Consider the following 144,179-nt stretch of genomic DNA (forward strand, 5'->3'; position numbering starts at 1 on the left):
ATAATACGTTATTTTACTGTGGGGTTGTTTGTGAATAAATGGCCAATTGCTAGGCACGTTATATTGAAATCTTGCATTAAATATTCCTTACAAGCCCTTATTTATTATATACAATAGAAAAGGGAATGCTTTCAGCCTTGTGCATGCTTGTGACTGCAAGTACTTGCAGTCACCATATATAAACACATATTTATAACTGAATATTAGTGAAAAGAAAGTAACCTCTCTAACCCCAGCTTTGGTTGCCATGCCCACAGCAGTAACGACTGTGGTTATTTAAGCTGATGCCTGCTGTTCTTTCCTCCTAAAATGATTGTATTGCTAATAATTACATCAGAAAGTGTATTACTGTCATGATTAGAGCGACAAATTGACGTCATTCGTCTGCCCCCATGACGGCATGAGATTTAGCCTATCTGTAAAATGTGAGTGGAGATGTAATGATTACAACCTACTTCTTGGAATCTGGAATCTTTGAAACGGAAAGAATAATTTTATTGAATATCTTTCTTCCACGAAAATATATTACATTAGCCTCAGGGTTGTTCATTTGGGGGGGGGGGACATGTCTCATTGTTTCTATTTTATGTATAAGTGTCTACTTATGGAAAATGTATAAAAGCAATATTGTAATGATGAACCATCACTCCATCATTACAATATTTGTATTTATGTTTGCCATTACACCCATACAATCAGTACAGAAAGGGTGTAACGTGAACTGAATTGTATCTATATCAGTCTGTGAAGGGTACCATTATCCATCTACTGTACCAGCCACATTTACATGACACCAAGGACCAAGTTGTAATAGGGCAAATTCTGAAAACCTCTGAAAATGCCTTGATAACTTGCTTCAAATTGATTTGATACGCTGATGTTCAAACTGGTTTTCAACCTCCCTAAGTTCTCCCATGCTACCTTTCACAGTGGCTGACCAAATCCACACAGCTTCTTATTTCTGTGAATTTATCAGGCCCTTCCCCTGCATACACGAGATGGATAACCCGTAAACTCCAGGACTTGCATTTCGCTATGTATCGGCCTGCTTCTCCCTCACTGCAGGTGGGTCTGAGGTACCCCTCAACAAAAACACACCCGTTTGCTATCATGGCTCTGAAATGGTGGAAAAAGCTCCCCATTGTTATCAAGATAGCAGAAAGTGTACACATCTTCTGTTGCAAACTGAAAACCCACCTGTATCAACTAACCCCTTAGCCAATAATAACAAATACGCTAATTTCTCACTTAAGTTTGTCTTATTGAAAGCTAATATACTCGCAGGATTCTTGCTTTTCTGATCTTTATGGTTGAATGCACTTTGTAAGTCTCTTTGGATAAAAGAGTCAGCTAAATGTAATTTAAACAAAGATATTTACTTGTTGTGCTGCTCGTCATCTAAAAGCTTTTTGACATCCAGCATTTAATTCAACTGAGATGAAGAATAGCAGTGTATTTTCTTACGTCAATTCAACAGAAAGTATCATGTGTAGGGGCTTATCCAGAACTCGCTAGCATCCACATCAATATCACCACATGACTCCTTCAATATCGCCACATGCTTCTATGGCGTTTGCATTTATACACATCATATTGCCAATCCAATAACATTGTCCATACTTGTGGCCTATTTATATTGCTCAACCTTTAAGTGCAGGTGAGCTTTTATGCAAGTGACTACAGTATGTGTGCAACCAAAGAAGGGCATTAATAGGAAATAATATTGTTTTGTATTTTTGCTGGTAAAGTAAAGATTGATATTTCTCCCTTCATCAAATTGACAGCTCAAAGACAGCAAACAGAGATGCTAATGCAGACAACACCACAGGCAAATACAGATATTGATTAACAACCCACAAACACAATTACTTGCAGTCACCAGTCATCCATGCACAAGGCTGAAAGCATTCCCTTTTCTCCCCGGTAACCATTGTATGTAATAAGGGCTTGTATGGAATATTTAATGCAAGATTTCAATATAACGTGCCTAGCATTTATTCACAAATAACCCTACAGTAAAATAACGTACAAATTATAATACATGAAGGCCTATCATTTTACAAAAATAATAAATGTATTCTATCTCATCTGAGAACAGAAATGTAGGACTCTAAAAAAGAAAAAAAAGTTATAAAAAAGGACAGCACTTGTATTATCTTTACTTTCTTACTAGAACATTTCCATTAGCCTTGAACAATATATTTTTCTCTACAACCCTTTAAACAAAGACTCTCAAATTGTTATGCTAATCCAGAGATCAGTATGACACTTCCAAGTAGAAGTGAAGCGTGGGGTAATATTTGTATAATATGTATAACTCTTGGGAAAAGTGTGAACTGTTTTCACTGGCAATTTTCACACATAGAGGTGTGAATATCTCTTGGATAAACGCGGAGAAGGTGCAAGTTAAAGATGCTTAAGGCTATATTTACCAGGGTCAACAGTTCAGTTATCCCTGAGTGGGTATAAAAGACTCTTAAAACTTCAAGACATGAAGGTAATTCACAATATTCTGTTTGTACATAGCATTTCAACCTATTTCAAGTGCTTGACGAAGTTGTAACTTCAAAATGATGCCGATATTTGGCCAAGTGCTTGATAGATAAGAAACTGTTCTACATCAATAAAAAAGGCACATGTAATCCATGCCAAACCCCATGCACTGAGATGCACCCACACAGTCATTATATTAATTGTTGGACAATGGCCTGGTTTTCACCATAAATCCCCCCGGGTAAGATATTAGTCCCATTCTATCTTATCTTTAATTGACTGATTAAGATTTGCTGTTGCAAGTATAGCCTAATTTAGTTTTTTTAATGTACTTGGGGTGTGATTCATACAATGATGTAACTAGAGATGACTTCATTTTATGTAATTATCTTTTATAGATCAAGTGTCCAAGTGCTCTGGGTGTATAAATATGCATGCCTGGGTGTGCACGTGTGTTTTTAAGGGATGAGCAAAATGTGACTTGAAACGATTGTTGAATTGGCAATGGTTGGGTTTCTGTGCGTGTGCGTGCATGTGTGTGCGTGTTTGTGTGTGTGTGTCTGTCTGGTGGGGGGGGCATACATGTGTCAGGGTGGAGGAGATTACGTGTGCCACTGTGTACCGTACTGTGTACCGTACTGTGTAGTCAATTGTCCATGTGGCAGGTTAATCCATGTATAATAGGTGTCAGATGCTGCATCGCACTGAATTAATATGAGGGCTGTCAGAAAAGAGAGCACACAAATAGCTCAGTCTTTTAAAAATTCAGTGCACGTACAAAAGGGAGCTGGAAAAACTGTTAAAAGGTGGTTTTTTTTTTCTCTACTGGAAGTTATCGCTGACTGGACAAACATGGATGAGAAATACATGTCCAAACTGTCCCCGACAGTTGATTTCTGGGCAGGGATTTACCTGGTGATAGTTGGTGAGTACAATACGTAATTTCCTTTTCTATATCCATAGTGACTTGTCTCATAGAATTAATAACTTGAGCTCGCAAATAATTATTTTGAGGCTTCTCTTTCAAATGTCAGTAAGGATTAAGCTTAAACCCATGAATGACTTGTGAGAGAGAAGCACTTAAGACTTTAAATGTAGATTTGTTTGCTTTAATTCTCATTCCTGTAACTTTGAGACGGATAAGGAAACAACAGGGCATGACTGTGTTGATACAGGATGTTTTTTGTTCCCTTTTTTTTTGTTTTTTTTCAACAGCATACAGTTATTCTATAAGAGCATGTATCAAAATTAGGTAAACAAATCTTCACTTTATAGAAAAATAGGTAGAGTAGCAATGTAAATACAGCTTATCACCAGGGAAAATAAAATCCCACAGAGACAGAATAAGTAAAAAAAAAAAAATAGAAAACCAGTCAGCTAAAACAAAAATGTCAATAATAAACAATAAATGTCGACACAGGATATTAAACATGGGATTTGAGTGGACATTTCTCTTCTGAGCAAATTACATTATTGATTTTTTACACCAACAAGTCAAGATTGTTAGCCCCTGATCTCTATCTGACTCATTTGACATGAAGCAACAAATACCGCATCCCATCTTTTATTTTCTTAAAAAACAGCTGCATAGTGCACACTTGAAGTAAATTAAAGTTTTTAAAATAAATGCTTACCTATTAAATAGCTCTGCATTGCATTAAAGAAAACATGTCCTGCATCCAAGCTTTTCCCTATTGTTTTCATTTTATTTATTTTCATGCTAAAGAACAAACCCTTTGTGTGATTTTTGTATTAACTTGAAGGCAATTGTCTTTCCTTTTTAAAAAGGGTCCTTCAATGAGAGTTGCTTCGCTGCAGGCTAATTAACCTGAAATACATTTACGCGGTGTAACCCCGCACCATACGTGAAAGCAAAACATCGGACACTCTCACAGAGATGTACAGTAATTAAAGAAGTGCACCTTAATGAGGTAAAAAAATTAATAAGATTATCATTTTGCATTTCCCTTTGTATGGTGGGTGTTTTGGCAGGTGGGGTGTGTAGCCCCTCCTCCTACACACATGGAGCTCAGAAGTGGAGTGTAGCAAGACAGAGGAGAGTTAACCAGCTGCACCTGTTGTGTTGCTGTGCATGAAAGTTTCACTGAAAAAAAATGCTGTGCGTTACTGTACAGACATCAATCTTTACAATTAGGACTGTAACACGTAACACATGCATTTTGACAATTGAATAAACATACGAGTAATTTTCTTTCAAAAAAATTGAAAAATGTGGTGTTCGCAGCATCTGTTCTCAGTTTAATATCCATTTTTAATTAGAAGTTCAAATCTTTTGTTGTGGACTGACAATCAAATTACATTTAAAGAAATCATCTTTTACTTTGAGAAACTGTGATGGATGTTTCTCACTATTTTGTAAAACGTTAAAGACCAAACGATTACATCTAGAGAAATCAATTATTTAAAATTATCGATAATCAATATATTGGTCAGTTGTAGCCTTACTCTTTGTTTGTCATACACAATCCAAACTGGACACCATCTACTGCTTTGGTGATATTGAATGTAAGGAATGAGTGACTGATTCAAGTGCTCCTACATCTCTTTGTGCCCTCACATGGAACAGTGTTTGTCTGTAAATGTGGGAGTGTGTTATGTTTACCTCCTATACGGACAGTTCCATGACCTTGTCACCTGCTGGTGTCACTTTGCATTGCCCGCACATGTCTGACTCACGTACCTGGACTTGGTCAGCTGGGATGCCATCTGTCTTGGTGTTGATGTCATGAAGTAAACCACAATAGATAATCCAGGTTCCAGGTAGAGCATCAGTCCTCAGGCCATTGTTGGGAGATCTAGGGTAAGATAGGGATCAACTGTCACTAGGGACATACATTCACTCAGCAAATGGATTTACCTCAAATGTCCATCCATGTTTTATATGAATCAAGAAACTCAAAACATACTGTCTGGGTAAAGTCAAAGAGATCCAAAATCAAAGCTCTTTTAAACTTTGGTACATTGCTCTGGTTTTAGTCAGTCTAAAGTGACTGGATTAAAAATGTGAAGAAATTACATCATGAAATATCCTCGTTAAAGATTCAGTAGCTGTTCGCTCCCTGTTAATAACTTCACGCACCACCAACTGTGAAAAACCACCACCTGTATAGATCACAATCCCTACAGGTGGTGCGGTGTTACAATAACGTTAGTCATACAAACACAGGACCTGTCATATACTGTAAGATAAAAGCCACATGCTGTTCAGGAGGTCCGTGTACTTTTTGTCAGTTTGATTTTCCGTTTGAACCAAAAGCCAAAAAACGAGAATACCAGCCTTTTTTCGTTTTTGTTGTCTAAATAAAAAAACGGATAACGAGAAAACCTAATTAAAAGAAGTCCGTGTACGCTTTGTTATACAGATAAATAAACCAATGATCATATTTTTAACAGACTCAAAATCTGATAACATTTAACAACATTCAGTGCAATTAATTTTTCAAAATGGATTTATTTAACACAAAAACATAATAACATATAGTTCATAGTCTTGTGAGGTAAAGTAGAATCTGCCTGAAGGATTTAACAGGAACAAACATATGGTGCAGGTTGGTTAATAGGGCTATGATATGAACTAAAATAAAAGATGGAGGAGAACAACATTTTAAATAGTGTGGTTAAAGCTGCAATGATAGATTATATTCAATATGAATTCTCAGAGCATTTTTTTTAATGAGAAAAATGTGATTATTTGTGGCCTATTACAGCTTTTTGCAATTGCCAAGACATAAACTGGTGCTTTTGGCACAATTATTGAAACCACAAACTCAAGTGTCAAACACTAAAGCTTCCCGAAACACAAAAGACATAATGTGTCCCCCAAATAGCAGCATTAAGCCAGCACACAGCTGGGCCACATCAACTAATCAGCTGCTCAATGACACCATGTGCTCTGAGCACTACACAAACTTTTAACCAAATGTTCTAAAAATAACCCGTTGGACGAACCACCATTTGTTCTGACCTGGCTCAAAAGGCCGAGGAGACACACAATGACCCTTTCTCATTTCTCTAACTGCCCTCCTCGACTCCCCTCCTCGACTCCTATCCTCGAGACTTAGTCCCGCCTACAGGAGATGCGAGCCGTTAGTTACATTCATGGGCGGTGCCAGAGATTTTCTGTTGGGGGTGCTGTGGGGTAGCTTGCCGGTTCATAGAGGTTGCTCAAACATGTAGCATTTCCCATTAATTAATATTGAAGTTAAAAGCATCAATCTGGAGCAACGTGAAGAGATCTATGGATACATCTCTCAACACCCATATGAAACAAAACTATTAATCCAAGGTGTCTGTGTCACTTTGAAATTATTTCTGATAATCCATCTTCCTATTTATGTCTGTAACGGAGATTTCATATTAGCTGCTACGACAGTATATGACAGCTTCCGGTTTTGGGCACATGGCTACGCATCACTCATTCACCAATGGGGAATGTTTAGATAGATTTTAGGAACGTCCCCTCGATTCTATTGGCTCGCCTCTAACGGTAAAAAGAGGTGTCAATCATCAAAATCGACCAAGGGGGGCCATATGAAAAATGCACCCAAATGACCCCAGAAGTGTTTTTTTTTTCCAAATCTCTCTAAAAAGATCAAATGTCCCTTATTTTGCAACTTTAAGGGTTGTCTAAAGAAGCAGACTTGATCCCGAACTGGAGGCACATAAGAAACTGAGGTTACGTACTGTAACCCAGCTTTTATGAGTATAGGCGCAGCCCTCTAAGGCTATCGCTATTGGGTAATCCCACTGCACGTGTGCAGCACTGACAGACTTAATCCACGCCCACCTATGACGTGGGCCCCACCTCCGGCCTCACTTCCGTATAAATAGGAAGAAGGCCCGTCCAACTGGTCCCACACAAACAGCTTTTCTTCAGCTATTCGCGGAGCCAGTGGGGCCCGAACCTTAGAGGGCTGCGCCTATACTCATAGAAGCTGGGTTACAGCACGTAACCTCAGTGCTATTTCGTATGAGGCTTCGCCCTCTAAGGCTATCGCTATTGGGTTAAGGGTGAAGCAGGATGTAGTCCACGCCCCACTGGTCCATCCGTAACCAGAGGCACAAAACCCATCTACTCAATTAATAACCCATGCGAAAAAGAAAGGAGCATCACAGTCCCTGGAAATATAGCATTATTCCAAATGAATATTCTCTTTAAGGGAATGAAGGTGAATACCCGTCGTTTAAAAAAAGTAGAGATAAACAAATCCCACTTGTTAAACCTATAAAAGAGGGGCAAAAGGGGCAGTTCTCTGAATGCCGATAGGCAGGAGAGAGGGCACGCCGTTTAGTCCCTGACATTACTCAATCTGACAGAACACTCAGTACTGAATGTGTAAGAGAGGAATGGGAGACATCCCTCAAATAAAAACGAATAAAAGAACAGGGGGAAGACCAAGATGCAGCATTGCAAATGTCTTCCACTGTCATTCCTCCATGCAACGCCATAGAGGTTGAAATTCCTCTGGTGCCGTGCGCTTTGATGTTTTGATGAGACTTGCGCAACGTGGCTGTGCGTGCAATAACATGACAGCACACGTACGGGACAGAGGAGATGAGATGTGGCTTCTTCCTCTGATGTGTGAGGAGGAGGGAAGAAACCATCCAAAGTGATCCCTCTCGATCTAAAAGAGCTTGTGATCATCTTAAGCCGGGTTAGGGCGCAAAACAGCTGAGCTGCCATCTCCTTGGATCTGGAGACCTGACGGAGCCACAGAGAGAGCAGACGCATCACTCACCCTTTAGCTGATGTGAGAGCCAAGAGCAGAGCTACTTTGGCTGACAAGAACTTCAGGGGAACCTGATCTAAAGGTTCAAATGGAGCCTTACTCAGTGCGCGTAACACTAAGCCAACACCCCATTGAGGCGCCAAAGCGCGTGACACATGTCTGAGTCTCTGTGCTCCCCGTAGAAAACGTGTTGTCAGAGGGTGACTACACACCGTGCTGACACCAAACCTATACGTGGCAAGATGAAATGGCAGCAGCATATGTTTTTACCGTGCTATAAGCCAATTCCTGTCCAGCAACAGCTGGAGGAACGACAGCACGAGGCAGGGGGGCCAACGGGGTCCAGGCTTTTCCCTACACACCCCACGGAACGCTGTCCATTTGGCTGTTTAGGATGTGTGTTCAGCAGCTGCGCTGATCGAACACCTCCCTGGCGATTTATGTAGTGTGTAGTAGGCACGATATCTGGGACAGAGGGAAAAAACAGTGCTGCCTGCTAACCGACAGGTTAGGAGCATCAGGTTAATCGTCAAGCCTTGCTGTCTAATAACCGCCTGGTTAAATACAGCTGGAGCGAGGCAGCCACAGCCGGTCGTAATTCATATGTCGGCTAACCCTGAGCCCCGCCCTGTCTCCCCCGTCCGGAGGAGAGGGAGAATGGGGTCAGGGGGAAATGTTTGCTTTCTAGTAAACAGCTCTGAAAAGAGCTTGTGCCTGTACAGTGCTTCTGCAACGGAGTGCTGAAGAAAAATGGGAGCAGTTGGACGGGCCTTCTTCCTATTTATACGGAAGTGAGGCCGGAGGTGGGGCCCACGTCATAGGTGGGCGTGGATTAAGTCTGTCAGTGCTGCACACGTGCAGTGGGATTACCCAATAGCGATAGCCTTAGAGGGCGAAGCCTCATACGAAATAGAACAGCGTTTGTTTGTGATTGATGTTGTTGTGACTCGACAGATATGTTTGGTTTAGTTATGTTTTTATTTTGAAAGTAATCTTTCCTGTCATTTCAGATCCCACAGTTCCTGCCTTTGTGTGTTTCCCGCCCGTGAGATTGCTTGGCCCTGCCCTGATTGTTTTCACCTGTGCCCATCCCCCTCACCTATATATAGCCCTGGGGTTTCTTTGTTCCTTTGTCAGTTCGTTATGTTTCATGTCGTGAGCACCCAGGCCTTTTGACTCCTGATACGTACCTTGTGATTTAGACCTTTTGTCAAGTGAGTTTTTGTGTTGCTGTACAACTTTGTTTTGGCTTTTTATCTACTTTCTATTTTTTGTGAAAGTACGATTTAGTTTGTGATTAAAGAACATTCTATTTTTGGACATCTGTCTCCGAATCCTGCTTTTGGGTCCTGCGTCCTGTATCTCGGTTCATAACAGATGTTCATTGCTAATGGATGGTCCTGGCTCTCTTTGCTCTAAGTGTTGTTTCACACAAATGCAACAGATTATTTCCTGCCTAAAGCAACTGATGAGTTTAAGCAGACAGTCCTTTGGAGACAATCCACCCTATTATTTGTCATTTCATCATTGAACAATGGTTGAAGGCAAATAAATGAGTGATTTTTGTATAAAGAGACCCACAAGCATCCACACAAGGAGACCTCTGCAAACACAGCATCCCAACAATCAGTTGTTTCTCTTTTTTTAGATCATTCTGCAGAAGCATCTTTCTTTAGTTTGTTGACATACATTTTTTTTTACAAAACCTGCAGACATCAGGGGACTCCGAGAGAAGACAATCATTAATAAAAAGTAATAATTAACAGATGTTTTGGAGTAGAACGTAAGTGCCCCGCAGGAGACTGAGCATACCAAAGTTGGTATCTTTAAGTCATAGTTGGTTGTTGCTGTTGCAGGATGAGCAACACCGCAACTGACAAACAGAATAACAAAAAAGGAGATGCAGAGATGCAGAGATGCAGAGCCCAGCAATGTTATGTTCAGCAGGTGAGGACCCAAAAGCAGACAACCTCAGAGAGATAAGAGAAGGATTATTGTCAGAGTTTTTCATGAAATAAGGAACAAAGGGTGTATTAAACGGTTTTACAACAATTACTCAGATTTATTGTACAGCACAGTGTGTACCTTAACTATGACATTTGAAATGTTGTTGAAATGTTGCAGATTCACAAGACATCATTATTTGTAGAAAAAAGTCCCAATCTAACAAGAAAAATGTACATGTATGCAATACCAATGCATAGACTGACTATCATTGCATTAGCTGTTTATAGTTTATATTCCATGTGTATGGGGCATTTAGAGCATCAAAATGCAGAATGACTCCAACCACGGTGTTGTTATAAATAAATATTATAATCAATACAACAGGGGTTTTAAAAAATAATAGAATAAAAAACGTAAAACACATAGTACAAACAGCGATACAAATATACATAATAATGCAAGTTTTATGTCGTTTGATGGGATGAAGAGTAAGACAACAAGCCTTTTTAGAGACAGAGGGGAGAGAGTGTTCATCACCCTGATGATGTGTAAGGGATTTACCCGCTCTGGCGGAGCATGCTGGGAGGCTCCAGTATCTCTGTACAGTAACTTAGAGACTGTGTGAGGGATGGATGGGGGCACACTCAATTGCTAGTGGCTTTGTTGGTATTGTAAATGTCCAAGAGGAAAGAAGTGAGGCACCAGTGATCTCCCAAGCCGCATTTACTTTGCGCTGTAGGGTCCTGCGGTTGAAGGAGATGCAGCTCCAAAACCACATAGTAATGCAGCTGGTCATAATGCACTACTAGATGATGCCTCCGTAGAGGCGGCACATGATGGCTTTAGGGAGAGGATGTTATCTTTTGCACCACAAACTCCTGACCTGATGCCTGGTTTTATTGTAATGGTGACGGAAAGTTCATTAATAAGGAATGAATGCAGAGCACTTGTGTCTAGATAGCTCAGGGAGTCGAGCCAATTAGTACTACTCAGGGACAAAAACCTTGCAGGCCTTTCCACAATTTATAAGGTCTGCTTTATAATTAAACATGTCATCGAAAAAAATTATGTCAATCAAAGTGTCATAAGCGTGTGTAATGGAAATATGTTATATAAAGCAGGCTGAACCCAGAATACATCAACCAATCTTTCTAATGGAGGAGACATTATTAGGAGACACATATTATCCAAGCAGCAATTCTGAATTAATGGTAAATTCTATTTTAAGACTCTAATGCTCTGTAAGCACTTTGCTTAAAGAGTAGATGTATTCTGCAATATGTCACATAATATTTCAGAAGATAAGAATAGCTACATTTTTGTTGAAGCAAGTAATCAGATCATCCACTTTTTATTATGAATACCTGATGATAATGAATGAATAACCAAAGTGTTTGAATTGATAGGTTCCAATTAATTCTTTGATGGTTTTTGTTTGTTTGTTTGTAGCCTTTATTTAACCAGGTGAAAGCCCCTTGAGATCAAAAGATCTCTTTTTCAAGGGTGACCGGCTGCAGCCATATTCATGATGACATTCTGTAGTAAGCCCAGGCACCTATTATTAGCCCCGGCCCACATACAAGAAAGATATTGTGAAATGAGGCAAACAGATAGAAAATACTTTTTTTAAATTCATAACCTTGTTTATGTCACATTCATGGTCTCAAGCATGGTGAAATATACATGAAAAGGGCGAAACGTGACTGTTTCAACGCTTAACGTGAGCTTAACCAATACATCAGTCTCTTCCACACTAAAAATTAACACAGCTCATCTTGTTTGTTAATAGTCGTATTAGCTTCCTGTGGAAAAAAAAGGTGTTATTTTAAAGACATCATATTTGTACAATCAAAACAGACTTTTTTTTTTAATGTATGTTCAATTAAATTATTATTAATAATTGTTAACTCTACTACTTGGTTAATTCCATAAAACTTACAGTTATAGTTGGAAAAATAAACAAAAAGACCAAATAACAACAGCAGGGACAGAATTTGCAAAATTCTGAAATCTGACGGCCGATTAATAAAATGACACTTCACGTTTGGCATTGGTCTATAGTTCACTTTGGACATCTGTGTGTTGACTATGACACTAACCAGGAGCTATATTGTAGTGTTTGTTTGTTAGATTAACAAGAAGGAACAGACAGGGGTGAATTGTCTTTTACGATTCTGCCGCTTTGGATTTTTGAAAAATGTAGAAAGACTATACCTTTGATTGACAATCCATCAGACAGCTTGACTTCTACAGTATGTACTCGTATGTGAGACTGAGGGCAGACTAGACACTATAGAGACTCACTATCGACTATAGAGGTACAGGAGGTAGTACAAAAAAGGACAGACAGGGGGTAGCATGCTCATTTCAGTAGATAAATAATAATATGTAGACATCTATGTCAACGCTGTATCTCTTCATCTTCTGATGAAAATGTCTGAATGTTTAAGTCTACATTTCTGGCCATATCTTGCATGATTAAGTACCAAAGTTTTTGTTCTAAAATGACACTTTTCATTTTTCTGTGTCCTATTCTCCACTGCAGCTGTCCTGTCAGTCTTTGGGAACGGGGTGGTTCTGGTAAGAGCAGCCGGTCGTTTCGCCCTACTCAAATCTCCCGAGCTTCTGACAGTGAACCTGGCTCTGACAGACATCGGCATGGCCCTCAGCATGTATCCTCTGTCCATTTATTCGTGTTTTAACCATGCCTGGATTGGAGGTGACAGATCATGCCTCTACTACGGCCTGATGGGCATGATCTTCAGCATTACCAGCATCATGACTCTGGCTGTGATGGGGATGATCAGGTTCATGGTAGCAGGAAGTCCCCCGAAAACAGGTGATGTATTTTCCCATGGGGTAAATTCAAAGACCAGAGCAGTTTTTAATGAAAACCAGTTGCGACTAGCTGGAAGCCTCCCCATTCCTTCTCACTTAAGGTCTGGGCTGAACATATCTAGACATAACGTATCTAGAAATATCGACAGCCCGGGGACATGGGGCGAAGGTTGTGGACTTCGCTCATTGTGAACCTAAAAAGCATATTAGGATAACTATTTAATGAGAAAAACCAGTCAATCAATTTTAGTAGGGCAGGGGAATTTGTGCAGGCGCTTAAATTATAAAAAAACTGCCTCATAAAGCACGTTGGATAACCCATTGGGAACATTTTAGGGATAGGTATATCGCCCAAGGACACGCACTACATCAAAGAGTTAAGAAAGATTTTATCTTCTGGAACCTAAACTTTTAGCTTTAAACCTTCCAGATTATCATGAACCTTACAAGTGTATTGGTAGGGATTACTGAGGCAGAGATGACAGTGATTTATCCATCAGAACCTGAGTGATCTGTGCACCCACGATTTATTAATCTGCTGAATGGCCTCCCGGTAGAATTGTTGCTAAACTTTTTTTCTGGGGGTTGCTTTTATCCCTCCACTTACCGAGAGTTTCATCATTATAGGCAGTTGAAAAGCATAATCTGCTTCATAATTGTTCAAACTAATTGATTAAATGATATTGACACAGATGTTGTCTCCAATTAATGGTATCCAGCATGGGCTATTCTGTAAGGACCATACCTGCAGGAAATAATCTTGCTGTCAAATTAAATGTTTATGTTTCTCATGTCTAACCTAGAAGACACCAAATAAATGTGTAAATCCAGTTTGTTCAGTCTGTTTTGTTTTGTAGATATGGGAACCCATGAGACCTAGTTGCTTGAGTCAGTTAGGCAACAGCCTCACAACCTCTAAATGTTGTAACAGCCTGCCTCTCTGTATTAGTCTGGGTGTTTACAAAAGTACAGAATAAGCATGGGAAAGCAAACACCAGAATAAAATTAGCCATCCACAGTTAGCCAACCACAATTATACCATAGATAATCCTTACTCAAATACCATAAAGCCTTTTAAGTCAACACGATGACGTACATTTTTGTTCAGAACAAGCTGGCAGAATAATTATCTGGAAAGATTAGGCAATGCTGGTTTGTTTTGTTGGCTTGTATTTAAACAATAGCTAAAGAAATGTTTATTTGAATATGTGCGGCCACCTGCTCTCCAGGAACGAGAGGAAAAGACTACTTACTTAGACCAGATTGGCCAACCCCTACACACTTACTCAATGGCCTGACACTTACACATCCAAAAGAGAAACCAAGTGTGAATATTAAAGCAGCACTAAGGGTGTATAACTTTTTGTATGACTATAACTTAAACCAAAAAAAGAGAGAAAAACTCATAAAAAAGAGACTCTTATAATAACGCAGGTCGCGACACAGTGATGGAAAGAAACAGCAGCCATAAGCTTAATGCTGCAGCAATGGTTAGCAGAGGGGTAACATTTTCCTGCCTCCAGTATTCCCTTTGTTCTAACTCCAGCAAACACTGTGACATGATCATGACGTCAGCAGTAAATGGGTCTATTTAAGAATGCATTACTAAAGTAGCTGATCAAAAAAAGTCAGTGTTGGTCATGTGTAATGTCCTCTTTTCTGGTAAAGGCCCTTTGAGGCTAATTCTGAAACGAATGAATTAAAGATGATGTAATGAATGAACGTTGAACCATACCGTAAGAACAATCGAACGGCAACTTTCTTAAGGAAGCATTGCATATTTTAGGCAAGAAAAGGTCGTGTGGTTTTAGTCATAAACTGTAATCAGCTGACAGCTGCTGTTCATCATCATTTACAGGTTTGAACCTGGTTTGAACACAACAAATAACAACCGAATATGGACAGAACAGGTGAATAAGGTAGAACAATTTCATTATAGATATCATATCATATACCATGAAATGCTCCAGTTGATTGTTTACGTTATTGGATTTTTTGAAATGTTTGTTTGTTTGTATAGCCTTTATCCAGGTAAAAATCCCATTGAGATCAACGACTCTTTTACAAGGGAGACCTGCCGCACATTTGTTACACATGTAACAGAAAACAAAAAAGGACACATACAACATAATGACAGGGGTATAATTTACAAACCTATTCACAAAGACAGGTACCAGGGGCCTATACTACGAAGCTGGTTCAACCTAACCTGGATATGTTTGAGTTAGCCGGTTGGCCTAATCCAAAACATACGCGCTCTCGCTAAACGGTACTACGACGCTGGTTATGAAGTGGATCGCTCAAGCCAGCCGTGTCCTATCTAGTTAGCTGCGCGTTCACATGAAAGGGGTGGTATTTGGAGCATTCGACCAATCACAAACATGGAGAAGCGTACTGACAGCGCAGCGTCATACTTCCTGAATGAAAAGTCAACTATAATATTAGACATATGAAGAAGTTAAATTAAATATCCATGACTTAAACACTTTATCCAGGATCAAAGCCACATAGCTGCACCTGCAAGGTGAATACAGCTGGGAAATGTGTTTGAATGCGTACATTAACAGGTTTATGATATCACTGCCCCGTCTCTAAGACACGATCTGACTTTAATTACATTTGACTCGAGAGTGTTTCGTCAACTTAATGTGTTGCTTAAAATAATACTTCTGCATACAGTATGTGTCACTGTGAGTGTTGCACGGCCAGATACGGCTCAGCTGACTCAGATAAGGAGATATATGATACATTATGAAGTGATATGCCGCGGACTGTACTTAATGTTACTCTTACTCTTTTCTGTATTTCCTTTCTCCTGTAATATGACTTGATCGCTTTAAACTCCGCACACTGAGCTCTGATTGGTCAGCAGGCAGTGCTTTCACTGAGTTGAGCTCTTAGCCTGCAACCTAACCTGGGGGGTATACGGCGAAGCAGGATTTTCGCTTAGCCGGCTAAATTCAGGGAAAACTCCGGCTTTCCGGTCATCCGAAGCTGGTTCTCTTTTTAGCAGGCTAGATCTCCATGGTAATATATGCTAAGCAGCTAACCTGGTCGGGACCAGGTTAGGTTGCAGGCTAAGAGCTCAACTCAGTGAAAGCACCGCCTGCTGACCAATCAGAGCTCAGTGTGCGGAGTTTAAAGCGATCAAGTCATATTACAGGAGAAAGGAAATACATAAAAACTGCCGTCGCAGGAAAGACGGCCGGCAAAAATCACCGACTGTGTGAACGTGAACATTAATAGAATATCACCTCCATCTTCAGAGCAATCTGACTATTATAACATTAGCGTTAAGAAAATATCGGTCACAACATAAGTAGCCGGATCAGAGTACATTAAGTACAGTCCGCGGCATATCACTTCATAATGTATCATATATCTCCTTATCTGAGTCAGCTGAGCCGTATCTGGCCGTGCAACACTCACAGTGTCACATAGGCCTATGTATGCAGAAGTATTATTTTAAGCAACACATAAGTTGACGAAACACTCGAGACAAATGTAATTGAAGTCAGATCGTGTTTTAGACGGGCAGTGATATCATAAACCTGTTAATGTACGCATTCAAACACTTTTTCTTTTGCCAGCTGTATTCACCTTGCAGGTGTAGCTATGTGGCTTTTATCCTGGATAAAGTGTTTAAGTCATGGATGTTTAAAGTTTAACTTCTTCATTTTTGACTAGTATTAAAGTTCACTTTTCATTCAGGAAGTATGACGCTGCGCTGTCAGTACGCTTCTCCATGTTTGTGATTGGTGGAATGCTCCAAATACCACCCCTTTCATGTGAACGCGCACCTAACTAGATAGGACACGGCTGGCTTGAGCGATCCACTTGATAACCCGCGTCGTAGTACAGTTTAGCGAGAGCGCGTATGTTTTGGATTAGGCCAACCGGCTAACTCAAACATATCCAGGATAGGTTGAACCAGGTTCGTAGTATACGCCCCTGGTCCCGACCAGGTTAGCCGCTAAGCATAAGTTACCAATCCATGGAGATCTAGCCTGCTAAAAAGAGAACCAGCTTCATAGGACCGGAAAGCCGGAGTTTTCCCTGAATTTAGCCGGCTAAGCGAAAATCCTGCTTCGTAGTATACCCCCCTGGAGTATCAAATATCAATTCCTCAAGCTGTGCTTTAAAATGATGCAGGGGAACCAAAATGCTAATTTTTAATATTTGTTGCAGTGTTCCAAGCTAGAGGAGCTGCGCACATAACAGTTGTAGTGCCTAAAACAGTCCTAGCACTTGGTACATGTAATACAAAACACATCCTGGGACCTTAGGCAATAGCTACTTGTGACTCTCTGTGATATCAGTGAGCAGATGTAAGGTGGTAGTTTACCCAGCATGGCTTTATAAATGAACATGTAGAAATGACTTAGCCTCCGAACAGTAAGTGATGGCAGACTTGCCCTGGCATACAGGGTACAGTGATGAGTGCTTTACAGTTTGTAACAAATCTCAGTGCACTGTGATAGGCGGCATGTTATATTTGATATGCAAATTAAGGCATGATATAACTTCTTGTGAATTTAAGATAAATCTACAGACAGATATAGACAATGTAAAATAAACACCTAAATATTAGCTCTTACAAAATTAAGACACAAGACAGTATTAGGTTAGTTGAAAGCAATAATATTAAGTTGAACCTATTTAAACGTAATATTATTGCTTTCAACTGCTGTGAAATCAGTGCAGATATATTTCCTTGATAATAAAATAACATAATAAAGATGAAATACAAAAAAATAAAAACCTACATAATAGCCTGCCACGATAATTGAGACAACTGGGAATACAAATAAAGCTCGGAACTATGATGACTTAATGTTCCTATACAGCAGGGGTCGGCAACAGTCGTCCGTCCGTCCGTCAGTCCGACTGACGGACAACTTCTCACTTCAAAAAAGAAGAAGAAATCTAGACCACAAAAATAATTAAACAAGCGAGTACCTGTTTTTCCTGGCCAAGGACAGGTTCCTTGAACACAACACGAGCGTAACGTGTCTTCACGTGGTATATGTCTCGTCTGAAAGGAGTGCTGACAGAGAGCACCGGAACGCCGCTCCAGCTCTTCAAATATTGCAGTACCCATAAAGAGCCGTACACATGCCGCAGTGTTTGCGTGGCTGTGTCTTTAGTTGTAAGCACAGTGGCGATCTGTTGTTATTAGCATCTGGTTAGCTAGCTATGCTAACGAATTTAAAGAGCTTTTCGACAACCAGGTGGAAGAGAGCTCTCTCCTGAGAGGCTCAAATAACCTCAACTCAGTGAGGTTAAGGCACCTTGATATGATCATTATAGTTATTAATGAGACTAAATGAAAGGTATAAAATACTATATGACAGTAACAAAAAAGTTGTTAAAAATTCAAGAATAGAGTTTAAAAGGGGAGTGATTTGTAAAATATCCAAAAAGAAAAATACGCTTACAGTTCTGTTTCATATGGGTGTTGAGAGATGTATCCATATAACATGCTCCAAGCGGCACAAAACTTCACAGGTTTGATAAAGATGCGGCCCTAAACACATCTAAGCATATTATGGGGTGTCATCAAATGCCGTTGCCATGGCGACAGATCACTCGCCATCAAACACAATGTTTGTGTTACTGCTGCAACTCCCATGTACGTTGTCCGATCGACCTGAAACTTCCCACGTTTGCCAACGGCCGAGTCCTCCAGACATCTGCCTGACGTCGACGTGTGGACAACAGCCTGCGGAGCGTCGAAGACCCGCTCAACGCTGCTTGCAGCTTTCATTATTATTATTATTATTATTATTATTATTATTATTATTATTATTATTATTATTATTATACTGACAGGTATCAGGGGCCTGTACTACGAAGCTGGTTCAACCTAACCTGGATATGTTTGAGTTAGCCGGTTGGCCTAATCCAAAACATACGCGCTCTCGCTAAACGGTCCTCCGACGCGGGTTATCAAGTGGATCGCTCAAGCCAGCCGTGTCCTATCTAGTTAGGTGCGCGTTCACATGAAAGGGGTGGTATCTGGAGCATTCGACCAATCACAAACATGGAGAAGCATACTGACAGCGCAGCGTCATACTTCCCGAATGAAAAGTGAACTTTAATATTAGACATATGAAGAAGTTAAACTTTAAACATGACTTAAACACTTTATCCAGGATCAAAGCCACATAGCTGCACCTGCAAGGTGAATACAGCTGGTAACAGAAAGAGTGTTGGAATGCGTACATTAACAGGTTTATGATATCACTGCCCCGTCTAAAACACGATCTGACTTCAATTACATTTGACTCAAGGGTTTCGTCAACTTAATGTGTTGCTTAAAATAATACTTCTGCATCCAGTCTGTGACGCTGTGAGTGTTGCACGGCCAGATACGGCTCAGCTGACTCAGATCAGGAGATATATGATACATTATGAAGTGATATGCCGCGGACTGTACTTAATGTTACTCTGATCCGGTTACTTGTGTTGTGGCAGATATTTAAGTAAGCTTTCTTAACGCTAATGTTATAATAGTCAGATTGCTCTGAAGATGGAGGTGATATTCTATTCATGTTCACGTTCACACAGTCGGTGATTTTTGCCGGCCGTCTTTCCTGCGACGGCAGTTTTTCTGTATTTCCTTTCTCCTGTAATATGACTTGATCGCTTTAAACTCCGCACACTGAGCTCTGATTGGTCAGCAGCCGGTGCTTTCACTGAGTTGAGCTCTTAGCCTGCAACCTAACCTGGGGCCTATACTACGAACCTGGTTCAACCTAACCTGGATATGTTTGAGTTAGCCGGTTGGCCTAATCCAAAACATACGCGCTCTCGCTAAACTGTACTACGACGCTGGTTATCAAGTAGTGATGGGTCGTTCGCGAACGATTCGTTCTTTTTAAACGAATCTTTGAAGTGAACGAGACGAACTGATTCCTTCCACAAAACGATTTGTTTGTTTGAGTCGCCGCTAAAGAGAAGCTCTTGTTCGCGAACGACGAACTTAAAGAACTGGCGGAAACAGTTCAGAACTGTTTCTTACCAGTGTAGCTACTGTAATCAGAGCCCTCTCACCTGAGCTCCGACACACACACACACACACACACACACACACACACGCACACACGCACACACAGGAGCGGGACATCCTCCTCAACCTGTCCGCAATAAAGAGGACGGATACCTGAACCGTAGCGTCCAGGTATCCGGGATCAGCGTTGTATTCTCCTCCCCCTGTCGGCCCTAAAAGCTTCAGATGGTGGATACCTGAGCTCCATAGCGTCCCGCTAATGTGAAACACACACACACAGCGTTAGCGGGACATTCTCCTCCCCCTGTCGGCACTTTAAGCTTCAGAGGGCGGATAGCTGGGCTCCGTAGCGTCCAGCTAGCTTAACCGCTAGCTTAGCGATAAATACACACAGCGTTGTATTCTCCTCCCCCTGTCGGCCCTAAAAGCTTCAGATGGTGGATACCTGAGCTCCATAGCGTCCCCCTAATGTGAAATACACACACACAGCGTTAGCGGGACATTCTCCTCTCCCTGTCGGCCCTAAAAGCTTCAGAGGGCGGATAGCTGGGCTCCGTAGCGTCCCACTAGCTTAGCCGCTAGCTAAAGGTAAACATAGATGGGTACATACTATAGAATATGAATAAATCGTCACCGATGTCGAGGATATATTTTTGTATTCACTTTGAACTCGGCCAAATTGAGTTTAATGCTTTGGGATTTAAGCACATAGTCCATGCATGGGTTTGAAAGTATAACGTGCTAGCCTGCTGTATCGTATAGTCAGGCACACATTTATGAGATTTAACAATGGCCAATTATATTTCTTAAATAATATGTAGCCTATTCCCAGAGCATAACTCATGGGGCAACAAGGTGAGGTGTAAAATGTGTTTTAATATCATAAATGTTACGCCAGCAAACTTCTTGTACGGACTTCGGCAGTAGTGAAGACTCACTGAACTAATTAAGTACAAAGACGAATCGTTCGCGAACGTGCAAATCACCAGAAGCTGTTCGCGAACCGGTGAACGAATCAGTGAACGAATCTTTCAAGTGAACTGAATTAAAAGATTCGTGTCCCCGAAGGGAATCGGAATTCCCATCACTATTATCAAGTGGATCGCTCAAGCCAGCCGTGTCCTATCTAGTTAGGTGCGCGTTCACATGAAAGGGGTGGTATTTGGAGCATTCGACCAATCACAAACATGGAGAAGCGTACTGACAGCGCAGCGTCATACTTCCTGAATGAAAAGTGAACTTTAATACGAGTCAAAAATGAAGAAGTTAAACTTTAAACATCCATGACTTAAACACTTTATCCAGGATAAAAGCCACATAGCTGCACCTTTAAGGTGAACACAGCTGGAAAAAGAAAAAGTGTTTGAATGCGTACATTAACAGGTTCATGATATCACTGCCCGTCTAACACACGATCTGACTTCAATTACATTTGTCTCGAGTGTTTCGTCAACTTATGTGTTGCTTAAAATAATACTTCTGCATACAGTCTGTGACACTGTGAGTGTTGCACGGCCAGATACGGCTCAGCTGACTCAGATAAGGAGATATTATGATACATTATGAAGTGATATGCCGCGGACTGTACTTAATGTACTCTGATCCGGTTACTTATGTTGTGGCAGATATTTAAGTAAGCTTTCTTAACGCTAATGTTATAATAGTCAGATTGCTCTGAAGATGGAGGTGATATTCTATTCATGTTCACGTTCACACAGTCGGTGATTTTTGCCGGCCGTCTTTCCTGCGACGGCAGTTTTTCTGTATTTCCTTTCTCCTGTAATATGACTTGATCGCTTTAAACTCCGCACACTGAGCTCTGATTGGTCAGCAGGCGGTGCTTTCACTGAGTTGATCTCTTAGCCTGCAACCTAACCTGGGGCCTATACTGCGAACCTGGTTCAACCTAACCTGGATATGTTTGAGTTAGCCGGTTGGCCTAATCCAAAACATACGCGCTCTCGCTAAACTGTACTACGACGCTGGTTATCAAGTGGATCGCTCAAGCCAGCCGTGCCCTATCTAGTTAGGTGCGCGTTCACATGAAAGAGGTGGTATTTGGAGCATTCGACCAATCACAAACATGGAGAAGCGCACTGACAGCGCAGCGTCATACTTCCTGAATGAAAAGTGAACTTTAATACTAGTCAAAAATGAAGAAGTTAAACTTTAAACATCCATGACTTAAACACTTTATCCAGGATCAAAGCCACATAGCTGCACCTGCAAGGTGAATACAGCTGGTAAAAGAAAAAGTGTTTGAATGCGTACATTAACAGGTTTATGATCACTGCCCCGTCTAAAACACGATCTGACTTCAATTACATTTGTCTCGAGTGTTTCGTCAACTTATGTGTTGCTTAAAATAATACTTCTGCATACAGTCTGTGACACTGTGAGTGTTGCACGGCCAGATACGGCTCAGCTGACTCAGATAAGGAGAGATATGATACATTATGAAGTGATATGCCGCGGACTGTACTTAATGTACTCTGATCCGGTTACTTATGTTGTGGCCGATATTTAAGTAAGCTTTCTTAACGCTAATGTTATAATAGTCAGATTGCTCTGAAGATGGGAGGTGATATTCTATTAATGTTCACGTTCACACAGTCGGTGATTTTTGCCGGCCGTCTTTCCTGCGACGGCAGTTTTTATGTATTTCCTTTCTCCTGTAATATGACTTGATCGCTTTAAACTCCGCACACTGAGCTCTGATTAGTCAGCAGGCGGTGCTTTCACTGAGTTGAGCTCTTAGCCTGCAACCTAACCTGGTCCCGACCAGGTTAGCTGCTTAGCATATATTACCATGGAGATCTAGCCTGCTAAAAAGAGAACCAGCTTCGGATGACCGGAAAGCCGGAGTTTTCCCTGAATTTAGCCGGCTAAGCGAAAATCCTGCTTCGCAGTATACCCCCCTGATCTTGCTGTGTAAAATAATCTTCCTGAGAGGTGTCACCTGTGATATTTAAATTACATTTGCATGAATGCAGATGCTGCTTTAATGTTGTTGTCTTTTTGATACAGTTAAACATGGCATATTCATAAGCTGTAAAAAATAAATGGGAAGGCGTGACTTAAATTGACAGCATGATTACACCCGGCTGTCAAATTTAAATAATGAAACCATTTGAAAACACTTAGTAAATGTTAGTTTTAGATGTGTCAGGTGTTGATTAGAGTGTTGTTTGTCTGACAAAATAAAGCTGATATAGCCAGAGGGGAAAGTGTCAAAAGTATGTTAATGCATTATTTTAATATGATGGATGTGGACTGAACGTTATTTTGAAAACATGGTGGCCTTTTCTGGATAGGTGTCATCTAAAAACATCAGAAGGAACCTTCAGGTTAAGGTAAAAACCCTTGTGAAACTTTTGGTTATCCAAGATGGTAAAAAAGCAAGAACAAACACACTCATAGGTAATAATAATAATAAATTGGATTTATATAGCGCTTTTATAGTACCCAAAGACGCTTAGGTAAGTGTTTTTTTCTTCCATTTGTGGTCAAAACAATGTCCATGACTGTAAGTATTCAAGGGACCCTGTGGAGCTGTCAATGTAAACACAAGTGTTTTTGTTTACAGACCACAGAACCACAACATGATTATCCTTAACCCTCTGGAGTCGGTGGACGTAATAATAATAAATAAAGGTGCGCATAATTTTACGTAATTAATCATATATTTTCGATTATAAGGAGTAGAAACATGATTCAGATATCCGCGGAATCGCTGGAAGGGTAGCTTTCCAGCAGTATCTCCTGTGAGACTGTAACCAGGGCACAACAGCCAATATGGCCGCTCAAAGCAGCTTGACTTTACACTGTGTGGGATTGGTGGATTCGTGTGTCCGTCAAGGAAATCTCAGCCGGCAGACATCATGGTCTGAAATGACCAATGGACATCGAGAAATCACTAAGGACCTACCCACCAAGTAAAAAAAACATAAACCACGTGTCTCCCATCAGTTTACGTCAGTGTGGAGAGAGAGAGAGAGAGAGAGAGAGAGAGAGAGAGAGAGAGAGAGAGACAGAGAGAGAGAGACAGAGAAAATGGCTAAAAAAAAGTTGCCGACTTCACTCGAGATTTTTTTCGCTAGCAGCAGTGAAGATAGAGCCTCAGATGTTCATAACCTGAAGTCTTCGACTCTTCTGAAGAAGAAGAACACAAAGACAACAACAAGGATCCATTTGGACATGGGTAAGTGTAAATATTACAGTAATAGATAGTGTACTGGCAATGTGTGGGGAATACCGCGAAAATGAACAATAGGTTTATTGATATATATTTGTTATCGATAGTCATGAACTTTTTCTTGGGACAAAATAGACTCCATTAGCAAACGTTTACTCTGTGTTAATGTTATTTTGGTGTGTAAAAGTGAGATTACATGTGTAGATGATTAAATTAATCATTTATTCGTCCCACAACGGAGACATTTACAGTGATATGTTTTTGCCATCGATTATTTTATCATACTGTTCTGTACAGATGAGACTGTCATAGATTTATTTATGTGTGCCTGTTATTATTTTACCGTCCTGTACAGATGAGACTTTGTCATAGATTTATTTATGTGTGCCTTTATTATTTTACCGTCCTGTACAGATGAGACTTTGTAATCAGATGTAGCCTATGTATATGTGTGTCTGTGATTTTATACTGAATGTAAAGTAACTGGAAATACGTGTGTGTGTGTGTGTGTGTGTGTGTGTGTGTGTGTGTGTGTGTGTGTGTGTGTGTGTGTGTGTGTGAGATCGAGAGAGACTCCTTTTCCAACCTCCCAAACTTTCTTTTTATGTGTGCATTGTTATTTGTGCTTGAGCAACATTTTACTTGAACTTTATTTCAATGAAATTAGTTGTAATTATTGTCTTGTTTCACAGCTGTCTGGGCCTAGTGGCCCACAGGCGGCGTTTATCCAGCAGCCACAACATCCATCTGTGCCGGCCCCCAGGTCAAGATCTACTGTGGCTCAAGGGCCTTCACGAGAGCCATCACTACCAAGGACCAGCAGACCAGCATCACTACAGCTGCCTCCACCTCCATCTGCGGCTGCCACCAGGTCAAGATACACCTCAGCACAAAGGCTCCACCACAGCCATCACCTTCAACCCAGCCAGCAAGGAGGTCTCGTGGAGGTCTCGTATAGCACTTGTACACCCCACCTACACAGCAGCCCATGCACCATCACCCCCACCTACACAGCAGCCAGACCCACTGTCTTGGAAGACAGACAAAGACCTTGACACTGTCTTGACATTTATAATGAATAGTTGGTTGAAAGTTCTGATGTTCAATATTGTAAATAGTTAGATTTTCCAGTTTCTTATATTTATATAAATAGTTGGTTGAAAAAAACATATTTATAATAAATTGTTGGTTGAAAAAAAGGTTGAATGCTCAATTTGTATTATATCACATGAACCTTGGTATGTAATATGAAGTCATTATTCAGTCCTAATGTATCTCAGTCCCTGCTGTGGTGAAAATAGAGTGATAAACACTTGTTTTACTCAAAATTCGAATTAAAATTTTTTTCATTTTAGACATGAATTACACATTTATATACAGTGTAATTCAAATATTTCACTGCTTTTGTGATCCTAAGACTTTGGTAACCAAATCTAAAACACCAAAACATTTCGATCACATGAGTAAATTTGTGTTTTCACAAGAGTTTTGAAGATTTTCCGAAAATCGGATGTAACATTTTAAGCTTTTGAGCCACTTATCTCATCAAACAGTGCTCTAAGGTGAGTAATTTGCATATATAGCAATACCAGAGATTGTCCTGAACATTTTGATATTTAACAAATGGGGTGTCATATGAGAAGAAATACATTTAAAAGGGGATTTAAGAAAACATCAAAAATTCGAGGAAATACCCTTAGACTCCAGAGGGTTGTGTTGCTCTTAAATTGCACCAGATTGATGCTTTTAACTTCAATATTTAAAAAAAATAAAATCTTCCCGGTGGAGCATGCCCCCGGACCCCCCTAGAGGAGGTTAGGCCCCCCCCCCCCCACTTAAATCATGTTCACATTAGGGGTTTCATAACTACCAATATTTACTAGTCGACACGTTTTTCAAAATAGCAGTCGACTAGTCGTTACGTCATAATAAAGACACACAAAGAGAGGTGTACAACTGTATTTTATATTGGAACTCATACAGTTACATTAAACACTGCATTTTAATTTGTGTTACATGGCTGAGTAAATAACAAACAGTAACTGGACTTAGTAATTAACAAACAGTAACTGGACTCACCAAAATCGACAGCAAAAAACTCTGTTTACTGAAATACCATGTAAATCCAGTGCGCAACACTTTACTCGCTGTCCTCCACGATAACGTCCACCTTTCCAGATTTTTGGTTTGCGTTGAGGAACACCAACGCATCGACATGTGAGGGAAGGAGGCTTGACCGATTTCGGGTGACAGTGTTGCCTGCCAGGGAAAAAACCCTCTCACTCGGGGGCGCCTGTGGCTGGAATAGCCAGGTAGCTCCTCGAAAGCTTGGCTAAACGGGGGACGCGGTGCGCGTTTTCTGCCCACCACTCCAGTGGGTTATTCACTGTGGGGATATGCAGTGTCCGCTGGCAGTAATCCCGTAGCTCATCATCCGCATCACTGTAGACCCGTTTTATTTTGCTGCTCGTCTGCCTCTGTCCTGTGCTGACGCCGGTCCGTTGCTCACTGGTGCTAGCATTACTGCTAGTGCTAGCTGTCGGCAGCGGGTGTCTCATCTTCAGATGGTTGCGCATAGCAGATGTATTTGTGTTGTACTTCAGTACAGCTGTACACAACTGACACTTCACTGTGGAGTTGGTTACATCTTTGTTGAAGTACTGCCATACATAAGAATGTCGGAGGTGTTTTGGAGCATTCTGCAGCACCTCGTTTACCTCCATTTTTTTCACGACTAGTTGACTAGGGCCTACAGCGCCGACTAGTGGTAAAGGTAGTCGACTAGTCGATTAGTTGGTGAAACCCCTAGTTCACATGGATAGCATACTAAATACATTTGCACACATCTTGTGTCCATATCTTTCTGTTTTGGTGGTCATGCCACACCGTGCACATGCATGCATACGTGAGTCATGGTGAGATATCTGGATTAAGAGGTTGCTTTTTCTTTGCACAGCATGAAAGAAAGGCCAAATGAATGGGCTGTGATTTTAGTTTTTTTAAGCAGAGGTTGAGTTCAATCATTTGTACGACCCTCGGAGGATGTTGGAAAAATTGAAAGTTAAAAGGTTCCCCACCCCAGCTGTAAATAATAATAAAAACCCTTGATTTTTAACTTAACATCTCTGTCTCCTATTGATCTGAGTATATTATAAAGAACAGCCAGTTAATTGAAGCATTATAGCGCAGGCCTTTGTCAGATGGTATATTACGCTGTTTTTTTTCTGCTTCGAATAGTTCTCTCTTTTTTCACCTACCTGTGTTTGCATCACTGTAACCAATGAGCACCTGCATGTGTATGAGAATGGCCCTGACACCATTTCAGCCCAGATTTACAAACTCCTGGCAGGACAAGCTCAAGCTCAATTCTCGCACTGAATTTAAAAAAAGTGAGTGAGGGACTGCAATATAAGAGGGAAAGAAAGAGAAACTTTAAAACTGTTCAATTGTTATGATGTGTAAAGACTGATATTGTTCTATAATCGTCTGAAACTGTTAAGTCATGATGTGAAATGGTTAACAAAGAAAAAGGGAAACTCAAGCTGCTGCTACACTTTATTTTATTTATCTAAAATTAAGCACTTTAAGATGCACATATTTTTAAAAGCTATTTTATTTCTTTTCTCTATTTTATTTGTAAATGCAGCCCGAGAGGAACATAACACATATCCACAGTATTTAACCCTTGTGTGGTGTTCGGGTCAAATTGACCCGATTTCCATTTTCAATTAATACAAAAAAATATAAGGATATTTTCGTTCAACCTGAAACTCAATGGCCGGGGCTTATTTATTGTGAAGGACATGTGGAATTGTTTTTATTTTTTTCCACTTATGAAAAAATGCCCATCCGCATTTATGTCCTTCATAAGAGGTTCGGGTCAATCTGACCCGGATACAATAATAGGACAGACAGACAGAGAAAAACACAAACCACACACACACGCACGCACGCGCGCGCGCGCACACACACACACACACACACACACACACACACACACACACACACACACACACACACACACACACACACACAATTGTATGTCCAGGGGGCATGCTACCCAGGGAAGATTTTTTTTTTTTAAATATTGAAGTTAAAAGCATCAATCTGGTGCAATTTAAGAGCAACATTAAGAGATATGGATACATCTCTCAACACCCATATGAAACAGAACTGTAAGCATATTTTTCTTTTTGGATATTTTACAAATCACTCCCCTTTTAAACTCTATTCTTGAATTTTTAACAACTTTTTTGTTACTTTCATATAGTATTTTATACCCGTTTTTCATTTAGTCTTATTAATAACTATAATGATCATATCAAGGTGTGCCTTAACCTCACTGAGCTGAGGTTATTTGAGCCTCTCAGGAGAGAGCTCTCTTCCACCTGGTTGTAGAAAAGCTCTTTAAATTCGTTAGCATAGCTAGCTAACCAGATGCTAATAACAACAGATCGCCACTGTGCTTACAACTAAAGACACAGCCACGCAAACACTGCGGCATGTGTACGGCTCCTTATGGGTACTGCAATATTTGAAGAGCCGGAGCGGCGTTCCGGTGCTCTCTGTCAGCACTCCTTTCAGACGAGACATATACCACGTGAAGACACCTTACGCTCGTGTTGTGTTCAAGGAACCTGTCCTTGGCCAGGAAAAAACAGGTCACTTGTTTAATTATTTTTGTGGTCTAGATTTCGGCCCATTCCCAAACCGTCCCCTACACCCTACACCTCCGTTTGCGCGTTCACGCGGAGGGTCTCATCTAGAGACTCTGCACCGTGCTCTGATGCTGCTGCTTTGCTTTATGAACGTGGACAACAGAGAAACATATTCTTCATGACCAAAGTTGGAATTGAAATAAAAAAGGAAAGTGAAACTTCTGCTCGTCACCCTCTCCCTCTGGTCCACATTAATACAAATGATCCCAATACGTATGATTGTATGAACTAAAGATCTTAAAATCAATACAAATGTATTTATTATAAACGTTAGTCCTTAACATCTATCACTGTGTATATCACCATTCAAACATCTTTTAAAAGTTGAACAAACTCCACACAGCTCAGTAAAGACTGAGATGTTGACTTTATTTGATCATTTCAGTAAAAACTAACGTTCATATTTCTCTTTTTGATTATAATACTGATGAACGTTTAAAACAAAGCACTTTGGCAACTTACCACATATGTTTTAAAATGCTTAATAAGCACCGTAACTTTCATGATATAATTTCTCGGTCATAATCGGTTGTTTCCGTGAACGGCCGACTGTTGAGTCACGGCAAATGCTGCGGCTGCAATGCATTGTGGGGCAGCATTTTCGCTTCTCCTGTCGGTAAGGGAGGTCCAGTGGTTCCTAAGCTAAAGGAGGTTATAAAGGAAGTTTGAAACCTCCTTTTCTTTCATTCTCATCATTCTAGAGAATTCGAACGGCACTTATCATGGCTGCCACTGAGGGACTTCCGGGTCATTTCACTCCTTTAGGAAGGCTCCTAAGCTAAATGGACTATTCAACTTCAGCCCCGGTCTCTACCTGACCGGAGTCACGCTGTGTGTGTCCGTCAGGAAACACGCTGTTTACAAGTAGTTCCAGCAAACATCCACTGATAAATTGCGATGTTAACAACCTCATGATAACCTCATATGTTTTTAACTTAGGATCATACCTGTGTTTAGTCTAGAAAAAGGTAAATGTGTGCATTTTATTATAAAGTTGTGTATATTTACAGACCGTTGCAAAAACTAAGAAGCTTATAAACATCAGGTTTAAAACTAAAGAGTTTTGCAAAAAAGATTAAAGATGTTTGGAGTTTTATTTGAGTTATTAATTTACATTTTTTGTCAAAGAGATGCTGATTTGAAACCGTTGTTACATACAGTTACGACATTTCCTGTTTCTGCTGGAGAGAGGCAGTATTTATACCCTTAACCCTTAATGGAGGGAACTTCATTCAGCTGCGAGTGTGGTTACAGACGGAGTTCACTCCATCACGGATGTGTAGGGTCGACGGGGTGATTTGGGATTGGGCCTAAATGAAGTACATTTTTTGTACACGTTTTTTTTTCTATTACCACACTTGTAGCTTGAATTAGCATTAGTTGATTGGCATGCTAACCTTAGCTAAACATTACCCATTATTTATTTTAATTTGATTTTAAGAAAACCACTATTGCAAATGCATAGTAGAAAGCCTAGTTTTGAATAACATTTTCATATGAAAAGAAAAAAAGAAAACCTAAAAATAAATATATTCCAGAATGTATCGTCCATTATTACACAGCTTATTTGAAACAGACCGCTGCTAAGGACAATCTGATCAAGGGACTCTGCAGTCATATCAATCCACAGAAAGAAGTCTGGTCAATATAATGTCAGCTGTGGCCCAAAAACAGTAAGAAAAAAATCTGAAAACACTGTGGAATACTTTCCATTTATGTTTTTGTTGTCGTTGAGAGCACAACACTTTGGATATTATGTCTAAACTGTCGCCGGTAAAAAGAACAAGAAAACAACGCAAGACAAGGAAAGAGGTTGAAGACTCAGAGAGCTGTACCAAAGACAAATCAGCAGTAGAAGATAGAAAGTAAACACTAAAGAGAACACAGTATGAACTCCCTTTATGGCTGTGTTTAAAGACTGGTTAATGGAAATGAACATGTGAACAGATTTCGGCAGTTAAAGTGCAGAAAGCTGCCATAATTTAAAGGTCCCATGACATGGCCATTTCTACTGATCATAATTTCATTGTTGAGGTCTACTAGAATAGATTTACATTGTTCAATGTACCACTATCACATTGGTTTCTCATACAGCATCTCTGTATAGTATGTGTATTCACTCTCTGTCCTAAACGGCTTGTTGGAGATCCTGCCCCCCCCCTTCCCTATGAGCCCACTGTGCTCTGATTGGTCAGCTCGCCCACTCTGTTCTGATGAGTCCACCACCGTTACAGCGGAACATCAGTGATTATGTGTTAGCTACTGTACAATGGTGTTAGCAACCAGAAAATGACACCAGTAATGACAAACAGATGAGAATGCTGCGGTCTGGGTGCCGTGTTGGTGGGACATTGCCGGGCTCGCTGCTCCGCCCTTTGAGGCTTGAGGAGCGGACAGTGTGAGCTGGGTTACTGGTGTAGTTTTTTCTGGTTGCTGCGTGGGGTCTGCGAGACAGCGAGACACCGTGGAACTCAGCCTGAGCACACACACACACACACACACACACACACACACAACACACACACACACACACACAACACACACACAACACACACACACACACACACACAGAGACACACACACACACACACACACACACACACACACACACACACACACACACACACACACACACACACAACAGAGACACACACACACACACACACACACACCACACACACACCACACACACACACACACACACACACACACACCACACACACACACACACACACACACACACTCACACAGACAGGCTGAGTGAGTGTGTGTGTGCGAAGATCCGCGCAGCACCGTGGCTGAGAAAAGATAAGGCTGAGTGTGCGCGCGTGCGTGCGGAGCTCCGCGGATTGGTCTATTTGGACCAATTGGTCCATTTGGTCGGCGTTACGCCACTATACTCAGGAAGAATAAAATGGAAAAAGAGAAATCTCCAACGAGGCGTTCTGGGGCAGCATAGACAGGTATTTTCTGTGTTAGAGTTTTACTCGCTACAGGGTGTACTTTGAGGGTTTGTGACTTTGCAGACCGTTTACATGCAGAAAAACCTAGATAACACACAAGGGGACGGGTAATAACTGGAAAAGCATGTCATGGGACCTTTAAAGTTACGTTGCAGTCGCCGCAGTTTCAGCTGTTGCTAGGCAGAATGTGTTATTTTCTCTTTAATGACCGGCTCACTTCAAATGATCCCTTGCATATTGACATTCTTGTTCTGGCAATGTATGTAAAAATAATCAGCTCACCACATGACTGCTGATACTTCCACAGCTCCATCCCAACAATCTCATTCTTATGTGCTTAGCATTGTTAGCATTAGCATTGTTGTTTTAACTAAGACCTAATGTTCTGTTTGTGTGGGGATTAGCTCTCCCGGAATCCTCTTTATGGTCAGATTCTTTAATCTCAAAGAGCAGGAATGTTTCCCATAAAATAGATTTGTCTCTGATTGAACTAAATTATAATGGTTCTGCAGCGCCTACACCTCAGCAGGTAACAGACTCCTCACTACTAATTGAATATATGTTTGTCCACAGGTGTCAAATTCCAAAGGAGAACCATTGGTTTTGTGATCAGTGGGATCTGGCTGTATTCCGGGCTGTGGGCGGTGCTCCCTCTGATGGGATGGGGCAGCTACGGGCCAGAGCCGTTTGGAATCTCCTGCTCGATAGACTGGACCGGTTATGGGATGTCCCTGAACCACTCAACCTTCATCATTGCTATGTCTGTTCTCTGCACATTCGTCCCCTGTCTGGTCATCCTTTTCACTTATTTTGGTATTGCGTGGAAGCTGCACAGGGCCTACCAATCCATCCAGAGCAACGATTTGCAATGTCGCAGTGTTGAGAAGAAAATAACTCTGGTAAGTATAAGGCAATCAATGACATAATGAGACGGTCAGTTTTTTCTTTCACTGATTGCACATCGTAACAACAAGTCCTCCAACTCATACGACCAAATGGGCCGATTGTTCAGGCCCTTATTACGACCAAATATGTCGTTTTTTAAGCGCTTAATACGTCCTATAATTACGTTTTAAAGTTTTCGCCCTTTAGTGCTCCCGTTGAATGCAAACGCTACGGAGGGTCGTTTATTCACAAATAACCCTCAATGTAAAATCCTAAATTGTAGGATAGTTTGGCCATTAAAACGCTTTTTGATTCGATTTCTAGCGAGAAGTGTATATTGTACTTTTAGAATCCACGTCCAGTCGATATGTAGGATCTATAGTTTGATAGATATTACGAAGATGATTTGAGGTATGTGGCAGCCTCCATGTAAAGTTACGGGTTGGAAACAGTATTTCCGGTCTCGACGTTTTCATAATAAAACCGATGATCAAATGATTTAACAGTGATGTCTGCAGTACTCATCAACTAAAAAACATCAGTTTATCCTTGTTAATTATATGACATGTATTGGTTTACATTGTGTACAATGCTTTTGTGTTTTTCCCATAGGTTTATCTCTTTCGATTCTGAGAGACACCTTTCTTTTTTCAGAGGTTTTGATAGGATAAAACATTGATTGTTTTAGCCGCAATGCACGTTGGGATATGGTGTTTGATATGAAATCGGAAAAACATTTAAAAAAAAAATAATAATACTTTATTCCAAGTGTTCTGCTTTCTCTTTGGAAGTCATCACATAACGGCATTGTAATACACGGTTCGGCTGCATTAAATATTACATATCTGCCGTAGATATTTATTTATAGAGTCCTGATCAGAAGATCTTTTGACAAACTGTAAGAAATGCCACCAAAACTGAATATGTGACGTGGATCATAAATATATTAGCAATTAAACAACATCTTCCATTTCTTTTCACACAATACGTCTCCTTGCAGTATCAACACTAATTGGTAGATAGGCTATATTTACACCATAACGGTGCACAGCTGATAGAAAGGGATTTGTTTGTAGTTTTTAAAGATATTATTTACTGAACTACCTTTCCAACTCCTCATGCAGTTGACTGTTACAGGTCTATACAGGTTCATGGTACAATGCATAAGCTTCAAATCGAGAGACTGAAACTGTATTTTCCTTTACCGTTCTGTTTTAATTTCACAATAAAGTTAATAGTCATATTATGTTTGATATTATTATGTTTTATTAACTACACCACTGGTTTTTTAACCTGCACCGCCTAGTGGTTAAAGCACGTTATTGAATTTTGTTGTTGAATACGTTTTATTTGGTGAAAACATTTACATATTAAGAGTAGCCTACATACAAAATGGGGGGAAAGTAGAAGGCATGATAGAAATATAGAATAGAAAATATCAAGAAGATACTGTAGTGATCTCTACAATAAAACAGTTTAGTGCAGGACGCAGTGGTTGCGTTAGACTTTTTCGTTGTCAGTCATTTTGACTGACAGGATCGTAACATTTCCGTCATAATTCATTATTACCCGTCATTTTATTTTTCATGTTTTAATAATGAGATGAGACATATTTCATATTTATGTTTGGGTACTGAGCAGCAAATGCTCATTCATTCTTTTTTTTAATGATTCATTCAGAACTTTTAAGGGCATGGAGAAAAAAAAAGATGAACAGAGACACCGACCGTGTGGTCACTTTTCATGTCAACACGAACATGAATGATTTATTTTTTCCTGCACTGACAGACAGCACAGCAGAGGGGCGCTGAGGCCGCTAAAAACACCGCGACCATTGTGCCTAAACTGGCAAATATGAACAATGCCATCGTTTTAAATGAGACAATTACAATCAAAATATGAACAAAACATTTACAAGAACAACTCAATTGATCTGCTGTAGCCTAGCCTGAACGCTGATTTCTGCATCGTCGTGCACCCTCGGACAAATCCGTTACTCATCTTAGCTTTTCTACAGGTGTCGCAGAAATGTGTTGCCATCTTGCCTCCTCCGCCACTTAAACTCTTGCTCCCACTGAACCCGGTACTCCCGCTTGAACTCCTTGCCACTTGCTTACCCCTCTACCGCTGGCTGAACGTTGTCAGTTTTAGTCTTACTGGCTTGTCCTTCATCCTCCACCGCATCAATCCCTCTTTTTTCACCTCGTTTATCCACACTATCACAATTACTGGGCTTATTAAAAAAGCTTCGGACGATCAGCTGCCGTGACATTTTGCGATTGCTAAAGCCAGTTAAACAACGAGGTAATCAATGAGGTCAAAAACAAGACTAGACAATAGCTGCTTAATATGCACACGCTCGCCACCAACTGGACAGGGGTGTGAATGACTAAATAATAGTTACAGACTACAGTAGAGTAGGCCTACAGTAGATCGCCCTCAGTCGACCTGGCCACTAAGAATGTAATATAATGTGGGCCGCTGGTGGACATTTTGGCGCTGTTCCGAGTTGTGTTCTAATCTGTCAAAATGACGGATTGCTTTCAGATGTGTCCGTCATTGTTAGAAAAAATCCGTCATTGACAGAAAATATTCGGTTAACGCGACCTCTGGCAGGACGTCCAAAGATATTAACAGGAGGATGTGCAAAACAGACAAACTAATAAGGCTTTATTTAAACATTAAAGAATACTTTAAGTTAAGGTCTTCTTTTGAATAAGGATAAAACGTTGGGGTTATCCACAGATAAATATGAAGTCTGACAAAGTACTTAATGTCCAATATATTGCATAGTTTATTTTGGCACTTGACAATCACCTTCCCTGAATTTGAGTCAGGTGTAACTAAAGTCTGATTTAAGGGTTGTTTATATTTCACATCATTAATCAGAATCTGCAAAGTAACTAAAATAAATGTAGTGGAGTAAAAATACCAGGTTAACCTCTGAATTCTAGTGGAGTAGAACAAAGTAGTATGCTGCTGTAACAAAAACATTTCCCAACTTGGGATCAATAAAGTATATCTTATCTTGTCTTATCTTAAGATGATCGATGGCTACTGCCATATTTGCAAAATTTGCCTCTGAACCTTGACAAGTGCATGCTTCAGGCTTATCAATGAACAACAGGAGGGGTCACAGACATAAGACCAGCTGTTAAATAAAGCTCTTCTGACCTTACAGTAGGTGTCATGTCTGTATATCAATTCAGCCATATATTAATTATATGTTTTAAATTTGACAACACCACTGTGTTTCGTATCCCCTAAACCTCCAGGGTGTACACAGTTTAATACTGGCAACTTCTAATTGTGGGAAATACGAAAACGTCTTATAAAGAGACGTGCCATTGAACATGTTGCGAAACACACAATAGCCAGCATGTGTAGTTCTGGGGGGGGGGGTGCTGGAGCCGGGGGGTGGACCCGTCCAATTCCAGTTTTGGAAAGTCTGCCGTGGTTCCATTCTATGGAGTCAGATTTGGGTCAATATTCTAGCGCGCAAAACAAGCTACTCACGAGCGGAAAATGTGCTTTTACACGCGCATGAAATGACCCTCGCGTGCAGATTAAACCCCCGCGAGCAGAGACAGCCCTCTTGCTCGCTCGCGGGAGTGTCAGCCTCACTCGCTCGCGGAGTCTGTCTGCGCGCGCTTGAAACTTTTCTGACACTTTGGGGCGGAGCCACTGGACTTTGATTGACAGCTGCCAGGAAACCTGGAGTTGCCAGGTTTGATAAATGCCTGAACTACCAAGAGCCGAGGAGTGACAGCAGCAATATCAGTTGGACGAGATTGAATGGTAAAGATGTCCATAAAAAAACATTATATTCGTAAAGTGTACAGCTAATATATATATATTGATTAATTTGATATAAAACAATATATTTTTGAGTGGGCTGTATCTGTCAAAAACTGCTAGCTACTGTCTGCTGTATGCACCTCTTACGAAATGAACTATAAATGAACTATAGTATTACTATAGTATACTGTAAGAGTTGTATAGTGCCCTATAGTAAGTTTGTAGTGTTCTGTAGTATTTTTCACCTGCTATCGTATTACTATAGTTTTTTCTGTAGTGTCATTTTATTAGCTATAGTAGCCCTATAATATTTCAATAGTAATACTATGTATCTAGATCTTTGTAGTATTCCTATATTATTTTAAATAGTATAACTATAGTATAATATATATAGTGTTTCATAGTTGTTTTTTAAACACACAATAGAACACTCCTAGTAATATCATGATATTGTCATAGTGAATGCATATTATTACTATAGTGTTTGTAAAAGTACTACTATAGTTTTTTTTTGTGGTGTTTCCGTATTAAGACTATATTATTTTAAATAGTACTACCATAGTATAATATATAGTGTTTCTGAACACTCCTATAGCAATAGTATGATATTGTCATAATGAATGCATATTATTACTATAGTGTTTGTAAAAGCATTACACTCCTAGAATGAATGTGTCATTTTTTTATATCAAAATAATTGATAGTTCAGGCATTTATCAAACCTGGCAACTCTGGGCTTCCTGGCAGCTGTCAATCAAAGTCCAGCGGCTCCGCCCCAAAGTGTGAGAAACTTTTCACGCACGCGCAGACAGACTCCGCGAGCGAGTGAGGCTGACACTCCCGCGAGCGAGCAAGAGGGCTGTCTGCGCGCGAGGGTCATTTCATGCGCGTGTAAAAGCACATTTTCCGCTCGTGAGTAGCTTGTTTTGCGCGCTAGAATATTGACCCAAATCTGACTCCATACCATTCCATTTCATAGAGCTGTTTGACGCTCAGCGTAACCTTGTCGCACTGCCACTCCAACATCCAATCTCTTGATGACTAATCACAGGGTTTGTAAAGCAAGGCGGATGTTGTAGTCCCAAACGATAGCTGGGGATTCTGGGTAGTGTAGTGTCTTCGTAAACTGTATAGCGTCTTAACCAAGCGGCAAACTCTGGGGAAGAGCCGGGACGCCAGTACGGAAGTGCCACACACTGCAGTTCATATATTGGCCGATAGGAACTGGCTGCAGAAAGGAGCAATTTCCATAGACCCCCATGTTAAAATGCCCAACTTTACAGCATAAAAAAACATGTTTCTACCCATGGATGCAATACATATTATTATGAATATAGTTAGGTTCCACCTTCATGATTATGGATCTGTGAGTGAATTGTTTTCTAACCTTTTATTTATATTAGGTCTTAAAGTTTTTGCATAAATTAGGGCGTGGTCACATTGAGTGACGGCTCTGTCAAGTGACTGCTGCTGCTAGCTTCTCGTCTCTCTGCTAGCTGCTCCGTGAAGCTACTGGGACTCTGCCTGCTCAGCTCATCCAAGGAACACAACTTTAAGCCGGCCGTGGTTGTTTGTTCTTCATGCTTATATATCGGACTATTGTGACTCGCTCTGCGGTTAAAACAGACGGTGCATGCATGCGGTTTTGCGGTAAGTGAAAATCGAGTACTTATTTATGTGTTAATGATTTTAATCGGCTACGTAATGAATGTTAAGGCTTGGTTTAGTGTGTAAGCGAGTGGTAGCTACATCGGTGCTAACGATGCTAATCGTAGCCTACAAGTTAAAATCATAGACTGTATATATAAAGGTTAAGCGTTAAGTGGGATAATACTGTAGAACAAACGGCTTCTGTTTGAGGTTGATAAAATAAGGTCATCCTTGTAACTTAAAGAGATATTTTATTATGTAGGTAGGAACTGTATACATCGCTAAGGTTAATTTAAATTGGCAATGCTCAAGTATGTAGACCAGCTAACGTCGAAGTAGTGTATGTGAAATCAACCTCACAATAAGATGTGTGTATATTACAAATAATAATGTCATATTTCAAGATGATTAGGTTAGATATTACAATATGGTTGGTTGAGCTGGAGTTCATTATTGAGCTTACACGTTAACGTCAGTCATCTGAATGAACGAACCCAAACCTTGTTGTTTTAATTGCATTACCAAATGGGTATCAAATAAACAGTAAGCATTGGTAACACAACTTCCAAAGTTACAATAAAATAAAAAGGACCCTGACTCGGACAATACACAATCCAACATGTTCAACAGAAGAGAATCAGTTATATTGTTTGTACACATGGTACTTTACATATATATATATATATATATATATATATATATATATACATATATATCTGTTTGTTTAAGGTGTCCAGGTGATGCAGACAGGCTGGACCAGAGAGTGAGAGACAGAACTGGACTCCTCACAGCAGTGAACTTCAGCACAGGTACAAAGACTCTATTTTTCATACTGGACAAAGAATCAAGAAAGATATTTGTTTAAATAAATGAAGTATTGACTTTAATACACTGATATACATTCCATTAAACAATACTAAATACTAGATCACCTACACATCAGTTAAGTTGAGGGTTTTTTCCATGCAAAAGGTTACATTTAGATGTTAACAAGCAATATGATTGTGTGAAAATGAGACCTTGTGTCTCAATGAGATCTACACCTGTAAAATAAAGGCTAAAGAAATATGGTTTTGTCAGCTTTCTAATTTAATGTATTGAAGGCAAAGATATTTAACACATAGTGAGAACTGCTACTATTTATCTCTCAACATTGTCTGAAAAAAACGTGGTAAAAGTTATTCTTTCAGTGAGACAACAGAGCAAGCTTCTCCAGTTACACTACGTTTTAATAACAGTTAAATATTATTTTGATAATAACATATATTTCAATGTTGATGAGCTTCATACTGTTCATTTATAATCTGATTGTCTTTGTAGCTCACTGTTGAAATAAAAAAAAATCATTACAATTACAAAATAATTATATCTACAGCCCCTAAACACACAAACACACTGCTTTCATAAATAACATACTTGTTCTGCAATAATATGTTTTATGTTTCCTGTCATTTTTGTTAGGAAAGGACATGCCTGAAAGACACGACATTTTCTCCTTCTCTGAGGGTCAAGAAGAACATCCAAGAGGAACATTAAAAGCTGATGTTATGAGATTTTAAGACCAGTACAGGACATTCACTAAGAAACTACTTTTATTGTGAAAACACAGTCAGCTGATCGAATGCACCTATTTCCACATCTACACTCCATCAGCTGATTATTTCTATTTGCCTCCCTTTATGAGCTTCACTTGTGCCTTGTACCGCAGAGTTTGCAACGTCACAAATAAATGGGGCCAATCTTCAGTCAGATGTGAATGTGTAATCTAACATTTTCAGTAAGAATAATGGACGAAAGGAGTGCAAATACAAATACAATTTATTGAAATGTGAACCAAAACTTAATCAAACATGTTTTAAATAAAAAGCACATATGGACAGAAGGTGTAAACCTATTAAGTGTATAAGTAAACACATTTAGTCAATATAAAGTGACAGACTAGGCCTGTGCAGTTGGTATCAGCTATGCCCAGCATGGGGCTCCTCCATCAGGCCCTGGTCCTCCTCCATCAGGCCTGGTCCTCCTCGCAGAGGAAAGACCCTCAGTCCTCTCCAAACCAACAGACAGGACGGCCATCACACGGAGGTTTCTCCCTGAAGTCTCTGCAGCTCTCTGGACACCATGCTGTTTTCAATCCGTCCACACTGAATATGAGAGGGGAAAATGAAAAATATAAATGCTTAGACAATAAGAAATATAAAGTTGACTGTTGAGTTGCTCAGTTTTTTTAGATTGTCAATACTATTACTGTATAACTAATATCTCAGGTTAGAGGCACATTCAAATAAAAGATTGGTCTTTAAATACATGTTGTCTTTGAATTGTTTGTCGAAAGTCAAGGATCTAGAACTGGTACTTAGTTTTAATGATACAGTCTGGTATTATGCTGTTTGGAGGAGGCCTCACAGGTAAGAGCACTAATTAGCTACCATCACATGTACCTTAGCTGACTTAAATGTATTAAAACGTATAGTTCAGTGATGGCAAAATATAAATAACTAATGTCATGCAAACATATTAATATTTGCTTGATTCCAGCTGTTGAATTTAGCACAATTGCATACAAACGTTAAGGGGTTTTAAGATTCTGAAGTTATTATGCTAAAAACTCAATAACTCAGATTATTATTTATAGTTTTGCTGAATAGTTTCATGTCCGCTTACCTTAGAAACGTAAAATGCACGGCAGTGTGCAAGATGGGGAGCATATTAGCTTAGCTTGGTAGCTTCAGCTAGTTCTGGAATTTCCAGCTCGGTGGCAGCAGGTCCTGCCCCGGCTCCGCCTCTTTGCCCTATTTGGAGCAGGCTGGAACAGGCGGGAGTTGAACTCTGACGTCACTGTCGAGCCGTTAGTGGCCGGACTCCGCCCACTAAGGGCTTCTCGGCAACTCTGCAGAATCCTATGGGTGACGTCATGGACCCTACGTCCATTTATATATACAGTCTATGGTCTTAACTCTGTAGTGTCTTTGTTTCTCTGAATCGAAGGTTTTAAAAACACAAAAGCATTGTACATAATTTAAAACCAATCAATATTGTGTAATTAACAGGATAAACTGATGTTTTTTTAGTGGATGAGTAATGCAGATATCGCTGTGTAATCATTTGACAGTGAGGGGAATATATCCGGTTTTATTATGAAACTTCGAGACCGGAAAAACTGTTTTCACCCACGCTAACTTTACATGGAAGCTGCATACACGTTATCCTGGCGAGACCTCAAATCATCTTCGTAATATCTATCAAGCTATAGATCTTACACATCGACTGGACGTGGATTCTAGGAGTAAATATACACTTCTCGCCAGAAATCGAATCAAAAGCATTTTAATGGCCCAAACTATTCCACAATTTAGGATTTTCCAGAGAGGGTTATGAATAAACGTCTCTCCGGAGCGTTTGCAATGAACGGGCCGAGAGCATGTTGTTGTACATGACCACTAGAGCACCTCTAGTGGTTATGTAAGAAACAACATACACTTTAACCCTTAACTGCCAGCGCCACCATTTGGTAGAGCACATTTTGTGTCCTTGATATCTTGTTTGAAAAAAAAAAAGTTGAACTCCATCTGATTCAGCCAGCTCTACCTTCTGGGTTGACATGTTATGCACACACAACCTCTAGATATCACTGTGGTTCGAACAGAATGCTCTTCAGCTAGCTTCCACTGAGAAAGTTGGCAATGCTAAAATCACTGCTGAAGAAAATAACTCTTTTTGGTCAACTTTTGTAAGGTAACCATATCCTTTTTGACATATTTTAGTGTCAGAGCACTGACTGAACATATTTAGATAACTTGATGCACAAAAAAAGTTTTAACAAGGGTGTAATTAATTTGTTGAAAATATGCTCAACCAATCGGTCGAATTGGCTTTTTATGGTAAACTAGCAATATGACTTTTTCAGTTTCAGAGATGTTTTCCAATAAAATATGGTAAATAAATAGCTAGATTCATGGTAATATTACTAAATCTAGTACTGCCTTATGAGTCTCAGAGTGAAAGAGTAATAATAATTTATATAGCACCTTTCATGCATGGCATTCAGCCCAAAGTTGCACACAGATGAGCAAGTTAGGCCAACACAGGATATAGACATTTGCCGTTAGGCCATTGGTTTCCTGTTAGGCCAATTCAGCATGCAGTAAGATGAGCAAGTCTTTTTTTTATTATGAAAAATACTTTTTTTTTTTACAATTATAATTTATTATCTTTTATGAATATATCTGGTTGTATATATTGCTCATTTTCCATAAAAGAAACACATTTATTTGAGTTTGTGTTTTATTTGAGTTTGATGCATACAAATACTGTACTGTATATGATGATTGTTGAACATGCACTTTTACCATACTGTAGAAGGCCAGCTCGACCAGTTGGTAGAGGCTCATAAAAACAAAACTGTGTGGTCAGTCAAATTTGTTTTAATTGTTTGTGGTTATTTGTGACCCATTTGATAAAAAAATGCAAACAAATAATTTTTCCATAGCTTTTTTCTTGGTCTGGCAGTTAAAGGGTTAAAACGTGTCTCTGGGTCGTAATAAGGGCATGAACAATCTGCCTATACTGTATGGTCGTTTTTTGTAGGAGGACAGGCTGCATCGTAATGAGGCAAAAAATCTCACAAATTAATTTGTGAAATCCAGATAGTGATTAAAAATGCCTTATTCCTCAACTGGGGTTAAAGAAAAAAAGCTGTGAGGAACTTCAAATGATTATATGCTTAGCAAAGGCAATGGAAAGAGATGTTATTAACTCAAATCAATGCAAAACACAAGAATAGATACAAGAAAACAAACGAAAAGAAACCAAAATGAAATCACAACTGTATTGTTTGACTTTGCCTCTTTTCTCGAGAATTGTATCGACCTAAATTGAATAATATGACAGAAAAACATGTACACATTTTCAGAATTCAATGACATGCACCTATAAAAATACGGATAAAACAAATACATTCAATATTGGTTTTTTTTATGTATATCTTCAGGCAGGTATATGTATATCCTTTATAAAAAACCTCATAGCCTGGAGCAATTTCTCAGCAGCAGCCCTGCCTATTTCGTCCTTTGTGTCATGCTGTCAGAGGAAGGCATATTTTGAAAAATACTGTATATCTTCAGTCTGTTATGTTATGTTATTTCAATATGTGTACATAGCTGAATATGTATAATCGTCACATCACACCATGGGGATAATCATTTGTCAAAGCGATTGTGCAGGCTCTATCTGGGCCAAGACTATTTGACAGGCGAACATATCTATTTGAGCGTTGACATAAAAGTGTTTTCCGAATAAGCTGGATCGTTCTGACAACATTGACAAAATCGATTTAGTTGGTGTAAATAATCGCCTGCTGATTCTGCTCCCCCCGTCACATGAAGCAGCTTAAGAAAACAACCAAGACAAATGAAGAATAAATTATAGCTTTGCATGTGAAGGCCTCTGGGAGGGGGGCTAAAGGGATGTGGCCCGCATTGAACTCGTCCAGACACCAGTGAAACGGTAAAGATAAAAACCCTTTGATTTGTGGAGGAATGATGGACAGGAGGCCACTGTCTACATCTGCTGCTATTAATTGTCTGGTAAAAAAGACAGAATATATATATTGCTCACCAATAGAGTTAGCATAGACAGCACTCTTCTGAAGATCAACACGTTATTTTAGTGTTACCGCTATGTGACGATTACATTCAGTATAGAAACAAAGTTTAGCAATGTAAACTGTAACACTCATCACCACAACAGGACCATGTTGTGTCAAGCTAAACTCGGCTACCAAGATATTGTTAATGATGTGTCCAAGTTTCCAAGTTAAAGGCTTCATTTTTCGAATCAATATACATCCATAAGCCAATTAACAAACACCCATGGCCAGTGGACCCCATTACACCAACAATCCCATGAAAAGATCACAACCAACAATCAGTACGTACTGCAAACTAAGTATATGCCATTACCAGCAGACTGTTCACACTCAAGTAAACGTAATCAATGTCTATTTTCTGGATAACCTGAATGTATGGATCACAACGTTCAAGCAAACGTTGAATTAACACAAATGTAAATCAACATCCCTTTTTCCAACATGGATTAATGACTTTACAGGCCAACCAGAGAAACAGGCCCAACGTGTCAGGTCCCCAACTGGCTTTTACCTACAAAACATCTCTCAGACACACATATTAGCCAAGAAGAGACTCAAAAATACAATGAAATACAGATTAAATTATTACAGAGGTACACAAGGAGACCTCACACAGACACATAAACACTTCAAAGAGAACCCTTAGAGACTAACATCAAAAATGTATATGAAAAAATAACCAGAAAGAGACCAAACATGACTAAAGAGACACAGAGGTAATAATTTAGGTAAGATATTGGGGTCTAATGTATGTCTGTGACCAAGGGCCTAGAATCATCAACCTTCCTTTCAGGTTTTCCAGTATTGCATATTTTTACCAAAGAACTTTATTGTATGTTCGAGCTCCCCTCTTTATTCCCTCGACTGTACCCTACTCAGCACTAATCACTCACCAGCACTCAAGTTTTATTATTAAATTGTTTACTTGTTTTAAATTTACACATTTAAAAAATTGGAAAGGCTGAAGACCCAAAGTGAACTTTGGGGCGGTTGAGAATGTCATGTCTGATATTCAGAAATTAAATTAATGTGTTCACAAAATCCTGTTATTGGCATACTGCCTTTTATTCATTTTATGAAATGTTATGAAGTATGTAATTTTGAACAGAGCCCATCTATCAACATATAATGACCTCAATATGCTGTACGTGGCATTCTGCCCCAAGCTTTTTATTCCCACTTTTGAGGTAATCCTGTAAAGGATTAATTTGACATATTTGCAGAAAGCGTACACATCTTCCGGCGCAGACTAAAAACTCATCTCTTTCGACTCCACCTCGAGCGATAGAATTACTAACAAAGAACTGCTAACAGAGCACGTATATACTAATAAAGGACTGGCTTATCTATAGCCAGTTGAGTAGCACTTGAAATGCTTGGCTCTATGAAACCTGATGTACTTATATGATTCTGTTTTCTTCAAGGTTGTGTCTTCCTGGTCGAATGTACTTATTGTAAGTCGCTTTGGATAAAAGCGTCAGCTAAATGCAATGTAATGTAATGCAATGTAATGTAATGTAATTTGGAAATGATTAGCCCTCTTTTGCAAAGATATAGATACAAAAATAATCACACTCATGTGTCTCTGCTTAAGATAAAGCTAGAGAGCCAATGATAACGAGAAAATTAGTTGAGTTTAGGGGTGAAAAGTGCTCTGTCCAATTAAAAAAACACAAGACCTGTATCTTATCCTTAATGAAAATGTTATAATTTATTTCAGCAGCTATCATCTTGTCATCCATGTTAGGTTGCTAGCCAACAAGCAACGACTCCAGGAAGTCACTAGCTCAGTCAAGAAAGGGTTTCAGAAATTAATTATTTGTTGTACCACAACATGTCGTGGTTTACATAACGTGCTAATTAATTAGTTTGATTACCGTTGTTAATTTCGACAGAGCCATGCCGGCTGTTACACCTGCTTCCTGTCTCCATGCTACCTTGCTCAACTGCTCAATGGCTATCTCTAGATCAGTGGTAAGACATTCTCAGCAAATCAGAATCAGAAACAGGTTTATTACCATGTAGGTTTACACGTACGAGGAATTTGACTTAGTGTCGTGGTGCATACATAAAAGTAAAGAATTAAAAAACACGGGTTGAGAACTAGAAAAATAACTGCATTTCATAGAATCAGTTTACCTTACATTCGAATATGGCTATGTTTTTATAGTTATATGTCATATAGTGTATGGATAAATAAATGTATATTAAATATATATAAAATAAGTGTTAGGTGTTTAGGTATTTTAATGTGCTTTTTTTATTAAAAGAAATATAGAATATCAACTTCATTTAACTCACTTATGCCTCCCACACCTCTCACAAGGCAGTAGAAAAGGTCTATAGGGGATTCACACTACATTTATCACCAACACTATGCAACAAAGAAAATCCCTATAGATAAAAGTTAAGGACATTGGTTGTGTGTCTTGTGTGATATTTGCAGCAAGCAATCTCTTTTCAATTCCTCGAAACGCGGCTTGACTTCAGTGTAAGGTTTATCGGATGTGCCTCACGTAATCTAAAAGCCCCCAGAGTGCGTCTTATCCAAGGATTTTATTGTATGTCCACATATGTGCATTTACTTGTGTGTGTAAGTGCATATTCATGAGAGAGTCAAAGTGCGCGCATTGAATTGATTTTGAAAGTGTTTTTGCTGCAGTAGGCCTATACGAAATTAGATCAGAATCGAAAGTGTCTCACTCATCTGCAGATTGTGCTCAGAGTGCGCAGGGTCGGCGACTGGTCATCACTTTTACACATCTGGGTTCCTGTGAACACAACACGTTTAATTGTGTCTATGGCCTCTGGATATGGCTATTGAGTGCGTGTTTGAGTGAGCGTGGTTGTTGTACCTGTGTCATTCACTTTAGCTTAGTTATCCTGCATTCATCATTTGCGCTTGATTGCCTGCATTCCACCAAATTAGTTTAAAAAGAATTATGACATTTTATCTGTTTCACTCCATCATTATTTCTTCATATATCACAAGGTAGTTGTAATCTTTTACGTGTTCTATAATTGTAATAATTTAGTCAAATCTTAGAAGAGCTATTTTACAGCCTCTACACTGCTCCTAGTACTACATTGAAGTCATTTAACAACAAATTGGAAAGTACTTCACTTGAGTGCACATTTTTTTAACTGTATGACATTTTATTTCCTTTGTTCAAATAAACTATTTTGGTATCATTCAAACAGTGTTTGATCAGAAGATGACAACATTGATTGTGTGGAATATTTGAAGGGGGAAGTAACGTCTCTTAATAAAAAGCAATGGGGAATTAGCTAATTGGAGAGTATTGCAAATAAAGCTGTCACTTTCTTGCACATAACAAATCATTTACACTTGTTTTTTTAGATATTGTGACAGATATTCAAATCCCTAATGGCCAAATAGACTGCCTTATATAATTTGAATTCAATTACCTGCCAGAATGCTGACCTGCTGTCTTTTCTTATCGTTAAAGCCATGATAACAATCAATTCAAACAATCAATTCCAGCTGTGCTTTATTCTTTGATGTGACATGGTAAGCTTTCTTTCAGGCTTCACAACATTTCATTTTTATCATCAACCACCATTGTTTCACCAGGGCTTGGGAGAATGTAAGTCGTGAGTTCATTATTTTTCAGGATTATGCTTATTTGCTTTCCTGCTGAATGAAGACATTATTTTGTTCTGTTATCACTGGACAAAGCCAGGCTATCCGTTTCCTCATGTGCAAAATTGAGTTAGCAACCAGCAGGTGGTAGCTTCATATGTAAAGTACAGACAAGAAAGTGTTTTTGATCTTCTTATGGAACCCTCAGCAAGAGAGAGAATAATCAGAAGATGGCGTTTTTTTAAACGTATTTTCCCCTCTATTCTCTTACTGGCCTTCTTGTCTTTACTGAAGCCACATATTTCACACAGCCCACTGTTTTATTCTCTCTATTCCCTCCCTCCCTTCAGTGCTTTCATCTGTTATTCTTCTTTCAGATGGCTTTGATGATCAGTTCTGGGTTCTTCATCGCCTGGACCCCCTATGTGGTTGTGAGCTACTGGAGCATGTTTCACTCACGGGAGAAGGGCCACATGTCTCCCGTTATCAGCATGCTACCTTGCTTCTTTGCTAAGAGCTCCACCGTATACAACCCTTTCATTCACTTCGTCTTCCAGCGTACCTCCTGGCAAGAGCTTCTGCGCCTCCAGAGACTGATGTTTTGTTGTTCTCATCGAGGGAATTTACCTACAGAAGGCAGGAAGCTTGGAGAGCAAATGGTCAAAGTGTCAGACTCCACCAACTTTGAAAATAAGACTGCTGAAACCTGTTTGGGATAATGGGAGATCCTCCCTGTAAACAGTCTGGGATTCAGATACTGGCGTACGGCTAATACAAGTCTACAATCTTATATTATTGCTTTTAGATTAACGAACAAAATTCAGTGTTTTGGAAAATTCCCTTTTTTGCTTTTTGCCAAGCATTAGCCTACATATGAACATCAATATCCTTCTTGTGTCTATGCTTAATTTGTAGCTATAGAACAAGCCCCCAGTTAGCTTAGCTTAGGTGAAAGACTGGAATTTTACCAGCATGGATACACCTGTTCAAATGTTTTGTGGAGTAGGTTGCAACTCCCAAATTCATTTACCTTTGTTTTGGATATACACCTAATTTATAAGAATATTGTCCCTTAAACGTTAACGCTTTGTTCGGAGCACAGTACAAAAGAGCAGGCTTAGCCTGTAGTACTATTTGCTCCCTCATCTCCAAGCCCATTTTGTTTCTGTGTATTATTTTACATGTAAAGTAATACACAAGTATGTGACCAGTGTCACATACTTTCTCGATAAAGTTGAAACATTCAACTTGTGCAGAACAGTTTTCATTTCTACGGCTTTTTTGGCAGAAATTGTATGGTGTTGCAAGGCAAGGCAAGTTTATTTATATAGCACTTTTCAACGCAAGGCAATTCAAAGTGCTTAATTGCGACTCAATTACATACAAGCTAGCTGTTCCTTTTGAAACACAGAGGGAACGGCTAGCTAGCTAGCTAGTCCACTTTCTAGCCCCCTTAAAGCTTACTTATTAAAATATAATTCTACAAAGCCTCAAATCAGCATGATGCACTTAAAAGAGTTATGTGCCAGACTGTTGCTTGGTTAGGCTAGCTGTATCCCACTATTTCCCGACTTGGTGCTAAGCTAAGCAAACCGGCGTATGACTCGAGCTACATTTTTAACGAACAGACATGAGAGTGGTATCGCAATTCATTAAAAGGTAAATGTCAATGCCATTTTTTTAAAATTCAAAGACACAGAGGAAACAAGAAGTAGCAGATTAGCATTACAGACAGAAAACAAGAAAGTTAAATATTAATGTTTTGTGAATGTGACCTTCACTTGGCCTCCCATAATATATTTATTTAATGTCTTTGATGAGCGTTCCCCGATTCCCATGGCACAGTGTAAGTGCTGTATTGTTTCCCCAGAATGCAAGGTCAAATGGCTGCCTCTGAAAGTAGTATTCAGCTCTTGATTATGGTTTTAACCAAACACATCAGGGACATCTGGACATGAACACTTGAGCAAATCATTGTGCCACCTTTTATATAACTTGCCTTTAACTCCATCTGTTCTTATTATGCAACCCTTACAATAATGAAAAACATTAGGTAATGTAGCTTTCATGTCATATCATTACCTGTATTTATATCATGCTGACATTAAGCACATTAAGCATGCAGCTCAGATGGAGTCGGTCTCCCACAGAAGAATTTTCCACATACATTTGGCCACAAGGGACCTACTGTTACTCACAGTTTTGCGTGTTTAAACTAATGATTAAGCTTGTCTACCGGATAATGCTAATTTGAGCTTGAGAAAAACAACAGCTTGCAGAATTGGTATGTCTGATTTAAAAAAAAGAAATAGAACAAGAAGATACAGGCTACACTGGAGGGAATGTTGGTCGGGATAATAAGGGCAGCATGGGTTATCTGTTCTACACAGTGCAAACAAATTGGTCTTACATTGCACAATTTAAGCCTAAATAGAAAATGCACAAGGTTGTATAGAGTAAAGCGAGTCTGTGTGTGTGTGTGTGTGTGTGTGTGTGTGTGTGTGTGTGTGTGTGTGTGTGTGTGTGTGTGTGTGTGCGTGCGTGCGTGCGTGCGTGCGTGCGTGCGTGCGTGCGTGCATGCGTGCGTGCGTGCGTGCGTGTGTCTTGGATCTGTTTGTTGGTTTGCGTGTTTGTTTTAGGCTGCAGCTCTGTACATATGAATACTTCTGTTTCATATGTATTGTTATTCAGTTTTCTGATTGAAGCCATGGAATGTAACACAAAGGGAAGAGGTAGAGAGAGCTAATAAGGTCAAATAAATATTAGAGTTCTGCAGTCGATGTAAGGATCACTCTAAGCTTGAATCTCAAGCAATACAAACTGACCTAACTAACAACGTAAATGAATAAGCCTACATCTGAACTGGAAGCATACAAACATGTGGAACTTTGCTTCAAAGTGCTTCATGCTATGATTTTATCAGCACCACATAAGGAAATGTTGTTTTTCACAGAGCTTTGAAAGCTTTACATACTAAGGCTAAATGTCTTTGTAACTGTATTTGTTTTCTTTTTTCAAGGACACATGTCTGTTGGCCTTGGACTGCCATGTCTTTTTATGTGAAAAGGATTTTAGAATTAGAATTCATAGATTAGTCCTAATAAAGCAACACTTTGACATTTTGGGTAATATGTGTATTCTCTTTCTTGTCGAGAGTTATATGAAAAGATAACAACATCTTTCCATTACATGCAAGTACATGACCAGGAATAAATGGATCAAATGGGTAAATTGAAAGTAGATTAAAATAATGATTATGTCCCAAAAATGGACAGGGTCTGTTTGTGTTTTGATTTCTCAACACCCTTTTATCTAAATAACTTCACACATTATGTATTGCTCAAGGCCCAAAGAATGGCAGTGGCAAGTGTCAAATTGTTTGGATAAGTGTTTCTCGAGGAAGCTGCTAGCAGATAAAACACACACAAATAATCGTCTTGTTCTGGATTTAAACGATTCGAATTGGCACTGTGTCTCTTCGAGAGATCTATTAGTATTTCAATTGCTAGGGGCAATTACCATTTTCTCCATCTTTTGGCAGAGAAAACATTTATCTCACCTATATTCAATCCTGGATACAAAAGAAAGCAAAAAATTGGCCACCCTCCAAATTCATTGATATTCAAGTGAATGATTGGCCCTCCAATCCCTCACTACTCTCTGTAATTTCAGAGAAAAATCACTATAGCTCAGAAATGTCGCCATTATAGGGGCGTGTTAAGGTTAGAGTTTATTTCGGTGTCCAATCTTAGTTGAACACATGGTTGTTGTTTGACCCAAAACCATGTCAGTTCAGTCCGTCAGGCTTGTAATTCTTTGAGCACAACAAAGCTAAATTCTATTCGCCTCCATTGTATTTGGTTAGCAGCAGAAATCTCTGACGGCTATCTTAGATATTATAAAAGTAATATCAAACTATATGGCAGGATGCCACTCAAAGTAAGTCTTCAAAACCCCAGAGGGGTTTAAATACAGAACAAATGATTATGCGTGTTAGTTCACATGCACGACAGAATGAATAATTGAACGTTTCTCTCTTCCCCGGAGAGGAAAGACAAGCTGGTCATTACAGTAGCTGCTCCTTTCAAAGAAAAATCAGCTCTACAGTCAGGCTGTCAACACTTTCATTAATTTAATAATGTTTTGGTTTGAAAGCATCACCTTAGTCAATGGGGGCTCTTTTCATTTATGTTTGTTGTTATGGTTTGAGGAGAAGACGTCCTCCAGTGTATGTTGGTTGAAGAAGACTCTCATAACAAGCTTGAAGAGAAACCCCAGTTGTGTCTGTCTTACTGAGCAAATCAAATGTGTGCAGGGATGTGAAGGGATTTATATAATATGGCCTTGAAACATATGAAGAATAGAACTAATAGATTAAGCCACTCACACTGTGTGTGCTGTTTTGAACATGAAGACCTCTCTTGATTCTTCAGAATTCTCATTTCAATACAACACATGAATCATCAGAATCTTAATTAGTCGCTGCATGGAGGAGCTTCTTCAGTGCCATCATAGGCTCGGGTGAGAGGATAGAAAAAGACTCTTGAGTTCTCAAGTGCTAATGCCGTGGCAGGAGAACAGCAACACAAGTATTAACAATAACAAGCATGGGTGAATTTCAACATTTTTTATTTTTTAAATGTCAATTGGTGTTTTGTCACAAATTGATAAAAAAAGGTATTCAGTATGTAGGTTTCATGATCAGTATTTACTGTATGTTGTACTGGATACGACCTTCAGATATGATATGGCAAAGACGTATGCGATTATGTGCGTAATAGACACACAGTTATGAAATGACCACAAAAATAGGAATATACCCACACATAAAGATAAAAGCACAGCATATGCCTCCTGTGGTTAATTGTAAGGATGTTAGCATGAGTTAAATGATGTCATCCTAACAATGCTACTATAGAACCCAGTTAGAGTGCTTTGTGCAGTTTGCATAGCGCAAGGTAGCTTTCTTAATTTAAATAATAGGCTTTAACTAAAAAAGCCCTGCTTTTTATTTAAAGCCATCATTTTAAAAAAGAACACCCTGCCAAGTCTTTGTTTTGTTGTTAAGCAGCCACTGACAACCTTTCTTAACCTTGAACTGCTTTGACATGATGGGTTCTGCGCCCATATTGTTTTCCTCAGATTAAGAATTATTTAAACCTTGACCTATTTTACAATTCACCTTTGGACGTGCAACCAATCTGATGACAGCTGTATGAAGAAGCGCAGGTAACCACAGAAACGGAAATAGCATATGAAGGCAGCTTAACTGTTATTTTGCCATAGAGTAAACTTACACATCCTTTTAGTTTTCAATAGCTGGTTAACATAAATCTGCATTACAATACAATACAGCTTTATTTATAGGGCAAAGTGCTGTACAGTCAAATAAACAAAACAAAACATACAAAACATAACACAGCACAGCTCACTCACCATAAAACAAGTACAAGTAAAAACAATAGACAATTTAAAAGAAATAAAAGCAACACTCTAAAAGATGTTAATATGCTAAGGAGAAGAGGTGGGTTTTAAGAAGTGATTTGAAAGCAGACAGTGTGGAGGCCTGTCTGATATGCATGAGCAGATCATTTCACAGTGTGGGTTTAATAGGTGCAAGTTGGGAACATAAAGCCCTTTCCTGAATGCCCAATTGTTTCAACCTCGCTCCTGCCCTGAACTGCAGCTGACAGTAACACTCGGTCTTGTGAACAAAAATAATGTCCCAAAAAGACAGTAAAAGGAAGATAACTGCCGCAATGTAAACATTGCAAGTTTCAACTAAACATGTTTTATAAGATAAGAAATGCAGTCAATGCTTGTCTGGGCGTAAGGATAATCATGTTGTGGTTCTGTGGTCTGTAAACAAAAACACTTGTGTTTACATTGACAGCTCCACAGGGTCCCTTGAATACTTACAGTCATGGACATTGTTTTGACCACAAATGGAAGAAAAAAACACTTACCTATGCGTGTGTTTGTTCTTGCTTTTTTACCATCTTGGATAACCAAAAGTTTCACAAGGGTTTTTACCTTAACCTGAAGGTTTCTTCTGATGTTTTTAGATGACACCTATCCAGAAAAGGCCACCATGTTTTCAAAATAACGTTCAGTCCACATCCATCATATTAAAATAATGCATTAACATACTTTTGACACTTTCCCCTCTGGCTATATCAGCTTTATTTTGTCAGACAAACAACACTCTAATCAACACCTGACACCTCTAAAACTAACATTTACTAAGTGTTTTCAAATGGTTTCATTCTTTAAATTTGACAGCCGGGTGTAATCATGCTGTCAATTTAAGTCACGCCTTATGACACCCCATAATATGCTTAGATGTGTTTAGGGCCGCATCTTTATCAAACCTGTGAAGTTGTGTGCCGCTTGGAGCATGTTAACCCTCTGGAGTCTAAGGGTATTTTCTCGAATTTTTGATGTTTTCTTAAATCCCCTTTTAAATGTATTTCTTCTCACATGGCACCCCATGTGTTAAATATCAAAATGTTCAGGACAATCTCTGGTATTGCTATATATGCAAATTACTCACCTTAGAGCACTGTTTGATGAGATAAGTAGCTCAAAAGCTTAAAATGTTACATCCGATTTTCGGAAAATCTTCAAAACTCTTGTGAAAACACAAATGTACTCATGTGATCGAAATGTTTTGGTATTTTAGATTTGGTTACCAAAGTCTTAGGATCACAAAAGCAGTGAAATATTTGAATTACACTGTATATAAATGTGTAATTCATGTTTAAAATGAAAAACATTTAATTCGAATTTTAAAACAAGTGTTTATCACTCTACTTTCACCACAGCAGGGACTGAGATACATTAGGACTGAATAATGACTTCATATTACATACCAAGGTTCATGTGATGTGTACCAACAATTTATTATAAATATGTTTTTTTCAACCAACTATTTGTATAAATATAAGAAACTGGAAAATCTAACTATTTACAATATTGAACATCAGAACTTTCAACCAACTATTCATTATAAATGTCAAGACAGTGTCAAGGTCTTTGTCTGTCTTCCAAGACAGTGGGTCTGGCTGCTGTGTAGGTGGGGGTGATGGTGCATGGGCTGCTGTGTAGGTGGGGTGTACAAGTGCTACACGAGACCTCCACGAGACCTCCTTGCTGGCTGGGTTGAAGGTGATGGCTGTGGTGGAGCCTTTGTGCTGAAGTGTATCTTGACCTGGTGGCAGCCGCAGATGGAGGTGGAGGCAGCTGTAGTGATGCTGGTCTGCTGGTCCTTGGTGGTGATGGCTCTGGTGAAGGCCCTTGAGCCACAGTAGATCTTGACCTGGGGGCCGGCACAGATGGATGTTGTGGCTGCTGGATAAACGCCGCCTGTGGGCCACTAGGCCCAGACAGCTGTGAAACTTCTCTGTAAAACAAATAAAAATGTAGGACAATAATTAATTTCATTGAAATAAAGTTCAAGTAAAATGTTGCTCAAGCACAAATAACAATGCACACATAAAAACAAAGTTTGGGAGGTTGGAAAAGGAGTCTCTCTCGATCTCTCACACACACACACACACACACACACACACACACACACACACACACACACACACACACACACACACACACACACACACACACACACACACACACAGGTATTTCCAGTTACTTTACATTCAGTATAAAATCACATATACATAGGCTACATCTGATTACAAAGTCTCATCTGTACAGGACGGTAAAATAATAACAGGCACACATAAATAAATCTATGACTAAGTCTCATCTGTACAGGACGGTATGATAAAATAATCGATGGCAAAAACATGTCACTGTAAATGTCTCCGTCGTGGGACGAATACATGATTAATTTAATCATCTACACATGTAATCTCACTTTTACACACCAAAATAACGTTAACACAGAGTAAACGTTTGCTAATGGAGTCTATTTTCTATTTTCTATTTCTATTCGTGGATGACCTTAAACTTTTTGATGTTAAACACGACCAAAACTGAAGTTATTGTACTTGGCCCGAAGAATCTACGAAACAAATTATCTAAAGACATACTAACTATGGATGGCATTAATTTGGCCTCCAGTGAGACTGTAAGGAATCTTGGTGTTATATTTGATCAGGATTTATCCTTTAACGCCCACATAAAATCAATTTCAAGGACCGCCTACTTCCATCTACGTAACATTGCAAAAATCAGGCATATCTTGCCTCAAAACGATGCAGAGAAACTAGTCCATGCATTTGTTACTTCTAGGCTGGATTATTGTAACTCTTTATTATCAGGGAGTACTAAGAAGTCAATCAAGTCGCTTCAGCTGATTCAAAATGCTGCGGCTCGTGTACTAACCAGAGTTAGGAAAAGGGACCACATTACTCCTGTTCTGGCTGCCTTACACTGGCTCCCTATCGAACACAGGATAGAATTTAAAATTCTTCTTCTCGCCTACAAAGCCCTTAATGGGCAGGCGCCATCTTACCTTAAAGAACTCATTATACCCTACTGTCCTACTAGGGCATTGCGTTCCAAGAATGCAGGGTTGTTGGTTGTTCCTAGAATCTTTAAAAGTACAATGGGAGCCAGAGCCTTTTCTTATCAAGCTCCACATTTGTGGAATCAGCTTCCAGTTTGTGTTCGGGCGGCAGACACCCTATCCGTTTTTAAGAGTGCGCTTAAGACCTTCCTTTTTGATAAAGCTTATAGTTAGGGCTGATTAGATTCAGCCCCTAGTTTTGCTGATATAGGCTTAGTTTGTCGGGGGACATCTTACTTCTTCCTTCTCTCTGTCTATACCCGTGTACACTCATGTTCCGATTAACCCAGCTTCCCCAAATGTCTTTCTTTTTGGTGTCTATATACGCTGGGATCCGGAGTCATGGATGATCCTGCGGTCCTGTGTCCTGGATCGCGAGCGCTGGATCTTGAGTCGTGGCTGTGGTCCTGGATCATAGGTCCTCGATGGATATCCTCGTGGATTCATCTTCCTATTATACACACATGCATTTCCAAACATTTGGACTACCTATGTTGCAAATGTATTATCTTTTCAATTTACACACGGCATCTATTGCACGTCTGTCCGTCCTGGGAGAGGGATCCCTCCTCTGTTGCTCTCCCTGAGGTTTCTCCCATTTTTCCCTTTAAACTGGGTTTTCTTTGGAAGTTTTTCCTTGTACGATGTGAGGGTCTAAGGACAGAGGGTGTCGTATTGTCATACTGATATTCTGTACACACTGTGAAGACCACTGAGACAAATGTAACATTTGTGATATTGGGCTATATAAATAAACATTGATTGATTGATTGATTGATATTTTGTCCGAAGAAAAAGTTCATGACTATCGATAACAAATATATATCAATAAACCTATTGTTCATTTTCGCGGTATTCCCCACACATTGCCAGTACACTATCTATTACTGTAATATTTACACTTACCCATGTCCAAATGGATCCTTGTTGTTGTCTTTGTGTTCTTCTTCTTCAGAAGAGTCGAAGACTTCAGGTTATGAACATCTGAGGCTCTATCTTCACTGCTGCTAGCGAAAAAAATCTCGAGTGAAGTCGGCAACTTTTTTTAGCCATTTTCTCTGTCTCTCTCTCTCTCCACACAAGCGTAGACTGATGGGAGACACGTGGTTTATGTTTTTTTTACTTGGTGGGTAGGTCCTTAGTGATTTCTCGATGTCCATTGGTCATTTCAGACCATGATGTCTGCCGGCTGAGATTTCCTTGACGGACACACGAATCCACCAATCCCACACAGTGTAAAGTCAAGCTGCTTTGAGCGGCCATATTGGCTGCAGTGCCCTGGTTACAGTCTCACAGGAGATACCGCTGGAAAGCTACTCTTCCAGCGATTCCGCGGATATCTGAATCATGTTTCTACTCCTTATAATTCGAAAATATATGATTAATTACGTAAAATTATGCGCACCAGGACGCGCCGGCGCATCCACCGACTCCAGAGGGTTAACTGGAGTTATGAGAAAACCGTGTTTCACAGCGACCATTTTGTTACCATAGCAACGACATTCGAAGAAATCTCAAAACTGACACATATATGTCTCGAGGGCTTGACGGTTAGCACACATGTAAAATTTGTTTTTTACCATTTACACAGGAGTTATAGCAATATGGTGCTTAACGGCGAGGGAAGCGTTGCCATAGCAACAGCTTTTGAGGAAAACTCACTATTGTCATATTGAGGTGTTGAGGGCCGGACCATTAGCCATTATCTGAAGTCTGGTGCTGTTTGGACGATTTTTCATTGAATTACGACGACACGGTGTTTCATGGCGAGGGATCTGTCACCATGGCAACGGCATATGATGACATCCCATAATTGGCGGAGAGCTGTTGAGGGCCGGACCATTAGCCATCATATGAAGTCTGGTGGCGTTTGGACGATTTTCCATTGAATTACAACAACATCGTATTTTTTGGCGAAGGATGCGTTTCCATGGCAACGGCATATGGTGACATCCCATAATTGACATAGAGCTGTTGAGGGCCGGACCATTAATGATAGTCTGAAGTCTGGTGCCGTTTGGACGATTTTCCATTGAATTACGACAACACCAGGTGTATTGGCGAGGGACGCGTTGCCATGGCAACGGCATATGAGGACATCCCATAATTGACATAGAGCTGTTGAGGGCCGGACCATTAATGATAGTCTGAAGTCTGGTGCTGTTTGGACGATTTTCCATTGACTTACAACAACATTGTATTTTTTGGCGAGGGATGCGTTTCCATGGAAACAGCATACGGTGAGATTTCAGATTTCACGTAGAGCTGTTGAGGCATGGACCGGTGATATAAAAGTGAAGATTGGGGGACGATGGGGCCGTGTCCATTGGATTTACAGCGACACCGCTGTTTATGGCGAAGGATCCGTCGCCATGGTAACGCCAAATTAAGTAACATCAGATTTGACCTAGAGCTGTTCAGGGCTGTAGTGTTAACCATCATGTGAAGTGAGTCACGATTAGCAAATTCATTATTGTCATTATCGTGGCTCATATTGATGCAACGTTAATTATACTCCCCCAGATGTAATTAATTTGGATTTCAATTTACAGTGACAGCTAAAATTCTGTTTGATCTGAGACACGGAGAGAACACAGGAAGCTATTTCAGTTGCCAAAGCCCTTAGTGATGTGAAGCTTCAGTCACTGGATACACCTGAGTGGAGGGGCCTTTTATTTCATAATGTTGTCAAATGCAGAAATTAGTTTCTTGCCTTCCGCGCAACATCTTGCCTTGCTCAATTGAATGCCGGTTATACATTCCTATTTAACGTTTTAAGTAACAAACAGAGACTTAGCAGGAATTTAAAAAAAAAACTGACATTACATTCTCGCTCCGTCCTGCACTTGGCTTTTAATCAGCAATGCCATTTATGACAGGCCTTCTGGACAGCAAGGGTCACCGGGTCTGCACAATGGATTTTCTTCGATTCCAGGTGCCAAAAAATGATGTATAGACTAAAAAGTGACAGCTCAAAGAGAAAACCTCAATCAATGACTCAATCTCGAAATATAAGGCCTTGTGATTTTTGACATTTGTCACAGAAATGTGCTTTCGTTCTGTGACTTCACTTTAAGTCATTATGTCAGTCAAAAGGCAGTGGATTTCTAATATGTTATGATAATCATCAGAATAATTAGAGTTCTAACTGTTGCTCATGTTGATGCAACAAGTGCCCTTAGATGTAATGATTTCAATTTACAGTAATCTAAGCTGCTGTGATTGGAAAAGAAGCGAACAATTTCACCGGTCAGCGTCTGAAGCCCTTCTTGGTGCAGTGACCCAGCAGTAACCTGAATACACCAGAGTGGAGGGCTCTATTGTGACGTATGTTGTCATGGCAAGAAAAAATAATAATTGATTGCCTTCTGAACAAGTTCCTCCTATTGTCCCCTACTGCAGACGCTTTTCTGCTTGCTCCTGTCTCTGCTTACTTTTTATGCTGATTTTCCTATTCTTATTCTCTGAAAACTTCGAGCAGTGGCTCCTGGACATTAACTTATCACTGGGACAGTTCATCTTCGTAAATAGTGGGAGGGTTTCAGCCATATTTCAAAAAATGTACGACGACCTCAGTCTTACAGTAGCGTGGCCTAGCAACAGCTAAAGCCTGGTAGGCTACTGCATGCTATTTAGCTTAAGCTAGTTGGTAGCAAAATGCCTCCGTTCTCTACAGATGACTTCCACAAACTTCTACAGAAGATGGCTGTGTTGGAAATGAAAATGCAACGGTTGGAAGTTAACGTGGAAGCAGTGGCGTGCACAGACATTTATAGGGGCAGGTGCTCAAGAGAAAAAAAAAGGGCACCTTCTGAGTCGTCATGGCGGTCGCGCCAAAATTGTGCGCTCCGAAATTGTGCGCAAAAATTTGCCGGATAATGGCGGATTTTGTTAGTTTCTTTTCGGTTTTTGGTTACTTTATTTCGGTTTTAGGGTTAGGGTTAGGTTAGGGTTATGTTATTTAATTCTTATTTTCGCCTGATTTTACTGATTTATTATCAAAAAATTAATTATTTGAACATTTATTTTTATTATTCTAAATGACTTAGGGGGGTCCAATCTGAAACTAGGGGCGGACGAACCCCCCCCCCCCCCAGGATTGACGCCCCTGGTGGAACCGCCAGCTGCCTTAGTAGTGTGAGATTTATTAAAGGCACATCTTGTATGTCGTAATTGCATATATATTTATTTCAATAACCATATGCTGTCTGATGCAGATGCCTATCTAAAACAAATCAAATAGTAGGCTTACTAGCTTCTACACGCTAAAGCAACTGTAGTCAGGGATGCAAACTCATCAGGTATGAAAAAGGTGACAAGGATCCGAGCTCCACGACCCCACGGAATATCGGCTTTAAAATTAGGAATAACAGAGGATTTTAGCAGTCAGAACAACTAAAGCAGCAGGTAATAATAACAGAAACGCCAAAGAGTTACATCTAATAGAAATATATAAAAGTAAATAATTTTGGCAGCACTGTTGAGCATTTTGAAAATGTATTTTCATGCCTCTTAGTATTTTTATAATACTTTTCTACTTTCACTTGAGGAACATTTTGAATGCAGGACTTTTACTGTAACAGAGTATTCCTACACTCTGGTACTTCTACTTTTACTCAAGTACAAGATCTGAGTACTTCTACTTTTACTCAAGTACAAGATCTGAGTACTTCTACTTGTACTCAAGTACAAGATCTGAGTACTTCTACTTTTACTCAAGTACAAGATCTGAGTACTTCTACTAAAGTACAAGATCTGAGTACTGATCTCACCACCCCCCGCACCAAACTGAGAACCTTCGGGGACAGAGCCTTCAGTGTGGCAGCCCCCACCCTCTGGAACGCTCTCCCTGCGGAGATTCGCAACATCCCCACACTGGACGCCTTCAAAAGGGCCCTCAAGTCCCATCTGTTCATCAAGGCTTTCGGCCCTTAAATCTATCTGTTGTTTTGTCTGTCTGACCTTTGTTTTGTTTTGTTTTGTTTGTGCTTGCCCTATTCCTGTAAAGCGACCTTGGGTCCCTTGAAAGGCGCTATAGAAATCCCAGCTATTATTATTATTATTATTATTACTTCTACTTTTACTCTAGTACAATCTATACTTATACCACCTCTGTTTATAGCCTATGAAAAAAACTATTTTATATTGGGGCAATGGGTTTCATTCCACTTTGAAATGGAATGAAACCCATCGACGGCACACTATTCAAAACAGGAATCGAACGTGTCCTACCCCCCCCCCCCCTTAGGTCACAGGCTCCTCCAACACGCAATAAAACAGATACACAGAAAAAATAGTGAAATTGTGCAATAAGAGTCTATACAAGTGATTGGAATATGATATATTAGATAAATAATTTCTAAGTAGCAGCCAGATGAATGTTATTTCTAAGTTCAGGTGTTTAATAGTCTTATGGCCTGTGGGATGAAGCTGTCCCTGAGTCTGGTGGTTTTAGTCCGGATGCTGCGGTACCGCCTGCCAGACGGCAGCAGACAGAACAGTTTGTGGCTGGGGTGATGGGGGTCTTTTATAATCCTGAGGGCTTTCTTTAAGGTTAACCTGGTATCCACTACATTTATTTTAGTTACTTTACAGATTTGGATTAATGATGTGAAATATAAACAACCCTTAAATCAGACTTTAGTTACACCTGAGTGAAATTCAGTGAAGGTGATTGTCAAGTGCCAACAATCAGGAGAGATATTTGATAGTTGGTGCTTGAGAAGACTAAATATTTATCTGCAGATCTGTTTAAAGCATATTCATTACTCGTTATTCTCTAATAGTTCATTAAAGACTGTATATAATTGCTATTTTGCACATCCCTTTCAAGATTTCAAGATTTTCTAAGGTTTATTGACATATCATATACACAACAGTGTAGTTATGCAATGAATGAAAAACTTGGGTCACAGGTTCCTCAACAGTGCATTACAAGACATCTATCAATGTGTGTATACTTCCACCATTACACTGTCGTATTCTGCACATTTCTTATACTATCTACATACATAAGATAATTAATGTGTATAATATCAGTTAAAATAAGTGCTTCAACATAGTTAACATTGCAGGAAAGTTGATTGTCAAGTTCCAAAACAAACCATGCAATTTAGACTTTGTCAGGCTTAATATTTATCTGTAGATAGATACCCAAAGCTTTTTTGCTATTTAAAAGAAGACCTTAACCTAAAGTATTCTTTAATGTTTAAATAAAGCCTTATTAGTTAGCACATCCTCCTATCAGACACTAAACTGTTTTACTCTAGATATCATTTGAGTATCTTCTTGATATTTTCTATTCTATATTTATATCATTGACCTTCTACTTTCCCACTATTTTGTATGTACTCTTAATATTTAAATGTTTTCATAAAATATAACACATTCTAAAGTGCTTTACAAAAATGAAAGACATTAAGAAAAAGGCATTTTAAACAGTCATTAAAAAGCAACACAATCTTCCTGCATTGCAATTACTCTAAACGTGTAATAACGTGCTTTAACCAGTAGGTGGTTTGGGTTAAAAGCATAGGTTAAAAGGCTGTCAAGTTTACAGTGTTAACAAAATAAAATATACTGCTGTTTCCGGTTTAGTTTAAGACGAATATTATTTTGTTATTGTTTTGATATTTGTAACACAAAAGTGATGGAAAAAACACATAGCAACAAAAAAAAGATGGTCTTAACATGACCCAGTGGTCTAGTAGTTAATAAAAAACAATAATATCAAAACAAAATATTACTACTAACTTTATTGTGAAATTAAAACAGAACGGTAAAAGAATAGTTTCCGGTCTATTCTGATGCCCGATCTCTGTAGATAAATAAAGAACTATGATAGATGTGTAATATTTAATGCAGCCAAACCATTTATTACAATGCATTCATGTGATGACTTTTAAAGAGTAAAGCAAGCACTGCTGAATAAAGTATGATTTTCTCTTTTACGAAACGTTTTTTTTCATATGGAATGCAGTTGGAGGTCAACCAATCAAAGAGCTTGAGGACTGATCACGGGGTTTGTCAAGCTAAGCACATGGTGTAGTCCCAAACGATAGTTGAGGATTCTGGGTAATGTAGTGTCTTCTGCCATCCAAAAACTCCGAAAAAACATTTGTTTCTCCGAATCGAAGGGGGAAAATACAAAAGCATTGTACACAATTCAAACCAATCAATGTTGTGTAATTAACAAGGACAAGTTGGTGTTTTTTAGTCGATGAGTAGTGCAGATATCACTGTAAAATCAATCGACAGTAAGGAGAATACTTACTTCCGGGTGTAAAATTCTCCGTTATCCAGTGGGAATGGACGCTCGTAATACAATACAGTGGACATGATCATTATCTTTTAAATAACGTTAACTAAAGGGAACAATCTATTTGACACAGCTGAAGCTCTGGCCTTCCTTAAAAACTAACTAATTTAATAAAAATCACAGTTGCATTACACACAATGCACTGTTTTTTGAGAACACAAATTCGTAACTAATGTAATTTTTACATTCTGACGAAAAATAAAAATAATTATGAATACAAATAAAATAAAAGAAGCCTCCCGTGAGTTACTACAAGCTATAAAGTAGATTTAAAAAACGTTTTATAGAATAAAAGCTCACTGCGGGACGTTGTAGAAATGCGTGTGTGCACCACGACAAAGGAGCCTCATTCACTTTACATTGGGGTTGTTTGCGTGGTGCCTACACGTAAATGTAACAAAGTTCGTGACTCCACCACGCAATGCGGTGTTAAGGAGTCGTGGTGGAGTCACGCATTCTGGTGAGATCAGGTTGCGCGGGGCACGTGTGTGTCATAGTCTGCTCCATCATTCACCAGTAGTTTTCCATTCACCTGTCTCACCTGTTTTCCACACCCACTCGTTAACTCACTCTCTTTCTCTTCTGCACCCATTAGCTTCTGCCAGTATTTAAACTCGCACCTGACACACACTCTTTGCCAGATTGTACTTTGCCTCATGCTTGTCTCTCCCGCGTTCAACACTAGATTGCCTACCCGGTTCCGACCCTGCCTGTCCCCGACCTGCCTGCTCTGCCTGTTTCCTGATCCTGCCTGTCCCTCGACTATCCTGCCTGGCCTGTTATCCGACCCTGCCTGTATCCACGCTGACCGCCTCGCTTACTCCCTGACCCTCTGCCTGTCCCTGACTCACCTTCTGCCCGCTGTCCTCCGGTGCGTTATACTGCCCGGTTGGTATTCCTCCGATCCAGTGGAATCTCCAATAAAGGATATTACCAATTCTCCTTGGTTTCTCGAGTGCTGCATTTGGGTTCTCCTTAAGACTGTGACAGAACAATCTGGCCAGAACATGGACCCAGCGCACTCCTCTTCACCAAGAGACCGTTTCGAGAGAGTTGAGGACGCTCTCCAGAGGCAGGAAGCCTCGATAGCCGCCCTGGCCACCGAGGCTCATCATGCTACATCTTCACATGACCAGACGCTAACCTATTTAGCTGCGCAGCTGCAGCAGCTAACGGCTACTGTGCAGCAGCTAGTGGCAGGAGTGGCCGCTCCAGCGCCTCTTCCTATGCCGTCGACACCCGCTTCTGCATCACCTCTGATGGGATTTACCCCGGAGCCTCGGGTGGGAACTCCGGAGCGCTACGCCGGGGAACCGGAGGGCTGCAGCCCGTTTCTTACGAACTGTTCTATCCTGTTTGCACTGCAGCCACACACTTTCGCTTCTGAAGCTGCTCGTGTGGCGTTCACGGTCAATCATTTGACTGGGAAAGCCCGACTGTGGGGCACAGCGGAATGGGAGCAACAAACACCCGCCTGCTCTTCGTTCCCCGCTTTTTCTGAGGAGCTGCGCAAGGTGTTTGGACCCGTGTCTGTGGGTCCAGACGCTGCAGGAGGACTATTGAACCTGAGCCAGGGTAATGGATCTATAGTGGATTATGCCATTGAGTTTCGCACCCGGAGCCGCCTCAGCAACTGGAATTCTGCAGCCCAGTGTGACGCCTATCTGCGTGGGTTGGCGGATTACATCAAAGATGAGCTTGTGTCGTTTGATTTGCCCAATTCACTGGATGGGTTGATTGAACTGACTTCCCGCATGGATCGGCGCATCCAGACACGGAGACGGGAGCGACGATCGGTGGAAGTTCAACATGCCTGGGCGCCCCGACGTCCGAGTTTGGCTGCGACTCCTCACCTCACTCCAGAGCCGCAACCAGGGGGGGATGAGCCCATGCAGGTGGGTCGCACCAACCTCACTTTGGAGGAACGTGAGCATCGCAGCCGTCGTAACCTGTGTCTCTACTGCGGCCGGGCCGGCCATTTAGTTTCTCACTGCCCGGTAAAAGGCAAGGCTCAGCAGTAATGGGGAACATACTGGTGAGCCAAACCCCTGGATTTGTTCCCACTCAGAGACCATTGAGCCACGCCAGGTTGCTATTGCCGGATAGCTCTCAGGCTCTTGCAGTTTTTATTGACTCTGGTTCGGACGCGAGTATTATGGATGAAGAGCTTATGCTGCAGTTGGGTATAGACCGGGTTCCCTTATCTCGCCCAGTTCCAGCCAACGCCTTAGACGGTCACCTGCTGGGGACAGTGACTCATCAGATTGTACCCGTTCACATGCTCCTGTCTGGGAACCATCACGAGACTATTCAGTTTCATGTTCTCCGGTCTCCACATATCCCGCTTATCCTGGGTTACCCATGGCTCCGCCGCCACAACCCTAACATTGACTGGGAGACGGGAGCCATTTTGGGATGGAGCCCCTCTTGTCATCAGATCTGTCTGAAACAGGCTGCCGCGCCTCAACGCTCGGGGAACCCCAGCCAAGTTCTGGATGTTACAGGAGTTCCACCGGAATATCTGGACTTCAAGGAAGTATTCAGCAAGTCGAGGGCTACTTCCCTACCACCACACCGGCCCTACGACTGTGCCATCGACCTGCATCCCGGCACCAGCCCTCCCAGGGGTCGATTGTACTCCCTGTCTGCTCCGGAAAGAGTTTCCATGGAGACTTATATCAATGACGCTCTGGCGGCTGGGATTATTCGCCCGTCCTCATCACCTGCTGGCGCAGGGTTCTTCTTTGTAGAGAAGAAAGACAAGACCCTAAGGCCCTGTATCGACTTTCGGGGTCTTAATAACATTACAATCAAGAATCGATACCCACTGCCTCTTATCTCTTCTGCATTTGAGTTGTTGCAGGGAGCAACCATATTCACGAAGCTGGACTTGCGTAACGCGTACCACTTGGTACGTATTCGCGAGGGGGATGAGTGGAAGACCGCCTTCAACACCACCTCGGGGCACTACGAGTACCTAGTCATGCCTTTTGGGCTTACCAACGCCCCTGCAGTATTCCAGGCGTTGGTAAATGATGTGCTCAGAGACATGTTGGACCGACACGTGTTTGTTTACTTGGATGACATCCTGATCTTTTCCAAGACACTGAAAGAACACGTGCACCACGTCCAGGCGGTTCTCAGGAGATTACTCGAGAACTCGCTGTTTGTTAAAACGGAGAAGTGCGAGTTTCACACATCCTCTGTCTCTTTTCTGGGATACATCGTGGGACAAGGGAGCATCGAGATGGATCCTGCCAAGGTTGATGCAGTCACTTCCTGGCCGGTTCCAGATTCCCGGAAGCGGCTACAACAGTTCCTCGGGTTCGCCAACTTCTACCGGAGGTTCATTCGTGGATACAGTACCTTGGCCGCTCCTCTCACAGCCCTGACCTCCTCTAAGGTCATGTTCCAGTGGTCCTCCTCGGCTGAGGAGGCATTCCAGAACCTTAAGGCGAGGTTCACCTCCGGCCCCATCCTCCGAGTACCCGATCCTGTAAGACAGTTTGTTTTGGAGGTGGATGCTTCTGATATGGGGGTGGGAGCCATCCTGTCTCAGCGAGCAATGGACAGCCAAAAACTCCATCCCTGTGCTTTCTTTTCAAAGCGTTTGACTCCAGCGGAAAGGAATTATGATGTGGGAAACCGGGAGCTGCTAGCAGTGAAGTTGGCTCTGGAGGAGTGGCGTCACTGGCTCGAGGGGACCAGTCAACCTTTCCTGGTGTGGACCGACCACAAGAATTTGGAGTACATCCGGTCGGCCCGCAGACTGAATTCCCGACAGGCTAGATGGGCCCTTTTCTTCACTAGGTTCAATTTCTCCCTCTCCTACCGCCCTGGTTCTCGGAACATTAAGGCTGACGCTCTTTCTCGTCAGTTTGGAGAGGGAGGTAACATTCCCAGGGGCTTGGACACCATCCTTCCGACTTCTCAGCTCGTCGCCGCCCTCATCTGGGAGGTGGAGGAGAGGGTCAAGGCTGCCCAGCAGGACCAGCCGGGACCCAGTGCCTGTCCTCCGAACCGCCTGTTCGTTCCGCAGACGTTGAGGTCTGATGTTCTCCAGTTGGCTCATAACTCCAGACTCACCTGCCATCCTGGGATCCAACGCACATGGGAGGTAGTCCAGCAAAGGTTCTGGTGGGCAACACTTAAGGAGGACACCAGGGAATTTGTTAATGCCTGCCCCGTTTGCAATCAGAACAAGACTTCTCACCAAGCTCCTGCTGGTCTCCTACGACCTCTGCCTATCCCTCATCGCCCCTGGTCTCACATTTCTTTGGACTTTGTTACTGGTCTGCCACCGTCCAACGGACACACTGCCATCTTGACGGTGGTAGACCGATTCAGTAAGATGGCTCATTTTGTGCCGATACCCAAGCTCCCCTCAGCTAAAGAGACGGCAGAGCTGGTCCTGCTCCATGTGTTCCGGCTCCATGGGCTGCCTACTGATGTGGTTTCCGATCGTGGTCCTCAATTTACCTCGGTGTTCTGGAGGGAATTCTGCACGCTCCTTGGGGCCATGGTCAGTCTGTCATCCGGTTTCCATCCGCAGTCCAACGGTCAGACAGAAAGAAAGAACCAGGAGATGGAGACAACCTTACGATGTATAGTCTCCAAGAACCCAGCGGCCTGGGCTAAACAGCTGCTCTGGGTCGAGTACGCCCACAACACTCTGGTCAGTTCGGCCACCAAGCTGTCCCCATTTCAGTGTGCTTACGGGCTTCAACCCCCTCTGTTTCCGGCCCTGGAGAGGGAGGTTACCTGTCCGTCCGTCCAGGCTTTCATCCGTCGTTGTCGACAGACCTGGAATCAAGCCCGGAGAACTCTCGTCTGTTCGGCCAACCGGTACGCCTCCTCTGCCAACCGCCGACGTTCCGAAGCACCTGTCTACCAGGTGGGCCAAAAGGTATGGCTTTCCTCCCGGGATATTCCTTTACGGGTGGATTCAAAGAAACTTGCACCTAAATTCATTGGACCGTTTGAGATTGTCAGAATAATCAATCCCGCAGCAGTAAGGCTAAGACTGCCTCGGACTCTGCGGATCCATCCCACCTTCCACGTTTCCAGGATCAAACCTGTCCGAGAGAGTGCCTTGGTTCCTGCGATCCCTCCCCCACCACCCCCCCGGATGATTGACGGCGGGCCTACGTACACTCTCCGACGACTTCTTCATTCCCGTCGCAGAGGAAGAGGAGTCCAGTACCTGGTGGACTGGAAGGGTTACGGCCCTGAGGAGAGGTGTTGGGTTCCAGCTCGTCATGTGTTGGACCCCCGGCTCATCAGGGAGTTCCATCGGCGTAATCCCGAGCAACCGTCTAAGACCGTCACGTTGACGGGCAGAGACACAGGGAGAGTCTCTCCTCTTACCGTCAGCTCGTCAGAGGAGGACAGCGAGGGGCAGGCTTCTGATGAAGATGCAGATTCCCACAGGGAGGCGGAAAGAACTTTTTCAGATGAGTACTAATCCCACCTCCCACCTTCATCTGTAGATTAGCATTTAGGGACGTCAGGAGCCGTCCATTAAGGGGGGGGTTCTGTCATAGTCTGCTCCATCATTCACCAGTAGTTTTCCATTCACCTGTCTCACCTGTTTTCCACACCCACTCGTTAACTCACTCTCTTTCTCTTCTGCACCCATTAGCTTCTGCCAGTATTTAAACTCGCACCTGACACACACTCTTTGCCAGATTGTACTTTGCCTCATGCTTGTCTCTCCCGCGTTCAACACTAGATTGCCTACCCGGTTCCGACCCTGCCTGTCCCCGACCTGCCTGCTCTGCCTGTTTCCTGATCCTGCCTGTCCCTCGACTATCCTGCCTGGCCTGTTATCCGACCCTGCCTGTATCCACGCTGACCGCCTCGCTTACTCCCTGACCCTCTGCCTGTCCCTGACTCACCTTCTGCCCGCTGTCCTCCGGTGCGTTATACTGCCCGGTTGGTATTCCTCCGATCCAGTGGAATCTCCAATAAAGGATATTACCAATTCTCCTTGGTTTCTCGAGTGCTGCATTTGGGTTCTCCTTAAGACTGTGACAGTGTGGGGATGTCTGACAAAATTACAACGCGCATTTGGGGCATTGTTGTATATATTAGCAGCTTTTAATCCAGAATTGATCGATGTTACCATGAGCCACATACAGTAGGCTACACTGTAAAAAAAAAAAAATTAAAACGTAAAAAACGAACTTTCAAAAGGGCACATTGCTGTCCAGAGGGCAAAACGGGCAGGTGCTCAAGCACTACCTAGAGTCTATGTGTGCACGTCTCTGCGTGGAAGTGAATGGACTATGTCGTGGGAATGACACCACTTTACCAGTGTTGCAAAATAATGGAAAAGGGTATGCTAACTCACAGCTAGTTAGCAGCTACAAGGATTCCAAGGAACAGGAGGGCTGTGTACTGGGTAATACATCTACAAGTGGTAGTCCTCCCTGGAACTCTCTGGGTGCAAAGCCTAAGAGTAAATCATTTCCATGTGATTTGGGAGGACGGATAACAGGCAGAGGACAGATAACAGGCAGAGCCCAGCGCTCTGAAATCTGTGATACGACCGGGCCTGCATTGTTATCACCCAGGTAGAGCAGAACAGATACGCTCCGCAGACCGAGAGCCGGAGATCTCTTTCTGATGACCTGGATAACCTGTCCTCTTCACACAGCAGGGTAAGGACCAATAGCTACTCCAAAAGTAAAAGGCTAGAGGGAAAGCTAACGACTGGGCCTGAAACTCTGATTGTGGGTGACTCTGCTGTAAGAGATGTAAAAGGTCTGTGTAGTAAGAACAACACCAAAGTACTCTGTTTTCCCAAGGATGTGGTCTCTGACTTAGCTGAGAAGATCCTGCATATTGGGGCTGAACATCCGACTGTGAAGAATGTGGTACTACACATTATTGTGAAACAACAACAACAGTCAGAAGTGCTGAAAGAAGACTTTAAATGTTTGTTGGAAACTGTCAGCTCTCTAAATGCGGAGGTGTTCATCAGTGGCCCTCTACCGCCAGTCAGAAGAGGAGTGGAGAGATTCAGCAGATTGTTTGCACTGAACACCTGGCTTTCAACTGTCTGTACTGACCATTCTGTCCATTTTATTGACAATTTTAACTTTTTCTGGGATCGCAGACATCTTTTCAAGGCAAATGGAGTTTGTCTGAACAAGTCAGGAGTGAAATTGTTTATCTACGTCATCAATCTGTTCCCTCTGCCAAGGACAAGCGGCAAGAGGAATCAAAACAGGAGAAAGACACAACACATCGCGCAGACAACCCTGAAGAAGTATCACTGCACCCGCCTGAGGAATGTTCTGATTATGGGAGACCTATGACACAAATGGAGGAGTCTCCACTGCCCGTAACCCTCCCTGTCAACGCCTTTGAGGATACTCTTCATTCATCCCCCAGCTCTCTCTACGCTCCGCTCACCCTTTCACCCTCGCCCTCCCCCCTGGAGTTCGATGACCGCATGAAGGCGACACGCAGGGTTGGCAGCATGTCCTTTACCCCCACCCCTCAACGACGCCCACCAAAATCACAAAAAGCAGAGACACGCATCATCTCCCCCGGCTTCATCACCATGCCTACCACAATCATCCAAACCAAAACAATACAAGGAAGATGGAAGCAGATTTCCAAACCTCCCTTTCTATAGTGTAGCCCTCACCCTGCCCTCCTATGATGAGAGGAGCAGGGTGGTGGGTCCTCCCTCCCCTTCAAAGCCTGATAGGGATGTGTGTGTACAAAACGCTGCAAACTGATATTTGCTGGGTCCAGGCTCAAGGGTGTATGGCACTCTCAACTCTTTCCAGGACATGCCAGGGCCCTGCCTGCCTATAGCTTTGCTGATATCTGTGTTGATAGGTAATAGATTAAGAGCGGTGAATCATCTTAGATACAGGAAGCGCTCAAACGTTTGTGTGAGTTTATCTAATTTAGCAGTGATTCCATGTCAGCCACAGCTTGTTACAAAAAACCTGACTGATAGTGTGTTTAACAAACTTAAACTAGCTTTATTAAATGTCCGGTCTTTGGCAGGAAAAACATTTTTAATCAATGATTTTATCACTGAGCACAATCTCGATTTTATGTTTTTAACAGAAACTTGGATTGAACAAAATAACAGTGCAGCTGTTCTTATCGAATCAACCCCTCCCAACTTTAGTTTTATGAGTCAGGAAAGAATGCCTGAGAAAGGGGGTGGAGTTGCTATTCTGTTCAATGATTCCCTTCAATGCAGGAAGACATCTTATGGGAACTTTGATTCTTTTAAATATGTGGCCCTTCAGCTGAAATGCTCCTCTCGAGCTCTGTTCCTAAATATCTATAGACCACCCAAATACTGTGCAAGCTTTTTTGATGACTTTACTGAACTGCTGTCTATAGTGTGTATTGACTTTGACCGTCTAGTCATTGTTGGTGATTTTAACATCCATGTTGACAACCCCCAGGACAGAGGGGCAAAATAACTGTTTTGTGTTCTTGATAGCTATGGACTGACTCAGCATGTGAGGGAGCCCACGCACAATAAGGGGCACACTCTGGACTTAATTATCTCAAAGGATCTGAATATCTCTAAGGTTGTGGTGACTGATGTTGCACTCTCTGACCATTCCTGTGTTTTCTTTGAGAGCTCTATTTCTGTTCACAAAAATGTTCAAAAAGAGATAACCACAAAGCGATATTTAACTGAAAATACTAGGGAAATGTTTACTCAGAATTTTTCTTCCACACTTGCCCCTGCTAACATCTCAGTAAATGAGCTAGTAGATCATTTTAATTCAAAAATTAAAAATGTTATAGATGCCATTGCTCCAACTAAGGTAAAGGAAGTGTCTGGCAAGAAATTATCTCCATGGTGAAAGGCCATGACCGTGAAAACAGAAACAAGAGAATGTTGAAAAGCTGAACGCAGGTGGCGAAAAACAAATCTCCAGGTTCACTTTGAAATCTATAAAGAGAGACTTTATCATTTGGAATTGAAAAATGCACGACAATCGTTCTTCTCTGACATCATTACCAAAAACAAAAACAACGCACGTGCCTTGTTTGCTACCGTCGACAGACTAACTAACCCCCCAGTGTCAGTAGCCTCTGAATTTCTATCCACCAGGGCGTGCAATGATTTTGTCTCCTTCTTCACTGACAAAATTCAGAAAATCAGACAAGCAGTCAGTGCCTCTGCATCAGGAACAGCAAATGTGTTGTCTCTGTGTCCACTCAACATCAATTCAAACACCATGACACAATTCCATCAGATTAATGATAAAAACCTAGAGGACATTATACAACTTCTGAAATCCTCCTCCTGCTGCCTTGATATTATTCCAACAGGATTTTTCAAAGATGTTTTGCCTTGCATGGCCTCAGATCTACTTCATATCGTAAACAAATCTCTTCACTCAGGTATTTTTCCACAGGCCCTGAAAACTGCAGTCATTAAACCGCTCTTAAAAAAGAATAATCTAGATGCTTCAGTAATGAACAATTACAGGCCCATATCAAACCTCCCATTTCTAGGTAAAATCATTGAAAAAGTTGTTTTTCAACAGTTGAGTCATTTCTTGCATTTAAATAGCTGTTTGGATGTGTTCCAGTCAGGATTTTGTCCAAACCACAGCACTGAGACTGCTCTTGTAAAGGTCTTTAATGACATCCACTTAAACACAGACAGTGGCAGAACTTCAGTGTTAGTATTATTAGATCTCAGTGCTGCGTTTGACACTGTTGACCACAACATATTACTCGACCGACTTGAAATCTGGGTGGGACTTTCGGAAACAGTTCTAAATTGGTTTGAATCCTACTTAAAGGACAGAAACAACTTTGTTTCTATAGGTAAATACACATCTGAGTTGACAAATATGACATGTGGGGTTCCTCAAGGCTCCATCTTGGGGCCTCTTCTCTTTAACATCTACATGCTACCACTGGCTCAGATAATGAAAAACAACAAAATAAGTTACCATAGCTATGCAGATGACACACAAATTTACGTAACAATTTCACCAGGAGACTATGCTCCAATTCAAACTCTGAGTAAGTGCATTGAACAAATCAATGACTGGATGTGTCAGAACTTTCTCCAATTAAACAAAGATAAAACTGAGGTAATGGTTTTTGGAGCCAAGGCAGAACGTATAAAAGTTAGTGCTGACCTTCAGTCTGTAATGTTCAAAACAACAGATAAAGCCAGAAATCTAGGTGTAGTCATGGACTCTGACCTGAGTTTCAACAGTCACATTAAAACAGTTACTATATCAGCCTACTATCACCTAAAGAATATATCTAGGATTAAAAGACTAATGTCACAGCAGGATTTGGAAAAACTTGTCCATGCTTTTATCTTCAGTAGACTGGACTACTCCAATGGTGTCTTCACAGGTCTCACTAAAAAATCTATTAGGAAGCTGCAGCTGATTCAGAACGCCACTGCTCGAGTCCTCACTAACACTAAGAAAGTGGATCACATCACTCCTGTTCTAAAGTCTTTACACTGGCTTCCTGTGTGTCAAAGAATAGATTTCAAAATACTGCTGCTGGTTTATAAAGCACTGAATGGTTTAGGCCCAAAATACATTTCTGACCTCCTGCTAAATTATGAACCATCCAGATCTCTCAGGTCTTCAGGGATTGGTCAGCTTTCTGTCCCCAGAGTCAGAACTAAACATGGTAAAGCAGCGTTCAGTTATTATGCTCCAAATATCTGGAACAAACTCCCAGAAACCTGCAGGTCCGCTGCAACTCTGACTACTTTTAAATCCAGGCTGAAGACTTTTCTTTTTGTCGCTACTTTTAATTGAACTATTCATATCTTAGACTGCACTGTAACTTTTATCCATGTATTTTTTCTTTTATTCATATCTTAGACTGCACTGTAACTTTTATCCATGTATTTTTTCTTTTAATGTTTCTTTTATTAGCTTTTCTTTTTAATGACTGATTTTAAATGCCATTTTCTTAATGTCTTTCATTTTTTGTAAAGCACTTTGAATTGCCTTGTGTTGAAAAGTACTATATAAATAAACTTGCCTTGCCTTGCCTTGCCTACTCCTACGATTCTGTCTGAGAGTTTTTTTATATTTTTTTATTTCCTTCTTTTTCAATTTCATTTCATTTAATCGTTTATTTGAAGAGGGACAATGCACATTGATGAACATTTTTAACAATTAATGCTTCAAAATGTAAATATGCCGGATTTGAGCTTTTAGATCATTTCCATCCGTAGTCCCTCACATCCAACATTTAAGAACATGACATTTATATACAGCAACAATAAATACATGATATGCAGAAAGAGCATGAGCAGCATATACATTAACCACATGGCAGTACAATGTAGCAGCTACGACATATAAAGTGCAGGAGAAGATAAAAGAGCTACATAAAGTGCAAAAGGAGATACCCCTGTATTAAAGTGCATTTAGCGGTGATTGCACGTCTGTTTGTTTCTCAACCATTCTTTGAGTTGACCTTTAAAACTATTGAGAGTGGGGCAATCCCGTATCTCAGTTGGGAGGTATGGTTGGGAGGCTATTTCAGAAAGAGCTGCCTTTAATGGAGAGGACATTTTGTCCAAAAGTGGTCCGTCTACCGAGGACCTCACAGATTTTGACTGGTCGTTTACTGAACATCATGCATACTGTTTGTTTTACATTTAACTGTAAGCAAATGTTGTTCAGCCTGTTGCAGTTGTTTGAACCTTGTCCAAAGCTTTTGAGAGACAACATGAGATCATTTCAATGTTCTTCCCGTGTACAAAGATGACAACATCATCAGCATACATTTTCATATTCGACTCAGGACATGCATTAGGCAAGTCATTAATGTACAGTGAAAACAGTAATAGTCTAAGAACCCCAACAGGGTTGACAAGGTAGGGGGATTTGGCACCGTTGACCGAAACAGACTGTTTTCTGTTCGATAAGTAAGACTTAAACCAATGTATTGAAACTGCCGAAAAGTTGAAATGAGTCAGCTTTGTAAGGAGCACTTGGTGGTCAACAATACCCCCTACCCTTCAAATGCCTTTCTGAGATCAAGGAAGAGAGCACCTACATATGGGCTCGTGTCCAACATACATTTAACCTTTTCCACAAAGACACAGTTAGCTGTCTCAGTGGAGAGGTGAGCACGAAAACCAAACTGCATTGGGTAGAGTGGAGCGAAACCTTTATCTAAATGTTTGGTGATTAGTTTTGAAACCCATTTCTCACCTATATTAGAGACACAGGGGAGGATGCTGATTGGTCTATAATTGGACATCGTGGCCTTATCCCCAGATTTAAAGATCGGTGTCACTGAGGCCACCTTCCAGGATGATGGGACTTCCCTTGTGCTGATAGATTGATTCAATAGCATAGTAATTGGTATTATTAGACCGTCAATATGTGTCTTTATGAAGTTGGTGTCTAAATCATCTGCATCCCTAGCCTTAGAACCTCTTAACCCTGAGATTATATTTTTTTACCTCAACCTCTGTGATTTCCTCCAGGTCAAAAACGGGGTGTGTATCCACAGTCGGGCTAGGTGAGACCTCAGATGGCGGGAAGAGCTTTGTAATGTCCAGAGCACTAGTTAAGAAATACTCATTTAGAGAGTTGGCCAATACAGCAGGGTCGTTTATCAGGGCATCATTGATTTTTTATTCTAGAACATTAAAAATCAATGATGCCCTGATAAAAGACCCTACTGTATTCTTCTTCTTTTGAAGGTTTTAGTATAATTTACAGGAATTACTTTCGAAAAGTCCCCTCACAAAGAAATATATAATAATTCCCATAAATAATACTGATAACATGATCTGAGCCTTGAATTATTATTTGGAAATTGTGTGTAAATACATCTGTACTTAAAGATTACACCTTGTCTTAGCCACACTCTAAGTTGCAACCACACTGCCCTCTGGCCCTTTGAAGATAATACAGCATGCATATATAACATGATTATCTGCACTGGGACCATACTATGAGATAGCAGCAGCATTTAATTCAAAAACGTTTGAATTAATTAACGTATGAATGCCTTTTTTATGTTTTAAATGTGAAGTTTAGAAAGAATAAAATGCTCATTTAAAAACAAACTCATTTAGATAATTACTTTTTCCACTCACTTGCTAATAATTACGGCCCTGAGAAGCAAGTGAGAAAGAAACAGTTATCTCTTATTTTTTTACATTTGTTGTTGTAACATGCATTTCGGCCACAAGAGGCTGAGCTACCCCATTTTCATAGGATTAAAAACATTAGTGTTCTCTTTCAAGTGAGAATTAATTTCTCCAATCACTTTAAAAACAAAGTACATCAAGGATTTAGCTTGAGTCAGCAAGTTATATTGTCAAGTTATGTATAGAGCAAAACAAGTATCCCTTTAAAATTGTCCAATCAGCAATAATTTAATATCATAGAAAACAGGTACAAATTGTCTAAAGGGTTTGACCTGTCAATAGTGAAAACAGGTGAAGAAATGTAGCTTAGGTATCTGTCTTGCCATAACTTTTAATTTTAACCAGACAACACGTGTCATACTTGTCTCACGGCTGTGCTTTAATCATGAACACAGGAGAGGAAACCATAACAATATGTGGATGACCATTTATTGCCTCTCGAGGCTTCCCTAAATGTAGCATCTGTGCATGAGGCGCTTGATGGTAGCTTATATTTCTAGCACCTTTTGCATGCCACAAACTTCAGTTGGAGCCGGGAACACCAGCGCGCGACACTGTGCCCCGAGGACCCTCTTGCGTCTCTGCTCCATACTTAAGGATAGATGGATCTGACACCGGAACGCATCGACAGCGGCACATTTTGACTTTTCTCCATCACGAAGTCGGATCATTTATTCTCTGTTTTACTTCTATTATTTTGTAGAAGCAATGGATATCTACAGCTCAACGCTCTCACCGGCGCTGGACATCTTCACAGGATGCTATCTGCTGGTTATAGGTAATTAAAAGGCCTACTTAAGCTTGAATTAATGATTTAATACGATTATACAGCTCTCAAGGGCTCTGCATCCCTGCTATGGCTCAGTTAAGTGTGAGTGAAAAATACTGTTGTACTGGATTAATTTCTTCCACAGGATTTGGAGACTTCAAAAACAGAATAGCAAAGCACTAAATTCACTTTTCCGTAATCCATTTTACGCACATTTGACTCTGAAGGCTGGTTCTCCTATTTTTGTTTTTTCTCACTCATCTAAAACGTATATACGACACTTAGACACAGTTATATGTCAAGTGTTTTAAAAGTGACATAAGAGCCAGTGTGTTGCTTACATCTAATTAACTTATGCTCTCTCTTCATCGTGCTGTGTCTGCACACAACAGGTTCCCCAACAATGGTACCCGTTCAATTATAAACCCTATACTCTTCAATTATGTATTTTGGTTAGACATATGGTGATGATGATTAAGGTTAGAGTATACCTCCAGATAAAACCTGTAAGTCGTGCAATGTCCTTCAAAGGGACAAAAAGAGTCCGTTGTGTAATAGGGCAGTCCTTAACCTCAAAGGATACAGAACCTTTCAAATGGTGTCGGGCAGGATCTATATATAGTGCTATGAGTTAATTAGTGAAATTGAAAGGTACATTAAAGCCATTTACCTTGACTATAAAGAAGACAAATTGGTGAGCAATTATTTCAGTGGCAGCCCAGCAGGGGGTTTCAGCATGCTGTGAGATATTTTAACGTAATCCTGCAGGATATGCTCCTATTTTAAATTCATTTCCATTTGTATATATCCGACAGCAAAGCCAGCCTTGTCTGTCTTTATGATAAGTCAGTAAATCTACTGTAAAATCAGAGGAAGATAAACAGATTTACAGAGTGTGATGAAAGATGGATGATAATCGCTTTGGACAAACACACAGTGCAGTGTATATTGGCCAAAAAGCAAACAGAAGGCTGACCCTGCAGTGAATGGGGCACTGCAATAAAATCCTCTGCACTGTGAAGTGATTTGTTCCCTGTAATGCACAGCGTTGACATTCACATCTGCAGTTCAGCTCCTCTCATATAACAATATGATATAAATATTTGTAATATGACAGTGAACTTAACACCCTTGCCCTTTTAAAGTTGAACATATTTTATTATATTGTAAGAAATATCCTGCTGGGTTTTATTGCTGTGTAAAAGACATTATGCTGTGGTTACGATTCACAGAGGCCTGCATCACATTGGTTATGTCACACTTAGCGCTTTGCAAATCGTTTTTTTATAGAATTATTGGCTTAATAGGTTGCTGTAAATTATATAGTTTATTTTCAGCAAGGGACTCTAGATGACGTACATATATCATACATAATACATATAGAATTTGCCCTGGGATAATGGGTACTTATGTTGAGACATGTGTAATCATTTGTTTCTTGTTGTGATGAGTTCTCTTCAAGCACTCTTGGTGTAGCAGGTGGGGGTAAGGGTAAGATGGGGTTATAATAACAATAATACTTTTTTTATAGAGCGCTTTTCATAGTATTCAAAGACACTTACAAGTTGAAATGATCATATGAAACCAGACACTAAAAAATATACAACTCCCATCGTTAATTATTATCCACCTCCAAAGGTTAGTCAGGCATTCAAATATGGACAGATGTGTGTTGTTTCTGGCACATAAATGACATATTCTGTCGCCTTTCAACTCCGTGCTACCAACACAGGATGAATGTCTAAAACCTATGTCTTTCATTAGCATGGAATTGGAGCGGTATGTCAGCCTGCCAGGACTGCTCCTCTTTGGGTCATGAGGAAGTGGGAAGCCTCTTCTCAGATGCTTCGCACAAATTGCACAGAAGTCTGGCACTATATGATGAAACTAATAGTCACATCACAGGCACTGAATGTAGCAGCCAGTGTACATACCAATTACCAACAAATAACTATCACTTGTTATGTTAATGTTTTCTTGGAATTATCCACTTGACTACACTTTACTGAAGTACGCCAACCCACAGCATGTCAAAATGCTATAACAGTCTTGAAATAGTCAGCTTTTACTACCTTAGTTTGTAAATGGAACTTTAAATGCCAATATAACCAACATGTACTGTAGAACTGTTGTCCTCTTCATGAAGCAAAGAGCACCTTTTTGTTCTTATTAAAAAACAATATTTGTTAAGCTGGAATAAAATATTCATTATATTCTAACAGATATATTGAATGAGAAACAAATGCAAGACGCTTCCCTGCTACACACACAATTTGGACTAACCCGCTTTGGCTGAAGGAAAAATAACAATACCCCTACCCTTTTCTGAGCCCTTTCTACTCTCATCATTTTCATACAGACCCTCAGGTTAAATATTTTACAGTGTTTACATCCCTGACTTTGTAAAGCAAAATAATGAGGCCCAGTGTGAACAATCCCCAACTGCCTATCCTTATTTCCTAAAATGTAGTCCCATTCAATGAAACAGCATTTTAAAAATACAAAAGTTAGTGTGTAGAGGATGTTGGAGATGATGGATTTGCCAAACAAACACAGGCCTTTAACCCAGGGGGTCACTGATTGAATCCTGTGAGGAACCAAAAGTAAACGTTTTCTTGATTTGATGTATGTTCGTAACGAGATTAATGTTACACACATAGTCAATTTAATTAAACAAACCCTTGATCTTTTCACTGAACCTTACCAAGTTGTTTTGTTTTGTTTGACGTACTTAAAACGCATACCATAATCTGGGAGCAAAAGGTTTCCTCCCTGGATCATGATTGAGAATGCACTTTCGTTATGGGAAGAAGACAGGGTTGGCCTGCCCTAGGTGGACATTTGATTCATGTTAAGACATGGCTGGCGGCTACTCAGAGTCAATAGATACATAATTAATGACTAATACATAAATACATATGTTTGACTATAGCCCACTGATGCTAATTTCGGGCCATGACACTGAAGGAGATGGGGGTTATAGGGATCTTTTGGCAATGTGTTTGAATAATGCATCACGTCTATTTTGTCATTACGTTACATACACGTTCACACTTATCTTGGTGTAACTAGCTCTGGACGCACATTGCCCTCCTAATGTGGCCATTATACACGGCTGGAGTGTTCAGTATCAAACAAAAGCTGCAAAATTGTGATTGCAACAAGATACTTATTTTTGGCCATATAATAGTTGTTTTAAAACATATTGATTGGTATTGATTCATTTTGAATGTCAAAGAAAGATGTTGTTGCTTTTGGCTCACGGCAGGTTCCCAGGTGTATTCCTTTTTCTTCTTTGTATTCACTCTTTACCCTCCCCCACAGCTCCCTTCACTCACATGTAATCCCTTTTCAGTAAATGTTGTACCATTAGTCCATTATTGAGTCCTAAGGATTAGAATGAAGACAGCATCCTACACTGACTCTTCGATCTTTTAAAAAATTATAAAAATAGTATTCCTGCAAGCAGATGCCCATTCCTAAAAATCTCACATTATTGTACACTCTCTGCCCTCTGTAAACATTCATGATTATTTTTAAGGTTGCATAATATATTCATTAAATTACTTCTGCTTTCTGATTCTGGGGGTGGCCTGCCTCCCGCTGTCATAAATGCTTAATGTTTGTTCAAATGTTCTGCGAACCTAAAACTATGTGGTAAGAAGTAAACATGCATAGCCTTTACTGAGGATCGGTGGTTAATGCAACATTTTAAAGGAAGCGTCACAGATTTGGAATTTCAAAACATTCTTCATCTCTATCGCTGCATGTAATGGAGGATGTTCACATTCTGTATCCCTCTTCTCCCCAGTGAACTGTGAAAGACACTGTCCTTGTAAACCTTAAGCAGTGAGGTGTCACCATTGATTATTTTGTGTTTTTGTAAGTGGTTTCGAGCAATTGGCCAGGCAGCACTTCCATGAAAGTGATTATCAGCGAGCTGGAAGTTGATTGGGTCACTGGGATTTGCGTTTAAGTAGTCCCACTAAAGGAAGATGTGAGGGCGAAGCCGAGGTTATCAATGTAAGGAGAAATTGACTGACTTCGAATCAGGGGGTACCAAGTTCGAGTGCTACTGCAGTCAGCATGTCGTTGTGTCCCTGGGCAAGACACTTCACCCCAAATTGCTACTGTGGGGATTGTGCACAGTCCTGAATGTATATAAGTCGCTTTGGATAAAAGCATCTAACAAATTACATGTAATGTAATATGCTGATATGATTAGATTTTTCAATTAAGCTTCAGTGATGCTAATGATATTAAAGGTTTAGTTGCAATGTGTAGTAACTTCTTTTATTTAAGGCAGTAAAAACATTTATTTGCTTCTTGACAGAAGTTAAGGGTAAAAGGTTGAAGGTAAAAAAGGAAATTAATGCTTTTATTTTATCAGTGCAAGTATGTGTCCTGCTTTTTGCTCCTTCCTGTTTTGATATAGAAATGAATACGAGTATATCGAGTGCATTTTCTCCGTCTTCCACCGTTCTTGTTGGAAATGAATAAATGAATATAAAGTAAACACATTCAGTTTGGACAAGATTTGCTTGGTTCTTCATTCGAAGCTTCTATTACACAACACAATGACAGTTAGCCTACAACCTCCCTGAGTGAATCTCTACCTGCAGAAGTATATCCCATGGTACACTTTCACCTGGGAGAGTTAACAAGGTCGTTTCAGCATGAGTGCAAGATTAGAGAATAAGACGGAGCAGTAGGGTTCAGGATGTTGAGAAATTATTCATCACTCCTCGAAACCAATAGCTGGCCTTGCTCACCTCCAAGCTAGGCAGCAGAGAGTGAGCACTGGCTCTAAAAGGAGTGATGAGCCTCAACCTATGCAGCTAAAGGTTTAACAAGTGTGTTTCATTCACATTTAAGACATGTTTGAATCTAGTGTTTAAGCCCAGTTTAGTGAAAAGGATCTATTGACGGTTCAAACACTTAAGAGATTCCATATATTAGTCTAAATATAGTCATTTTCTACCATCCACATTATCTGATAGTTGAAGTCACCAATGAATAAAGCCTATGAATCGGTGCTAGAAAATGTATAGAATTCTTAATATCTTTAAAAAATGGGCTTTAGAAACTCAGGATTTTTACCAAACCGCAGTTTGATTATTGAGAAAGGTAAATAGAAAAAAAAATGATGTACACCTTTAAAAGTCAACTTTTGATTGAAAAGAATAATAATGACCAGTGTTATAAATCATGCCTAATTCAAAACAATGTATAAAAGCTGGAACAGCTTGCAAGCTTTAAATAAACCAGCATAGAAGGCTAATACAATAGCAGATGTTCAGTGCTGTGCCTAGGATTGTGCTGAATACATTACGGATGGATACCTTCAATTATAAAGAACAGTCCAACAGCATTTAATTCCCTTGACACTATCTACCGTTTTTGAGACAGGGGCTCGTCTCAACTAGACAAGGGATTGTCTGCACTTCCCGTTTTACTGTATAAATTGCATTTGTCCTACGTGTGTTGTGATATATGGATTTCAGAGGATTACAAGACGTCCCTGGCATTTTACTAATCTGCAACCGTAACTTTCCTGGGTGGTTTAACAGGGTGAAGAGCTCTTACTGTGAAAGCTACAGTATCTATTAGACATTTTCCAATTTCCCTTTCCAAGCATCACATTGAGCCTGTCTTACATTCTAACCCAATAAAGGTAAAATCCTCTGCTTACATTTATAAAAGCTTTTCTGCGGAAGCCTTGCTTTGAGTCCCGTCCCCTTATTCTGGTTTTCTTCCATCATAATATGCTTCCTTTGTTACTGATAGTATCACCTTGGAGGGTCCCGGCAAGAGATTGCCATCATATTGAATGGGAGATGTAGCAATGTGTAATAAGAGCTCGAAACATTAATCGAATCCAGCTCAATAGATTAATTTGACCTTTTTGTGAAAAATGGGTTAGGGTCATGATGACTTGATTCATTCCATTAAAAAAAATCATGATCACTCTCTTCTAATGCCATTTTTTAAAGCTATAATCTGTGCTTTATTTAAACTCCAACCCCAGAGTCTGAACTTTTGCGACCCCATACCCCATGGACGTTTTACCATAGTTGTCTCTAGAGCTTACTGGAAATAGTGCCTATTATAGCCCGCTTAAAATAGAAATGTTGAATGGATTTTTTTATTTTAGCTATATTTTTTTGTACAAATGTCAGTGTAATTTTAAGTGAAGTTGCTTACTTATCTAAGTTCCGATTTCACTTCAGCTATTTGAAGCTATAGCCAAGAGACTACTAGCATACCTAAAACACCTAAAAAATGCATACTGGCACCTCTAAAGGCCGCTAAATATCAGACCAAGTTGTAGTTTTAAAGGTGATTAAAGGTGGGGTAGGTAAGTTTGAGAAACCGGCTCGAGATCGCTAGAATTTGAAAATACACAACCGGAGAAAATCTGCCACTTCCTTATAGAGTCCCTCCTCCAACACACACGAACGCGCACATGACCAATGAGGGCACGAGATAAGTTTGTGCCCCAATGGAAGGCTGACAGGCAGGTAGGCCAGGTTGTACTTTTTACAGTATTACGGCTTCTACAGATGGCATTTTTTTATGGATTTTTTGTCAAAGCACTTAAGATATTCATTGCTATCGGGATGTTAAGAGCATTCCATGGAATATAACAAAAAGTGTATCTCGAGCCGGTTTATGAAACTTACCTACCCCACCTTTAAGGTCAGGACTATTTCTTGGATAGACGTATTGACTTTCTGAAGTCTTTGGTTGTTTCGTGCTCCTTGAAGTTACTGCTACCTGCCAATAAATATTCCACCACATAACCTACAACCACAACTTATCTTTTAAACAAACTAAATAAATACACATTAGCAAGTGAGCTAATGAGGTGCGACAGGTGGATTTTCTTGCCCTGAATTGACTCAGGTGAGCTGTGTTCCCCTGCTTTGAGTTTTCACGCTAAGCTTAGCTCAACTACAGATGGCTGTCGCTTTGTCATCCTCAATATTCCCATCTAACTCTCTCCAAAAAAGCACTTTCGCTAACACTAAGCAAATGTTTAATCCAACTATTCCTAAGGTAGGCCTATATATCGGATATGGATAGCAAACGGGGGGGCTCACTCCTTAATTGTCCTAAACAAGATGTGTCACATGCATTCCCCTGGCATTTACGCTGTCTGTCTCTTGAGGGCTCAATAATGATATTATGTGCTGGTTAAAAATAGAAACCCTCTCAAATCCATTCTATCTAAGCATGTAACAGTGTTTCAGATTTGTAACTGAAAAAAAAGCTTTGTGTTATTTTGTGTCTGCTAAAGTGACTTTTTAGAGTTGCCCATTGGGACAGCAAAACAAGATTCTAATACCCTAAAAGTAAATAAAACAAGATTACATGTAAAGGGTGCATTATGTGAATTGAATAGAGTATCACTGTTCACTTTGTATCCTTCTTGTTCTCCCCTCTCTTTCTCAGCTGTTCTCTCAATTGTGGGAAACCTGCTGATCCTCATCATGGCAGTCAAGAGGTCATCAAGGATGAAACCACCAGAGCTGCTGAGTGTGAATCTGGCCGTGACAGACCTGGGAGCAGCTGTTGCCATGTACCCTCTCTCTGTGGCGGCAGCTTGGAACCACCACTGGCTCGGGGGAGACGCTTTGTGTTTATACTACGCTCTGGCAGGGTTTTTCTTCGGTGTCGCCAGCATAATGAACCTGACTATCATGGCAATAGTGCGCTTCGTTGTGTCCCTCAATCTGTCACCCAGTGAGTAATTCATGGTTGGAAATACTGCTAGGAAATACCTAACCCCTGTAGACCTTATTTTATATCCTCCAGGAGACAAGAGCATTCTAGTTCAAGGCGTGACTCTTTGCACGGCGAGGGATTCTAGCACTACCTTTAAAGGATTTTCAGTCAATCTCCAAGGTTTTATTTTATATAGGAAAAACAACAAATCCACTTTGTATTCATGATATTGGCTGCTTCTACTTTACATTTGCGGTGATGCTATCTAAAAAGAATTCTACATTCAATTACTATTTCCTTTTTTTATAACATTTTGAAAATTGTTGGGAGCATCCTGTCAGAGAAGTATGGTAACCATCTGTATCTGTATTTGACTGAGTTTCTATCTAGTCAGGGTTAGGGTTAGGTTTGTTAGCTTTGTTCCCACAGTTGAAAATGTATCAGAACACACTGTATTGACAGCAGACCTTTTTTTAAGCCAACAATCACGATGGCGGCTGTGATCCTGAGATAAACAGACTGGTTTGACAGCGCAAGAGATGTAGTAATTAACTGTGAAAAGGTTTAGACTCCCAAGAGGTACCAGGTGGGTGTAGTCAAGTGGAATAGTCCTATTCAATAGAAAAAAGAGCCACATTGTAGAAGACATACTAAAAGCTTTTCAATAAATCAGAATCTGATGTTAATTTGTAGTTTCCAGACCAAGTAATACAGGGACAAACAGCCAAGACAAGAACGGCCGGCAAATATTTCCGAATATATGTACAACACAAATATATACAGAATACATCTACATGCATTTGTTCATATCTGTAAATATAAAATAAAACATTCTGTCTTCATATAAAAACACGTCCATTTCGCTGCAGGCTTAGAGTTGTTCGTAAATCAAGCAGACCTACTTTAGTAAGTCATCTGTTGCAAAAAATCATATCTTTGCCAGTTTACCAATCCATGTAGGAGATCAATCAGAGAATACAATAGATCAGAATATGATTTTTTTATATATTCGATACAAAGAACTTTGAAAGGACGTCGTTTTTTATTTGACTCTCTAATGTCATATTGTAATCCGCTTAACAGAGCAATACAGAAACGGATCTCATCGCCAATGTTTTTGTTTATCCATTTCTTAATTTCCATATATCTAAATGCAGATATGTACTTATGTGTTCCTGTGTCATATGGTCACAAATATGAGACTTAATTGCCTTAATCTTATTAAGACAATTAACTCTTGTCCTGTCTAAGTCTATGATTATTTTAGAATTGTGGGTTGTTGGTTTGTGTTCATGTTGCGTGAGACATTATATTCTGCAGAAGTCTCCACATTTGCAGTCAACCAAAGTAGTTTGTAAGTATGCTAACGGACAGAAAAAACACACGACCACATCGCACTGAGTTTGGCCTGGAGTACAGACCGTTTATTACATCTGCGCATGCTCATTAGCATCACCACGTTTCAGGCACATTCTGATGATGTCATACACATGAACTGAAACATGACTTTGTTCTTATACAAATATGCTTAACACTCCCACTCAAAGAGATGTTGATAACTCTCTACAGTGGTACACAGCATCCAAATAAACAAAAACTTTCTAGCAGTGTTCAATTTTTACACCTGCAATTCACATTACTCTCCAAACAAATACCCTTTGAACTTGTCAAATGTAGCCTTTGTCAACGGCTTGGTTAGGACATCAGCTACCATATCTGCAGTAGGACAATATGTAATAGATATCTTCCCCTGAGCATGTGCAGATCGTACAAAATGGTATTTGATGTCTACATGCTTGCTTCTCTGTCTGGATACAGGGTTTTTTCCCTGGTTGTCCTCATATATCTTCACTGGTACATGTGGGCTATTATGGTCTACCCCTTTTAATAGCTGTACAAGGTACATGCTCTTTTGAGTAGTAGCCGCTAAAGCCATGTACTCGGCTTCACAGGTCGATTGCGCCACTGTTGGCTGCTTCCTACTTTTCCAGGATATAACTGGACCATTTTCAGTTAAGCTGAAACAATATCCAGTTGTGCTTCTCCTCATTTTGATCGGCTGCCCAATCAGCATCACTGTATCCCTCAAGCTTTAGGCTTTCCTCACTTTTCTTGTAATGTAGCTCTTGGTCTATTGTACCCTTTAGATACCTCAACAGTTGTTTTGCTGCAGGCCAATGTTGTTGTTTTGGTTCTGCTAGGTGTTGTGATAGTTTACTCGCAATCCAGCTCAGATCAGGTCTAGTACATGTCATAATGTATATCAAGCTACCTACTATGTCTCTGTATCCTGTTGAATCGATAACTTCACCCTCAGTGTCAAAATGTAACTTTAGCTCGCATGGAGTTGACCTTGGTTTGCACTCTGACATGCCAAACCTCTCTAGCATCTTTGCTATGTGTCTCTTTTGGCTCATTTTGATCTCCCCCTCACTCTGTGTAAAGTCGATACCTAGGAAGTGTTTAAGTTCACCCAAATCTTTCATTTTAAACTTCCTCTTCAACATCTCTTTGACATCACTGAGTGAGCCGTTGTTATTGGCCGCTATAAGTAGGTCATCTACCCATATCAGCAGAATAACTCTTTCTTTCTCAGACTCTTTTCTGTATACACAATAATCAGCATCATTTTGCACAAACCCATTCTCTGTAAGATGATCATGCAGTAACTTGTTCCAGTTTAGCCCGGATTGCTTTAAACCATACAATGACTTGTTAAGTTTGCACACTAAGTGTTCCCCTGTTTTGGATTTTGCCTCAAAACCTTCGGGCTGTTCCATATATAACTCGCAGTCTATTGGTGCATGGAGATAAGCTGTCTTCACATCCATTTGGTGTAGGATAAGATCCTCCTGTATAGCCACCTGCATCAATGTACGTACAGAAGTCATATTTTCTGTCGGTGAAAAAGTTTCCTCGTAATCAATTCCCTCTACTTGACTATAGCCTTTAGCTACATACCTGGCTTTAAAAATATCAGATCCATATGGGCTTTCCTTTACTGCATATACCCAACGACCTCCCACTGCTTGCTTGCCCTTTGGCAGTGTGGTCATACTGAAGGTCTCATTCTCTGTTAAAGAGTTAATCTCCTCTTTCATTGCATCAGCGCATTTTTTATTTCTTAGAGCCTATAGAGAGGCGAAGTCACGCCCATCTACTTCCGGCCCATGGGACCCCGGAAGCGAAAAATTAACATTGAATTCAATGGAGAGAGAACACGTATCTTTTGATCCCGTTTGAATTGTGCCACGAACTACACATATGATGTTTGTCAATCTTAAACAATAAGTTCCATGTCAAAAAAGTCACATTTTGTCGTAAAACTGTTGAAATATAAGACTATGAAAAATACGCGACTACAAAGACTACAAATCCCAAATCCCATTCTGGCTCGCGTAAGTGATGTCACAGGCGATAATTCTCCAAGTGGTTGCGACTCGTAATTAAAGCGAAGAAGAAGATCTCATAACCGATTTATTCCCTCCAATAAATAAGAGATTGCTAAAAATAAATTCACTTTTACAAGCTGCCTGTGTGCTTTGTACCAGGTTGTAATCACATAAGTGATCAAACCACTTGCTCGTTCTATCGCTTCCCGTCTGATGAAAGGACCAGGAGTCGCTGGATCAGACATATCAGGTAATATACATGTTGTGCATGGAACACAGTCAAGTTAGCTACCTAGCTAGTAGCGACGAGTAGCGAGCACGTTAGTTAGCATTACATTACGTAGCCTTGTCATTTTTAGTAGCCTTACCATGAAGTTATTATTTTATTACATGAAGTAAGAGTAGATGGTAAGTATTTCGTGAAACATTTGAAGAGTAGCCTATACTGCGCCATCCACCGGGTGCTAGGGAAGCAGTCAGGGAGAGTCGAAGGCAGGCAGGGAGCTTTACATGACAGATTCTTCTGGACGTGTTTCATTGTGATGACAGTAAGGGTGAGTCAATCTGTTTGTTGGAAAGACAGTAGTTGAGTGATTACTGAGAGAAAATTATTAGAAGGGATAATTATTCAAAGTGTTACTGTTGTGTTACTTTAAAGTGTTGTTACTGACCTTTTTCTCTTTTATTTTCTTTACCTCACCTGTAACTGCTGAGACCCTGAGGAACATGCACACTGACCTGCTCTGGCAACCTGATTTCCACTGTACGTAATAGTATTTGGTTATGGTATATTATTTATATACATCAAAGGCACAATGCACCCCCCAGAGACACACATGTATTGAGTGTGATATTTTGCATAGGTCAAGTGAAATCATCTTTACACACTAGAAAACTGTAGGAGCGGCAACTTGTTTTGAAATTGAATTTTTAATATCCGAAAATGAAGTTGATCTGTTTTCTTTATTCTTCTCTCTTCCCAGCTCCATCCATCACCGTGCTCTGTTCCTGCAGGTCCTGCTTGCTAATCATTATGCTTTATGTTTTCACACAATTACAAATAAAGTCAATGTATTGTATGACATGAAGTTGTGCTTCATTCGGAGTCAATAATACATTCATTCTGCCTTCAACTGCACAATGACTGTGGACTGCACCGACATCCATGTAGCTGCCCCCAGTAAGATGAACGAAGCAAAGAGGGTCACTATCATGCCCAAGGACATCCAGCTGCATCCGCGGAGAGAGGGCTTAGACTGACCTGAGACCAGCACACCGGCTCTTTTAAGAGCCACCTACAGTTTCAAAGAGTTGCAATCCTACGTTATTATAATTATTAAACTGGTTCATGTGTCACTTAGTTTACTGAACTGTGATGAATGAAAGAAATTAGTGAGGTAGTGGTTTAAAGAAGTTACAAAGACATTAATATATGAGTAACAGGTCAGTGTAAACACAAGCTTCTGTCAATTATGGATCATTCAAACTATATACAAATAATATGTAATAAAGTTCTAAAATAAGTATTCGGTATATTCCTTGATAGCTTTTGGAGAAGGTTGTTTTTAAGTTTACTAAAAATCTATCGTTTCAACTGTTTCACTTTATAAAAAGGAACAGGTGAGTAGAGCATTATTGAGTTTCTTATTCTGTCAGTAAATTATCCAAATGAAATGTTTATCATTATTTTAGTCAACCCTAAACAAATTGATTGTACCTTTTTAATAATGACCTTACATGGTCGGCAAAGTTAAATTAACTTCAATCAAATCTGTTCTGAGAAAAAACTAATAAATGTTTAAAGATAGGAACTTGCCATCCCACTGAAGAACAGTCCGTAGAGATTTAAAGGCGTAGTTGTAGTTCAGTCCAACGTTTCATTTGGATTCATTTCTCCAACAGTCAACTATTTTCATAAAGAATATATATATTTTTCAAAGTCAACTTTATTGTCAATCTTACTCAGTTTGTGTTTATAGACAGAGAGATCAAAAAGACGTTTCCAACAATCCCAAATACGAAAAATTAAATTATACAATTTACAGATATGTAATGTATACAAATATATATATCCTATATACACCATCATGTATAATGATGGTGTATGATGTAGAAGGAAGTGTGGTAGATAACAAGTAAATATAGAGTTGCATACAATGTATGTACAGCAAAAGATGGAATAACTAAGAAGCACGCAGTATAATAATAATTACATGCAACAATTAAATAACTGCTCAGCGTCTCCACCACAATCCCAATCTGCTGTGTCATGTTTTCCTCCCCTCTGCATAACACCCATCGCACATACGGAACACAACGCAGAGTCTGAGGGTGTTAAGAGTATGTTTATTTAAATGTCCTCCTCTCTACTGGCCAACACAGGGAGCATATGCTGGGTGTAGAATTGTTCCAGGAGGAGGAGATTTCCATGTCATGCAGGGTCTTTGGGGATGAGGATGATGATCGCCTCCTTCGTGGTCCACACAACAAAGTAGCAGAGACTCCGGTCTGTGATGTGCAGCTGCCCTTGGACCTGGTGCCAGTATGGGTGATATATGACCCACCCTCCTCACGGAGACAGAAGGATGGTAACTGGACTGCCTCCGCGATGGTCATGTTCATGTCACCAAAATCCTTGAATCTACACACAGCAAATAAACTCAAATGACACATCGAGATGTAAAAGGAGATCACACATACAGTATATAATATCCTGTATAGTCGATATAAAACTGGCCGCTTCAATCTGAAGAGCAACTAAAACAAAACACGGGAGTTTACCTTGTTCTTGTGAACACTAATGTTATCCACAGCATACACACAGACCACGAAGTTCTAAAGGAGAACACTAGTTACTGAAACAAAACACGTTAGTGTACCTTGTTAGCTAATGTTAGCTAGCTGACATTAACGTTACACATTGCACTCATATTACTCACCAACATCTTGTAAAGCCGGTCCCGCTGCTCTTACAGAACCGACTAACTCCCCTTTCGTGTATGTACAGCTCTCAACGTGTCCAGACTTGTAGTCACCTCGTTTATACTTTTATTCTCATTCTGAAAGAAACAGGTGAAATTTGCTAACGTGACGGCCATCTTTGTGATGGTGACGCGTATTGTGCGAGACGAGAGACCTGTAGTTCACTCAGCGGTTTCACACAAAAAAATGTGTAACTTCACAGTTTTACGACACATTTTAATTTTTTTGACTTGCAAAATATTCTTTTAAATTGACAAACATCATATGTGTCATTCGTGGCACAATTCAAACGGGATCAAAAGATAACCTTTCTCTCTCCATTGACTTCAATGTATAATTTTACGCTTCCGGGGTCCCATGGAGGCTCCCGGAAAGGGAGGGACTTCGCCTCTCTATAAGCCTGCATGTATGTTTTGGGTACATCACAAGCAACTCTGTAGAAATACAGTTGCAAGAAAAAATATGTGAACCCTTTGGAATTACCTGGATTTCTGCATAAATTGGTCATAAAATGTGTTCTGATCTTCATCTAAGTCACAACAATAGACAAACACAGTCTGCTTAAACTAATACCACACAAACAATTATATGTTTTCATGTTTTTATTGAACACACCATGTAAACATTCACAGTGCAGGGTGAACCCCTAGGCTACAGACTTCTTCAAGAGCTAATTGGAGTCAGGAGTCAGTCAACCTGGAGTCCAATCAATGAGACGAGATTGGAGGTGTTGGTTAAAGCTGCCCTGCCCTATAAATAATACACACCAGTTTTGAATTTGCTATTCTTAAGAAGCATTGCCAGATGTGAACCATGCCTCGCACAGAAGAGCTCTCAGAAGACCTACCATTAAGAATTGTTGACTTGCATAAAGCTGGAAAGGGTTCCAAAAGTATCTCTAAAAGCCTTGATGTTCATCAGTCCACGGTAAGACAAGTTGTCTATAAATGGAGAAAGTTCAGCACTGTTGCTCCTCTCCCTAGGAGTGGCCGTCCTGTAAAGATGACTGCAAGAGCACAGCGCAGAATGCTCAATGAGGTGAAGAAGAATCCTAGAGTGTCAGCTAGAGACTTAAAGAAATCTCTGGCACATGCTAACATCTCTGTTGACGAATCTACGATACGTAAAACACTGAAGAAGAATGGAGTTCATGGGAGGACACCACGGAGGAAGCCACTGCTGTCCAGAAAAAACATTGCTGCACTTTGAAGTTTGCAAAAGAGCACCTGGATGTTCCACAGCACTACTGGCTAAATATTCTGTGGACAGATGAAACCAAAGTTGAGTTGTTTGGAAGGAACACACAACGCTATGTGTGGAGAATCCAAAGGGTTCACATACTTTTTCTTGCAACTGTAATCTACATTTTCACCTTCATCATTACAATCAGCCTTACACTGATACTCCATTAAATATTCTGGAGCGTTTCTTTGTCTAGTGGGATAGCGTTATGCACTCTCTCCCTGTTCTCTTTGAGTACCATCTGTCTGGATCTGACTAGCCTCAATATTCTCCTCACTATAGGACTGTACACCCACATTAGGCTCTCTCTGATTCTGGTTCACCATTTTTGTCCCTGCTGGTGTTGTGGGAATAGTTTCTCTATAAGTGTCAAAATCCATATTATGATTTGTCTGAGTCTGACTATCGGCACTACTCTTTGTGATCCATTTTACCAGCCTATGTTTCAGGACTTTCCCTGTCTAAGGAAAAATACTTGGAATGCTGGGCTATATTTGTCGTATCCTACAAAAATACCCTTTGCACATCTAGAATCTAGCTTCTTCTTATCCTGCTTATACCCGTAGCATTCAGAGCCAAATATTTTCATGTTGGACAAGTTGGGTGTTTTGCCAGTAAAAACGGTATGGTGTCTGCTCTAGACGCTTACAGTAACACCTGTTACGTATCTGTGCTGCTGTCTGTACAGCATATGTCCATAACTGCTTTGGGAGGTTACTCTCTAATAGCATACATCGTGACATCTCAAATAAGGTCCTCCAACCTCTCTCAGCAGTACCGTTCTGGTGAGGTGAGTAGGGGGCACTTGTCTCGTGCCTTATCCCTTTCGTCCTAAGTAAAGTTTGAAACTCCTGCCCGGTGAATTCAGTACCGTTGTCAGATCTTATGCACTTAATGTGTCCATATGGAGCAGTATCCGCTATGAATTTTTCAGTAGCTTTTGCTGTATCACTCTTTGCTTTGATAAAGTAGGGGAAAATCATCCCACTATAATCATCAGTAAATGCTATTACATATCTGTACCCGTCTTTATCTGCTGGTTCTAATGGACCGCATAGGTCTGTATATACAGGGCCGGACTGGGACAATAAATCAGGCCGGGAATTATACACCCAGCCAGGCCACTACCAGTTTTTTGTGCCATTTTGCTGGATTTATTTGTCAATATTTACAGCGTTGCTGCCCGTAGTGATAGGATAGCCCTCTAAATCTACTACCAAAAAATAAACATGGAGATGGGTTACTATTTAAACAAATGTGCAAATCTATTTAGGAACCTATTCATGTGAACCTCAAATCCTATAGGGGGGTAAGATTTTTTTTAAATGTTGGACTTAAATGCATCAATCTGGTTCACTTTGAGGGGGAAATAAAGAGAGAGACTACACCCACATGAAACAGAACTGTATACATTTAAATAATCATAAAATCATAATAACATGGCCATAACCAATAACATACCATATCCAATATGATAAAACATTGAAACTTGTTTATTTATTTGTTTTTGGTTCATTTATAGTTGTGAGTGTGTCTGGGCTCCTGAACCAGCCTCACCTGTCTCCCCCCTTCTCCTCTTTGAGGCAGCAGCAAAGACTTGTTTTAGCTCTCAACAAGTTTTTAAAGTGTATCTTACATTTTTTTCACCTAGTTAACGTTTTTTTATTATTATTCATGCATATTTTACTAATCACTCTCCCTTCAAATGGAAATATGTGTTTACATGAATGGTGACCAAACCGTGAGACCCACTGAGAACTAAATTAACTATCTAAACACTCAGCAGAGTCCTTTACCTCACCTGAGCTGTAGTTATCAGTCTGACAGGAGAGGACTCTCCTCCACCTTGTTGTTGAAACAGCTCCTTATATCCGTTAGCGCAGCTAGCTAGCACCAGATGCTAACAACAACAATAGCCTACACGTAACTGATGCGCGCGCTTTCTCTCTCTTGCTCACTTGCGCCACACATACACACACACCCTCCCGAGCTTGAATGACACACAGAGACCAATCGAGGGCATTAGTGTATGGTCTGTATGAAAGTGGCCATGTGGACAGGCCACATCATGTAGACAGCCAGTCACCCTCTGTGAGGCAGAGTCAGACACACATTTGCGCAGCGTTACTTTCACAATACATACATAACAAAAATCCTCAGGCCAGCAGGCCACTTAGCAGGCCAGGCCATCGGGAAAACTCCCGATGGCCAGTCCGGGCCTGTCTGTATATGTACTAGCTCTAGTACTGTCTTAGCTTTTGCATCTGCCTGCCTGTTTCTGCTTTGAGTAAATGTTCCCTGTGTACATATTTCACAGTTATGGTTAGACATGTCATGTTTCCCTTTGATCGACATACCTTTAACCACTTTCTCTAGTTTAGACCATAGACTGTATATATAAATGGACGTAGGGTCCGTGACGTCACCCATAGGATTCTGTAGAGTTGCCGTGAAGCCCTTAGTAGGCGGAGTCGGCCACTAACGGCTCGACAGTGACGTCAGAGTCTAACTCCCGCCTTCTCCCGCCTGCTCCAAATAAGGGCAAAGAGGCGGTGCTGAGGCGGAGCCGAGGCGGGACAGGGCGGGACCTGCTGCCACCGAGCGTGACGTTCCAGACCTAGCTCAGGCTAAGAAGCTAAGCTAACATGCTCTCAGTATTAAGCTAACAACCTATGCAAACAACCCAGCTTGCGGTCACTGCTCCTCGTTCACGGCATATTCTGAAGGTAAGATACCCTGTAACTTTACAAAACTTGTCCTTTTGATGTAAATGTTCTTGAACCTACACTATACAATTGTTTTTTAAATGCTTCACCGTTTTTCAAATATAAATGTCATTTGTAACTAAACTTTGTAAACTAGCAGAGATATGGCCAGTGTTGCGTGAATTAAATGTGATTAATGAAATATGACTGTAGAAAAAGAAAGTAGCTTTTATATTGATTAAACCATTTTTATTTATTTCAGCATTAAGAAAAAAGAAGATGGCAACCTCCTCCACGCCAAACTGCACAACCTGTACTTTACATGACTTCAGATGGTTGACATTACACACAAACATACTATACATATACATGTGTGCACAATTGTAGATAAACAGCACACAGTATATAAATATATAAACTGTGTGCTGTTAATCTGTTTTTTGAGGTTTTGCTCTCTTGTTACTTTTAACCATACAGGTGTGATTTCATAGTTATTTTGTATGTTATTGTCAAAGGAACAAAATGAGCAACCCGTTATACTTAATTTGATATTCCTCATTATCTGAAGCATTTGTTACTCTCATTTATTTTCCTCCCATAGTGACTGTATGGATAATCGGAGACAGCTATGTCCGGCGTGGAGCCCAGAGAGGTACAGAGACCATCAGCAGCAACCTTGGCCTCGACCTGAGGGTGTGCTGGTTCGGTTGGGGTGGACTGCGCTGGAGAGGTGTCCTCCCTTTCTTTTCCTACTCCCTGCGAGGAAGAGCAGTCCCGGATGTCCTCCTCATCCACTGTGGCGGCAATGACTTGGGGGATGTGCCCAGTGTTCAGCTGCTGAATCAGATGAAGGAGGACCTGCACCAGCTTCACCATCGGCACCCTGGCTTGAAGATCATGCTCTCCCAGAGGCGCCGGTGGAGGGCTGGTGCAAATCCTGTCAAAATTGACAAGGCCTGGAAGTTTGTTAACAGTGTTATGGCTACTTTTGTTCATAGGCTAAATGGTGCCATTGTTGACCACTCCAACATTAGACATGACAGTCCTGGGCTGTTTTTGCGAGATGGAGCTCATTTCACCCCTAGGGGAAATTATATTTTCACTAGCCAATTGCCTGAAAGACCACCTCCAAAGACTGTGAACTGCTAAAATGTCAGTATCACTGTTTTTGGATTTGGCCTTTAGAGTATGTATTCTAAGGCCCTTGCTAAGCCCAGACTGTCATGGCTAATGTTGAGTTAGATATTACATCTGTAGCCATAACACTGTTAACATGGCTGCTCTTCCTCTTCCCCACATCCCACCCCCCCCTCTTCCCCCAATGGACTCTGCAGCTCTCCAGGCCCATGCTGGGCATGGCTGTCTGTCAAACCTTTTATTTTGTATTTGTTATGATGTTTTTTGTTATTTTATTTGTTAAAATAATTATGTATTTATGTAAATATTGAAAATAAATTACATTCATATTTTCACTTCTTTTGTCTACTGCTTACTGTAGTAAGCCAAGCCGGAGCAGTCTGAAAAGAGTCCCAAGTTTAAAAACACAAAATCTTGACAATGAATACTACGCTGTCATTTATCAGTGACAATGCAAACAACAGGAAGGTCTCCCCTAATCCCATGTATTTTGGCATCAATGTCATAAGCATACCATAGAATGTAATTATGAAGTGCAATACCCACAATCCCTACAGGGTCGTAACGTCACAGAAAATAATACCTTTTAGAAAGTTTCTAAATGGTTCAGTATGCAGATAAATATTTGTTTTACAATAGAAACATTTTCCCCATAAATGTTCCCACATGTTGTGAGCATCAACTTTAAATCTTTTGTCAACAAATAAAAAACATCTTAATTTCCTTTAGGACAACATTTTGTTTATAACACCACTATATTAACAATAAGCATAGGATAATGATAAATGTCAACATTTAAGATTGTGCTTTTACTCTTTATTTAATCAGATCTATTTCACATTGAAAATGTGATAAATACACATTGAAAGTTACATCTTGCATTTTATGAAAAGTAAAGGTTTCGAATCATTGTATGACTTAAGTACACTAGAACATAAATTAAAGATGTGCAACAACTGTATCAGTAATTACAATGATATAACTTATGCACAGGGTTGGGAGGGCTACTTGCCAAAAACACAACCAGTAACTTCATGTGAGTATCAAGATATAAAAGTAATGTAACGTAACTTTATTTTTGTTTTGGATTACCTCAATATCAAATGCAATGCAAATAAACACAGGAGAGAAGAAATATTAATATGATTTTTTTACTTAAATGTATAATATAATACCATAAAGCAGATTCAGGCAGTAGGTGTACAGATTCACAATTAAAGGATTAGCCTACAGATCAGTACCGCTTCCAGAGAAGAGATACAATTTGATCATTTTACATATATATGCTCTTTTTAGGTTTTGAATAAGATTGTAATCCTGAGTTTCCCTATTATTAAAAAAAGTCAAACTAATCCGATTACATCTTTTCCTCTGTATCTAAGGATCACACTTTCCCTTTTTTCTATACGATCTTGATTCGTGTTAGATGTAATGCATTACTATCTAAGCCAATACAAGTCATAACTTTTGGAAAATTGTCTCAAGTTATAAATTATGCCTTCAATCTCTTTCACGTGGAGAAGACATCCCATTGGCCGAGGCGTTGCAACTTTCCTCAAGCGTCCTACATGAAAGAAAGATCACATGTTAGAAATGTGTGCACAAACTATTCAGTATGAGCGTCTTAGTTTAAAGCCCAAGTGTGAGAGTGAACAGAGGCGGAGTCTGCTTGTTGGCTGCTGCTCCCCAAACCAACATCCTCCTCACAAGCATTGACTGTTGGAATGTCATTTTGCTCCACATGTGGAACAACAAAGGCTTCTTCAGGTGTGCCTTGTATCATAATGATATTGCTCTGATCAGCAGCAAGACTGTTTTCACCACTACCATGGTCTACATCTGCAACCTGCTCATTGCTATTAACAGTCGAACTAGGACTGTCACTTACCTCGTCATTGCTACTCACCCTGCTTTTCCTTCTAGGCTGTTGTTCTTTGGTGAAATAGAAAATGGTGGGCACTGCAGTGTTTTTCAGGCATCTCCTTCCCTAATAAAAATAATAAACAAAAACACATAAAATAACTTTTTGAGGTCTGTAGATATTCAACTTTCTTTTGAATAATGTTGTTTTAAATGTAAGAGTGCATTATAAAAGACAATAGAGGGCCAACATGTTAACTATGCAGTTAATCCATTCAACAATTACGTGTTTCCAAGATTCAGATTCAAAGGATTGATGTCATGGCACATAGGCTACAGTGTGGGAATGGCAATGCAAATCATCTGTCCCGAGCTCCTCCAACAATGCAACATAGTTATATAAGACATAAAACAATAAAAGAAATTCAAAATTAAATTAAGAATAATAAATTAGTGCAGGCAGAAATCTATATACACGTAAATATAATAAGACATATGCAAGAACAGAATGTAAAGATAAATATTGTATAGTAAAATTAAATTAAATCATTTTTTTTTTTTACAGTGATAGCTGTTAAGATAACTAAGTTATAAGATGACAACAGATGAATGAATGTTGCTATTACCGTAAAAAACGGTAATATAATTCATCTGTTTTTAACATATGTGGGTATGTGGGGGGAAATGGCAATTCTCTATCTATGATAAAGAGTCTTTGCATAAATTGAAGAGAAATGTGATGGTTTGCAAAACAAATCGATTTCTATGTTGCTTTACTTAACTGGCAAAATCTTAATTTGGCCTTTAATCAAAAGAACATTAATCATCAGTGATGTGCAAGCTGTGCCATAACAATTATTTAGCATTGTATGATGTATAACTTGTATTTAATTAGTAACAACAATTTACACTCACAAATGGAACCAAGTTTTTTTTTTTTTTAAAGGATCTGTACCCATGAGTCCGTGCTGAAGGGATGACTCTCAAAGTGTTCACTGCACAGGCGAGAAGAAACGTTGGGGGTCCATTTATTCCTCCGGATGTTCAGCACCCACTGGTCCAGCCTGTCTGGATCACCTAAAGGAAACCTTTATTCAAAAATACATGAAAACCGACCCAAAGACAACAGGAGGGTTAATGCCATATTCACTTAATAACGCATGAACAACTTTTACAAATATTTCTATATAGTCTGTTGGTAAATGTAATCTAGGTTGCACATTTCCTGCTGAAATACATGCATGGGCCTACCAAGTTACTGCGTGGCACTTTGGTTTTTGATAAAACAGTGTAGTTCCACTATATACACGTTACATTCATAATCAAACGAGACAATATGCAAGATAAATAGCTATTTGTTGTTATTCTTAATGCTTGTCATTCACACGTTAAGAAAATAAAATAAGTACCGATACATAGCAGAACAATTGTGGCGATGTTCAGCTTAATAAGCCTTGTTCAACATCATTTATTTAGCTAATACTATATCGGGCTCCAGGCGAACCAAGTCCGCGTTTCGTTGCATTCCTTGATCTCCAGTTATAACGCCGGGCTCCGCTGCTGGCCGAAGCTAACGGAGCCGCAAAGGGCTAGCTACGGCTCCGGTTAGCTTCGGCGGCGGACTCCGGCGGCCACCACTGGGATAATTGGGTCCCCTTTTAACATTTGCTCCCATTTAGCATTATGGGCGTCAAAGCCATAGACTATACAAGTCTTACCCAAGGCTGAATCATAAACTAAACTGTATATATATATATATATATATACACACACATGTATTATACTATAAAGGGTTACGTCCTTAGCTGGCTAATAAGCTTCATAACAAGCTAAGCTAACAAGCACACAAACACCTGCTAACGGGGTTAACATGTATAATATTATCATTTTACTCACCGAAAAAAGCTGAGAGTAGACTTCTTGGAAGTTCTGTTAGTACATTCAAGCGCACAGCACGATATCTTAATTGTCTGGTATATCACCACGAACACGACTAAAGCTAAAGGGTCAAGTACAGTAACTACGACTAACTAACGTTGTAGCCTCTATGGTTGTAGCCTAGCAGAGTGGACAAGTTGCTGTTAGCTGACAGTGAGGCATGTACGTGTCCATCAACGTGACCACGCCCTAATTAATGCAAAAACGTTAAGACCTAATATAAATAAAAGGGTCGTGTTAGAAAACAATTCACTCACAGATCCATAATCATGAAGGTGGAATCTAACTATATCGATAATAAAAATGTATGGAGCCAGGGATAGAAACATGTTTTTTTCTGCTGTAAAGTTGGGCATTTTAACATGGGGGTCTATGGAAATTGCTCCTTTCTGCAGCCATCGCCTATCGGCCAATATATGAACTGCAGTGTGTGGCACTTCCGTATTGGCTTCCCGGCTGTTCCCCAGAGTTTGCCGCTTGGTTTAGACACATCCTCAAAATTACAATGACCAAGTATTTTATGCCATGTCTGGATGTCATGACAACCATTACAAACATCATCAGTATTTTCATCCTCTACTGTGCTAAGGTAATATAGCCTACCATACACATCCATTTTAAACTTGGTACCATTTTTGATGAATCAGCCAATCATCACCGTCCTTGAAGCGGACCTCAGCTCCGCTGTCTGTCGCTGCTTTCACGGAGAAAATGCAGTAGGGCCTGGCTCATTTCGTGACATTTGCAGACAGTGGCAAGTGTCACTACCCGATCCGTCCCCCTGCCCGATCGGTATTGCGCATGTGCGAGATGGTCCGCCATATTGGACAACTCCGGACGGCAACCCAAGATGGACACTTGACACAGTGGCTTTTAGCAAAGCTCAAAAAGAAAAACCGAGAGAGATGAGTTATTGTTAATACAACGTGACTTCAATATTATTAAACAACTCTTTTAATTGGGTTCTTTTATTTGGGGTTAAGTACATTGTCAGAATAAGTGAAAAATGAATTTAACTTCTGTTAGACAGCCATATGCCATACATGTTTGCACACATTCACAGTAAATATGTATTCAGTATGACAGCTGTCTAACAGAAGTTAAATCCATGTCTCACTTATTCTGACAATGTACTTAACCCTAAATAAAAGAACCCAATAAAAAGAGTTGTTAAATAATAGTGAAGTCACGTTGTAATAACAATAACTCATCTCTCTCGGTTTTTCTTTTTGAGCTTTGCTAAAAGCCACTGTGTCAAGTGTCCATCTTGGGTTGCCGTCTGGACTTCCGGACCATCTCGCACATGCGCAGTACCGATCGGGCAGGGGGACGGATCGGGTAGTGACAGCAAGTACTTCCGGCATCTGCCACAGAGGCCACTACTCCGTGGCATCTGTGGCAAGTACTTCCGGCATATGCCACAGATGCCACAACTTGCCGAGGCATCTGCCGCTGCTGAACGGGAGTTGCCACAAAATGGCCCTTTCTCATTACTCTAACTCCCCTCCTCGACTCCTATCCTCGAGACTTAGTCCCGCCCACAGGAGATGCGAGCGGAGGAGCCGAGGAGAGGAGCCGTGGAGAGAGGAGGGGAAGCAGCAGGCGGTTAGAGAAATGAGAACTCCTCTCCTCTGAGCGGTCATTTTAAAGAGACGTCCATTAATGATGACAGGAGGCACAGCAGCCTCTGTCTGATGGACAGATGTGTTCATGACGACTTATATTTACTTTTAATTCATTGACAGGGCGGTATAATGAGACAATAACAGGCTACAGATGCGGACATACACTGCAGGGTTGCCAACTCTCACGCATCTGGCGTGTGACACACGCTTTCACTCTCAATCTCACGCTCTCACGCTGCCCAAACTATTCTCACGCCAAAACAAGAATACCGAAGACTAGAAACGGTTTTGAAAACTTTTGTCACGTAGTGATCGTCTTCTCCATAGAACATCTTTGATAATGTCTTCTGACCAATCAGAATCACGATAACGACGTGGTGTTGTTGCTGGAAGTCCCGACGGAGAATACTTTTGCTGTAGTACATCTCTATACATCGATATAACATTACGTGTTGATAGAAATCAAGGGGAGCGTGTATGTAATTACATTGCAAATACTGACTTGAGCCCCACCACTGTATGGGTTAGCCCTACCATAGCTTACCCAACACAAATACTCCGTGGCCGCCACTGCCGACCCGTATTGCGCATGCGCAGATCTAAGATCCAGTAGAAATGATAAAAAGTTTGCTGCTTATTGTTCAACTAGGCCAAAATAGAGTCAAAGAGTATATGAGAGTGAGCGTGTGTTAATTAATATATTTGGCAGTTTGGAGTAAGTCTGTACATTTGTTTGTGTGTGTGTGTGTGTTTCATATAGGCATCTCACGATAATTAATTTTGTTGGAAATATTAATATTAATATTGTCGGCACCGTTGTATGACCATTTTAGACCACTGACATAATGATAATATATAATAATAATTCAAGTACATCCTTTCAAACTGCTAGTCACATCCTCAGGTAAATGGCAATTTATCGAGTTCATTTTTATTTATCGTACGATAAGTCAACTAATTGCTTATCACGACAGGCAAAAACAAACATGTGTTTGACTTTCATTAGTGAATGAAACTGTGTGCCCTTTATAGTCTGTGTCCAATATTGTGTATTTGTATATATTATATATATCCTATATATATGCTAAGGTCCCGCTATTGACACGATAGCAGTCATTTCGTGCTCATATGTGTAATCAAACCCATGATACCAAAATCTCACTCCAGCCAGGTACCCAAAGTTGGCAACCCTGACACACACACACACACACACACACACACACACACACACACACACACACACACACACACACACACACACACACACACACACACACACACATATATATATTTATATAAATACAATTTCAGAATCAAACAGAGCACTCTAATAATAACGTAACACTATCAGAGATATACCCCCCCCCCCCCCTCTCTGGTTGCTACAATGAGGGAAATAAGTTACGGGCCAAAAGTTTTATTTACAAGTATTAAAAGTAAGCAGAGGACACCAAACCAACTGAAACCTGTCTGCTGCATCTACGCACACACTGTACCACACACGCACACGCACTTACACCACACACACACACCTACAGCTCCTAAAGCATATAATCAGGATACAGCCGTTGTGTATTTTATTATGTGAAGCACTAAATGGTTTTAGAAAAATATCGACTCTTTGTTTGTAGATATCTACTAAACTAAAGCAAATAAAGAGAGTAGGCCTGTTATACTGAGTGATATATATATTTTACACTGCTCTGCTTTCTGCACGGACCTCACAGCTGTTCTCTCTGGAAACATCGCGTTGCGATGAGAGCAGTTTCTAAAATAATATACAGGGGATGCATGCAGAGCTGTCATAGACTTATGTTTATAAGTCTATGGCTACGATAAACCAGGTGTATTATTACTAGTAAAGACAAATAATTAACAAATACATATCTGTATTGACACAGCAACGTGTACACTGGTGTTATTAAACTTGGTTACAGACTTAGGGCAGCTGTACCTGTAACTGATTGCAGTTGCCACTGCTAGTGAGATGCTAAGATTTATACTTTATAAATTAGGCAAAGGACAGTTATATTTGATTATACACATGTATAAATGTGTTATTTTAAATGTAGGCATATGTACTTAATTTGTATTATTTTCGTTGTTAATAAACAGATTAATGTCATTGTATCTGTTTTGTTGTATCATATTTTAATTCTGGTTGAACATTTTTATTTAAATGCTTCAGATGATTCTTATTTGATATTGATATCAGTGAATATAAACAAACCATGTTATTCCGTTAAGACAATCATGACAGTATAGTAAAAAAGCAAGATAATGATGTAATGCTTGAGTGTAAGTAGTTCTTGACGTCTCCCCTTGCCAGCTTTGCAGGCAGTGGTGTAGTGGGGATTTTTTTACTGGGTGGACGCTATTTTAATTAGGTCATCCCAAATGGACTGTACTTATATAGCTTTATCCAGTCTTTTAAGACCCCTCAAAGCGCTTTACATGTCATTCACTCATTTTTTTTCACCCATTCATACAGACCAGTGTATCTTACTCTAGGACCTAACATTCACACACATTCACACACATTCACACACATTCACACACATTCACACACATTCACACACATTCACACACATTCACACACCGTTGGCCATGCCATCGGGAGCAACTCAGGGTTAAGTATCTTGCCCAAGGATACATCGACACGTTGACTGAATGGGCTAGGATCGAAGCCACAACCTTCTGGTTGAAAGACGGCCGCACCCCCTCGCAGCCACAGTCGCCCCAAACAATGCCACAACTGTGAACGCGCGCAGACAGGTCTACAGAAACTACTGGTATGCTTAGTCCTACTTTAGTTACTGTACTGCAAAAAGCAGACGGCGCTGCGCTCAACACACACACAGACTCAAAACCATGGACACACCGGCACATTAACAATTTATAGGCCTAAATTGCATAAGTGCTTGAGCTACAGTATTGCAAAGCAGACAGCGCTGCTTCTCGCTCTCTCTCTCTATCTCCACTTTCAACATTTATTTAAAACTCATAACAAACAAACAAAATTCCCAAAGTTGTCCTGAAATTAACTTATTTAGCTCCGGTGCTGCTAGCCTCTTTCTTCTCATGAATGATATTCTTTTTTTAAAAAGAAGTCAAGTATTTTTTTTTGTCTGCCATTATAGAGCTGTTTCGTTTGCGTTCTTGAGGGAAGGAGCTGCTGCAAAATCGGCAGGCGGCGAACTGGTGGTGTCACCCTGGGGTCACGAGCGTGATGACGAATCATAATTTTTTAAGGAAATCGTTTTTATTTTTTTATAATTAGCCTACTGTGAAATGTATTAGGTTGTTGTCATTATTACAACAAATACACACTTGCAACTGATAACACTGACAATGATGTTATATTTATTAGACTATTAAAAAAAATCATGCTTCAAAAAAGTGGGGGCTCCAAATAAGTGGGGGAACGCGTCCAACGCCCATTACACCACTGCTTAGGGTAAAGCGGGCAACTTTAGTCCCTTCTCAAAAACGGTGTTTTGGCACCAAACCGCAGCCTTCATATGGGTAATTAAGATGTTTTCCTGCAAGATCAAAATACGTGTTTACTTTAACTAATGCTTAAAATGTCAAACGTAATGCTAGTAAATGACCAGATTTACCTCAACTTCTAATTTCATTGAATAATTAAAACACACCTTTGCATCAAATATAACCAGAGATTGATGATCGAGATTGACGTATAATTGTAAAGGCTTGCTTTACATTCAATAACATTATAACCTTAGAAATGTTGTTGTGTGTTGCATTTGAATATAAATGAATAGTAGTTCCCTACCATTTCTATTGTGAATACCAGCAAATATACCATGATCTATTTGTGAATTTAAGAAATAAAATCACTGCAAATCTAACTATAACATCTTCCTGTATCTTTGCCTACAAAGCACACACACACCTAAAGGTTGCCAAAATGCACATAATAGATTTGTTGAGTTAATCTTTTGTGGGTGTTTTGTAAATGCCTTACCTCTTCTGGTATGTGAGCCTCATCTACCGTCATGTCTGCAGCTCTGGAAAAAGGAAAATTATTTGTTTAGAAACTGGTGCCATTCCTTCATTACATTAATGTAATCTTGATATGCATAACCACTACATGTCCCTGGGAGAATGGATTTATGATGTTGCACATAGGCATGTTTGCCTACAATGCAAGTGGGCTATACCTGGTCCTTTTCTTGGATGATGTGCACTCCAGAAGCACACTTTCTGCTTGGTATCGGCAGATTTCTTTTTCCCGTGACATCCACTGAATAAAAACCTTTAAACAAATATATTTGTAATTAAAAGCATGTTCAAATCTGACATTGAAATTAGGCTTATGCTGTGTTTTATGTTATGTAACTATAGTTATTTTACCAATACTTATCATCTCCCCTGATATGTAAAGCTGTTTCTCAGCTACAGTTCCAGGCAGTGAGAGGGTTTTTTCAATTCGCCACAGATGCCACGGAGTAGTGGCATCTGCAAATACGGGTTGAAACAGCAGCATTTGCCACGGAAGGCAAGTGGCAGCTACCATAAACTTTCTCTTACTCTGGCATCTTGTGGGAACTCCCGTTCAGAAGTGGCAGATGCCTCGGCAAGTAGTGGCATCTGTGGCATATGCCGGAAGTACTTGCCACAGATGCCACAGAGTAGTGGCAGATGCCAGAAGTACTTGCTACTGCCTGCAAATACCAAGGCACATGCCACGGCGAGTAGTGGCAACACTCATTGTGTTCTAGTATGATACATAAAATAACATTGTACCTTGAAAATCAATGCATTCTAATAGCGGGTACATTTTACCCGTTGGCGGTTTTAGGTAGGCTATACAGCAACCCCTGGCGGTTCTAGTAGTAAAAGTATAAGTAGCCTACCTAAATGTAGGAATACTCTGTTACAAGTAAAAGTCCTGCATTAACATGTTACTCAAGTAAAAGCGCAAAATTATTAGCATAAAACTATACTTAAAGTACATATTACATGTTTTCATTATAATTAGTGATCATTAAAGTGTTATCAAAGTTGGTAAAGGTGCAGCTTGTTTTAATGACTTTGTATACTGCAGGGTAGCTTGTGAATTTACTCCAGGAGTAACTAAAGTCTGATTTAAGAATTGATTATATTTCTCATCATTAATCAGTAACTAAAGGTAGCCTATTAAATAAATGTAGGGGAGTAAAAGTACACAATTTACCTCTGAATTGTAGTGGGGTAGAAGTACTAAGTAACATACCATTTAAATACTCAACTAAAGCACAAGTGACTGACTCTGTTATCTCCTTTAAGGAATGTGCTGCTCCAGCTATAATGTTGTTATTCTCAGTTTATGACCGGGCAACTCTCGGTCACAAATAATTTATGATTGTAAGAACGCCGGCTTCGAGACAAGTGATTCAGTGTCTCCAGATGTTGGGGCTATCTCCAGTGTTCCCATGTTTACGTTAACTCCCCTAATATGTTGATTAACTCTCTGTAAAGTTAAAAGGTCTATCGAGAGAGAGGCTCTTCACAAAGTAACGTTACAAAGTAACGCGTTACTGTAATAATATTACTGTTGTCGGTAACGGAGTAGTGTAACGCGTTACTTTTATAATTCAGTAATCACACTACAGTTACTAACATTGCCCCGACACGCGTTACTTCGTTACTTTTATAAAATAATCACACTCACTGACAGACAAGAGGGGTTTCCGCCGCAGGTTTATATACATGTAGGCCTATGTAATCTGCGCGATTTGCGAGACCACATCTCCACGTGCAGTGCTGCATAAACATGGCTGAGTCTTTTCATCTGTAAACTCCCTCAATGGGGCCGCTCGCTCTCTTTTGTTGATCGCCCTCTCACGGGTGAACAGTTCAATGTCCCACTTCATTGTAGGAATTCTGCCATGTCTCTACCACTTTAGTTTGACCATCTCTGTTATGGAATACTAAATAAATAAGTAATTAGATACCTTACCGTTACTGCGCTCATAAAGAATGATAAGAATAATGCGTCTTGAACTGGTTTCATTAATTAGTGTCTTGACATTTCACAGACTGTTAGCTTGTTGTGGTAGGCTGGTAGCCTATTTTAGAGCATATAAAAAGAAAGACTTGTGTTATGTCTTCCTTAATGCAATAGTAATTGGGGGTGCAAGTGGAGTCTCGCAGAGGCAAAACTGTGGCGCGCTTACACTGTAGGTGCGCCGCAGTCTGCGTGATCTGCCTGTAGGGAGGGGCGGGCCGGCCCTGCGAGTAAAGTAACGAGTAAAGTAACGAGTAAAGTAACGAGTTACTTTATGTAGAGAGTAACGAAGTAGTGTAATATATTACTTTTTTTAAGTAATATGTAATATGTAATATATTACTTTTTTTAGTAACGACCCCATCTCTGCTCGTTAGCATCACCACGTTTCAGGCACATTCTGATGATGTCATACACATGAACTGAAACATGACTTTGTTCTTATACAAATATGCTTAACAGTTCAACTAACAGGTTAAAATTCAAGACGCTGTTTGTTGTAAACTGCCATGAAGTTGAGGCCGCTTATATCAGCATTTCCCACATGTCTTAATAGCAAAAGTTGTCCATAGTCAGTCAGTTTAGCCATTATAATGTTTTCAACCTTTTTTCTGAGCTCTCTTTGTTCATTACAGTCTGCATGCGATTTTGGAAAAATTCAGGAATACAGCCCCTCCTTTTTGAATAAAATGTAACAACTACACATAGTGCCTTAATAAAGGACCACCTGTCTACAATGAACCGTGGGTAAACAACCAGAGCAACAAATAAAAACAGCACACCTTTTTTTTTCTCTGCAGATGAGAAAATCGGCTGGAGAAAGGTGAAGATTCTCTGTCTCTGGGTCTGGCTCTATGGTCTGATCTGGGCTCTGTTGCCCGTCCTGGGCTGGGGGCGTTACGGCCCGGAGCCCTTCGGTCTGTCCTGCTCTCTGGCCTGGGGACAAATGAAACATGAGGGTTTCACCTTCGTCGTCAGTTTATTTACCTTCAACCTCGTCCTGCCTTCCATCATCATACTCTGCTGTTACTTTGGCATAGCCATCAAGCTCTTTTTCACCTACAAAAAGTCAATTTCCAACATCAACCGAGTCCCCAAAAATGTCAAGCTCCATCGAAGGCTGTTGGTGGTAAGTGACTCTCACCAATGATGAGACACCTGTCATTGTAATTCAGATTCCTGTTTGTCCTTGGGGGCTTCAATATCTGTTTGAATATGTTTTGTTATATTAACAGTGGCAGGTTATTTAATGATTCATACTGTATGCATATTTAAAATTCACAAATGCAAACATTCCCAGTAGCTGCTTATTTAACAAGTACACTGTAGAGCCGATGAAAGGGAGTCAGAGGCGGTGTGTTCAGTATGGAACTCCACACTTTATTATTCATTAGTATAAAGACAAGGGACGTACATCTGCTCATGTCAACCTAGACCAGTGGTTCTCAAACTTTTTCTGTCATTCCCCACTTTGAACAGGTGGGCCTTTTCAAGCCCCACCTGTTCCTTGCCGCTCCAATAAAATGGTAGGCCAAGCTTAAAATGGTCAAATGTATCGTTCTATAACAGGGGTCTCCAACCTTTTTTAGGATGAGAGCTATACTTTTAAAAAATAAAACAAGTTGTGAGCTACTTTTACTCCTCTTTTTCAGTGTTTTTGCAGTGTATATATTTAGCACATTTTAACATTATTATATGCTTACCTTTAACCTTTGTGTGCTGTTTGGGTCTGTGGGACCCGTCCGTTTTCAGTGAAAAGAAAATGTATTTTTTCTTTTTTAAATGTTGAAGTTAAATGCATCAATCTGGTGCACTTTGAGCACAAAATGAATTTATGGATACATCTCACAACACTATGAAAGGGAGCTGTATACTTTTCAATAATCCAAACATCTTTAGAATATGATCACAACCAATAACAAATCATTTAAACTTGTGTATTCTTATCTTATGTTACCTAGTTAGCATTCTTTCTTTTTATTTATGCATATTTTATTTTACACTCCCGTTTTAAACTGTTTACTGTCCTATAGTATCACATTGGAATGATTTATTATTTTATTTTGTACAACTAGGCTACATTAAATAGATAAAGGTGTGTTTTCTCTCTCTCTTTCTCTCTCACACTGCGGTACTTTTCCCACAAAGGTTCATGCGAACTTAGTTCATGATCGCGTTCACACCAAAAAGAGCCGGTACTAAAAGTAGTTCATGCGAACCTTTTTACCCCCTCGAAAGTCCCTGCTAGAGAGCAGGGACTTTCGAGCGGCTCTTTTTTGAGAAAAGAGCTATATTCCTGATTGGCTGGGCGAATTGCAAACCACGCCCCGTAAAACTCCCAAAAAGTTTTGTGAAGCCGCCATTTTATTATCCTCGCATTAGCATTATTAGCATTAGCATTAGCCCAGCGCAGAAACGCAGAGAGACTAACTTATGGCAACACAAAATAAAACATGGGAGCGGTGGAGATGAGGAGGTGTCGGCGTTCTGGCGATTTACTCGGAAGGCTTCAGTCGAAGCTGCTGGGACTCCCAGCAGCTTCTACTGAAGCCAGTCCCCAACTCCGGGGACTTCCGGCCGGGGACTTTGGGCGGCAGTATACGCCGTGAAGTGGTTTGCGGCCTGCCAGTAAACCCAAAGCAGAAGAAGAAGAAGTGACGTCAGCGGCTTCATTTGCCTAATCCACCCCCAGGGACTTTTTCTGGTGTGAACGCGTTCATGCGAACTAAAGAGTTCGCATGAACTAAGTTCGCATGAACTAAGTTCGCATGAACGCGTTCATGCGAACTAAAGAGTTCGCATGAACTAAGTTCGCATGAACCTTTGTGGGAAAAGTACCGCAGTGTGAACGCGGCTTCTGTCTCTGTCTCTTGCTCGCTCACAGAGGATGTGTGCTCCTCCGTGGCGATGATGGCTTGCGTTAAAAGATAATAATAAACATAGGCCTATTTGTAAAGCGGGGTGACACAAACGGGATTTCAAAAAGTGTCACGGTTAAACTCCTTATGAAGTGGTGAGGTGCCGCTCCACATTGCTTTTCTTCCCGACTGCAACGCTGTTGTGTCTGTGTGTGAGAGCGTTTCACATGTGTGTATGAGAGATTTTTACATATGTCTGCAAATGACTTTGGTTTCAGTTAAGTGTGTGTGAGCAGGCTCGGATTGGCCATCAGGAGATTCGGGACTTTTCCCGTTGGGCCGCTGCCGTTGGTGGGCCGCTGGCTCTGGCATAGGTGGGCCGTGGACTTTCACAGTGCCGCTGCGCCGGTACCGCATCCGCCGCTGCAAACACATTGCGAGGCTCTGGTGGCTCCGGCAGGTCCGGTGCAGCGGTGCTGTGAAAGTCCACCGCCGTTGCGAGTCTCCGGCTGTAATAATCCACTACCGCCCGCGAGGACCCAGGTTCAATTCCGGTCGGAGGTCCAAAACTTTTTTTTTTTTTTAATAAAACAAAATAATCTCCCTTTCATCGCGTCCATTCGTGACCCACCTATCACATCTCTGCGCCCCACCAGTGGGGCGTGCCCCACACTTTGAGAAACGCTGACCTAGACTAAGAACAACACTGGTGCACTCACTAACTCGTCTGTGGTGCAACACACACTATATGACTCAGTGAATTATGTCCCGTAACTGTCACCACAACACTTGTAGTGTTTTGTAGTGACTCCGTCTTTCAAAAACAAAACCTAATCAAAGTCTGATCTTAGCCGTATATTCGGAGACTGCTTATATTAGTTTTAGCTTGCTATTTCAATTACTTCATCCATTTATATTTGAACCGTTCATATATAACTTTTAGCTATTTAAATAATATATCTATTGTTTAGAGTTAAATGGGGTACATTTTCACGCACTCATCTGTAGCACATTATACAACCAACTCAATATGTAAAGATATTTGTTTTTAGTTACGTTTAGCTACTCTACAATCTTGAAAAAAGACTCTTGGGTTCAAGTAGCCTACCGCTAGTTGGAAAACAATGGTATAGAGGATTTTTGAACTTTTTGCTAAGGATAGCTAGCAATAATTTGTTTGTTTAATGAAATTCTTGAATCTAAGATCAGCTGCTTAGTATAAGCTATATATTGTTGCCCGAGACTGACAAACATGTCAAATATTGGATAACTGATGGAATTGAATTTACATTCTGATTTTATAAATACCAAGGACAATACAGTTGAAAATGTTTACAAAAATACTACAACACATGGTATAAAGGGCATCTAGCAGACATATTCAGGATGGGAATGCGGGACAAAACATCTATAAAAAACCATAGGAAGGTTTTTTATATTTTCACATTTTTAATGACTGTTCTTCAATTCTATTGCAGATTGCTGTGCTCGTCAGCTTTGGCTTTATAGTATGCTGGACACCCTATGCCATCGTCAGCATGTGGTCTATTCTGGGGGACAGCAGCAATATCCCACCTGAAGTCAGTCTCCTCCCGTGCATGTTTGCAAAGAGCTCCACTGTGTACAATCCTTTGATCTACTACATCTTCAGCAAGAGTTTCAGAAGGGAGGTGAAGCAGCTGGGCTCGTGGTGCCTCGGCTGGAGCCCCTGCCATGCCTCCAACACCATCAAGGACAACAACATTAGCATGAGTCATGCTGGTGACAAGAGCAGAGTAGAAGTACTGACCACTTTGCAGTAGTTCGTGGAGTGAAAGACTTTAGGGTTGAAATACTTTGTGCTGGTTATGTGGGAGAATAAGTCGTCTCATGATGTCACAAATGTTATCACTAGAAAACACTTGTATTTGTATTGTATTTTTTCCAGTACAACTTGTGTGTGCCGTTATGACAAAATGAGCAGGGTAATAATGGCTTCTTTTACGTGCAGTCACAATGAAAGAGACGAGGTGTTTGCACAATATGTTACATGCCGTGAAAGTTGAGCCAACTAAGCAATTGTTAAGAATTACCAATGTGCTTGCAAGTGTCTTTATACCTCTAAACCAACGTAGCCCATTAAAAAAATACCTATTTACTGCTGAGTAATAGAAAGATGTGAAAGAAGCTAAAGCGACAAGTGGCGTCCACCTTTCATAAAAAATCATGCATTTCACATCACATACCAAAGGTTGTACAGCAGAATACAACAAAAACATTAATATTGAGCACAGAAATCGAATACTTCAGGTTTAATCTGTAATAGTTATACTTGTTTGTTGGAAAAATAACTCACCAAATCAGTACATTCCAGAAAAAAGGAATAACCGTTCAGGGATGACGTCTGCCATTTACTGTATGTACTAAATGTTTAAATTAAGTGACAGCTGCTCATGTTTCATAAGTTTGCCTCTTAAAGTGTTTAAAAAAGTGACACCCATTTTCCTTGTTTACCCTGTCTGATGCATGTACTGTATGTTGGCTTCTCTTTCAATTTTAAGCAGCAATCTACATGTTGTTAAGGAATGTGATAAGGTGTTCTATTTTGAGGATAAAACTGTTCTTCTAACTTTCTTACCAAAAAATGTGGTTCAAAACCAAACATATAATGTATTCTACCAGCAAGCACTGCACTGTATAACATCTAGACTGGCGTTCATTTTAAGGAAATATAATGACAATTTATGGCATTTTTTGCAGAAGATTTGATAATTTATTTGGTTTCCTGCTGGATGTTTGATGGGAAAGTCAACACCGCTTTTGGTGTATGCTATTATACTCTATTATGTATTCTCAAGCTACAACCCATTAGCTGAGTCTAGCATGAAGACTGTAAATGGGGGGAGAAGTACCTCCCTCCAAAGGTATACTTATTTTTTGGTATTTCTTTTTGACCTTTAGGCAGATCTAGCTCTTTTCCGTTGTTTCCAGATTGTGTGATAAACTTTGCTAAGCTAACTGCTGGTGGTGGCTTTATATTAAATAGATCGATATAAGAGTGGTGTCAGCCCTGTCATCTCTCTCAATTTGAAGTCTGTTTGAACAGTTTTTGAACATAAATACAGTTTACCTATACAGTTCATTTGACAGTTCAAAGACACAGTGCTTTACAAAACAGTCAAGGAACTCTCAAGTTCAGGAGCTTTTGACCGTATCACACAGTCCTCATTAGCCGATGGACTTTGCTCAGTCACAATAAACCTAGACACTTTTAAGTGGATGAAATAATTCCACGGAAAAAAACTCAGCCTGATAATGAGAAACCACATGATACAGTTGAAGGCGCACAGTAGGCCTACTGTTTTTTCACAAAGAAATAAGGCTTTGACTATACTGTCAGTGCTTGTTAGTAGAATAAAGATGTATTCTCCTTTACATTTGATTTGTTAATAATTAAAATAAAACAATCTCAATCCCCTTAAATAATTTACTTGTAACTCTTTGAACTGTGAGAAAATAAAAGCTTTTAGAAATGAGTGTGTAGACAATTTTCATTCCCCAGGGTATAAGTAGAACAGGCAAGTGAGAGTGTGTGTGGAACGTACTTTAGTACATTGCTTATAGTAAATGTTTTAAAGAATGGCTGTGTCGCAGACTGCTGCATCATTTGTCTGACATTTAAGCGCTTTCTCTACAAATCGTTGTTGTTACCATAGTGGTGTAAAGAAGTACAAGTAACAGTTGAGGTGTCTTTATTCCAAAACATCATTTCAGTCAGACAACTCACGTGTTTCTTTAACATGTTTATTAGAAGCAGGCAGCATATAGTTGAGTTTGGCGTCTAGGCTCGGGTCTCATCACTCCACAGATATACATAGCACGATGAGTGATGATTAAATAACTAACCCCCCAGAGCCTACAGGTGGAAGCTGGGGTGCTGGTGGGGCAGGCAAGCAGCAGCGACGTAGAGGTAGCTGCAGCAATAGCAGCAGCAAGCAATGCATGGAGAGAGATCTGGCAGGTTAAATAGAGCGGCATATTAAGGAGACTCTGTTTGGTTGGTTGTAGAGTGGCAAGGGGCGTTATGTATGAATGCAGCATAAGTGCTTGAGTTAACTGCCTTAACTAGCTTGCAGGCTTCGCCCCATAAATGGCTTGATTGATTTTCTCAAGCAAAAAGCACGGTCTCCGCAGGATGAGGGGATACTTGTTTGATAAGGAATAGTTTATCCCATACAAGGGAACTTACTTACTTACATTTTTTTCCGAGACAGAATTTCTGAACAGCTGAGAATATCAATAGGTTTGTACAACACGCAGAGGATGCATCATTGCCTATTACAACTTATGTATGTAGACTGATACACACACATAGGGACCACATCTTTTTTGAAAGTGTCTGGACAATACTGTGATGAAAGGGTATTCCTGAGGTAGACAAACTCTTCCTCTACCAGCAGAAGAATGAAGTTCAGGGTTCACCGCTGTGCTGTCACGTTATGTAATTGGTAGAGAATACTAGATATATTGCCCCTGCCCATGCCTCGACGCAAGCATGACGTATGTGGTGCTTTTGCTATAGCCGGACAATTTTTTGGTGCTTGAAACAAACCGGATTCCGGAGCTAAGAGGCTGCTCCGCTGCGGTGTGAACAGGAAAACCCGGTGCTTTTCAAGCTCCAGCTCCGATCCGGCCCTGAAACACCGTTGGTGTAAATGAGGTATAAGAGATATCCCGGCCCTTAGCCTATCATTTACAATGTGTTGGAGCACTAGCGGAAAAAAGCGCAAGTTACATATGTATCTCAAAACAAACAAGTCCAATTGCGGCGTTTTAGAGGGGGGGGGGAAGGGGTAGACAACTACATTATGCTGAACTACTATATCCAACAAGCCATTATTTCAAAGCTAACGCAGGGCAGTAGCCCATACTGTACAAGCAGAAATGCTTTGACTCCAACAGCAAGTAATTTAAGCAATGTTGGGTTGCATAGAGCATGCATATGTACAGATATAGACAAACAAATTGTGAATCGGAATATTGTGACCACTCTTTTTGATTTGCTGTTTATAAATTCATACCCTCAGTCATGTTGACACACTGTATGATGGTACATACACCAATCAACATAAAACATTCTCTGGCACATCTATGTAATGGTTGGAGGTTTGAGGACTGCAGAAATATTTTAGTCATCCAGTAACGCATCGAGTCATCGGGAGGCATACTTTAGACCATATCTTGATGGATGTAAACAGGGCAATGTGATGTTTTAAAAACAGTTTAAACAAATATGTAAGACTGACATAAAAACTCAATTTACCAGTGACGTGGGAATACACAACCCAGTCTCACGGCATTTTGTGTTATAGTGACGAAATTAATCTATTGCTTCGTGTTCACCAACACGATTTCCCAATTGTTTTCGTGTCACACAGAACGATTTTAAAAGCAATGTAAATAATAACAAATTAGAAGGAAAAAAAGATTTAAAAAAAAAGATTTCAGTATTCTGAGGCTCTGAGCCCCATTTCTTGCAAAAAAAGTTCGACATTATACAATTTCAAATAAAAACAATAATCGTGGCTTGATATTGAGTAAGAAAATGTTTTTACGAACCACACAGCTTCTGGTCTTCCAAGACCCGACCGGACAAAAAGACGTGTTGCATGCACGAAACATACTACCAATAGAAATACATTGCTTTTAAAATCGTTCTGTGACACGAAAAAAATGGGAAAATCGTGTTGGTGAACACGAATCAATAGATTACATTTATTTGGTGACTATTACATGAAATGCCGTGAGACTGGGTTGGAATACAAGTGGAAGGAGGCCAAAAAAAGATCAGACGTTGCATGTGTTACGGTTATCTGAGAGAACCCAAACGCAGGACACGGCAGTGTGTTACAAAGGTTTTATTTGGAGGAGATAATCCGGCTGGAGAGTATCCACTGGAGCGTAATCCATTGAAGAGTATCCTCCGGAGTTTTAGTCCACTGGAACGTAATCCACTGAAGCGTAATCCTGGAGCACAAGAAGAACAGGTAAGAATATATTCAGGTGTAGCAAAAATAGTCACTATACTTTAAGAAGGCTGAGAAGGCTGACGGCCCGTACACACTACAGGCGTCAAAAAAGGCTTTCAACGCTTCTCCCATTCATTTGAATGGGGTGATTTAGGATATTTTCAAAATTCGCCGAACTGCATTGTGGGTAGCATGGCAAGGCGTTGCAAGCCTCGCGAGCGTCTATCGGCGTCAAAAGTTCAACAATTTTCAACTTTTGAGGCTCGATGCTTGCTCGAAGCTGGCGTCAGCCAATCAAATCCCGTTCTTTAATTCCCGTCATTACAAGCGCTAGCCAATCAAACTGCGTGTATGCAGGTCTCGACTATTTTCCTTATGTCAGAAAATGGAGGAAAAATTAATCATTGCCGTGGCAAATGTCCCAGTCTTGTATGACTGTACTCTGTTCACCTAGGCTACCGGGACCTAAACCGGAGGAACCAGGCATGGCGGGAGGTGGCAGAGACAGTTGGTGAAACTGGTAGGTTTTCAACTGTTTGGAGAGTTTATATCCAGTTTACTTCGTTTTAGCATTGAACGGACAGCTAGTAATGTAGCATAATAACATATTGTGGTGACCACCTTCGATGCATCGCCTCCGACTCCCATATCTCTCGGCACTACAATATCATATATATTAATATAATAATAAAAAAATATTATAAGCATAATATATAACATAACATATAATACATGCACAGCTATCAAGCATAGACAGTATATTTAGCCAGCTAGTAATGTAGCATAACATATAATATATATTAATATAATAAAAAAATATTATATATAATATAAGTATAAGCATAATATATAACATATAATACATGCAGAGGGTGTCGTTTTTCTCATACTGATATTCTGAACAATCTGAGCTGTTGTATTTGCTGTAAAGTGTCTCTACTGTAGGCTAATTTTATTATATGTACAGCACTTTGGCTCGACCAAAAATCGTTTATAAATGTGCTATATAAATAAAACTTGATTTGATTCACAGCTATCAAGCATAGACAGTATATTTAGCCAGCATGGAATGTTGCATAAAAATAGCATTCATTAATGGAGGAATAATTTAGTAAATTAAAGAAATTCACTTTATTATTTATTAACTTTATTATTTAATTTCATTAGAGAACGTCTGCAAGAAAAGATGAAAGAAGTCTGCTGTCTGCTGTGACCAATTACCCAGCCAACCCCCCCAGTGGTGGAGGAGGACGAGGACTTTAAATTCTTCAAGAGCCTCTTGCCCACCATGAGGCAGATGACAAAGGCACAGAGGGCAAGAGTCCGCCTCGGGGTACACCAGCTCATTTTTGAGGTGGACCAGGAGAACAATGTATCATTTATTCACACATACTGATCCACATTAAAAAAAATGTACACTCATCACACTTCACTCAAATAAAACATTATTTCAAGTATGTTATGGCTATACTGTGTCTTCACTTGTTCATGTGGTTTGTCAGTTGCAACATACCAGAAGCTTCATATATATATATATATATACATACACATACACATATATATATACATATATGGTGCTTTCTTCTGTAATTGGTCATGTGAAAACCTATTGAAATTATGAGTGGTTTATCAGTAAAAACAGGGCTGAAAGAAAAAGGTTGTTAGTCATATCATAATATAATATCAATTCAAGAAACATGTTTATTAGCAATGTTTGATTTTAAAATGGCTCATTTGGAATATTTGCTCTTTAAATAAAATGGGTAGCTCTTAAAAGAGCTTTTGGTTTGGAGAAGCCATGGTGACCCTACACCACGTTATGCTGCCATGACACTGCACCCTCCTCATTCAGATAGGAGCAAAAGGTCTCCCGCAGTTGGATGGATCGGCGTGTGGCGTTGTAGAAGCCCATCATAGGTGCATCGCGCAGGGTTGGAGCTTCATCACTCGACTCTGCGACGACAGGGACGACAGGTGTGCGTGATGACCTTCCTATTGTCTTCCTGCGGAGGAAGTTGTGCAACACACAGGTGGCCTTCACACACAACTCTGTTACCTCCGGGCTGGTGGTGATGACAGGAACATTCTCCACTGGGATGAGAGGATGCCAAACGCACATTCAACCACCAACCTGGCCCGGCTGAGGCGTTAGTTGCACAGCCTCCTTTCACGCGTGAGGTGGCGTCCAGGGAACGGACGCAGCAGGTTGTCCAGCAGCGGAAAAGCCTCATCTCCAACCAACACATGGGGAAGAAGGCCCAGCCGCTCTGCTCCTGGGATGACGGTGTCAGGTGGTAGCTGCAGACTGCCATCTCGGAGGCCCTCTCCAAAAGCGGAATTCCGCAGGCTCCCACCGTCGCTGCTCTTTCCAAAACCTCCGACATCCACTACCCTGAAGAGGTACTGGGCATCCACGACAGCCAGTAGTACCAAGGAGTGGGTGGACTTGTAGTTGAAGTAGAGGGACCCAGAATTTGCCGGAGCCTGGATCACCACGTGCTTCCCATCAATGGCACCAACGCAATTTGGAAAGTTCCAGCGCTCCTGGAACCCAGCAGCGATGGCTCTCCAGTCCTCCGTCTGTGGTACCGGCATGGTCTCCTCAACCAGGGCGGTCCAGATGGCACCCGCAACCTCCTTGACGATGACATCCACTGTTGTATGCCCGACCCGATAGCTGAATGCTATGGTCCTGTACGAGTCACCGGTTGCCAGGTACCTGAGAAAAAAAGTAATATACAAGATTTAAAAAAAAAAAAGAGACACACACACACACACACACACACAGGAGAAATACTGCGTTTACCTAGCTATCTTAATTAATGTCATTCATCTGAACTAAATCACAGACTTCATTCATCCATTGCATCTTTCTTTATATACAGAGTCATATTAAATAAGTAGAAATACACAAAACGTACCGTAGGCAGATGGCGAGTCGCTCGGCGGGTCCAATTGACAAACGCAAACGGGTGTCTGCCTTTGCAATCAGTGGACCGACTTTTCCGAGCAACTCGTCGAACGCGTCTTTGCTCATCCTGCTGAAACAGTACACCATCCAGGCGGAGCTCTTGGACAAGAACGTGGTATTCCCCCCGTTGCAGACGTTTTCTGAGTATCGGATGTACCCAACAGCGACGCACTTTACGTGGCCTACTGCGATACATTGAATAAACCAACGCTAACGTTGCTACAAAACCGGCATCCATTTTGGCAATAGTGAAGAAGAGCCGGGCTTTTTTTTGCCTTGTATGCCGGGGGCGGGCGGGAGATTCCTGATTGGTTGTTGGTCGCCTTGGGCGCGAGAAAGCGCCAAGCCTCAAGCTTTTCTGACGCCTGTAGTGTGTACGGGCCGTAAGAGTTTTACCACTGGGGTTTAACAACGATCTTGCGCTGACAGGTTGTGGAGCATCCGCTGATATACCATCCGTAATGGCTGATGGGAATCAGGTGTGTCGCAGAGGAGAGTGCTCAACTGTTTGCAGCTGGTGGAGATTTGAGCCGGGAGCCAGGAGTGACAGGCACCACGCCCACACAGACAGGGAAAGGGAAAACACACACACAAGGAAGGTGGCTGGAGAATGCAACCACCACAGCATGGGTCTTTTAAAAAAATTACAATGCCCAAAAGAGAGACTAGTCCCCCGAAAAGCATTACTTAGCTGACTCATGCTCATGATGTGTACTATAAAGCTGCTATAACAACTATTATTTAACATCTCTGTGTCTCACAGTGCAGTCCTGAAAAAAAGCAATATGGTTGCAAACCCTCGAATAATAGAGTAGAATCACTTGAAAACTACTTTGAGCTACAGCCATACTGTACATCCCACACTGAAACTAATTTGAAACGTTGACTTGAATAAATGTATTATTATTATGTTAAAAATTATATTATTTATGGTTCAACTTAATACTATTGCTTTCAACTAATCTAATACAATTATGTGAAACCTGTTGCCATAATACATTTAATAAAAGTCAATGTTTAATTTTTTCAGTGCATTACCTGAAAAACTTCTATACCGAACATCTCGATGTCAGTCAGGCACTGCAACCGTGGGAAGTTGCAACTTTGAAAGCAAGTGAGTCAATCTCTGTTAGCTTAAATGTCTAATTTCTAGTCTCGATGAGTAAATATGCATTCAATCAATCAATCAATCAATCAATCAATCAATCAATCAATCAATCAATGTTTATTTATATAGCCCAATATCACAAATGTTACATTTGTCTCAGTGGTCTTCAATACAATCCTTTCCTAAAATGACCATACTGTTCGAAAACCAACCTAAACATGCCACACCAAACCTTGGGAAATCATCACAATATTTGTTTCAGCTATGAAAGCATGTTGAGGTTAACATCCTCTCAGTGAACACTTGGGTGCAGTTTAAGTGCCATATCTCCTCCTTGAATGCTAGGAGCTAACATTGTGTCCAGAAAGTTAAAGGCCCTTTCATGTATTTCCTCTAGTTAAATAATGTATCAGTAACAAGATGCTAGCTGCTATGTTAGGCCATATTGCGGCACAGCATGGTTTTCTAAGGGAAGCATGCTAACATGCTCACAATAACAATACTAGAATGATAAGGTATATTGTTTACCATGTTCTTAGTTCATGTTCATGTTCTTAGTTTAGCCTGTTAGCATGCTAATATTGGCTAATTAACACTTGTAGTGATCACTAATTTACTCATGCACATAATTCACTCATGGAACTACAGGTTGGGGGTATTGTTTCCGCACGGACACATATGTTGTTGACTGTATTTATTGTGTGCCCTCCTTGCTTCTTCCCTTCTCTTCCCGGACTGCAACCGGACAACATGAGTAGTAATAATGAGTGTGCATCTCGATTTTGACAGGATAACAACTGGTGACTTCTAGAATTGTGTGAGTAACATTCTGTCTTTAGACTTCTCTGTTTCAGTGTGTGTACTCTGTATGAATGCTCTGTAGTTGATCTGACTGAAATTGTGATTTTAAATCTCAAAACCGCTACAGTATCTGTCAGGCAGAAACTTGGGACAAGTAATTTGACTGAAACCTTAAAACTGAACTAACTGACTGCTAGGGTTAACTTTGATTTAAACATTTGTAGAATACTAAGTGCTTTATTGAGTAGGTGTAACTGTATTAAGGGTTAAACTCATAACTTTATAACTTAGGGTTTAATGTAATTGTAAAACCATTGGCAACTCAGGAGGGAGCCAGTCTAGATTTCCTTTTGAGGGCCACCAGCTGCAGAGAGTTAACTAATTAAAGGGGCGTGGCCCCACATCTGTGAGAACTCAGCAATCAGGTGTCCATTTTTAGGTAGCACTTTCCTGGAGCGTCAGACAGACGAAGACAATAGAGTCCTGCTGGAGTCACGAGGGTGACATAGAGGAGGCAAATCCTACTTTGATTGAATTAAGTATCGCTGGTGTTTTATTTTATTTGGTTGTTTAGCCCCTCATGCTATAATCATGTGTATCATGTGTGTCTTCTCGCAATTATCACTGGCCCCGTGTATCTCGTAATCGATATAACCGGCCTGCTCTCGTCTATCCCACATGCTCCACTGACATCCAACATCTAGTTTCAGGCGGCCTGTGGAACTGCCAGTCAGCTGTTCCTAAGGCTGACTTCATCTCTGGCTACGCTTCCCTGCAGTCTCTGGATTTCCTTGCTCTCACTGAGATGCACACATCCACCCCAGCAGCTCTCTCCACAGCATATTCCTTCTCCCATACACCCAGACCCACTGGCAGAGGAGGTGGCACTGGTCTCCTGCTCTCTCCCAAATGGAGCTTTTCCCTCTTCAAGCTACCTAACTTCACTCCTTCCACCTTTGAATTCCATGCCTTCACAGTAACCCATCCTATAATGTAGCAACAGCAGGAAACAAACTAAGTCGCTGAGAGGCTGAGGCCGGGCCTGATTTGCTGTTGTATGACACGCTAAAAAAAGTACTCGCTGAGATCTGAGAATCTGTTTCGTAGTTTAATTAAACAACTCGGTGATCAGACATATACATTGTTATAATCCATAGTCCATTTCAACACTTTCAACGTCAACATTTATTTGACTCATTTTCTCCGTTAGATTATTCAAGCTTCCTCAGTGCATTCGTTTGATTGCAACACACTCAAAGATCGGAAGACAATTCCTTCAAAGCATCACATTTCCACATCAACAGAGCAGCGCGATTGTCCATTGACGGCCATGCGGCAGGGCGGAGTTATACAGAGATACACAGCTGTGAATATGTGCACATGCAGCGGTAAGGCTTACCTGGCTGTGATCCGCGTTGAATGCGGCTTCCAAACTGCAGTCTCTATTAACAGCCAGTGCTTTTACCTCAGTGAATTATTTCCATATCTCCATTCTCATCCAGTAGATCCTTAATCCATGCGCTGTTTGATGATGATCGCCTTACGCCTTTTGTGCTTGTTGTTTTTTTGTTGACAAAATGTAGCGACAGCAGGAAACAAACTAAGTCGCTGAGAGGCTGAGGCCGGGCCTGTTTGCTGTTGTATGACACGCTAAAAAAAGTACTCGCTGAGATCTGAGAATCTGTTTCGTAGTATGGTAGTTTAATTAAACAACTCGGTGATCAGACATATACATTGTTATAATCCAAGCAATTGTAGTCTTGCGGTCAACAAAAAAGTACAACGGCCCCGTGTCACCCTCTCTTCCACACACTCACACCTCACACAGGTGAACAGGATTATAATGAGTGCCACCCATACCCATGTGACCCAAGCCAACCAATCAACAGCGATCATGGCTCCTACATATACTATTAACCATTGTTGTTCTCTACCGTCCACCAGGCGCCTTGGGGGACTTCTTGGAGGAATTAGATAATCTCCTCTCACACATCCCTGAAACTGGCCCTCCCGCTGTACTTCTCGGAGACTTCAACCTCCAGACAGGGAAGATAGACGAACTAACATCTCTGTTAACCGCCTTTGCTTTCTCACTGTCTCCATCCCCACCAACTCATAAAGCTGGCAATGTCCTTGATCTCATATTCTCAAGGAACTGCACTACTTCTAACCTCTCTGTAAATCCGCTCCACACATCCGATCACTTCTTCATTTAATTCTCTCTACCCCTTTCCAAACATAACAAACTAATCTCTTCTCATCCTGCACCTGTCCACTGTAACCTTCGTTCCCTCTCCCCCTCTACCTTTGCCTCATCGGTGCTCTCAGCCCTCCCTTCCTCTGACTCGTTCCGACTCCTACCTCCAAACTCTGCTGCAGAAACTCTCCTCTCTACTCTCTCATCCTCTCTGGACTCTCTCTGTCCTCTCACATCTCGGCAGGCTCGTCAGTCCCCTCCTGCTCCCTGGCTAAATGATGCACTGCGTGCTAATAGAACCGTCCTTCGGGCAGCAGAGCGGAAACGGTGGAAATCCAAACACCAAGACGACCTCCTAACCTATCAGGCTCTCCTCTCCTCTTTCTCTGCTTCGATCTCTCAGGCAAAAAGCACTTTCTTTCAAGATAAGATCCAATCTTCCTATTCCAATCCCAAAAAACTATTTTCCATCTTCTCCTCCCTCCTGGACCCCCCCCCCAAAGCCCCTTCCCCCTCCTCCCTTCTGTCAAGCGACTTTGTTAACCACTTTGAAAAAAAGGTTGATGATATTCGCTCTTCTTTTTCTGACTCACCTTTACTCACCACTGGGTCACCAGACCCTCCTTTCACCCACACACTGACCTCCTTTTCCCCTCTCTCTCCAAGTGAGGTTCTTACCCTCATTACCTCTGCCCGCCCTACCACCTGTCCTCTGGACCCTATCCCTTCAAACCTCCTTCAGACTATCGCTCCTGATATTCTACCGTTTCTCTCCCATTTCATCAACACTTCTCTAAGTTCTGGTCACTTTCCAAACAGTCTCAAGGAGGCAAGAGTAAACCCTCTCCTAAAGAAACCCACTCTCAACCCGTCTGATGTTATAAACTACAGGCCTGTCTCTCTCCTCCCGTTCCTGTCTAAAACACTTGAACGCGCTGTCTTTAAACAACTCTCCTGTTATCTCCATCAGAACAACCTTCTGGATCCGCACCAGTCTGGTTTCAAGGCAGGTCACTCCACAGAAACTGCCCTCCTTGCTGTCACTGAGGAACTGCACACTGCTAAAGCAGCCTCCCTCTCCTCTGTCATCATCCTTTTGGACCTGTCTTCTGCATTCGACACAGTGAATCATCAGATCCTCCTTCGCACTCTCCAAGAACTTGGAGTTTCAGGCTCTGCACTTTCCCTCATCACCTCATACCTCAAAGACTGCACCTACAGGGTTACTTGGAGAGGGTCGGAGTCCGACCCTTGTCAATTAACTACAGGGGTCCCTCAGGGCTCTGTTCTTGGTCCCCTCCTCTTCTCCTTGTACACAAACTCGCTCGGATCTGTCATTAGCCCGCATGGTTTTTCATACCACTGCTACGCTGACGACACCCAATTAATTCTGTCCTTTCCCCGCTCAGAGACCCAGGTCGTCGTCGCACGCATCTCTGCTTGTCTAGCTGACATCTCTCAGTGGATGTCTGCTCATCACCTCAAGCTCAACCTTGACAAGACTGAACTGCTTTTTCTTCCGGGAAAAGATTGTCCCACTCTTGACCTAACAATCAACATCGGCACCTCTGTTGTTTCCCCGACTCAGACTGCAAGGAATCTGGGTGTGATCCTAAATAACAACCTGTCCTTCACTGCAAACATCGCTGCTACAACCCGCTGCTGCAGATACACGCTTTACAACATCAGGAAGATACGTCCCCAGCTGACCCAGAAAGCGACGCAAGGCAAGGCAAGGCAAGGCAAGGCAAGGCAAGGCAAGGCAAGTTTATTTATATAGCACTTTTCAACACAAGACAATTCAAAGTGCTTTACAAAAAATGAAAGACATTAAGAAAATGGCATTTAAAATCAGTCATTAAAAATAAAAGCTAATAAAATAAACATAAAAAGAAAAAATACATGGATAAAAGTTAAAGTGCAGTCTAAGATATGAATAGTTCAATTAAAAGCAGCGACAAAAAGAAAAGTCTTCAGCCTGGATTTAAAAGTAGTAAGAGTTGCAGCGGACCTGCAGGTTTCTGGGAGTTTGTTCCAGATATTTGGAGCATAATAACTGAACGCTGCTTTACCATGTTTAGTTATGACTCTGGGGACAGAAAGCTGACCAGTCCCTGAAGACCTGAGAGATCTGGATGGTTCATAATTTAGCAGAAGGTCAGAAATGTATTTTGGGCCTAAACCATTCAGTGCTTTATAAACCAGCAGCAGTATTTTTTAAATCTATTCTTTGACACACAGGAAGCCAGTGTAAAGACTTCAGAACAGGAGTGATGTGATCCACTTTCTTAGTGTTAGTGAGGACTCGAGCAGCAGCGTTCTGAATCAGCTGAAGCTTTCTAATAGATTTTTTAGTGAGACCTGTGAAGACACCATTGCAGTAGTCCAGTCTACTGAAGATAAAAGCATGGACACGTTTTTCCAAATCCTGCTGTGACATTAGTCTTTTAATCCTAGATATGTTCTTTAGGTGATAGTAGGCTGATTTAGTAACTGTTTTAATGTGACTGAAACTCAGGTCAGAGTCCATGACTACACCTAGATTTCTGGCTTTATCTGTTGTTTTGAACATTGCAGGCTGAAGCTCAGCGCTAACTTTTATACGTTCTGCCTTGGCTCCAAAAACCATTACCTCAGTTTTATCTTTGTTTAATTGGAGAAAGTTCTGACACATCCAGTCATTGATTTGTTCAATGCACTTACTCAGTGTTTGAATTGGAGCATAGTCTCCTGGTGAAATTGTTACGTACATTTGTGTCATCCGCATAGCTATGGTAACTTATTTTGTTGTTTTTCATTATCTGAGCCAGTGGTAGCATGTAGACATTAAAGAGAAGAGGCCCCAAGATGGAGCCTTGAGGTACCCCACATGTCATATTTGTCAACTCAGATGTGTATTTACTAGGGCTGTCAAGTTAAAGCAAAAAAAAATTAATGCCACTAATTATTTTAACGCGATTAACGCATGTGTATTTTTTTTCCTCGGCCGCCCCGTAGTTTCAGAGCGCATCGAGTTTAAAATACCATCTGCTGACAGCCCCGCTCCTGCCACCCGCTTGTGGCAGACCACCACACTTCCACGCTCACCGGCAGGCACCGACTGGCCATCGGGAGGACCGGGAGGGTGTGTGTGTATGTGTGGCCCGAGCGAGCGAGAGAGAGACCTTACGTGCATTGTTGTTGTTGTTAGCATCTGGTGCTAGCTAGCTGCGCTAACGGATATAAGGAGCTGTTTAAATGAAAACAGAGGAGCGACATTTCGCCACAACTGCACCGAGCACTTGACTTGATGCAGGAAGTCAGACAGTGGGACATTGTTGGAGAAGTCAGCACACTCATGATTGCAGCAACATGATTGCAGCGTCCAGGCAGCTCCCGTTCGAGCATATGCCTTGAGTTGCACATAGCTCCAATGATCACACACACACACACACACACACACACACACACACACACACACACACACACACACACACACACACACACACACACACACACACACACACACACACACACACACACACACACACACACACACACACACGTATTGTATGAGAGGTTCCAGGTTGAATTGAGGCGAATATTTGTAATGTTCAGAGGTTGTTGTGTTTAATATTCATGAGAATATTTGTCATTGTTCAAATGATAATAAACATTAGCATAACGCATATTTGTCCACTCATATGTTGATAAGAGTATTAAAAACTTGAAAAATATTCCTCTAAGGTACATTTAGAACAGATACAAAATGTGCGATTAATTTGCGATTAATCGCGATTAACTATGGACAATCATGCGATTAAATATTTGAATCGACTGACAGCCCTAGTATTTCAACCCTGTCTCCTAAAAATTACGTTCCCACAGAACTAAACTGCATTCTCAATTACGTTTAGCAAGAAACGTATTTTCCCCTACGTTACGTTCGTTATGAACGTATCTCAAATACGTTTATTTTCTACATATCTTCTAGAAGCATATTTTCTCCCACGTTACGTTTCTTATGAACGTATCTTTGCTACATATCTTTGCCATTTATTGTCTTGCTTATAATAATGATAATAGTCATTTATAAATATCATTTTAGAGCACACATTTGAAATCAGTAGGCGAGGCTGTAATTTCGCCAGCTGTTACTCTCATGAGTGAGGCAGAAAATAATAGTTTTTAACATGCCAAAAAAGCTGCTGTGTTGTTTATTGCACCTCAAACATTAAAACAAATCCAGAGTTACGTGTTTCTGTACTTCCTCTAAGAAGAAAGGACAGTAACAGAATATCTCTGTGGCTTCAGGCTTGATCGCCGTTCAAATGACAGCGTTGGTTTCCCCAATAGTGGGCAGGGCTGTAAAGTGACGATTTTACTCTCATCTATTATTCAAAACCATTCTATTTATTCTAACGTAAATTACATGTCCAGTGTTTTATGTTTTTATTTTAAATCGTATAATGTCGGACTTTTTTTTCCCGTCTGTGAGGAAAAGAAATGGGGCTTAGAGCCTCAAAATACTGAAATCTGTATTTTTGAAAATCTTTTTTTCCTTATTTACTCAACAATAACACACAATTATCCTTGTTTTTATTTATTCGTTTAATTCTATAATCTTGGGCTTTTTAGCCGTAAATAAAGTCACCGGAAACAGACGTAGGCCTATAAGGGACATTTTGAGGATACACACAAACCCATCCATCCATCTTCTCCCGCTTATCCGTGGTCGGGTCGCGGGGGTAGCAGTTCCAGCAGAGAGCCCCAAACTTTCTTTTCCCTGGCGACATCAACCAGCTCTGACTGGGGGATCCCAAGGCGCTCCCAGGCCAGCGAAGAGATATAATCCCTCCACCTGGTCCTAGGTCTACCCCTTGGTCTCTTCCCAGCTGGACGTGCCTGGAACACCTCCCTAGGGAGGCGCCCAGGTGGCATCCTAACTAGGTGCCCGAACCACCTCAACTGGCTTCTTTCGACGCGAAGGAGGAGCGGCTTAACTCCGAGTCCCTCCCTGATGACCGAACTTCTCACCTTATCCCTAAGGGAGACACCAGCCACCCGGCGGAGGAAACCCATCTCGGCCACTTGTATCCGCGATCTCGTTCTTTCGGTCATGACCCATCCTTCATGACCATAGGTGAGGGTAGGAACGAAAATGGCCCGGTAGACAGAGAGCTTTGCCTTCTGGCTCAGCTCCCTTTTCATCACAACGGTGCGGTAAAGCGACTGCAGTACCGCTCCCGCTGCTCCGATTCTCCGGCCCATCTCACGCTCCATTGTTCCCTCACTCGAGAACAAGACCCCGAGATACTTGAACTCCTTCACTTGGGGTAAGGACTCATTCCCTACTTGGACTGGACAGTCCATCGGTTTCCTGCTGAGAACCATGGCCTCAGACAAACCCACTGAACAGATTACCCAAGTTCCTCAGCTTGAAGCTTGTTGATTGGATGTTTAGCCGCAATGCATGTTGGGATATGATGTTAATGCGATATGATATCCGAAAAAAAAAAAAAAAATAATAATAATAATACTTTATTCCGAGTGTTCTTGCTTTTCTCTTTGGAAGTCATCACATAACGGCATTGTAATACACGGTTCGGCTGCATTAAATATTACACATCTGCTCTAGTTCTTTATTTATAGAGCCCTGATGAGAAGACTTCAGGGGCCTGTACTACGAAGATGGTTCAACCTAACCTGGATATGTTTGAGTTAGCCGGTTGGCCTAATCCAAAACATACGCACTCTCGCTAAACTGTACTACGACGCGGGTTATCAAGTGGATCGCTCAAGCCAGCCGTGTCCTATCTAGTTAGGTGCGCGTTCACATGAAAGGGGTGGTATTTGGAGCATTTGACCAATCACAAACATAGAGAAGCATACTGACAGCGCAGCATCATACTTCCTGAATGAAAAGTCAGCTATAATATTAGACATATAAAGAAGTTAAACTTTAAACATCCATGACTTAAACACTTTATCCAGGATAAAAGCCACATAGCTGCACCTGCAAGGTGAAAACAGCTGGTAAAAGAAAAAGTGTTTGAATGCGTACATTAACAGGTTTATGATATCACTGCCCCGTCTAAGACATGAGTGGATCTGACTTTAATTACATTTGTCTCGAGTGTTTCGTCAACTTAATGTGTTGCTTAAAATAATACTTCTGCATACAGTATGTGACACTGTGAGTGTTGCACGGCCAGATACGGCTCAGCTGACTCAGATAAGAAAATATATGATACATTATGAAGTGATATGCCGCGGACTGTATGTTACTCTGATCCGGTTACTTATGTTGTGGCAGATATTTAAGTAAGCTTTCTTAACGCTAATGTTATAATAGTCAGATTGCTCTGAAGATGGGAGGTGATATTCTATTAATGTTCACGTTCACACAGTCGGTGATTTTTGCCGGCCGTCTTTCCTGCAACGGCAGCTTTTCTGTATTTCCTTTCTCCTGTAATATGACTTGATCGCTTTAAACTCCGCACACTGAGCTCTGATTGGTCAGCAGGCGGTGCTTTCACTGAGTTGAGCTCTTAGCCTGCAACCTAACCTTGTCCCGACCAGGTTAGCCGCTAAGCATAAGTTACCATGGAGATCTAGCCTGCTAAAAAGAGAACCAGCTTCGTAGGACCAGAAAGCCGGAGTTTTCCCTGAATTTAGCCGGCTAAGCGAAAATCCTGCTTCGTAGTATACCCCCCTGGAAAAACAGGAGAACTGCCGCCAAAACTGAATATGTGACGTGGATCATAAATATATCAACAATTAAACAACACCTTGCATTTCTTTTCACAAAATACGTCTCCTTGCAGTATCAATACTAATTCGGCTGACTTTTATATTTGATCCAATTGGTAGATAGGTTACATTTACACCATAACGGTGCACAACTGATAGAAAAGGACTGATTTTCTTTGAATATAAGAATGTAAATACTGACTTGAGAGAATAGTCAGGGAATTTGGGTGATGGGAGACACATCTATGGAATCACAATTTCAATAGCTTACCATTAAATGACGGATATGCCTTTCTGTCTGTGATGTTTTACAAATCAGATATTAATGTGTAAGTAAAGCATGAGAAATAGTATAGCAATATCCTGTAAAATTATGTAAAAACATGAATAAAACTACACATCTTCAGATGTTATACATACATAAGTGTCCTAATACAAAGTTATTATTAGTATGCTGTGTGTACCTTGTGTGCACCGCCTAGTGGTTAAAGCACGTTATTGAATTCTTTTTGTTGAATAATGTTATTTTTGTTGAATAATGTTATTTGATGAAAAAAATATTAAGAGTACATACTTTCATAGGGGGAAAGTAGAAGGTCTGTGATAGAAATATAGAATATAAAAAATCAAGAAGATACTGTAAGTGATCTCTACAATAAAACAGTTTCGTGCACGATGTACAAAGATATTAATAGGAGGATGTGCAAAACATTAACTAATTAACTAATTAACCTCTATTTAAACATTAAATAATACTTTAGGTTAAGGTCTTCTTTCAAATAAGAAAAACACTTTGGGGGTATCTATCTACAGATAAATATTAAGCCTGACAAAGTACTTAGCGTCTAATGTATTGCTTTCCTGCAATGTTAACTATGTTGAAGCACTTATTTTAACTGATATTATACACATTAATTATACTCTTATGTATGTAGATAGTATAAGAAATGTGCAGAATTTGACAGTTTAATGGTGGAGGTACACACATATTGATAGATGTCTTGTAATTAACTATTAGTAGAGAATAACGAGTAATTAATATACTTTATAGAGATCTGCAGATAAATGTTTAGTCTTCTCAAGCACCAACTATCAAATATCTCTCCTGATTGTTGGCACTTGACAATCACCTTCCCTGAATTTTACTCAGGTGTAACTAAAGTCTGCTTTAAAGGTTGTTTATATTTCACATCATTAATCAGAATCTGCAGAGTTACTAAAGTAAATGTAGTGGAGTAAAAATACCAGGTTAACCTCTGAATTGTAGTGGAGTAGAATATATATTAATGCTGCCCATTATGGATACAAGCGATTTTCACCCATGTAGTAATTACATGTTTTAAATGTGTACACACCAATGTGTTTCCTATCGCCTAAACCTCCAGGGCTGTACACAGTTTAATACTGTCACCTTCTAATTTTTGGAAAAACGAAAACGTCTTTTAAAACTACAATTCCCAGTAGAGACGTGCCATAGAGAACATGTTGCGAAACACAATAGCCAGCATGTGTAGTTCTGGGGGGGCGTTCGAGTCCAGTTTTGAATAGTCTGCCGTGGTTTCGTTCTATTTCAAAGAGCTTGACGCTCGGCGTAACCTTGGCGCACTGCCACTCCAACATCCAATCACAGAGCTTGAAGATTAATCACGGGGTTTGTCAACGGGACTGTAGTCCCAAACGATAGCTGGGGATTATGGGTAGTGTAGTGTCTTCGGCCATCCTAAACTGAAATGTTTTTCGGATATCATATTGCATTAACAACACCACATCTGGCGTCACAGAGATCTTCTGTTACTGTCCTTTCTTCTTAGAGGAAGTACATAAACACGTAACTGGATTTGTTTTAACGTTTGAGGTGCAATAAACGACACAGCAGATTTTTGGCATGTTAAAAACTATTATTTTCTGCCTCGCTCATGAGAGTAACAGCTGGCAAAATTACAGCCTCGTCTACTGATTTCAAATGTGTGCTCTAAAATGATATTTATAAATGACTATTATCATTATTATAAGCAAGACAATAAATAGCAAAGATATGTAGAAAATAAACGTATTTAAGATACGTTCATAACAAACGTAACGTGGGAGAAAATATGTTTCTAGAAGATATGTAGAAAATAAACGTATTTGAGATACGTTCATAACGAACGTAACGTGGGAGAAAATACGTTTCTTGCTTAACGTAATTGAGAATACAGTTTAGTTCTGTGGGAACGTAATATTTAGGAGACAGGGTTGAGTATTTACCTATAGAAACAAAGTTGTTTCTGTCCTTTAAGTAGGATTCAAACCAATTTAGAACTGTTTCCGAAAGTCCCACCCAGTTTTCCAGTCGGTCTAGTAATATGCTGTGGTCAACAGTGTCAAACGCAGCACTGAGATCTAATAATACTAACACTGAAGTTCTGCCACTGTCTGTGTTTAAGTGGATGTCATTAAAGACCTTTACAAGAGCAGTCTCAGTGCTGTGGTTTGGACGAAAGCCTGACTGGAACACATCAAAACAGTCATTTAAATGCAAGAAATTACTCAACTGTTGAAAAACAACTTTTTCAATGATTTTACCTAGAAATGGGAGGTTTGATATGGGCCTGTAATTGTTCATTACTGAAGCATCTAGATTATTCTTTTTTAAGAGCGGTTTAATGACTGCAGTTTTCAGGGCCTGTGGAAAAATACCTGAGTGAAGAGATTTGTTTACTATATGAAGTAGATCTGAGGCCATGCAAGGCAAAACATCTTTGAAAAATCCTGTTGGAATAATATCAAGGCAGCAGGAGGAGGACTTCAGAAGTTGTATAATGTCCTCTAGGTTTTTATCATTAATCTGATGGAATTGTGTCATGGTGTTGAATTGTGACGCAGGTTCTGGTCCAGGCTCTCGTCATCTCACGCCTAGACTACTGCAACTCCCTCCTGGCTGGTCTACCTGCATGTGGCATCCGACCTCTGCAGCTCATCCAGAATGCAGCGGCTCGTCTGGTCTTCAACCTTCCTAAATTCTCCCACACCACGCCGCTCCGTTGGTGCGGCCGGATTATGAGGACAATTCGCATGGATACACACCAGCATTATAAGGACATTTCGACTTGTGAAGACAAAACTGGTGTCCTCACAAGTCGCGCAGTGTAGAAGCACTTATCAACATGTAAATAAAACCCTCCCGCTTTTTCTCGGTATGTCCTTATAAACCGCCTATACCTGATTTCTAGTGTATATTTGTGTGTGCTCATTGTGTATAAAACGCTCGCACAGCCGATTCATGATATTGCAGTTTCATACACATTTCCCTCTCGTTTTACACAAAATAAGCGCTTTTCATTGCCTGGACACACCTGCTCACTGATTGGGCGGCTAAAGCGTCAATCAGGCAGGTTCTCATCAGGGATTGGCCAGCAGTCTTCACGCGGGCAGGTTCTCATCAGGGATTGGTCTTTCAGTTTTCGGTCAATGTCTCACCAAGAAACCGTAGCAGTAGTACATGGCTGAGGAGATCGCTGACGGCAATTCGGACTTTTAACCAAAATTGGTAAGTGATATTTTTATCATGTATTTGAAACAAAATATAAGGATTTAAATGTTTGTTTGGTGGCCACCTACAGCCTATCATCAAAACTGCAGCTGTTCGTTTATTACTTTGTTTGTCCGGCTCAGTGTACGCCACGAGGCAAGCTCCCCATCGCGTTTCGTGTGTTTAAAAACAATTATAGGATGAAGTTAGTTAGTTAGTTAGTTATTTAGTAAGTTAATCCTACCAAGAGACTGCATTTTACTGGAAACGTTACATTAACCTTTAGCTCTGCTGTCAGTTAGCACAGTTTAGCTTAGCATGAACCACATGGTAATGACTTTCGCTTTACAACTGAATTAAATGCAATGTGGTATTAAAAGGCTGACTATTTATGCCCACTCATGTGTGTTGATTACTAGTTATACTACTGGCCTGTTTTTGAGTAAATAATTGACTTTAAAATGCTGGTAAGACAGATGTGTGCTGTGTCTTACTGTGTAGCTCTCACACCCGTGCAGCCTTCATGCGGTTTCAACGGAGCGGCTCCTCAGTGCATGATCTGTGCATGCATGGAGGAGCGGACTACCGTGTTTTGCAAATGAAACGTGCAGCGTTTCATGCACCTGTAGGTTAAGGTTACATGCAGACGAAGCTGTTGACTGTAGGTGCACGGCCGTCGGAGCACACCAGGAGTGGAGTGCACCAGCTCGGCGTAAAAAAGGAGGTCTTAACTCTTAAGAGTGTATCATGCCTCATATTGCACCCCTCTTTTTTCTAATGCGTCTTTTTACCCCAAGAGATGTTATTGTTAACCATGCTTTGGTACATTAAACTTAGCCTGTTCTCTGTTTTATTTTGTTAGCAAGGATGACACAAAGGAGCAGGAGAAAGACTCCTGAACAGGATGCAATAGACCATATAATTCTGGGCAGAGACAAACCCTTCCTAGAGGCCAGGTTCATCAACACATTTAAAGGTAAGCTATCTCATACAGTATGTAGTATCAAAGACCGTATAGCATTGTTCCATCAATATGGTCGAACTGGGCACACAGGGAACCCTGACCTTTTAGCCATTGCTCTTAGGTCATCAGCCTCACGTATTTTCAACTAGGGCTGCAACAAACGACTAATTTGATAGTCGATTAATCTATCGATTAATGAAACGATTAATCGACTATTCGGACTATTATGCCTTGCACAATTTCTCAAACGCTCTTATTTAGCCATCAACTTTTAGATTTAGCTTGAGGTTGTTTTAGGCATGTGGAAACTAACAATGAAGACAATAAAGATGAATACTTGATTAAAAAATACATATTATTAAATTAACTAAACAAATTGTTTACAAAATGAACATTGCTTTTCATTTAAATTAAATAAATAATATTTCACATCAAAAGAAACAACAGTGTTTTAGCAAATAATGTGATAACAGAATTGTAAACAGAATAGCTGAAACTTTAACAAACTAACTAATTCAGTTACCTCAAATCATTACCCCATGTTTATATAATGTAGTTAACTCCGTGTGTTGCTGCTAGCATACATAACACCTGACGTGGAAACGTTACTCGTGGATGGGGCTACAGAGCTACTAGAAAGACAGTGGAACCTGGTGCATTCCTCCGTCTGAATGTGGAGCACTTTTGCTAAATGTTTAGACAAATTGCTCGTGTTACCGCCCTTACATGCTAAACTCTTATTGCACTTTTGGCAACGAGCAACGAGATGGGTAAAGTTTAACCACACCTCGGAGCGGCGTTCTCACCGCCATCTCCGCAGTGTGTTGCTACATGTAGCAGCCGCGTGTGTGTAAACGGCCCCGCCCCCTCCCACACAGACCAGGGAGAGAGATCTCGTCTGATCGAAAATACATCATAGACGCATTTGTTTGTCTTTTTACATATTATAAACGAGCTGGCCACACTAAGACTGCGATATAATGTTTTTGTTTCAATAATACATGACATGTATTTTTTAAATGTCTCCAGTACCAATAACGTTGTAGCTTAACGGCGCGTAAAACGCACGTGATGACGTCACCAACGAATCGACGACTGAATTAGTTGGTAACTAATTTGGTAATCGATTTTAATCGATTAAGTCGATTAGTTGTTGCACCCCTATTTTCAACAATGTACGTTTTCAGGATATGTAATATGTAAATGTGTGCCCCTCTCATTGAAAAACAACACTGTATACCAAATCAATTGTGTCCTAAACTGCCTCACACCTGCCGTGTTTAGAGATGCTTTGACTACACTTTTGGGGAGCCATGGTGAAGGTGTCTGCTCCATGCACCCCAGGGCACTGAGGAGAGGCTTCACAGAGCCTCTCCTCAGTGCCAGGGTTGTTTGGCAGGGTTAGCAAACTACCTGGCCCTTATTATTATATCATGAAGCCTTTTTAACCATGCATATGATCATTTATTGAAATCAAATGTGTACAACAGAACTTATGATAGCACAACATTGTCTATCCTCTCAATTTAGCTTCTTAATTATGACAGTGCACAATAATGGTACATTTAACTTTAAAATATAACATTTGTGTAGACATTTTATGTTTTATTTTGTATATGAACAAAGTACTATTGCTTAACAAGTATTTTCTAATATGTTGCAACATCTGATCTGAACATTAGACAGAACATGCTGATTAAAGCAGTGCTCTGTTTATTTACATTTAAATGAAATGCAATATAAAATAATGTGTCACTTCATACCAGTAAATAATCGTGATCTCATCATGAACTCACCCCTGGATATAGTCAAATCACAGCTACCCTCAACCCTAGCAGTGTTGGCATCACTATGTTAAGCGTTTCAAAGTACTGTTAACCAACACCTTGTGCATATCACTGTGGAGCTTCATTGCAGAAAGGAGTGTGTGCTGATCAAACAATTTTACTCCGTATTTACCTGCAAGGCACTTTACATGTCAGAGGCTAACTTGGATGAAGCTTGTGTGGATAACAGTGTTAGGCATCTAACACACTCATGGCATGGCAAATATTTACAAATAATTGGGTATAGGTAAATGTTTAATGTTAATGCATTTTTTTTTGCTATTGTAGGACGTGGTGTTTTTACACGGGAATATATTGCACCATCAACTTTTGTGGTGGAGTACCGTGGAATATTGGGTGTAAGTGAAGATCTAGATGTCAAAAATAACATCTTCTTATTCGATTTCAACTGGTCTGGAATGCACTTTTGGTGAGTTTGCTGCTTGTTGATTACCTCAAATGGATATTTGACCATTATCAGATGTATGTGTTTCCTAGTGACTTCTTGTATGAATTCAGTGCTTTTCTGTCATGATACATGATGTTGTATCTGGACTATTTGTCTTGCAGCATTAATGCTTCAAAAGAGGATGGAACACTTGGACGTCTTGCAAATGATAATCACAGGAATCCAAACTGCAGAGTGAAAAAAATCATTGTCAAAGGAACCCCACACTTGTGCCTATATTCTGTAAAGGAAATATTCCCAGAGGGGGAGATAACGTACAACTATGGGGATTCTGCTTGGCCCTGGTGCTTAAAGGTGAGGTTATGTTCTCTTTAGGGCATTGCTTAACTGACAGGGAAAAAGTTTGCATTTTTCTCCATGGTACTACGACTCAGCTCAGTTAAGCAGATTTGATTTATTTCAGTAAAAAATGTGTACTGTGTTAACATTATTTTCTGAATTTCATCTGATTAATAACAAAAGAGTCAATAATATCTTTCACTTATTTACGGGAAGTATGTGGTGGGACACGAGAGGCTGTGACCGAACATCGTACAACTGCTAACACATCAGGGGACAAGATGGTAAGTTTCAATGCATTGTTTTTCCAGACATTGGCACGTTGCGTGTCGCTGACCGGTATAGATTGAAGCTGTTTTACCAGGACTATCGTCTTGGTAGGGGGCTCCGTTTCCCCATACTTTGGGTCAAATTGAAACGGGTTAAATGTTATACAAAGAAAGAAAATGGCCGTCTGGTCACAGGGTGTCTTGTAGGGACAGCAGTCCTTGTAAGGACAGATGATTTTAACAGGAGTTAAAAATGACAACATTGAAAGGTGTTTGTATACTGTCATACTACACAGAAAGATAAAGGCCGTCTGGTCACAGGGTGTCTTGTAGGGACAGCAGTCCTTGTAAGGACAGATGTTTTACAACCTGTTGACATGACTAGATATTAGATAATTGCCTTCATCCAGCATGTGCACACCTCCATAACTGATAAACCTTTGCAGCACACAAGTCAGATCAAACCACTACCAAGGTGACAACGGTGTCTTTTTTTGTGCTACAATTTCAGGCTCCCTGTGAAGAAGCTTGTAACCCTGAGCCCGAGAGAGATCCTCCGTCCTCCCCACCAACCAAAATGGCAAGTTGTACTTCATATCACAATCACTTTCTGTGTCTGGCTATAGAGGGAAACAATACATGTACACTGGGCCTGTGACAGTATTGTACTTTTCTTAATGCTGTGAAAGATTAGTCGCATTCCAGAAACTGAAACATATGTGTCTCTATATTATTTAAGCCATAGTTTGTAGACTGTTATTTACTGCACCATGAAAAGATAAATGCTCAGAGTAAGAGTTAGGAGAAGTCGTATTTGGAACAGAGGAGCAGCGCTACCATGGCATTCATGAAACAAAATGAGGATGCCAACTTGTAATATGGTTAACATTACAGTCCTACTGTGCTCATCAGCTTTCTTCCTTGGATGAGATATGCTGATGGCTGCATGCACACATAGCATGCTAACAGTCAATGTGTTAGTAGATTTTTATCAATTATTGCTCTGTGATCAATTGCTTTAGGCCCTAACATGTTATATGGGGCTAATAATGTCTTTTTTTATTTTCATTGCTGGCTAATGAATTGAATAAAGTCGTGTTAATGTTCAGATTTGTGTCCCATTGATAGATGAATGGAAATGAGTCGATAATGTTTTTAATGTCGTGCCTATCTTTCACTTATTTACAGGAAGTATGTGGTGGGACACGAGAGGCTGCGACCGAACATCGTACAATGCTAACACATCAGGGGACAAGATGGTACGTTTCAATGCATTGTTTTTCCACACATTGGCACGTTGTGTGTCGCGTACCGGTATAGATTCAAGCTGTTTTACCAGGACTATCGTCTTGGTAAGGGGCTCCGTTTCCCCATACTTTGGGTCAAATTGAAACGGGTTAAATGTTATACACAGAAAGAAAATGGCCGTCTGGTCACAGGGTGTCTTGTAGGGACAGCAGTCCTTGTAAGGACAGATGATTTTAACAGGAGTTAAAAAATGACAACATTGAAAGGTTTTTGTATAATGTCATTCTACACAGAAATATAAAGACCGTCTGGTCACAGGGTGTCTTGTAGGGACAGCAGTCCTTGTAGGGACAGATGATTTTAACAGGAGTTGTCAACTGTCAACTGCCCTCAGCGACATCCAAGCCTGGATGTCAAAAAATCTACTTAACTTAACAATAACAAAACAGGGCTCATGGTTGTGGCCCCAAAAACCACTGCTCTGGAAGGTTGGAGATCTGCTCCTCACCATCGATGGCGGCTCCATCCACCCTTCCCCTGAGGTTCGCAGCCTGGGCGTCACTCTGGACTCTAGCCTCACCTTCAACTCCCACATCAGGTCTACCGTCAAAACTGCTTTCTTTCACCTACGAAACATCTCCAGACTCCGCCCCTCTCTCCCCGACCCCGTTGCAGAAACATTAATTCATACCTTCATCTCCTCTCGCCTGGACTACTGCAATGGAGTTCTGTTCGGGGTCACCAGCAAAGCCCTGGACAGGCTCCAGTACGTCCAGAACTCTGCAGCCAGGCTCCTCACCCACACTAACCCTGGCAACACATCACCCCCACCCTCATCCACCTTCACTGGCTCCCGGTCAAGTCACGCATCCAGTACAAACTCCTCCTGCTAACCTACAAATCTCTCCACTCCCTAGCCCCTCCATACATCTCTGAACTCCTTCAGCCCTACACCCCCTCTCGTCACCTGCGGTCCTCTGACAAAGGGCTGCTCTCCATCCAGCGCTCCAAGCTAAAAACATTTGGCAACAGAGCCTTCAGTGTCGCAGCCCCCACCCTCTGGAATTCTCTGTCCCTCTGCAATCAGGAATGCAGACACTCTGGACACCTTCAAAGAACACCTCAAACACCTTCTGTTCACTCAGGCCTTTGGCCTCAAGTAATTATAGTCACTTATTTCCTGCTATTGCTCTGTATGTTTATTATTACCTTTTGTTTTGTTACTTCTCATTGTAAAGCGTCCTTGGGTTTCGTGAAAGGCGCTATATAAATTTAAATTATTATTATTATTATTTAACGGGCGAATGTAGGTTGTGAATGCGGAGGAGGACCACCGTCCTAGTTGTTGTAGGGATGAGGTAGAGAGACCTTGATTAGCAACAGAGGTGGCTGCACCTATCCTGAAGGAATGTCCCGGGTATGATATAGGTGATAGGCCGGATTAATGAGAACTTGCTTGAGGTCGAAATTGACAGGGGCCATGACCCCTGCGAACCACTCTCCCTGGAAGAAACCCCCAAAACCCACGGATTGGGCGGCATCCGTGAAGAACCTCATTGAGTCAGAGGAATGCACGAGGTCATCGTAAAGAAAGTAACTCCGTTCCAGTGGGCGAGCAGGAGGGACCAGAAACGTAGGTCTGAGCGGCAGCCTTCGTCTAAGAAAACGCAGTCATGGAGGTTTGTCGACCGCTGATGCTGCATCCAGGAGGCGGGAGATGAACGAGCACCCCTGGGGGATGACGTGCATGGCGAAGTTGAGGTGTCCGAGAAGGGAGAGCAACTGTTGTTTTGTGATAACTTGTTGCTCGCAGTATGACTTGGTGATGCGCTGCAATTTGTCGGAGGGGAGAGACGCCTTCATGTCTATGGAGTCGAGGATGATGCCTAAGAACTCTAAGCGTGTGTCGGGACCTAACGTTTTCTCTTTGGAGAGAGGGACACCTAACTCCTGGAGCAGTGTTTAAGCTTGGCCAGTGAGATCCCTGAGCTGTCCTGTGGCGAGACTAGGGAGGAGTCGTCCAGTAGGTGAAGGACGGAGGGGATTCTGACAATGTTCAGCAGGATCCAGCAGAGCGCTTCCGAGAAGGAATTGAAGATGCAGGGGCTGCTTCTGCGAACGACGAAAATAGAGTTTGGACTCCCACTTAATACCGAACGAATTCCACTGAGACGGATGAATGAGGATGATTTGAAGGCATCGGTAATGTCCGCTTTGGAGAGCCGAGGTCCGTGCCCTGTGAACTTGATCATCTTTATTGCATTATCCACTGAGGCATGGTGAAGGGAGAACTGATCTGGAGGGATGATGCTATTGACGCTGCCGAATGGCCGGAGCGGGGAGCGGACAGATCGAAAATCAGCCTTTTATTTACGTGTGGCTTATTCCGATGGAATTTGAACGGAACACTGAGAAGGGGAGGAGCTAAAAGGGCCGATTATATATCCTTTGAGAAGTTCTTTGTCGATGAGCTGGGAAACTATGTTGGGTTCTTTAGCGGCTGACTGTAAGTTTCTTGCTACGAAAGTCACTGTGGCAGATGGGAGGACCCCTACCCTGATGCCTTGGGAGAGTCCTGACGGAGATAGTCAACAAACACGGAATCTGGGTGAGTAGATAGCGCAGCTGCTAGCTGAGGGATGATAATGGGAGTGGAGGGGTGATATTCCAATTTATTTATTGGTTTGGTTTCTGGCGCAGTGCTACTGTGACGGCCCGTCCACACGGTGGCGTGCGTTAAAGCTTCCAACGCTCCTGCCCATTCACTTTGAATAGGGTGACGTCACTTTTAGCAGAACTGTATTTTGGGAAGCGACGTGGAGCGTTGCTGGCGTTGCTCGCTTCAAAAGTTGAGCAATGTTCAATTATTATTTTTATTTTTTTGGCACCTCGGCAGAAGCGTCAGCCAATGAGATCCCGTTTATGCAAATCTGCCAGTACGAACGCTAGCCAGTCAAACCGCGTGTATGCTGGGAGAGACTACGCAGGTCATTACTTCATATTCCAAAAAATGGAGAGAAAATTCATTATAGCGGTAGTGAATCACCCGGTGCTGAATGATCGGTCTCTGTTCATCTACCGGGATACGAACCAGAGGAGCGAGGCATGGAGGGATGGCCGCTTATCCGTGGTCGGGTCGCGGGGGTAGCAGTTCCAGCAGAGAGCCCCAAACTTTCTTTTCCCTGGCGACATCAACCAGCTCTGACTGGGGGATCCCAAGGCGCTCCCAGGCCAGCGAAGAGATATAATCCCTCCACCTGGTCCTAGGTCTACCCCTTGGTCTCTTCCCAGCTGGACGTGCCTGGAACACCTCCCTAGGGAGGCGCCCAGGTGGCATCCTAACTAGGTGCCCGAACCACCTCAACTGGCTTCTTTCGACGCGAAGGAGGAGCGGCTTAACTCCGAGTCCCTCCCTGATGACCGAACTTCTCACCTTATCCCTAAGGGAGACACCAGCCACCCGGCGGAGGAAACCCATCTCGGCCACTTGTATCCGCGATCTCGTTCTTTCGGTCATGACCCATCCTTCATGACCATAGGTGAGGGTAGGAACGAAAATGGCCCGGTAGACAGAGAGCTTTGCCTTCTGGCTCAGCTCCCTTTTCATCACAACGGTGCGGTAAAGCGACTGCAGTACCGCTCCCGCTGCTCCGATTCTCCGGCCCATCTCACGCTCCATTGTTCCCTCACTCGAGAACAAGACCCCGAGATACTTGAACTCCTTCACTTGGGGTAAGGACTCATTCCCTACTTGGACTGGACAGTCCATCGGTTTCCTGCTGAGAACCATGGCCTCAGAAACCCACTGAACAGATTACCCAAGTTCCTCAGCTTGAAGCTTGTTGATTGGATGTTTAGCCGCAATGCATGTTGGGATATGATGTTAATGCGATATGATATCCGAAAAAAAAAAAAAAAATAATAATAATACTTTATTCCGAGTGTTCTTGCTTTCTCTTTGGAAGTCATCACATAACGGCATTGTAATACACGGTTCGGCTGCATTAAATATTACACATCTGCTCTAGTTTTATTTATAGAGCCCTGATGAGAAGACTTCAGGGGCCTGTACTACGAAGATGGTTCAACCTAACCTGGATATGTTTGAGTTAGCCGGTTGGCCTAATCCAAAACATACGCACTCTCGCTAAACTGTACTACGACGCGGGTTATCAAGTGGATCGCTCAAGCCAGCCGTGTCCTATCTAGTTAGGTGCGCGTTCACATGAAAGGGGTGGTATTTGGAGCATTTGACCAATCACAAACATAGAGAAGCATACTGACAGCGCAGCATCATACTTCCTGAATGAAAAGTCAGCTATAATATTAGACATATAAAGAAGTTAAACTTTAAACATCCATGACTTAAACACTTTATCCAGGATAAAAGCCACATAGCTGCACCTGCAAGGTGAAAACAGCTGGTAAAAGAAAAAGTGTTTGAATGCGTACATTAACAGGTTTATGATATCACTGCCCCGTCTAAGACATGAGTGGATCTGACTTTAATTACATTTGTCTCGAGTGTTTCGTCAACTTAATGTGTTGCTTAAAATAATACTTCTGATTACAGTATGTGACACTGTGAGTGTTGCACGGCCAGATACGGCTCAGCTGACTCAGATAAGAAAATATGATACATTATGAAGTGATATGCCGCGGACTGTATGTTACTCTGATCCGGTTACTTATGTTGTGGCAGATATTTAAGTAAGCTTTCTTAACGCTAATGTTATAATAGTCAGATTGCTCTGAAGATGGGAGGTGATATTCTATTAATGTTCACGTTCACACAGTCGGTGATTTTTGCCGGCCGTCTTTCCTGCAACGGCAGCTTTTCTGTATTTCCTTTCTCCTGTAATATGACTTGATCGCTTTAAACTCCGCACACTGAGCTCTGATTGGTCAGCAGGCGGTGCTTTCACTGAGTTGAGCTCTTAGCCTGCAACCTAACCTTGTCCCGACCAGGTTAGCCGCTAAGCATAAGTTACCATGGAGATCTAGCCTGCTAAAAAGAGAACCAGCTTCGTAGGACCAGAA

The 144,179-nt window shown here is 40.8% G+C and overlaps 2 protein-coding genes and 2 long non-coding RNA genes across 4 annotated transcripts; all 4 read left to right on the forward strand.

Moving 5' to 3' along the window:
- Positions 1-3,335: 3,335 nt before the first annotated feature.
- On the forward strand, positions 3,336-48,219 carry opn8a (opsin 8, group member a). The gene is made up of 4 exons (XM_034075612.1): positions 3,336-3,418; positions 12,736-13,029; positions 32,490-32,815; positions 47,878-48,219. The coding sequence occupies exons 1-4, from the start codon at positions 3,346-3,348 to the stop codon at positions 48,217-48,219; spliced, it is 1,035 nt and encodes a 344-aa protein (XP_033931503.1). The 5' UTR covers positions 3,336-3,345.
- On the forward strand, positions 38,977-39,802 carry LOC139433088 (uncharacterized). The gene is made up of 2 exons (XR_011642651.1): positions 38,977-39,058; positions 39,711-39,802. It is a non-coding gene; the product is annotated as an uncharacterized lncRNA (long non-coding RNA).
- A 28,996-nt stretch (positions 48,220-77,215) lies between the features above and the next one.
- opn8b (opsin 8, group member b) lies at positions 77,216-112,558 on the forward strand. The gene is made up of 4 exons (XM_034075332.1): positions 77,216-77,285; positions 84,732-85,022; positions 108,699-109,027; positions 112,235-112,558. The coding sequence occupies exons 1-4, from the start codon at positions 77,216-77,218 to the stop codon at positions 112,556-112,558; spliced, it is 1,014 nt and encodes a 337-aa protein (XP_033931223.1).
- A 21,482-nt stretch (positions 112,559-134,040) lies between these two features.
- Positions 134,041-138,461, forward strand: LOC117439548 (uncharacterized). The gene is made up of 6 exons (XR_004551168.1): positions 134,041-134,102; positions 134,947-135,060; positions 137,163-137,304; positions 137,445-137,637; positions 137,839-137,906; positions 138,403-138,461. It is a non-coding gene; the product is annotated as an uncharacterized lncRNA (long non-coding RNA).
- Positions 138,462-144,179: the final 5,718 nt, after the last annotated feature.

This window comes from Pseudochaenichthys georgianus, chromosome 24 (genome assembly GCF_902827115.2).
Source record: "Pseudochaenichthys georgianus chromosome 24, fPseGeo1.2, whole genome shotgun sequence".
In the NCBI taxonomy this organism is placed as follows: Eukaryota; Metazoa; Chordata; class Actinopteri; order Perciformes; family Channichthyidae; genus Pseudochaenichthys; species Pseudochaenichthys georgianus.

Excerpts from the sequence above, each read along its gene's own strand:
- opn8a (XM_034075612.1), top strand. The coding sequence starts at position 3,346 with ATGGATGAGAAATACATGTCCAAACTGTCCCCGACAGTTGATTTCTGG. Across the intron at positions 3,419-12,735 it reads GATTTACCTGGTGATAGTTG|CTGTCCTGTCAGTCTTTGGG; the intron begins GTGAGTACAATA and ends TCTCCACTGCAG. Across the intron at positions 13,030-32,489 it reads AGGAAGTCCCCCGAAAACAG|GTGTCAAATTCCAAAGGAGA; the intron begins GTGATGTATTTT and ends GTTTGTCCACAG.
- opn8b (XM_034075332.1), top strand. The coding sequence starts at position 77,216 with ATGGATATCTACAGCTCAACGCTCTCACCGGCGCTGGACATCTTCACA. Across the intron at positions 85,023-108,698 it reads GTCCCTCAATCTGTCACCCA|ATGAGAAAATCGGCTGGAGA; the intron begins GTGAGTAATTCA and ends TTTTCTCTGCAG. Across the intron at positions 109,028-112,234 it reads TCCATCGAAGGCTGTTGGTG|ATTGCTGTGCTCGTCAGCTT; the intron begins GTAAGTGACTCT and ends ATTCTATTGCAG.